Source organism: Trachurus trachurus (genome assembly GCF_905171665.1).
Source record: "Trachurus trachurus genome assembly, chromosome: 23".
Classification (NCBI taxonomy): domain Eukaryota; kingdom Metazoa; phylum Chordata; class Actinopteri; order Carangiformes; family Carangidae; genus Trachurus; species Trachurus trachurus.
Genome location: NC_139912.1, coordinates 1,136,921 through 1,246,920, shown reverse-complemented (window position 1 = coordinate 1,246,920; position 110,000 = coordinate 1,136,921). Strand labels below are relative to the sequence as shown.

The 110,000-nt window shown below is 42.4% G+C and overlaps 1 protein-coding gene across 6 annotated transcripts; it reads right to left on the bottom strand.

Moving 5' to 3' along the window:
* Positions 1 to 5,849: 5,849 nt before the first annotated feature.
* flncb (filamin C, gamma b (actin binding protein 280)) lies at positions 5,850 to 87,583 on the bottom strand. 6 transcript variants are annotated; one of them, XM_083999485.1, is made up of 50 exons: positions 87,060 to 87,583; positions 72,357 to 72,605; positions 70,482 to 70,579; positions 69,557 to 69,707; positions 68,751 to 68,869; positions 67,983 to 68,060; positions 67,713 to 67,875; positions 66,713 to 66,913; positions 65,164 to 65,271; positions 62,555 to 62,701; positions 61,790 to 61,916; positions 61,548 to 61,684; positions 60,492 to 60,685; positions 59,625 to 59,738; positions 59,400 to 59,543; positions 58,393 to 58,516; positions 57,941 to 58,101; positions 57,148 to 57,238; positions 56,891 to 57,060; positions 56,322 to 56,439; positions 55,082 to 55,344; positions 53,867 to 54,145; positions 52,836 to 53,154; positions 49,096 to 49,269; positions 47,147 to 47,309; positions 46,053 to 46,213; positions 44,660 to 44,827; positions 43,365 to 43,488; positions 42,158 to 42,314; positions 38,190 to 38,379; positions 38,066 to 38,089; positions 35,695 to 35,942; positions 33,285 to 33,377; positions 31,655 to 31,754; positions 30,428 to 30,568; positions 29,408 to 29,536; positions 27,781 to 27,954; positions 26,691 to 26,852; positions 23,972 to 24,175; positions 23,032 to 23,184; positions 22,070 to 22,192; positions 20,797 to 21,078; positions 19,023 to 19,292; positions 17,067 to 17,204; positions 15,985 to 16,100; positions 14,305 to 14,437; positions 13,145 to 13,321; positions 8,989 to 9,207; positions 7,705 to 7,911; positions 5,850 to 6,094 (listed from the first exon to the last, which is right to left on the bottom strand). In XM_083999485.1, the coding sequence occupies exons 1-50, from the start codon at positions 87,451 to 87,453 to the stop codon at positions 5,907 to 5,909; spliced, it is 8,367 nt and encodes a 2,788-aa protein (XP_083855611.1). In that variant the 5' UTR covers positions 87,454 to 87,583; the 3' UTR covers positions 5,850 to 5,906. The 6 variants fall into 6 exon arrangements, with proteins under 6 accessions (XP_083855611.1, XP_083855612.1, XP_083855613.1 ...); XM_083999486.1 differs by having other exon boundaries at positions 62,555 to 62,692; XM_083999487.1 differs by lacking the exon at positions 33,285 to 33,377.
* Positions 87,584 to 110,000: the final 22,417 nt, after the last annotated feature.

Sequence of the window (110,000 nt, the reverse complement as noted above, 5' to 3'; positions counted from 1 at the left end):
GGTGAAGATCTGCTGCCCCCTGCTGGACGGCTGCTGTAACTACAACTACAACTACAACTAGTGCAACTTTAACAGTCACTGTCTCTATAATGAACGGTGTAATTAATGAGATAATTAATGAGGTCATCAGTGACGCTGCTTCTTGTTCAGTTTAATGTTTTTACTTTGTCACATGTGGAACAAACATCAGAGAGTAACACTTTACAATAAGGAACTAAATACAGACCTAGTTACTGAGGAACTAATGAGGAACTAATGAGTAGTTACTGAGGAACTAATGAAGAACTAATGAGTAGTTACTGAAGAACTAATGAGGAGTTACAGAGGAACTAAAGAGTAGTTACTGAGGAACTAAAGAGTAGTTACTGAGGAACTAATGAAGAACTAATGAGTAGTTACTGAGGAACTAATGAGTAGTTACTGAGGAACTAATGAGTAGTTACTGAGGAACTAATGAGGAACTAATGAAGAACTAATGAGTAGTTACTGAGGAACTAATGAGTAGTTACTGAAGAACTAATGAAGAACTAATGAGTAGTTACTGAAGAACTAATGAAGAACTAATGAGTAGTTACTGAAGAACTAATGAGTAGTTACTGAGGAACTAATGAAGAACTAAAGAGTAGTTACTGAGGAACTAATGAGTAGTTACTGAGGAACTAATGAGGAACTAATGAAGAACTAATGAGTAGTTACTGAGGAACTAATGAGTAGTTACTGAAGAACTAATGAAGAACTAATGAGTAGTTACTGAAGAACTAATGAGGAGTTACAGAGGAACTAAAGAGTAGTTACTGAGGAACTAATGAAGAACTAATGAGTAGTTACTGAAGAACTAATGAAGAACTAAAGAGTAGTTACTGAGGAACTAAAAAGTAGTTACTGAGGAACTAATGAGTAGTTACTGAGTAGTAATAGTAAGTAGTATATAGTAAATAGTAGTAATGAGTAGTTCTTCATTAGTTCCTCAGTAACTACTCATTAGTTCTTCATTAGTTCTTCAGTAACTACTCATTAGTTCTTCAGTAACTACTCATTAGTTCTTCATTAGTTCTTCAGTAACTACTCATTAGTTCCTCATTAGTTCTTCAGTAACTACTCATTAGTTCCTCAGTAACTACTCATTAGTTCTTCATTAGTTCCTCATTAGTTCCTCAGTAACTACTCATTAGTTCTTCAGTAACTACTCATTAGTTCTTCATTAGTTCTTCAGTAACTACTCATTAGTTCTTCATTAGTTCTTCAGTAACTACTCATTAGTTCCTCAGTAACTACTCATTAGTTCTTCATTAGTTCCTCATTAGTTCCTCAGTAACTACTCATTAGTTCCTCAGTAACTACTCTTTAGTTCCTCAGTAACTACTCATTAGTTCTTCATTAGTTCCTCAGTAACTACTCATTAGTTCCTCAGTAACTACTCATTAGTTCTTCATTAGTTCCTCAGTAACTACTCATTAGTTCCTCAGTAACTACTCATTAGTTCCTCAGTAACTACTCATTAGTTCCTCAGTAACTACTCATTAGTTCTTCATTAGTTCTTCAGTAACTACTCATTAGTTCTTCATTAGTTCTTCAGTAACTACTCATTAGTTCTTCAGTAACTACTCATTAGTTCTTCATTAGTTCTTCAGTAACTACTCATTAGTTCTTCATTAGTTCCTCAGTAACTCCTCATTAGTTCTTCAGTAACTACTCATTAGTTCTTCAATAGTTCTTCAGTAACTACTCATTAGTTCTTCATTAGTTCTTCAGTAAATACTCATTAGTTCTTCAGTAACTACTCATTAGTTCTTCATTAGTTCTTCAGTAACTACTCATTAGTTCTTCAATAGTTCTTCAGTAACTACTCATTAGTTCTTCATTAGTTCTTCAGTAACTACTCATTAGTTCCTCATTAGTTCCTCAGTAACTACTCATTAGTTCCTCAGTATCTACTCATTAGTTCTTCATTAGTTCCTCAGTAACTACTCATTAGTTCCTCAGTAACTACTCTTTAGTTCCTCAGTAACTCCTCATTAGTTCCTCAGTAACTACTCATTAGTTCTTCATTAGTTCCTCAGTAACTACTCATTAGTTCCTCAGTAACTACTCATTAGTTCTTCATTAGTTCCTCAGTAACTACTCATTAGTTCCTCATTAGTTCTCAGTAACTACTCATTAGTTCCTCATTAGTTCTCAGTAACTACTCATTAGTTCCTCAGTAACTACTCATTAGTTCCTCATTAGTTCCTCAGTAACTACTCATTAGTTCCTCAGTAACTACTCTTTAGTTCCTCAGTAACTACTCATTAGTTCTTCATTAGTTCCTCAGTAACTACTCATTAGTTCCTCAGTAACTACTCATTAGTTCTTCATTAGTTCCTCAGTAACTACTCATTAGTTCCTCAGTAACTACTCATTAGTTCCTCAGTAACTACTCATTAGTTCTTCATTAGTTCCTCAGTAACTACTCATTAGTTCCTCAGTAACTACTCATTAGTTCTTCATTAGTTCCTCAGTAACTACTCATTAGTTCTTCAGTAACTACTCATTAGTTCTTCATTAGTTCTTCAGTAACTACTCATTAGTTCTTCAGTAACTACTCATTAGTTCTTCATTAGTTCTTCAGTAACTACTCATTAGTTCTTCATTAGTTCCTCAGTAACTCCTCATTAGTTCTTCAGTAACTACTCATTAGTTCTTCAATAGTTCTTCAGTAACTACTCATTAGTTCTTCATTAGTTCTTCAGTAAATACTCATTAGTTCTTCAGTAACTACTCATTAGTTCTTCATTAGTTCTTCAGTAACTACTCATTAGTTCTTCAATAGTTCTTCAGTAACTACTCATTAGTTCTTCATTAGTTCTTCAGTAACTACTCATTAGTTCCTCATTAGTTCCTCAGTAACTACTCATTAGTTCCTCAGTATCTACTCATTAGTTCTTCATTAGTTCCTCAGTAACTACTCATTAGTTCCTCAGTAACTACTCTTTAGTTCCTCAGTAACTCCTCATTAGTTCCTCAGTAACTACTCATTAGTTCTTCATTAGTTCCTCAGTAACTACTCATTAGTTCCTCAGTAACTACTCATTAGTTCTTCATTAGTTCCTCAGTAACTACTCATTAGTTCTTCATTAGTTCCTCAGTAACTCCTCATTAGTTCCTCAGTAACTACTCATTAGTTCTTCATTAGTTCCTCAGTAACTCCTCATTAGTTCCTCAGTAACTACTCATTAGTTCTTCATTAGTTCCTCAGTAACTACTCATTAGTTCCTCAGTAACTACTCATTAGTTCTTCATTAGTTCCTCAGTAACTACTCATTAGTTCCTCAGTAACTACTCATTAGTTCTTCATTAGTTCCTCAGTAACTACTCATTAGTTCCTCATTAGTTCTCAGTAACTACTCATTAGTTCCTCATTAGTTCTCAGTAACTACTCATTAGTTCCTCAGTAACTACTCATTAGTTCTTCATTAGTTCCTCAGTAACTACTCATTAGTTCCTCATTAGTTCTCAGTAACTACTCATATTGTAAAGTGTTACCACCAGTTAAAGCTCCACATTAAGTTGATTCAGTTTCAGTTTCATGTTTTTACCTGAGCAGCTGATTCTGTCTCGGTTGTTGTTGTGTAAGTTGTGTGAATTTAAAGAGTGAACCTGGGTCATGTGACCATGTGACCGTGTGTGGACAGACTCCGCCCCCTCTGTGTGACATCATGTGGACAGACTCCGCCCCCTCTGTGTGACACCATGTGGACAGACTCCGCCCCCTCTGTGTGACATCATGTGGACAGACTCCGCCCCCTCTGTGTGACACCATGTGGACAGACTCCGCCCTCTCTGTGTGACATCATGTGGACAGACTCCGCCCCCTCTGTGTGTGTGACATCATGTGGACAGACTCCGCCCCCTCTGTGTGTGTGACATCATGTGGACAGACTCCGCCCCCTCTGTGTGACATCATGTGGACAGACTCCGCCCCCCCTCTGTGTGACACCATGTGGACAGACCCCGCCCCCTCTGTGTGACATCATGTGGACAGACTCCGCCCCCTCTGTGTGACATCATGTGGACAGACTCCGCCCCCCCCTCTGTGTGACACCATGTGGACAGACTCCGCCCCCTCTGTGTGACACCATGTGGACAGACTCCGCCCCCTCTGTGTGACATCATCAGCAGATGAACTTTAATTATGCCCGCACAATCTGAACATATCAAACACTTTAAACATTTATTCTGATACATATAAAACCTTAACTATAATAAAATGTCACTCGCTGTGTCAAAGCAACATCATCATCATCATCATCATCATCATCATCATCATCATCATCTTCATCATCTTCATTTCACCGTTCATCATAATACACTCTACCCCCCCCCCCCCCCCCACCACTATAAGACCAATGAAAACCACAGGAGGAGAAAAACAGCTGAGATCAAACAGAGTCACAGTTCAGTCGCTGCAGCTTCACACAGGAAAACAGCTGATTGATGATGTCACCGCGGCCCGATGATGTCACCGCAGCCTGATGATGTCACCGCGGCCCGATGATGTCACCGCGGCCCGATGATGTCACCGCAGCAACATCTGAACTCATCTCTGGTCTCTTCTTCACACACTGTCGTCTCTCTAACCACATTTACATCCACTGCTTTTATTCACATCAAGTGATATTGATGGAATTAAAAATGCCTGATGGATGGAAACAGTAACATTTGTTTAAAGAAAGGGATAGTTCAACATTTTGTCAAATTGGCCCATTACCGTAGAGTTGTTTTAGAGGTAAATACAGAGACTGCTTGATGAAAAACTGTCCCTGAAGGCAACGTGCATCAGCTGGTTTTGCATGAATTTCCCTCTAAAACAACTCTGTGTGGTAACGTTGTGTTATTATCTCATAGCGTGGTGAATGTGCAGCTCACAACTTGTCCACCAGAGCGTTGTGGAGTTGTTGGATTGTGTATTTGATGAGTTTGATGATGAGGGAAACCAAGAAATCCCATAATGAGCCTCCATTAGTAGCGTAGCTCTGAGCAGCTCACGGCTCTGCTCCGCCGTTCTAAAAACAGCTTGCACCGACAATTAAAGGTAACGAACCTACTGCTATGACTATAGGGATTATGGTGATGGGCCAGTTTGACAAAATGTTGAACTATCCCTTTAAATATCAAATATGGATAAAAAGTTAATACAGTCGATCTCATCTGATGATTTTCTCTTGATTGATACAATTCACACTAATATTTTTTATCGATCCTCAGATGATTTGACCAACAGAAGTGGATGTAAACACGGTGATCGGTCGTCAGGGCGACGCTGCTGCAGAGACTCAGGTTCAACAGGAGAAACCAGAGTTTGGCACAAAGTGTGAAACAGTCACAGTGCACGAGGGGGGAGGAGGAGGGGGGAGGAGGAGGAGGAGGAGGGGGAGGAGCACACTGCAAAAACTAAAAATCTTTCCAAGAATATTTGTCTTATTTCTTGTCAAAATGTCTCATTTCTAGTCAAAACTAATCTCTTTCCACTTAAAATAAGACTCATCACCTAAAAATTAACTTGTTTTTAGATCATTTTCACTTGTTTCAAACTAATTTTCACTTGAAATAAGTAGAAAAATCTGCCAGTGAAGCAAGTTTTTTGTGCTTGTAATAGTAAGAAAGAAAAACTTGCTCCACTATCAGATTTTTCTACTTATTTCAAGTGAAAATCTGCTTGAAAGAAGTAAAAAGTGTCTAAAAACAAGCTACTTTCTATGTGATGAGTCTTATTTTAAGTGGAAAGAGATTAGTTTTGACTAGAAATTAGACATTTTGACTAGAAATAAGACAAATATTCTTGGTAAGATTTTGAGTTTTTGCAGTGAGGAGGGGGAGGAAGGAGGAGGAGGGAGGAAGGAGGAAGGGGGGACGTGATGCGTTGAGGCTCAGGGGACGGTGAATTGGAAGGGACTCCCCGGGACGTTGTCGTCCCCCCACTTGAGGATGAGGATGTAGCTGCCCTGCTCCTTCACGGTGTAGGTGACGTTGTACATCCGGTTGCCCATGTGTTTGACGTAAACCTCCTCGCACGGCGTCTTGGGCCCGTGGACGCCCACCATCAGCATGTTGGTTCCTGCAGAAACACACACACACAGACAGAGGGGACACGTCAACGTCTCAGTCCAGTCATTTTAGGAAAAAAGGTTGAATGAATTGAAAAAAGCCCTGAAGAATCCCATTAGGGGAAAGTTTCGAAAAAGACCAAAATATAGCCCATTCATACACAGGGCCGTTGCTAGGAATTCTGGGCCCCCTTAAAGAATACTAAAGTGGGCCCCTCCCCCTAACTTTTTCAGGGTTTTTTTATTTTTACTACGTATGTATTATCATTTTTTATTTAGCCTTCTTTGTTTTGATGCTAATGCAGCATTACACTGCAAAAATTCAAGTATCTAAGCAAGAATATTTGTCTTATTTCTAGTCAAAATGTCATTTCTAGTCAAAACAAATCTCATTCTACTTAAAATAAGACTCATCATAATAAAAGCAGCTTGTTTTTAGACACTTTTTACGTCTTTCAAGCAGATTTTCCCTTGAAATAAGTAGAGAAAATCTGATAGTGGAACAAGTTTTTCTTCCTTATTACAAGCACAAAAAACTTACTTTCACTGGCAGATTTTTCTACTTATTTCAAGTGAAAATTTGTTTGAAACAAGTGAAAATGATCTAAAAACAAGTTAATTTTTAGGTGATGAGTCTTATTTTAAGTGGAAAGAGATATTCTTTGACTAGAAATGAGACATTTGGACAAGAAATAAGACAAATATTATTGGAAAGATGTTGAGTTTTTACAGTGTACTATGAGTATTAGTCAGGGTCTTACGCAGAATAAATCAGTCATACAAAGATTAGACTACTTGGGTTTTTTATGGGCCCCACTGGGCGCTGGGCCCCTAGAGTTATCACCACCTTTCTCCCCTATACAACGGCCCTGTTCATACATCTATTAAAATAATAGTTCACCCAAAAGTCAAATTTCATTTCTCATGATCTCCTCCCCCTCATGTGGACTAAGGGCTGGGAGAAGTTTCAGAGTCCTCCGTGGCTTCTCTGAGTTACAGGGGGTCTCGGCGTAGCAGTGCATGTCCATATGACGGTTGCAAATGGATACCAACTGTCTTCGTAACAAAAAGACACACCAAAAAACATTCAAATACCTCCATGCTGCTCGTATGTAATGTCCCTCTTGTATTGAAGCCCCGACATGAGAAATTGTCCCAGAAAAAATTAAACAAGTCTATATTTCAAGCTTGTTTTGTAGCGGAAGCTTCTGGAAGCTCCTCTTCCTGGTTCGTCAAATTTGATGAACCGGGAAGAGGAGCTTCGAGAAGCTTCTGCTACAAACAAGCTTGAAATATAGACTTATTTAATTTTTTTCGGGACAATTTCTCATGTCGGGGCTTCAATACAAGACGGACATTACATACAAGCAGCATGGAGGTATTTGGATGTTTTTTGGTGTGTCTTTTTGTTACGAAGACAGTTGGTATCCATTTGCAACCGTCATATGGACATGCACTGCTACGCCGAGACCCCCTGTAACTCAGAGAAGCCACGGAGGATTCTGAAACTTCTCCCAGCCCTTAGTCCACATGAGGGGGAGGAGGAGATGATGAGGAGAAATTTCAATTTTGAGTGAACTATCCCTTTAAAATGACTGGACTATCTCTCTCTTGTCCTCACCTGCTTTGCTGCAGTCGACGGTGAACGTGTTCTTCTGACCCACGAAGGCCTTGGACAGCCCGGCGCCGCGGGACACCACCTTACTGGCGTCGGAGGAGAACTTGGGCAGCGAGGCGAAGGCCCCGCCCATCACCGACGACTTGGTGACCGTCTCCACCAGGACGGACGACGTCTCGTGGAGACTGTGTCCCCCGGAGAGACGAGGTCCTGCAGAGACAAGAAGACAAGAAGACAAGAAGACACGTGAATGAGCTGAGGCAACAAGACTGAGGTTCTGACTGACGGCGTATGTTAGTTAGTTAGTTTCATTTATTGTCCACGGTGTGGAAATTTGTTTTTGGTCTCATTACAGTTGTAATGTACAAATGCAGTATTTTCTCTGTTAATAGAGATATAAATATTATGAAAACCATCGTATAGAACCAATCTCCTTGTTGTTTACATTCTACTTCCTGGTAGAAAACCAGCATGAGAACAATAGTGACGGACGAGAGTTTCTCTATATTTATCTAATTTTTCATGTCACTATATCACCGTTTAGACTAATCTGATGTTTGTAAAGTTTATAAAACCAATGATTGGACAAACATTACTATTTATGTGTGCACATTTTTGTAATTAGTCATGGTTATCATAGATTAGCCGGGCTAACGGTTAGCTACCTGTTTAACTTTAATAACTCAGTGACTCAATAAACGCTCCATGAAAAAATATTTTCTCCAGCGGATATCTGAGTTCCAACATGACTGAGCTAACTGGAGTAGTTTCATGTCGTGTCCCACAACGGGAGGGTTTTAACAGCTGACGTCCTGCTGTTAGCTTAGCTACCGCTGTTAGCTTAGCTACCGTTAGCTTAGCTACCGTTAGCTGTCCCTGTCAGCTGAGCCACTGATGCTTTCTAGACACTGTGATTCCCCCAAACTGAATAAATACAACACATAGCAACACAAAACACACACACAGAAATAGTAATGTTTCTTCAATCATTTCAGATTTGTCTAAACGGTGATAGGGCGTGAAAAATATGATATATAGCTAAACTCTCGTTCGTTACTATTGATCTCATTCACATTACAGCTGGTTTTCTACCAGGAAGTAGAATGTAAACAACAAGGAGATTCGGTCTATAGCGATAATAACAGAATGTGTCCAAACGGTCACTTTCAGCCTCAGTAGTAAAAAGGGTTAAAGAGACTTTAGACTCAGAAGAACCTCGGGCTCAGACCTGAACCAGGTCTATGTAGCTACAGGCGTCGTGGCGATGATGAGGCTCCGCCCACTGACCTGAGACCTTGGCCTTGAAGGGGCTCCCCACGATGTGCTGCGGCCCCCCGTACTTGATGGAGATGAGGTAGCTGCCGGGGGCCATGGGGGTGTAGCAGACCTGGTAGCCCTCAGGACTCTCCTGGCAGTCCATCTTCACCTTGGACGGCCCGTCGATGGTGACGGACAGAGCGCCGGCGCCGGCGTTACAGGTGTTCACGATGAAGTCTGAGGCCACGCCTGCAGGCAGACACCACACCGGTTAAAGGGATAGTTCAACATTTTAGCAAACTGGCCCATTGCCATAATCCCTATAGTCATAGCAGTAGGTTCGTTACCTTTAATTGTTGGTGCAAGCTGTTTTTAGAACGGCGGAGCAGAGCCGTGAGCTGCTCAGAGCTACGCTACGGAGGCTCATTATGGGATTTCTTGGTTTCCCTCATCAAACTCATCAAACACACAATCCAACAACTCCACAACGCTCTGGTGGACAAGTTGTGAGCTGCACATTCACCACGCTATGAGATAATAACACAACGTTACCACACAGAGTTGTTTTAGAGGGAAATTCATGCAAAACCACTGATGCACGTTGCCTTCAGGGACAGTTTTTCATCAACAGTCTCTGTATTTCCCTCTAAAACAACTCTGTCTTGCACCGACAATTAAAGGTAACGAACCTGCTGCTATGACTATAGGCATTATGGCAATGGGCCAATTTGATAAAATGTTGAACAATCCCTTTAAACTGTCTTTTTTTTTTTTTTCAAAGGAGGTTAAATCGAAAGCAACTGGACTTTAGCCTAGAAATCTAGACGCACCCTAGCGGCAGCAAAAATATTTGCTCCGTAGGTGGGTCTAGAAACGAGCCATAGGAACTTTTTGAGTCTCGAACACCGTTTGTGTTCACCAATCACAGCGCTCTATCTGTTTAGAGAGTCGTTGGGCGGGCTTAACGTGATGACGACATACATTTTAATTGGCTTGTCAGGCTAACGTCATCCTGCTCTTTGCTCTGATTGGTCGTAGCGCTAGCTAGCGCTACCCTATTGCGTGCAGAGGCAGTTTGAAAGACAGCCTTCATCCCGCCCCCTGGATTGAGCCGAGGTCTACCGCTCGTTTCCAGACTATACATTTTAGTGATATAGTCTGGCTCGTCAGGCTAACTGGACTTAGTTATTTGTCTAGGAAGACGTTTCACCTCTCATCCAAGAGGCTTCATCAGTTCATGTACGCAGCTGACCAGGCTGGGACTGGTCCAACTATCTGGTGTGGAGACTCACTATTTAACCTCTTGTGTGGGCGTTTCACAAGGGTGATGATGTCACTGGTTCCCTTTTGTGCTCCAAGTGCCAACGACAGTCGTTGGAGTGACAGTCGTTGGTGGGAAGTTGGTTTCGACTTCGTTAGTGCCCTATTGTTTTCTAACAACAGTCGTTGGAGTCACTTGCCACTTGTGAACAGTAGTTGTTCTTTGAGGCTAGATTGTTGAGTCTCCTGGGAAGGGATGAAAGGGCAGCATTGTAAATTGGGGATAGGTGGTGTCTCAGACCTCCTCCCCTGTTGAGGGTTGGTTTTTCTACTTTTACAAAAATGGCTTCTTTAACTCCTCTTTCAAACCATCTGTCTTCTCTGTCTAGGATTTGGACATTGCTGTCCTCAAAGGAGTGGGCTTTCTCCTTGAGATGTAAATGAACAGCAGAGTCCAGTCCTGAGGAGTTTGCTCTCCTGTGTTGGGCCATGCGTTTGTGCAGTGGTTGTTTTGTTTCTCCAATGTAGAGGTCTTTGCATTCCTCGTTGCATTGGACTGCATACACCAGATTGCTTTTGTGGGTGTGTGGTGTTCTGTCCTTGGGATGTACCAGTCTCTGTCTGAGTGTGTTGCTGGGTTTGAAATACACAGGGATACGGTGTTTGTTAAAGATCCTCCTGAGTTTTTCTGATACTCCAGACACATATGGAATGACTATGTTTTTTCTCTTGTTTTGTCTTTCTTTCTCAACCACTTTGCTGGTTTTCTTTCTGGAAGCAGCTGCAGTTTTCACAAAGGTCCAGTTAGGGTAACCACAAGTTGTGAGGGCGCCTCTCAGGTGCTTGTGTTCTGCCCCTTGGGCCTGTGAGCTGGTGGGCACATTATCAGCTCTGTGTTGCAAAGTTCTGATAACACCAAGCTTATGTTCCAGAGGGTGGTGAGAGTCGAAAAGTAGATATTGGTCTGTATGTGTGGGTTTTCTGTATACCCCAATGTGGAGGCTCCTGTCCTTTTTCATATGGACATCACAATCTAAGAAAGGCAGACTATTGTCCTTGACATCCTCTCTGGTGAACTTGATGTTTTTGTCCACTGAGTTAATGTGTTCGGTAAAAGCTTGCACTTCTTTGGTTTTGATTTTTACCCATGTGTCATCCACATACCTGAACCAGTGGCTCGGTGTTGTTCCTTCAAAGGAGTTTAAAGCCTTGTTCTCTACCTCCTCCATGTACAGATTGGCCACAATAGGGGATACTGGTGAACCCATGGCACAGCCGTGTTTTTGTCTGTAAAATTTGCCGTTGAACTGGAAGTATGTGGTGTTCAGGCATAAATCCAGAAAGTAAAATATTTGCCAGCTTCTGGATTTATGCCTGAACACCACATACTTCCAGTTCAACGGCAAATTTTACAGACAAAAACACGGCTGTGCCATGGGTTCACCAGTATCCCCTATTGTGGCCAATCTGTACATGGAGGAGGTAGAGAACAAGGCTTTAAACTCCTTTGAAGGAACAACACCGAGCCACTGGTTCAGGTATGTGGATGACACATGGGTAAAAATCAAAACCAAAGAAGTGCAAGCTTTTACCGAACACATTAACTCAGTGGACAAAAACATCAAGTTCACCAGAGAGGATGTCAAGGACAATAGTCTGCCTTTCTTAGATTGTGATGTCCATATGAAAAAGGACAGGAGCCTCCACATTGGGGTATACAGAAAACCCACACATACAGACCAATATCTACTTTTCGACTCTCACCACCCTCTGGAACATAAGCTTGGTGTTATCAGAACTTTGCAACACAGAGCTGATAATGTGCCCACCAGCTCACAGGCCCAAGGGGCAGAACACAAGCACCTGAGAGGCGCCCTCACAACTTGTGGTTACCCTAACTGGACCTTTGTGAAAACTGCAGCTGCTTCCAGAAAGAAAACCAGCAAAGTGGTTGAGAAAGAAAGACAAAACAAGAGAAAAAACATAGTCATTCCATATGTGTCTGGAGTATCAGAAAAACTCAGGAGGATCTTTAACAAACACCGTATCCCTGTGTATTTCAAACCCAGCAACACACTCAGACAGAGACTGGTACATCCCAAGGACAGAACACCACACACCCACAAAAGCAATCTGGTGTATGCAGTCCAATGCAACGAGGAATGCAAAGACCTCTACATTGGAGAAACAAAACAACCACTGCACAAACGCATGGCCCAACACAGGAGAGCAAACTCCTCAGGACTGGACTCTGCTGTTCATTTACATCTCAAGGAGAAAGCCCACTCCTTTGAGGACAGCAATGTCCAAATCCTAGACAGAGAAGACAGATGGTTTGAAAGAGGAGTTAAAGAAGCCATTTTTGTAAAAGTAGAAAAACCAACCCTCAACAGGGGAGGAGGTCTGAGACACCACCTATCCCCAATTTACAATGCTGCCCTTTCATCCCTTCCCAGGAGACTCAACAATCTAGCCTCAAAGAACAACTACTGTTCACAAGTGGCAAGTGACTCCAACGACTGTTGTTAGAAAACAATAGGGCACTAACGAAGTCGAAACCAACTTCCCACCAACGACTGTCACTCCAACGACTGTCGTTGGCACTTGGAGCACAAAAGGGAACCAGTGACATCATCACCCTTGTGAACGCCCACACAAGAGGTTAAATAGTGAGTCTCCACACCAGATAGTTGGACCAGTCCCAGCCTGGTCAGCTGCGTACATGAACTGATGAAGCCTCTTGGATGAGAGGTGAAACGTCTTCCTAGACAAATAACTAAGTCCAGTTGCTTTCGATTTAACCTCCTTTGAAATACTATGACCTGGACAAATGAGAATATGCACCGGTTTAAACTGTCTGTACTGGATCAGTTGGGTGTTTTCAGTGCAGGTGTGTGTGTTGTTGGTGTGTGTTGTTGGTGTGTACCTGTGGTTCCTCCCTCCAGACCCGGTCCGAAGGCCGACACCATACCCGGGTCTCCGACCTGGCCCGGTTCTCCCACGCGGATCTTGAAGGGGCTGCCGGGGACGTGGCTGCCGTTGAAACGCACGTCGATGGAGTGAACGCCGTTTTCCCGGGGGATGAACCTGATGGCGTGTTGGTCTGTGGAAACGGGTCAGATCAGGATCTGTCTGGTTCTGGTTCAGTTCTCTAACCTACAGACGTCAGGATCAACGGCTGTATAGAGTTTAGTGTCGTCTGCATAGCGATGGACATTAAAGCAGAAGTAAGCGATCCGGTGGTTTTGGCTAATGCTGCGTTCCAGGCAGGCTTTTGAAACCGTAAATTACAGCTTCAAGTCACGACTTACGACTTTGTAGCGTTCCAGGCAACCCACTCGTGTTTCTCCGACCTGTTTTACCTGTGAAAGTCACTATAACGGCCACTCGTAACTTCTGACCCGTGAACTCGTACCAGATCGAACTGGTACCACTTCACAGGTCGGAAAAACACGAGTTACGAGTTTCCCTGAACGCACCATAACGTCTTGTCAGCAGATGGAGTTAGCAGCCCCCGCCCTCGTCATGGATCTATTGGTCCTCGTCCCTACGTCACCACATTCAGGCGCATCCCTTGGCTGCACACACAGAGAGGACTGCCCCTTTATGCCGTTCTCTCTCCTCATTGGATAAAGGTTGTAGGATACAAGGAAAGTTTTCTCCTGGGCTCAGAGCAGAGCAGAGTGACTGACAGACCCGTGTTTCAGACCAAACACTCTATAGAAGTGATTGCTGTCGGAAGATACAACTATTTAAGACTTATATTAACACAAAAATATCGCTTACTTCTGCTTTAACTCATTGAATGCTACAGTATATCTCCATTTCTAGAAAACAATCAGGGTTTTGATGAAAACTGGCCACTGTTTATCTTGGGATGGCTCAGGAACGGAGGCATGTAGTAATAAACAGTTTGTCTCCATTGGAAGCAGAAAGTTTCACCTTTCAAACGAGCCGTAGTATGTGTCCATAGCTATAATATCGAATACACTACGGCTCTACAAAAACTGCCAACAATGGTCTAAATTGCTGGCACCAGGATTAAAGCTTTGGAAAACAGAACGCTGCGTTCCGATTGGCTCTCACCACTGTCCATCTCGGTGATGTAACACTCCTCTATGGCGCCCGACGGCGTGTGGATCTTGGCGTCGATCAAACCTCTGGCGCCGTTGAGCTGCACAGCGAAGGAGGCCTCCTGGCCGACCTTCAGACCCATCTCCTGCTCACAGCACAGAGGCAGCTGTTAGTGTGACGCTTTAACTGTTTAGTAACAACTGAACCAAAACATTATTATTCTTAGTTATTTTCTATTTAAAGGTGCAGTGTGTGAAATGGGAGGAAACGGTGACATCTAGTTTTCAGATTCTAGATCGCAGCGCTCACCCCTCCTGTCGGCAAAGTGACGGTGGCCTCCGAGGACAAAAAATAACTTGTGCATGAACGTGAAACTCTTGAAATGCGTTCTCTGACTGGCTGGATTATATATATACACTATATATATATATAGAAGAATAATTATAAGGCTACGGAAACCAAACAGATTTTATTCTATAGTGATGATTATACACTTATACTATTATTTTCATATTAGTATAATATAATAAAATCATTCAGATTTTAACAATAAACCTTGACAATTGACCCTTTGTCAAGGCCCCGCCCCCCACGGTTACTGTTGCTAGGTTGGACAAACAATGGTCACGGAAGGGTCAACTCCCATTTGAAACCATTGAAAATTAGGTAGATTTAAATAGCTAGTAAGGGAAATTTGAATTAACTTACATATCAGAAAAATGGTGTCCGTGATAGAAGACAGACGTGGCTAAAGAGCGGTTGAACGGGCATTACCAGACTTTTCCGAAAAATGGGGAAAAATCATTGTTTTGGTCACTCACTAGCTAGTAGCTAACGGCGCTAGCTAACGTTAGCTACAAGCTAACGCTTAATCTCCGCTGATCTCCCGTTTCTCCTCGTAAAACTTCACAAAGTTCAAAAGACATTAGTAGCAGTAATGTTACGTTTGCTAGATAACTTTGAAGGTTTTAGATCTTCTCTGTTTATGAACACGACCAGAGAGTGGACTGGAGGATGAATGAGCTTAGCACTTCAGTACAGCCAGGGAAAACGGGCTCACTTCTCATGAGGACTGCACACAACAACAACAAACAAAACTTTGCAGTTAACCCCTGACCTATGCCTAGAGCTCCCCCTAGTGGACCACCCCCCCCCAAACCCTATTAAGCTCAACTAAATACATAACAGAAGGTTAAAGTACGGTAATATGTTATATACAGTACATAGGCTAAGTATGTTTATTGATGTCTTGGGTTTAGGGAATGGGATAAAAATGACTCCAATACGTTCCAGATATTGTGAGTTGCTATTGCAGGAACCCCAGGCACATTTTAACCATATTGAAAAATTATAAAGTAGTTTTTGCCCAAAAGTTGCTGTCTACCTATCCTGTTTCATAGGGTTTCATTCCAGGGTTGTCCAACCTTAGAATGTTGCGCAACACGTGACATGGGGAGAAGCGCTCTGATTGGTGGAACAGCAGACCAATCAGAAGGCCAACAAAGGGTCAATTATTACACACTGAACCTTTGAAGAACTAGATTATTGCTTCGTTCAGTTTTTATGTAAATATCTCAAGGACACACGAGGACACAGATAGAGGTCAGAGGTCAAACACGTAGCGCTGCAGATACATTTACACCCCAGGATAATAAATCTATTCATAGAAAACCGGTTTAAACGTGGACGCACCTGCAGGCTGGTGATGGTGAGGCGGCGGGCGTCGTCCGACAGCGTCGCCACGGGGACGATGAACGGAGAGTCTGGGATGTGTTCGTCGTTAAATTTAATAGAAACCTCGTAGTCGCCTGGAGAGAGAGAGGAAAACAGCTGTTTATGACGTCATCAGTGATGTCACACCTTTTCTCTAACGCTGCGTTCGAGACGACTCGGGACTCTGGTTTTTTCGACCTCCCCGACTTCTCAGAGAATCAGTCGTGTGACGTGACACAACGATCTGCACCGTACAGAACCACAACGTCACCATCAACGGTAAAACATCGATTAAAATGCATCTTTAACGCCAAAATACATTAAAATGTTATGAAACATACAATATTTACTTACAGCTACAGATTAACCTACTGATGTTGTGGAACACAGTGAACTCATTTTGTTATTTCTCTTTGATTTTAAATGATCTGTTTCATTATTTCAAAATGATTCTTTTTTAAAGGGACAACGAGGAGTTTTGTAAAAGCGAAGTGTTTCCACACTACATTTATGAGCCTCCGCACCGTGAAATTCTTTGACCGGTGCAAGACAGACTCATGTTTTCATTCATCAAGAATTAAAGTCAGAGGTTGGAAGACGATCACATACCGTCGTAGTTCCCACCATAAACGGAGATTCGGCGGCGTTATTCTCATGACTCGCCACGAAACCGAAAGTAAAGAAACGCTGGTCGGCTCGCCCAGCATTTCCACCACCACTAATAATAACAAAATAACCATAGAGACAAAACCATAGATTTATCTAAAATGGACCATTAACAAGTGGTAACGGAGATTCATCCACATTAATATCAGACTTTTTTATAACCAAATAGAAACTCCTCATTGTCCCTTTAAAAATTGTTTTAATGCCTTAGAAGCACTTTGAATGCAGAGTTTGTCCCGGTCCGACATGTTTGTGGTTGTACTGGTCGTGGTGCATCTCCAACGCCTCAAATCTGAGTTTTCAACTGGGACATTCAGAGTTCTGAGTCGTCTTGAACGCAGCACAACACAACTTCTTCTTCTTAGGGTTATGGAGCATCAGAGTGAAAGTCTCACCCGGCTCCTGGACCACGTAGGCCACTCCACAGGACCCGTCCTTCCGGTCCTCGAAGGTGATCTCGGCCTTGCTGGGCCCCTCCACGGCGATGGACAGCCCCCCGGCGCCGGCCTCACGGGTCCAGATGCTGAACTCAGCTGGAACAACAGGAGGGGAGACGACAATCAGCCTCCACCTGATATTACTAATGACCAGCAGCTTGAAACAGCGCAGGAGTTAAAATACATACACTGCAAAATTTCAATATCTTACCAAGAATATTTGTTTTATTTCTAGTCAAAATGTCATTTCTAGTCAAAATAAATCTAATTATACTTAAAAATAAGACTCATCACATTAAAAGCAGCTTGTTTTTAGACATTTTTTTTTACTTTTTTCAAGCAAATTTTCAACTTTTCAACAAAAATCTGACAGTTTTTCTTTCTTATTACAAGCACAAAAAACTTCCTTTCACTGGCAGATTTTTCTACTTATTTCAATTGAAAATTTGTTTGAAACAAGTGAAAATTATCTAAAAACAACTTAATCTTTAGGCGATGAGTCTTATTTTAAGTGGAAAGAGATTAGTTTTGACTAAAATTGAGACATTTTGACAAGAAATATATTCTTGGAAAGATTTTGAGTTTTTGCAGTGTAGGAAGCTTTTTTTGATTGTATATTTTTTAAAAAGGCAATGCAGCGGTCGCATCTTATCAGGAAATGTAACTCATGTTCTGTAAGTAAGATCATTTTGGAGCTGGTCTATCAAAGTCTTGTAGAAAGTGTTCAGAGTTATGATGTATGTGCAGGGTTTGGTTAGAAATAGAGCCAAACTGGCAACAAATGATAACAATGGCCAATAAGATCATAGAGAAAGATCAGAAACAACTGGGATGCATCGTGTCAGAGTGGGAGAAGTTGTCTGAAATCGTCTGAAACCTTTTTCTTTCCACACTCCTCCCGGCCACAATTTACACTCTAAACACATGATTTTTTCCAAATTTGTAGACAAACTTGTTCTGTCTCTCACAATGTGCTCAAAATATCCAAGAGATATACAGAATTTGAATTGTCAGCCTCTGAGTGCGGCCACGTCTGTCTCTGCTCCCCATTGACCCCAATACAAAGATTTTCTGGGAGAAGCAGAACGGACCCCTGTTTTAAGTTCGCAAGTGTCTCCAAAATCTTTATTGTAGAAACACCAAAATCACACCAAGTCGTTCAGGAAGTCCTGACAGCGATGTTGGTCTGTGTTTTTTTCTGATAGGAGTTACCGTTTTGTCACAGTAAGCCCAAATGTGAGACCAGTGCAGAGGCAGAAAATCGCTCTTTTTCTCCACGTTTCTGTCTGTCTCAGCCTGGGGGGGCCCTATCGTCATTAGTAACCACCTCAAGTTGCCGTGGTAACCTCTGATCCTCAGGCCAGAGCTCGTTAAGGTTTATAAACAATCCACCTGGCGCTCGTTAACATGTTTATAAACACACACACACACAGGTCAGACTTTATTCCTCCTGTTGCTCCCTGTTGGACTTCATTGGCTTCTCTCTCAAAGCTCTGTGCTTATTATGGGCTGCTTTTTTAAAACTTTTATAACATTGCTTCAGGCACCTTAGTTCAAGTCACTGTCAAACACACACACACACACACACATACAACTGAACTGAACTCTATGAAGGGTGAGGGACTGAGAGAGACTACATCCGGTTTGCCTGTTCACCTGCTGGCTTTAATTAATTAACATCCCTTGTTCTCTTTTAGTTTTTTAGTATGTTTTTTTTTTTTGAACTTGTCTTATGATTTAAAACTATTTATTGCACTCCCTGCACTTTTTCTTTTTCTCTCTTTTCTCTCTTTGATATGTGGGCCAGTGTTACTACAGTAGTACAAAGCAGCTGTATTATGCCCATGACAAATTTCCCTCCCGGGACAAATAAAAGTTTATTTGGGATTTGGATTTGAGAGAGTGTCAGCTGACCTGGGATCCCGGCCACGCCCCGGTCCAGTCCGGTGCCTCCGGCCCGGACCTTGTGGGCCCCCCCCTCGCCCAGCGGCCCCACGGTGAACTGGAAGGGGCTGCCGGGGACGTGCTGGCCGCGGTACTTCACGTTGACGGTGTGAGGACCCATTTCCTGGGGGATGAAGCGGACGCTGTAGGTGCTGTCTTCTCCCCGGATGATCTCAGCGTCCTCCGTCTTCCCCCCGGGACTCGTCACCTGAGCCGTCATCTCCTGGTTACCGGCCTCACCTGAGGGGGGGGGGGGGGGGGGGGGGAGGCAAGGATCAGACGGGTTCTGGTCTACAGAGTCTCTAAAGAATCATGCACCTGGATCACACACTGTTAATACGTCAGTAATGCACACTCGGCTCAGATCAGATCAGTTCTTCTGTCTCAGATCAAATCCTGTCAAGGAGAAAGTTTCACTTTTCAAACGAGCCATAGTTAGTCTTTAGAACCACTGCTGTCGCCCAGCAACTCATCTACCGGCTTGTTGTGTTTCTTTTTTTTAAATTTTATTTATTTAAGGAGGACAGTGCACATTAATGAACATAATAAAATGTAAAGGTGCCAGTGTTAGCCAACGACTAGTTTCAGACTGTAGTCCTCCTGGCAAGGTGTTAAAAGCCATTCTAATTTCCATTAGCAATGATGAACGCCTGTGAGGTCGAGATTACAGCGGCTCCTCTTACTGGAGGAAAACATTGGCCTGCTGGTCTGTTGATCTAAATACTCGTCTGTAATGTCCCTCTTGTATTGAAGCCCCGACATGAGTAACTGTTCCGAAAAAAATTAAATAAGTCTATATTTTAAGCTTGTTTGTAGCGGAAGCTCCCAGTGTCTCAGTTCACTGCTCGGCCTGTGTCTCAATCAACCAATTTTAATTTATTTAAAAGGGACAGTGTACAGTTAAAACATGAATGTTGCCATTTGATGCACTATACCAGATTGTAGCTTTACGCCAATTTGCATCTGTAGTCCCTTGGCAGGTCACAAAAATACAAAAATCGTGTAAGATTTGCACAGACACAGTGCTTATTTTTTTTTTTTTCGGAACAATTTCTCATATCGGGGCTTCAATACAAGAGGGACATTATAGACGAGCACTATGGAGGTATTTGGATGTTTTTTGGTGTGTCTTTTTGTTACGAAGAAAAGTGAGCTCCGTTCTCAACCGTCATATGGACATGCAGTGCTGCACGGAGCCCCGCTGTAACTCAGAGAAGCCACGGAGGACTCTGAAACTTCTCCCAGCCCTTAGTCCACATGAGGGGGAGGAGATAATGAGTGAAATTTAAATTCTGGGTGAACTATTCCCTTTAAGGTGAATACATGCAGAAGAAAACTGATTTCCAATCACATCCTTTGGGTGTTTTAGTCGGATTAGGATAATTCTGATGAGTCTGATTAGTCGGACTAACACGTCCAGTTGCAGTCGGATTAATACAATAATTCCGTTTTTTTCAACTGTCATGTAAACGTACTGATTGTTCTAAATGTCAAGACAATAAAGTTTGAGATTCAAACATAAAAAACACGATGATGATGATGATGATGATGATGATGAAGGTGATGAAGGTAAAGGGGACAGAGACAGGAAGTGACATGTCAAAGTAAAAGCAGGTGAGGATGAGAGTGAAGCATCATGGGAAGGTTTCTGTTAGAGCTCAGTCATGCACATGCAGCAGCAGCAGCTTCCTGCAACACACACACACACACACACACACACACACACACACACACACACACACACCGTCCTGCAGAGGCGGTCGCTCGCCACCGCCACCGCTGCCGCCGGCGCTGAATCCGCCCAGGAAGTCTCCGAACACGTCTCTGAAGGGATCTCCTCCTCCTCCTCCTCCTCCTCCTCCTCCTCCTCCCACCTGCGTGCTCTCCTCCACCCGCACCTCCCTCTTGGTCTCCCCCGCCCGCGTCTTACTGATCTCCGTCCGCTCCGTGCGCGTGTACGTGTGGCTGCTGCGCGTGAACGTCCGCGTGTGGCGCTCCTGAGCCGACACCATCTGAAACCAGTTCCCTGAAGCAGCAGCAGGAGGAGGAGGAGGAGGAGGAGAGAGGAGGAGGAGGAGGAGGAGGAGGAGGAGGAGGAGGAGGAGGAGAGAGGAGGAGGAGGAAACGAGGGACAAAGAGCAGAAGGAGGTGAAGAGGAGGAAGCGGGGGAGGACAGGTGCGATATTTCTTTTCGTAGGATAGGTCCGGGAAAGTCCCGCCTTTCCCGCCTCTGATTGGTTAGAAGAGCTCTCGCCTGATTGGTTGTTTGTTTTGGCTGTGAAACGCAGACTGTCGGCAATCTAGTGTGATAAGCATGATAATTTAAAGCAGAAGTAAGGTGAATGTTTGTGTTAATCTAAGTCTTAAATAGTTGTATCTTCCGACAGCAATCACTTCTATAGAGTGTTTGGTCTGAAACACGGGTCTGTCAGTCACTCTGCTCTGCTCTGAGCCCAGGAGAAAACTTTCCTTGTATCCTACAACCTTTATCCAATGAGGAGAGAGAACGGCATAAAGGGGCAGTCCTCTCTGTGTGTGCACGACGGGGACTGCTAACTCCATCTGCTGACAGGAAGTTAGACAAAACCACCGGATCGCTTACTTCTGCTTTAACCAACTCCTTTCTTCATTGCCTAAACCCAAACCAATGGCACAATTACACTTCTCTCAAACTCAAAATGTAAACTTGGAATATAAATTTAAAAACTACATTTTTCGTTATGTGAAACCAGCGGGGATCGATCTCGGATTCACCACACCGCGGGCGAAAACACAAACCACTTCGCCACGGCGTCAGAACACACTAAAGATTTCAGTTAGTGCTATTTTAGTTTACTGCAGTACTGTTGTGAGATGACGTTGGACGGCCAAATCGAATAACCAATCAGAGGAGAGCTCATCTAGCCAATCACAGGTGGGAAAGGCGGGACTTTCCCGGACCTATCCGGTGCAGACAGGTGCAGGGGGGGGGGAGGGGGAGGGGCAGGGGGAGGGGGGGCAGTGATGTCATGACTCACCTGGGATCTTGAGGTTGAGGTCACAGGTGCTGCCCACGGTGGCGATGGACGGCGCCTGGCGCTTCCTGGTGATGCTCTCCTTCATCCGGCCCTCGCCGAGCACCTTCACCGTGAACGGACTTCCTGTTGGAGGGGGGGGGGGGACCTGGTTACCTTCAACTCAGAGCAGACCTCATGACATCATAACCTCTGATGATGGACTTCGCCCATTCTTTAAAGGGGTACGACAACATTTTTTTTTTCATGTCTTGCCTCACTCCCGAGTCCATGACCAGCAGATAGACACCATCCTTTCCACTGTGCGTGCAGTAACAAGGGAGATAGAGCCGTATCGCCGTAATTAGCTTAGCTCAAACACTGGAAGTGTATGGGTAGTGTTAGCCTGCCTCCACCTAAAGTCGCTAATTAGCTTAGCTCAAACACTGGAAGTGTATGGGTAGTGTTAGCCTGCCTCCACCTAAAGTCGCTAATTAGCTTAGCTCAAACACTGGAAGTGTATGGGTAGTGTTAGCCTGCCTCCTACCTAAAGTCGCTAATTAGCTTAGCTCAAACACTGGAAGTGTATGGGTAGTGTTAGCCTGCCTCCTACCTAAAGTCGCTAATTAGCTTAGCTCAAACACTGGAAGTGTATGGGTAGTGTTAGCCTGCCTCCACCTAAAGTCGCTAATTAGCTTAGCTCAAACACTGGACAGGAAGGTTAGGGTTAACAGGAGGCAGGCTAACACTACCTATACACTTCCAGTGTTTGAGCTAAGCTAATTACAGCGATACGGCTCTATCTCCCTTGTTACTGCACGCACAGTCGAAAGGATGGTGTCTATCTGCTGGTCATGGACTCATGACATTTTTTTTTTACTACTGCTACTCTCATACGTCTTTTACTGACTTATTCTCTTTCTTGTTTCGGTCGTGTAGACGCCTTTTTTAAAAATAACGCTGGGTTTTAAAGATGCCGCTCGTACCTGGGACGTGTTGGTCAGCGAACTTGATGTTGATGATGTAGTTTCCTGGTTCGGTGGGACAGTAGGTGACTTTACAGGTGCCGTCCTCCACGTCCTCACAGTTGATGTCCACTTTACTGGGCCCCTCGATGGACAGACCCAGACCGCCGTAACCTGCCGGAGCACAAGGTCAGGACGCCAAAACTCAAATATCTTACCAAAAATATGTGTTATTTCTAGTCAAAACAAATCTCATTCTACTTAAAATCAGACTCATCACATTAAAAGCAGCTTGTTTTTAGACACTTTTTACTTCTTTCAAGCAGATTTTCAATTGAAATGAGTAGAAAAATCTGATAGTGGAGCAAGTTTTTCTTCCTTATTACAAGCACAAAAAACTTGCTTTCACTGGCAGATTTTTTGCACTGCCAAAACTCAAATATCTTACCAAGAATATTTGTCTTATTTCTAGTCAAAATGTAATTTCTAGTCAAAACAAATCTCATTCTACTTAAAATAAGACTCATCACCTAAAAATGAACTTGTTTTTAAATAATTTTCACTTGTTTCAAACTTATTTTCACTTGAAATAAGTAGAAAAATCTGCCAGTGAAACATAAAAAGCAGCTTGTTTTTAGACACTTTTTACTTCTTTCAAGCAGATTTTCACTTGAAATAAGTAGAAAAATCTGATAGTGGATCAAGTTTTTCTTTCTTATTACAAGCACAAAAAACTTGCTTTCACTGGCAGATTTTTCTACTTATTTCAAGTGAAAATGTGTTTGAAACAAGTGAAAATGATCTAAAAACAAGTTAATTTTTAGGTGATGAGTCTTATTTTAAGTGTAAAGAGATTAGTTTGACTAGAAATGAGACATTTTGACAAGAAAGAAGACAAATATTCTCTGAAAGAGTTAGAGTTTTTGCAGTGTGAGGAAGCCGAGGCTCCTCCCACTCTCACCTGCGCTCCTCGTGTCCACGATGAACTCGGCGACCTCGAAGGTGTGTCCCTCCACCAGGCCCTGGCCGTACACCTTCACCTTGCTGGCGTCACCGATCTCCGACTGGCCCACCATGATCTTAAACGGACTGTTGGTCACGTGCTTCCCGTTCTTCTTCACGCTCACCACGTGTTCGCCCACTTCCTTCGGCGTGAAGGAGATACCTGCAGACAGGAGGAAGCACATTTAACAACTCTGAAAGATCATCTCGAACATACAATGCAAACACAAAACGATGATGAAAGATGAGAGCGGTGTATATTACAGTCAGTCAGCATCTTTACATCAGTATCCATAAGAGTTGTTTCCCTTTGACCTCATCGGCCTCAACGTCCTAAAATTTAGTTCTGACAAGAAGATTCGGTCATTCTGTCGGTTTTACAAAGTCTGTCATGTTGGTCCTTGTCTCTTGTTTCCAATTTTTTGAAAATTGACCACTTTGCAATTGTTAGAATTAGGTTTGTAATATAGGCTATCTATTGTCTTGGCATAAATTAAGACCCGATATAATATTTGATAAAATGCACTTGTTAATCGACTCGTCAGGGCTTCTGCATCAGTAGGAAACAGCTGGAGGTGTGGTGAGTGGGTGAGTTGTGTTTTGGTCTCTTTTCAATAGAAACCAGGCAAAGCTACTAGGTGTTTGATGCCGCACTGCAAAAACTCAAAATCTTATATAAGAATAGTAATAAGAATATTTGTCTTATTTCTTGTCAAAATGTCTTGTTTCTAGCCAAAACTAATCTCTTTCCATTTAAAATGAGACTCATCACCTAAAAATTAACTTGTTTTTAGATCAGGGCTATTCAATTGGCGGCCCGCGGGCCACATCCGGCCCCGACCCAATGTCCGAGTGGCCCGGCTCGTGTCCCCCCCCCCCCCCAAAAAAAAAAAAAAAAAAAAAAAACACACACGGAGGGAAACCTTCTTTTTACAGTCTATGAGGGAAACACGTTTTGCGAGAACTCAAAATCCCTACTGCAGTTCAGACAGTGAATGCACCACTCAACGCAGCCTAGCAACACGCAACCCACCCACCCGGTCAGTGCGTTGTTTTGAAAGTTACCGGTAGAGCCGAGGCTTGGTCGGTCAGCTGCTCTCCAGAAACGCCGTGTCGGGCCACAGCCGCTCGTCACGGAGCGGGAGGCTTCGCCGCGCGAGGCCGAGGCTGAGGCTGCCCTCCGTGGTCCTGTGGTGCGCAGCGCTACAGGTCAGCGAGAGACAAGTCTCCCCGTCCGTCCGGGACCGACGGACCTCACACTCCACAGCGAGCAGCTGTGGCACGAGGGCACGACACGGTGTTTCTGGAGAGCAGCTGACCGACCCTCAGCCCTCCCATCAGCCAACAATAAACCGTGGTGGCTGAATACTCCACCAGTCTCTCCACTCCTTTCAGTCACACATGAGCACCGTCCACTTTTCTTTCTTTTCTTTCTTTTTGAGGGAATGAAGTAGCCTAACCAATAATTGAATTTTAACGCAACTAAATACTTGCAATGGAATCAGAACAGTAACTTGATTAGGATAGCTACTTTTCAAAGAAATAATCCATAATCAAATACTTTCCCAGAGTAATTTGCCCCAAATGGCTTTTTGCTCCTTGTTTTTCACCAATCAAAATATGTTAGAAAATAAATCTTTGTTCATCTTTAGGCCTAATTTTAAGACTAGGCTACATTTAGTGATTTACATAAACCCCTGCTGTAAACCTCAGTGGAAACTCAGACAGTAGGCCTCAGGAAACTTTTAGTTCCTAAAAAAAAACCTCCAATTCAAAGCATGTTAATGCTACACCTTTACTAGCCTACTACTATCACCAGGTACTACTTTTATTGACTTATTCTCTTTTTTCTGGCTGTGTAGATTTGTTTTTAATAGCTAATGCTGGGTTTTAAAAATGCCCCTCATTTGTCATAACCTTCTTGACCGCTGAAAATGTCCGGCCCAGCTTAAGGTCTCGGTTTTAAAATCTGGCCCCACTGAATTTGTAATTGAATAGCCCTGTTTTAGATCATTTTCACTTGTTTCAAACAAATATTCACTTGAAATAAGTAGAAAAATCTGCCAGTGAAAGCTTTTTGTGAAAATTTGCTTGAAAGAAGTAAAAAGTGTCTAAAAACAAGCTATTTTTTATGTGATGAGTCTTATTTTAAGTAGAATTAGATTTATTTTGATGACATTTTGACTAGAAACAAGATATTTTTGAATGTTATTGGCGGCCATCTTGGATTTGACCTCTCCCGGGCCTCAGAGGTCAAATCTGACTTCCCTCCCGATCTGAAAATAAACCTCATGGTATAAACTAACTATGGTAGAAGTTTCATGTTTCTTTAAAAAAGTGCACAATTCCCCTTGATTTGAGGGCTTAACCGCTGTACTAAGACAAATATTCTTGGTGAGATTTTGAGTTTTTGCAGTGCGGGTATTATGGGATGGGACCCTGTTTGTACTGTTGATGTAGTTTGGTGCTGTTCTGAGCATTATTTGTGGCTATGAGCGGCTTTCTAATGGCGGTTGGCTGGAGGCTCCATAGACAGCAGTGTTGTTCTATCTGTCACCACAAGAGGTTTGTGGTCGGGTTCTACTGGGTTGTACTGGGTCTGATGGTGACTTTGGGTCAAACTTAGAGAGGAATGTCCCTTTAATGTCAGACTACAGTGCACCAGAGCAGGAACTGACCGATGTGTCTGTTGGGAAGCCTCTTCAGCAGACACGGCTCTTCGTTCCCGGACGGCGCTCTGATCGTCGCCGTCAGGCTGCTCAGGTCCGTCTCCGTGATCTTCAACGAGACGTCCGTTGCCGTGCCGACGTTGAGCTGGGATGTCCTCATGGAGTCATCACCTGCAGGTCAAACACAGCAACAACGTCTGCTACAGACAGCGGCTTCAACAAGACCAACATCCTCACTACCACTCAACCTGCACTGCAAAAACTCAAACATCTTACCAAGAATATTTGTCTTATTTCTAGTCAAAACTAATCTCATTCTACTTAAAATAAGACTCATCATATTAAAAGCAGCTTGTTTTTAGACACTTTTTACTTCTTTCAAGCAGATTTTTAATGGAAATAAGTAGAAAAATCTGATAGTGGAGCAAGTTTTTCTTTCTTATTACAAACACAAAAAAACTTGCTTTCACTGGCAGATTTTCTACTTATTTCAAGTGAAATTTAGTTTGAAACAAGTGAAAATTAACTGAAAACAAGTTAATTTTTTTAGGTGATGAGTCTTATTTTAAGACAAATATTCTTGGAAAGATTTTGAGTTTTTGCAGTGTGGGTCAGTCCTCACGTCTGTCTGGTCACATGACGGAACGGAAACATATGATTGCACAGCAAAAACTCAAAATCTTTCCAAGAATATTTGTCTTATTTCTTGTCAAAATGTCTCATTTCTAGTCAAAACTAATCTCTTTCCACTTAAAATAAGACTCATCACCTACAAATTAACTTGTTTTTAGATCATTTTCACTTGTTTCAAACTAATTTTCACTTGAAATAAGTAGAAAAATCTGTCAGTGAAAGCAAGTTATTATTTATTTATTTATTTCAAGTGAAAATTATTTGAAAACAAGTTCATTTTTAGGTGATGAGTCTTATTTAAAGTGGAAAGAGATTAGTTTTGACTAGAAATGAGACATTTTGACAAGAAATAAGACAAATATTCTTGGAAAGATTTTGAGTTTTTGCAGTGTGAGTCCGTCCTCGCGTCTATCTGGTCACATGGGCGAAACGGAGACCTGTGATTGGTCCTGGTGGACTCGGTTACCTGTGATCTTGGCGGTGAAGGGGCTTCCTGGGATGTGTTTGTCATCGAACTTGACGATGATGTTGTAGTCTCCGGGGGCGGTGGGCAGGTAGGACACGGTGCACGTCCCGTCCTTGTTGTCCTTGCAGCTGATCTCGGCCTTGGACGGACCCTCCACCGCCAGCGAGAGACCACCTGCAGAGAGAGACGGACACGGCGTCGATGAGGGCGGAACGATTTTTATCGTTTTTTTTTTTTTTTAAGAATTTATTTATTTTAGGGCCAGGACTCGATTAAAAAAATGATCTAATTAATTAAAGGCTTTGTAATTAATTAATCGAAATTAATTGCATTTTTAATCGCATATAAATATTTGACTCGAGAACAGTGAGAAGCATTTTTGTCACATGGATTTTAGTATACCATTGAATAATGACTGGATACATAAGCTTAAGCAACAAAACATTGTTTATTTTTTTCAAGGTGGTACTTAACCAAGACCAACAGACTAGGGATGCAAATCATCGATTAATTCATCATTGGTTAGTTAATGGACCTTATCGATCGATTAACGATTACCTGATAAGCGCCGATTTTCCTAAAAACCTAAATTTAAGCTGAACATTCCTTACAGGACTCTACACTAGTATTTGTTAGTTTATTTTTAGAGCCGGGTTAGTTTGAGCTGCGGTCAGGCTACATTAAAACTTTATAGATCCATGGGCAGTGATCAGTGTCGGCGGCTTTTTAACTCGTTATTGTGCTCCAGTATAATCGGTACGCCTGAAACTCATCCAGTGAGAAACATTCCGTGCAAAATAAGTGCAATTAAAATGCGTTAATTTTTGTGTTATTAATTAATCTTAATTGTTAAAGTCCGGCCCTAATTTATTTAATTATTTTATATATATATATATATATATTGTGCAATGTGCATTTATTCGCCTTTTTCACATACAGAGAGTACAGGTTTTGAAAAGGGTTTAAGTTCACTTTATAATGGAGTATGTTAGTTTATAGGCTCCTACAGTGTTTGTGTGCAGATAAATGTTAAAATGCAGCAGTTTACCTCAGTCTATATCTCATTTTGTCAGAAAGGTTTCAGAAGCCTGTTTTTTCTATACTCTTTTATTTTTGCCTCTTTTACGCAGTCCAGGCTTTTGAAAAGAGAGTAAACATATAGCTGCTGAATAAATCTGAAAAACTGACTTAAATGTGATGTGTATTTTTGGGGGGAATATGGTTCCTGGAATAGTCTGTAGACTCATAATCATTCAACTGTTTCACTGCTGTTAAAAATAAAGACTAAAAATCCAGAAAATCGGCAATATAACAATAATATATAGCAATTTAAATCGAATCAGCATCCAAAACATCGTATTAGAATGGACTCGGGAGAAAAGCGTGCATGGTCCCAGCCCGACTTCCTACTGTCTCTACTTCCTACTGTCTCTACTTCCTACTGTCTCTACTTCCTAGTGTCTCTACTTCCTACTGTCTCTACTTCCTACTGTCTCTACTTCCTACTGTCTCTACTTCCTACTGTCTCTACTTCCTACTGTCTCTACTTCCTACTGTCTCTACTTCCTAGTGTCTCTACTTCCTACTGTCTCTACTTCCTACTGTCTCTACTTCCTACTGTCTCTACCTTCTCCGGCGTCTTTGGTGACGATGGTGAAGGCGGCCGGTCGGTTGACGGTGCCGTGGCTCAGACCGGGACCGTACGCCGTCACGTGGCCGCTGTTGATGGCGTCGACGTAGAACTGAAGAGGACTTCCTGCAACAGAGGAGACAGAGAGATACACACTTTATCCTTTTCTCTTTATTCATTTAGTTACTAGTGGTGGTTGGCTGGACATCCCATAGTCAGACCAGTCCAATGCAGTGTAGAGGTTCCTCTGTTCTTCACTATAGACCCTCATATTCAGTTCCTGAGGAAAATCTGGTTTAATTTATTTCTCAAAGAAATCTCTTGAAATTTCGTTCGTTACCTTTAATTGTCGGTGCAAGCTGTTTTTAGAACGGCGGAGCAGAGCCGTGAGCTGCTCAGAGCTACACTACGGAGGCTCATTATGGGATTTCTTGGTTTCCCTCATCAAACTCATCAAATACACAATCCAACAACTCCACAACGCTCTGGTGGACAAGTTGTGAGCTGCACATTCACCACGCTATGAGATAATAACACAACGTTACCAGACAGAGTTGTTTTAGAGGGAAATTCATGCAAAACCACTGATGCACGTTGCCTTCAGGGACAGTTTTTCATCATCAGTCTCTGTATTTCCCTCTACAACAACTCTGTCTGGTAACGTTGTGTTATTATCTCATAGCGTGGTGAATGTGCAGGTCACAACTTGTCCACCAGAGCGTTGTGGAGTTGTTGGATTGTGTATTTGATGAGTTTGATGATGAGGGAAACCAAGAAATCCCATAATGAGCCTCCGTAGCGTAGCTCTGAGCAGCTCACGGCTCTGCTCCACCGTTCTAAAAACAGCTTGCACCGACAATTAAAGGTAACAAACCTACTGCTATGACTATAGGGGTTATGGCAATGGGCCGGTTTGACTAAATGTTGAACTATCCCTTTAAACACATCCCTGTCTGGATCCACCTGTTTGCTGACGACTCTCTGCTCTCCCCCTCTGATCGATCTGCAGCCGTTTACCTGGGATGTGGTTCCCGTCGTATCTGATGTCCATCTCGTGCAGACCTCTCTCGGTGGGCGAGTACTTCACCGTCACCGTCCCGTCCTTGTTGTCGGTGATGTGAGGACACGCCGTTCGACCCGACGGCATCCGCACTTCACCTGGAAGGACCAGTCACAGAGAGAGAAGGTCTCAGTCTAAACCGTCAAAAACCCCTGGGTGTGAGACTGCAATGCCTTCAGACATCTACAAGGCTGCAGAAGAAAGGCCTTAAGATCTTAAAGAGGTTTTATGGGTTTTATCCTATTTCCTGTTTATCTTGTAATGTTTTATCTGTGATGTGAGTTTCTTGTCAGTGCATGAAACAAATTCCTATCAACATGTTGATATGGCAATAAAGTATTGAATCTTGAATGTTGAACGGCTGCCGCTGAGCTTCGTGGTCGAATCGTTCAACCGAAGAGATTTTAACGACCTAAATCTGTGAGTTCCTGTTTCTTCTAAACACACAGTCCAGCAGCAAAAAGAGAATAAAACTACATTTAACCTTTAAACCTGCAGCCAGTCAGATTATCTCTGACTGAATGAGTTTTAATAAACTGACCAAACAGTGCAGTGAAGGAGTGTGTTGTTGTGTTTCTACACTGCAAAAACTCAACATCTTTCCAAGAATATTTGTCTTATTTCTTGTCAAAATGTCTTTTTTATAGTCAAAACTAATCTCTTTCCACTTTAAATAAGACTCATCACCTCAAAATTAACTTGTTTTCAAATAATTTTCACTTGAAATAAGTAGAGAAATCTGATAGTGGAGCAAGTTTTTCTTTCTTATTACAAGCACAAAAAACTTTTTCTACTTATTTCAAGTGAAAATTTGTTTGAAACAAGTGAAAATGATCTAAAAACAAGTACATTTTTAGGTGATGAGTCTTATTTTAAGTGGAAAGAGTTTAGTTTTGACTAGAAATGAGACATTTTGACGAGAAATAAGACAAATATTCTTGGAAAGATGTGGAGTTTTTGCAGTGTAGCCCTGAGGACAGAGGATCAGCAGCTGCTTCAGGCCACCACTGACTTTTAATATTAAATCTGAACCAGGAGCAGTTTAATAACCACGAGATTAAAGAAACACTTTCATCAGACTGTTGAGCCAAGCGGGTTATTGATCTTCACTCTCGAGCACCAGATGAGTTTCTGTTGGTGTTAGTTTCTCTCCACAGCGTCATGACAACTAACAACTAACTTACCTGTGATCTCTCCTTTCTGCACCGTGAAGGGAATGACCAGGCTGAAGGGCCGCAGCATCGGCTCCATCCCGTCCACCGGGCTGACCGGGTCATCCGTCGCCTACAAGCCAGAGGCAGAGCAGCGACGTGTTAGTGTCAGAGAATACTGGGAACTCTGGGAAATCAGCCAGGGGGGGGGGGGGGGGGGGGGGGGGGGGGCTGGTAAAATACATCCAGAAAACTATCAAATAAATACAGGAAATCTAAAACATAATAAGAAAATTAATAGAAATCAAACAAAAATAATGAAGTTTGAATTAAATCGATGATAAATTACATTTACAAGGAACTAAAATGCTTCTATAACAGGGTTCCTACACATTGGACATTTCCAAATTCCATACTTTTTCCAGACCCTAATTAAAAAAAAATCAGTAACACTTTACAATAAGGGTCCCTTAATTAACGTTACACTGCAAAAACTCAACATCTTACCAAGAATATTTGTCTTATTTCTAGTCAAAACAAATCTCATTCTACTTAAAATAACACTCCTCACATAAAAAGTAGCTTGTTTTTAGACACTTTTTACTTCTTTTTAGTTTAGTTTTAGTTTAGTTTCTCTTTCTTATTACAAGCACAAAAAACTTGCTTTCACTGGCAGATTTTTCTACTTATTTCAAGTGAAAATGTGTTTGAAACAAGTGAAAATGATCTAAAAACAAGTTAATTTTTAGGTGATGAGTCTTATTTTAAGTGGAAAGAGATTAGTTTTGACTAGAAATGAGACATTTTGACAAGAAATAAGACAAATATTCTTGGAAATATTTTGAGTTTTTGCAGTGTAGTTAGTACATTATTAACCATTAATATATAAACTGATGTGTTAATTAATGCTGAGTAATGCATACATAATGATAACTAATTACATTATTCAACTTTTATTATTACTTAATAATTTATTATCTAAGTTTGAGTAGTAAACATTAATTAACTGCTTACTAATAGGCTACATTAGTTAATGTGTTTCCTAATCCTAAGTAATACATAATAATGATTGTTAATATATCTGTAAACAGTTAATTAATGCTTAATAATGTACTAACTAACGTTAATTAAGGGACCCTTATTGTAAAGTGTTACCAAAAAATCAAATAATTTGTGATATTTGAGTAAATAGTTGTGCATTATATAAAAGAAATCATGCAATTAATCATTTGTTTTCATTATTCTGAATGTGTATGCCACTATTATGTAACCAAATAATTCCCAGGAGATTGTAGCTATAGGTACAATGTAGCCTAATTCATGCAAAATAATTAACCCAAATAACTTCAGATGAGACCAATAAATATATTTCCATAAAATAGTTTCCATTTTCTATACTTTTCCAGACCTGGAAATGTATAAAATCAAATTCCATACTTTTCCATACTTGCGTAGGAACCCTGTGTAACAAAACAATCAGTATGAATAAAACCATGCAGCTGCTGTTAATCATCAAGTCGGTGTTAGTGTCAGATGATGCAGATGAACCATGCAGCTTCATGCTGATAGAGATCTATAAGTGAATGTGGGTTGATATCGACCCACAGCAGTTTAATGAAGAGCTGATCTGAGGACAGCGTCAGTATAAACAGTGATTAGCTACCCAGGGCGGCGTGAAGCCCACATAGGGAGCGTAGGGCGGCTGTAACTGAAGCTTGTCACACGGCTCCTCTATTATTGGGACGGTGTCACTCGCCTGACAGGAAACAAGTGCAACTGTCAGAAACACACACACACACACACACACACACACACACAAACACACACACACACACACACACACACACACACAAAACCATGCAAACACAACTCTGCAGCCTCCATGTTTGCCAGAGCAACAACATCTGTGTGGATGTGACAGTGAACGCACCACGCACCGAGACTGGCTTCATGTCATTCACTCTGACAGGCAGCGGTGGAGAGTAATGGAGTACATTTACTTGAGTACTTTACAGTAAGTACATATCCAGAGTATTTGTACTTAACTTGAGTATTAGATTTCTTTGGTACTTATTACACTGTAAAAACTCAAAATCTTTCCAAGAATATTTGTCGTATTTCTTGTCAAAATGTCTCATTTCTAGTCAAAACTAAACTCTTTCCATTTAAAATAAGACTCATCACCTAAAAATTAACTTGTTTTTAGATCATTTTCACTTGTTTCAAACAAATTTTTACTTGAAATAAGTAGAAAAATCTGCCAGTGAAAGTAAGTTTTTTGTGTTTGTAATAAGAAAGAAAAACTTGTTCCACTATCAGATTTTTCTACTTATTTCGAGTGAAAATCAGCTAGAAAGAAGTAAAAAGTGTCTAAAAACAAGCTGCTTTTTATGTGATGAGTCTTATTTTAAGTAGAATGAGATTGTTTTGACTAAAAATAAGACAAATATTCTTGGTAAGATATTGAGTTTTTGCAGTGTGTTACTTTCAGGTCTGAGTACTCTGTCCATCTCTACTAACAGCAGACTTTTATTTTGAAAGGACCGACAGTAAAAACCCTGAACGACAGCGCGTGATGAGGCTCAATTACCCCGATCCGTTAATAATAATGATGAGTTAAAGGTTCATGCTGAAGTTTAATCAGCTGATAATTAACTGACTATTACTCTGCTATTTCCTGCACAGACTTCTGGGTAAAACATCTGGAGACGGTTAATGAAGCTGCAGATGATTAACGGACAAACAGAGAAATATGAGCTGACTCACTGTAAACACATCTGGAATAATAATAATCAGTCAGATCAATAAATGGACCTGCTGGTCCAGACTCGGGTCTCGGGTCTCTGTGGTGCGTTCAGGGTCCACTCAGGATTATAGGACTTCAGGCTCCTTCAGGCAAACATGAAGTGATGCTAAGCTAATGTTTGTTATAAAACACACCACAAAAACATCTGTTGAAATGGAACTGGTCTGGACTCTGCTGGTCTGGACTCTACTGATCTCTGCTGGTCTAGACTCTACACTGCAAAAACTCAAAATCTTTCCAAGAATATTTGTCTTATTTCTTGTCAAAATGTCTCATTTCTAGTCAACTACTGTAAACTCTTTTTTGCATCACCTAAAAATGAACTTGTTTTCAGATCATTTTCACTTGTTTCAAACTAATTTTCACTTGAAATAAGTAGAAAAATCTGCCAGTGAAACAAGTTTTTTGTGCTTGTAATAAGAAAGAAAAACTCCACTATCAGATTTTTCTACTTATTTCAAGTGAAAATCAGCTTGAAAGAAGTAAAAAAGTGTCTAAAAACAAGCTGCTTTTAATGTGATGAGTCTTATTTTTAGTATAATTAGATTTGTTTTGACTAGAAATGAGACAAATATTCTTGGTAAGATTTTGAGTTTTTGCAGTGTACTGGACTCTGCTGGTCTGGACTCACCACCACGTGGAAGGGGCTGTTGGGGATGTGGTCTAGGTCTCTAGTGGTCTCTAGTGGACTCACCACCACGTGGAAGGGGCTGTTGGGGATGTGCTCTAGACTCTAGTGGACTGTAGTGGACTCTAGTGGACTCACCACCACGTGGAAGGGGCTGTTGGGGATGTGGTCTAGGACTCTAGTGGACTGTAGTGGACTCACCACCACGTGGAAGGGGCTGTTGGGGATGTGGTCTAGGACTCTAGTGGACTGTAGTGGACTCACCACCACGTGGAAGGGGCTGTTGGGGATGTGGTCTAGGACTCTGCTGGTCTCTAGTGGACTCACCACCACGTGGAAGGGGCTGTTGGGGATGTGGTCTAGGACTCTAGTGGTCTCTAGTGGACTCTAGTGGACTCACCACCACGTGGAAGGGGCTGTTGGGGATGTGGTCTAGGACTCTACAGGTCTCTAGTGGACCCTAGTGGACTCACCACCACGTGGAAGGGGCTGTTGGGGATGTGGTCTAGGTCTCTAGTGGTCTCTAGTGGACTCTACTGGTCTCTAGTGGACTCTAGTGGACTCACCACCACGTGGAAGGGGCTGTTGGGGATGTGGTCTAGGACTCTAGTGGACTCTGCTGGTCTCTAGTGGACTCACCACCACGTGGAAGGGGCTGTTGGGGATGTGCTCCCCTCCGAAGCGGATGGTGATGACGTACTTCCCGGGCTCGGGGGCGGTGTAGTAGATGTCGAAGGTCCCGTCTGAGTTTTCCACCACGTCCACGTCCAGCTCTGCTCCGTCCGGCGTCGACACCTTACAGGTCACTTTACCTTTCCCCGCCGCCTTCGCGTCCACGGTGATCACCGTCTCCTCGCCGATCTGGATGGTCGGACCCAGACCCGATCCTGACCACAGGGAGGACCAATCAGAGCAGAGTCACCGATGACATCATTCTTTTAAAAATCTAGAGTCACTGATGACATCGTTCATTGAAACATCTAGGTTGTGTCCCAAACTCCTCCCTCCTCCCTCCTCCCTACTCCCTATATAGTGAATTCAATATAGTGACTCACTGGTCAAATAAAAAAACACTTTCAGACACTACTCCGTCGCACAGTTAATGACGTATTACGTTGCGTAATTAAAATGTTCCGACCACGATTGTAACGGCCGGTGCAGGTACCATGGATACAACCATGGTAACGGCCGGTGTAGAGGAGTGAAGCAATATATTAAGCGGTAAGCATCAAAGATGTTCAATCAAACCCACATAGTTTGAAACAACATTCAAAACACACACAGCCAGTGTCACAACTAAGCATAAAGTCTGCTAGCTTAATGCTAACGTTAATGTAAAACACCATAGACAGGCTAACAGAAATTAGCCTCGCTATCCAGAGTCTCTGGTCAGTTTATAACTCTTGTTAGGAAATTTGCTCTGACGTTTGTTGTGAGAGTCTGTGGAAGCCGCGACCGAACAACTCAGCTGGACACATTTATTGAGGCTGCTGCACTACTGCATTTATTTGGTAGCTACACCGGTCACTACTGCATTTATTTGGTAGCTACACCGGTCACTACTTCATTTATTTGGTAGCTACACCGGTCACTACTTGCATTTATTTGGTAGCTACACCGGTCACTACTGCATTTATTTGGTAGCTACACCGGTCACTACTGCATTTATTTGGTAGCTACACCGGTCACTACTTGCATTTATTTGGTAGCTACACCGGTCACTACTGCATTTATTTGGTAGCTACACCGGTCACTACTTGCATTTATTTGGTAGCTACACCGGTGACTACTTCATTTATTTGGTAGCTACGCCGGTCACTACTGCATTTATTTGGTAGCTACACCGGTCACTACTGCATTTATTTGGTAGCTACACCGGTCACTACTGCATTTATTTGGTAGCTACACCGGTCACTACTTCATTTATTTGGTAGCTACACCGGTCACTACTTCATTTATTTGGTAGCTACACCGGTCACTACTGCATTTATTTGGTAGCTACACCGGTCACTACTGCATTTATTTGGTAGCTACACCGGTCACTACTGCATTTATTTGGTAGCTACACCGGTCACTACTGCATTTATTTGGTAGCTACACCGGTCACTACTGCATTTATTTGGTAGCTACACCGGTCACTACTTCATTTATTTGGTAGCTACACCGGTCACTACTGCATTTATTTGGTAGCTACACCGGTCACTACTGCATTTATTTGGTAGCTACACCGGTCACTACTGCATTTATTTGGTAGCTACACCGGTCACTACTGCATTTATTTGGTAGCTACACCGGTCACTACTTCATTTATTTGGTAGCTACACCGGTCACTACTTCATTTATTTGGTAGCTACACCGGTCACTACTTCATTTATTTGGTAGCTACACCGGTCACTACTGCATTTATTTGGTAGCTACACCGGTCACTACTGCATTTATTTGGTAGCTACACCGGTCACTACTTCATTTATTTGGTAGCTACACCGGTCACTACTGCATTTATTTGGTAGCTACACCGGTCACTACTGCATTTATTTGGTAGCTACACCGGTCACTACTGCATTTATTTGGTAGCTACACCGGTCACTACTTCATTTATTTGGTAGCTACACCGGTCACTACTTCATTTATTTGGTAGCTACACCGGTCGCTACTGCATTTATTTGGTAGCTACACCGGTCACTACTGCATTTATTTGGTAGCTACACCGGTCACTACTGCATTTATTTGGTAGCTACACCGGTCACTACTGCATTTATTTGGTAGCTACACCGGTCGCTCTGGGCCGCTGTGGTAACGGCCATCCGTGACCGCAATGCATGATGGGATATCTTGCTCCGGTTAGTGACCATCGGATGTTCACTACATTTGGCGGTGAATTGTGGGATAGATTCAGTCACTATATAGTGATTAATAATCACTAAACATTCGGACACCACTACAACAACTGGTCACTATAGTGAGTAGGGGGGGATTTCGGACACAGCCTTAGAGTCACTGATAAACTCACCCAGTCCGTGTCCTCCGATCGACACTGTAAGAAAACAACAACAACAGTGAGTGAAGCTGAGCTCTGATTGGCTCTGAGTGAAGCTGAGCTCTGATTGGCTCTGAGCGAAGCGGTGTAGTCTGACCTGTGACCAGACACTTGCTGGCGTCGCCGGTCGGCAGCGCGTGGATGCGGTACGGCGAGTAGGGGATCTCGTCGCCGCCGTACTTGATGGTGATGGTGTAGCGTCCGGCCATGTCGGGGACGTAGGACACCGTGTACGTCCCGTCCCGGTTGTCCCGGATGTTCGCCTTCTTCGGCTTCCCCTCCGGATCCTGCACACGGAGACAGGAAGTCAGCGCCGGCCGCCATGTTGGACAGCGTCACGGGATCACAGTGAAGCTTCAGTGGTCTCCCACCAAACAAACATCAACTCCATCTTGCTAAAGAGTTAGCCAGTGCTGCTAACGTATGAATAACACTGTAATAACCTGTTTATTAATCATTTATTAAGTGTCAAGAACAAGATCAATATTCTCATTATTAACCATTAAAGGATAATTATACCGTTTTTTACAACCTGGACAGTCTTATTTCTAGCATAAAATCCGATCATTTCCTCCCCCAGATAACTTTGGTGTCATTACAAGTGGTTGTGATGAAATGAGCTCCAGCCGAGAGGCGCGTATATCCGTATAATGGAGTCTACAGGGCAGCAGAATGCAGCCTCTAAATAACATTATCTGCAGAGAAACTCCTTCATTTCACCAATATTTAGTTGTGATAGGCTAGTGCTATTCCCCTCTGAGTCCGGGGTTAGCTGTTATCAACATCCGGGGTCTGTAGGTTGACCTACTGACCTCTGACCTGGATGATGTCATCTCTGAGCGCCATGCGGCTCATTCTGATAATAATCATTCTGCTTCGGCATTCGGGTCCATTTTTATCTCAACTAGCCGGAGCTTTAGTGAGTCCAGGTTGAGGAGAGGAAGCCTGTGGAAGCTGAACTTCATCCAGCTGCTCATTTTGTTCTGACAAGTCAGAAACACGCAGAAACGGACCGTAGCATTAGCGTTAGCAACAGGCGTCATGTTGATAACAGCTAACCCCGGACTCAGAGGGGAATAGCACTAGCCTATCAGAACTAAATATTGGTGAAATGAAGGAGTTTCTCTGCAGATAATGTGTTATTTAGAGGCTGCATTCTGCTGCCCTGTAGACTCCATTATATGGATATACGCGGCTCTCGGCTGGAGCTCATTTCATCACAACCACTTGTAATGACACCAAAGTTATCTGGGGGAGGAAATGATCGGATTTTATGCTAGAAATAAGGTCCAGATTGTAAAAAAAAAACGGCAATTCTCCTTTAATTACAGAACTGAGACATGGGACCAGGACTTTGATCTGTTCTGTTGGACGACTGCAGGTGAGAGACCAGTGGTGTTCACTCTCTGTCTCTCTCTGATGACATCACACAGGTGCTACAGCTACTACAGGTGCAGGTGGGGGGAGGGGAGGGGGGGGGGGACACTCTGGTTAGTGGAGAACTAATAAACCACATCAGACTGACAAACTGGATGGAGTCAGTTTACATGGAGACCACAGGAGGGGGGGTTGGTGGGGGGATAAATTAGTTATTGATCATTGATTATTCATTGTAACTTAGACTTATATTATAAATATATTATATAATAATTATATTATAACTCCTGAGTTCGTTTTTCATCAGCGACTTCATCAAAGGTTTGAAGTTTAATGACGTCATAGTCGAGTTGAACAGAAGAAGATTCACTGATGACATCGTCCATTGAAACATCTAGGGCGCTTTCACACCTGACCATTTGTTCCGAAACAGGGAGCGTTTTACGTCATAGATCGGTTCGTTTGGTCAGATGTGAACAGAGCAATCGCGCTCGCTGGGACCGGGACTGAGAGACGTTACCGATCTTTGATCCCTCTGGTCAGTGGTCAGAGCGTTTAGATCCGTGTGTCCCACCTGAGCTCTCTATTAATCCACTGGATCATGGGCGGCATACACACACACGTTATAGGTGTGTGATTGTCGCTGCAGCTGCTGCCTGTTAGTCACTATATGACGAGTTGGGCCCTGTAGCGATTTGTGTTTATTTATCTAAACAGAGCGCGAGAGAGATGAAGACACATGCTGTCATTGTATACATCGGATCAAATGTCATTCTGTCCCTTCATCCATCCAGCTCTCTGTCCACTCTCTCCATGGCGGAAACGATTACCACGCGCAAAACCCTCATTTGAATACTGCGGTTTGCACGTGTTTTCATTTAGCGGGTTACTCTTAGTAGATCACCTGTTTTGCGTGCGTTAACCAAACACGCAATATTTTAGCGGGCGCAAACAATTTAGCGGTCGCTCTGTGGGATCTTAGTAAATCCGGCCCTTGGTCACTAATAATAATAATAATCATTTAAGACATCACTGTTTTTATGTTTGGTGTCTGCAGACGCCATGTTGGGTCACTACAGAGGGAGGGGGGGTGGAGGGGGGGGACAAGGTGAAGGGGAGGTGGGGGGGGGGGGGGGTGAAGGCGTAGGCGTGCAGCCTTACACAGCCTCTCTTCATAACACTGAAGGGGATGGTTTTCTTTACTATGTGAGTCTGCCACACCCTCCTGCCCCAGTCCTCCACAAACACTGAGGCGTCTCGCCTGCAGCCGTCCGGCCCCTGCAGCGGCGCCCGGCCCCCAGCGGCCCCCGGCGGCCCCCAGCAGCACCACGGGACGTCACATGGAGGGTGTGAACCAGGCGAGGGGGGAGGTGGAGGGTTAAAAGAGTCAGGGACACAGGTCAGACAGGAGAAGAAGAAGAAGACCTACTGCAGCACCTGAAGGCAACACTTTCATTTACAGGTCAAGGTTTTTACCTGGGAACTCTCCCTGAACGCCTCACGAGTTTGATAAGTTTTAAAGTGATACGCCAACAATTTTTTTTTCGTGTCTTGCCTCACTCCAGAGTCCATGACCAGCAGATAGACACCATCCTTTCCACTGTGTGTGCAGTAACAAGGGAGATAGAGCCGTATCGCCCGTAATTAGCTTAGCTCAAACACTGGAAGTGTATAGGTAGTGTTAGCCTGCCTCCACCTAAAGTCATCAGAGAAACTCTTCAGCAACTCTAAAGGGAAACCGGCGGGCCGATCTTCGTCTCAGAGCTGACAAAACTCTCCGGTAAGGCATCTTGAGCGGTCGGGACGAGATCGGTCAAAACGAAGGGTTCAAGCAAAGACGCTTTATTTTGGTTCAAGCTAGCTACATCCAGGGTAGGTTAGCTTCCTATTTCAAAGTAAAAGCACAAATTCTATCGTCATGGTTTTCTGTATGTAAAGGGCAACTGGTGTTTTATTTTGTGAAAGTAACCAGAAGTGCGTTGGTCACAACGGCTAGCTTGAGTAGCGCCGAATTCATCCAAACAAAATAGTAAACAGCTGGTATTTAGTATTTTGAAATGTGGATTAAGTGATATATTTACAGAGTTTAGAGCTGAAATGAAACCAGCTTCTGAGTGCTGATTTCAGCTCGGGTAGGAGGCAGGCTAACACTACCCATACACTTCCAGTGTTTGAGCTAAGCTAATTAGCGACTTCAGGTGGAGGCAGGCTAACACTACCTATACACTTCCAGCGTTTGAGCTAAGCTAATTAGCGACTTCAGGTGGAGGCAGGCTAACACTACCCATACACTTCCAGCGTTTGAGCTAAGCTAATTAGCGACTTCAGGTGGAGGCAGGCTAACACTACCCATACACTTCCAGTGTTTGAGCTAAGCTAATTAGCGACTTTAGGTGGAGGCAGGCTAACACTACCTATACACTTCCAGTGTTTGAGCTAAGCTAATTACGGGCGATACGGCTCTATCTCCCTTGTTACTGCACGCACAGTAGAAAGGATGGTGTCTATCTGCTGGTCATGGTGAGTGAGGCAAGACACGTAAAAAATGTTGGCCTTTAAGTTTCAGAGAAAAACAGAGAAAGCTTCAGCCCCTGCCCAGTGGATCAGGAGACTCTACAGGTTCTGATCCTGGTCTGGTTTTGGTGAAACCCTCTCTAGTCTACACCAGGACAGGAATCTGGGACTCACAAGGATCTGGACCGTCAGCAGACCCTCTCCGGCGTCTCGGGCGTCGATGGTGAACTCCACCGGGAGACTGGCAGGAACCCCGGACGCGTTCAGACCCGGTCCACTGGCCCGGACTTTACTGGCGTCGTGAGCCGGCAGCGTCTTGATCTTGAAAGGACTGAGAGGAGACAAGTGAGTTGGACCTGGACCTGGACCAGGACCAGGACCAGGACCAGGACCTGGACCAGGACCAGGACCAGGACCTGGACCAGGACCAGGACCAGGACCAGGACCAGGACCAGGACCAGGAGGACCGGGACCTAGTCCTCTCCAAACATTCATAACTCAAAGATCAAAAATCTGATAGTGGATCAAGTTTTTCTTTCTTATTACTAGCACAAAAATCTTTCTTTCACTGGCAGATTTTTCTACTTATTTCAAGTGAAAATTTGTTTGAAACAAGTGAAATTATCTAAAAACAAGTTCATTTTTAGGTGATGAGTCTTATTTTAAGTAAAAAGAGATTTGTTTTGACTAGAAATGAGACTTTTTGACAAAGATTTTGAGTTTTTGCAGTAAAAGCAGTGCAGGACTGGAACTCAACACCAGGGTCTATTAGAGAATCAAACACTCACTATTCCTTTAAAAGACAGTTAAGGCAGTGGTTAATCAATAATCAATCATGTAATCACTAATCATGTAAATCACTAATCAATCATTATCTGTGCTGTTTCTCATTGCTTGTAATTATATGTCCTGTTTTTGTTTTATTTTGTTCCTGTTTGTTAGCTTTGGTTTTCTTGCCTAATGCCATTTCATGTCCTGCCTTGTAATGTCTGATATTGTTTGTGCTAATGTCTTAGCTCTGTGTGCTACTTGCATGTGTTTCTAGCTGTACTTTCTGCATGTTATGTCTGCATGTTATGTCTGCATGCCATGAGCTTTTGTTATGCTGTATGTCAGACTTCTTACCTGTTTTACTTGTTATTATGAGCTTTTACTAAGTAGATTGTTATGTAAGTTGTGTTTTGAAAGTACTTAATTGTTGCCCTTTTTTTTGGCTTTTAGGTTGCCTTTAACATCTGGCCAGGGACAACGGAGGAGAACTAGCCTTGTTGGCTAACTCTGGCCCACTGACAGTTTTTCTTTTAACTCTGTTGATTAGTGGTGCACTGTCCCTATGAAATAAACTAATAAATGGTCTGAGCAGCGCGTCTGGAGGACTGACCTGCGAGGGACTTCCTGGTCGGCGTACTTGACGCAGACGGTGTACGGGCCGTCGTTGGCCGGCGTGTAGTTCACCGTGTGAGTCCCGTCTCCGTTGTCGCTGACGCTGACGGGCTCGGCCACACCTGAGACACACAACAACCTGTCAGTCCGCTCTTCACTTCACTTTATCTGTTAATTTGGATGGGACAGTAGGCTACACATTAATGAACATTAAAACATGTAAATGTGCCGGATTATAGCTGCAATGCTAATTTCCGACCGGAGTCCCATAGCATTAAAAAACAGTACAGTGACAATACACATAATAATATAGACCACATAATAAAGCAGACAACAAAAAGACAACAAGACGACATATATATATAATATAAAACATATTGACATTTTGATAAACACTTCCATTGGTAGAGGGACCATAAGAGTTTCTGACAGATAAAGTGCTAAACTGCAGGAGTGCATAGGTACCAGGTTATATAAGTAGTATTATAGTGTAGTATAAGTGCCAGATAGTATTGTACAAGGCCCTGAAGTGCACATCAGGTTGTGTTGCACGATGCCCATTACACCCAGTTGCACAAGCACAAGTGTGTAGATATTGCACAAAATGTAATACATAATTGTAATTATGTAAGTACTTCTAGAACCAAAAATGACGTACACAAAAAAAAACATAGTGTACAATTAAAGGGACAACGAGGAGTTTCTCCATCGGCAGAACGAAAAATTCCACAACAATAAAAAAGTCTGATATTAATGTGGATGAATCTACGTTACCACTTGTTAATGGTCCATTTTAGATAAATCTATGGTTTTGTCTCTATGGTTATTTTGTTATTATTAGTGGTGGTGGAAATGCTGGGCGAGCCGACCAGCGTTTCTTTACTTTCGGTTTCGTGGCGAGTCATGAGAATAACGCCGCCGAATCTCCGTTTATGGTGGGAACTACGACGGTATGTGATCGTCTTCCAACCTCTGACTTTAATTCTTGATGAATGAAAACATGAGTCTGTCTTGCACCGGTCAAAGAATTTCACGGTGCGGAGGCTCATAAATGTAGTGTGAAAACACTTCACTTTTACAAAACTCCTCATTGTCCCTTTAACTGAAAAATAAAAACTCAAATGGTGCAGTTGTTATATACAGGTTACAGGTTTGCTAGTAACTCTGCTTTTAGTTTTCCCTTGAACACGGTGAAAGTGCTGCTCTCTCTCTGGACCTGCAGAGTCCTGGAGGTTTTGGTGGTGGGGGGTTCTGGGGGGTTCTGGGGGTTCTGGGGGGGTTGTGTGGTGTTACCTGAGGGCCCGTAGAGCTGCACCTCCAGCGGTGCCACGCCGGCCTTGCTGCTGTCCACGGTGAAGGTCTGAGGGACCTGAGCTCTGACTCCGCTGCCCAGTCCGGGACCAGAACACCTCACCTTACTGGGATCCACCAGCTCCCGGACCGGGACTCTGAACGGACTTCCTGCAGCACAGACACCTTAGGAGTTAGGACTCTGGACCTGGACTGAACCAGCTCTATCTGTCATAGAGGTAGCCTAATAAACCCTCCAACAGGCTCTACTGTAATAAGATAAGATAAGATAAGATTATACTTTATTGTCAGATCACTCTGAAATGTGTCTTGCGTCCCATGACGTCCAAAGTTTCACACAAATAATAACAAAATACAAAAACATACATTTACAGAAAGCATAAATGTTACCCTCAAAAGTCACATTTAAAGAAAAACACAAACTACCTCCTAACTCCATTCACAACATAAATCCAACATTACAAAGTGTCTTGGTGCAACACCCAGTGCTCAGTCTGAACATGAACCTTAGGGTCGACTTAGAGCCCAAACTCTGATTTAACAGTTTGACAGACTGAGGGACAAAAGAGTTCCTCAGCCTGTTCAGTCTCTAAACCTTCTGTTTGATGGCAGAAGCTGATATTCCTCCAATAACACATGAGAGGGGTCAGATGAGATAATGATCCGCTCTTCAACAGCCTTTAAATACGTTTCACTTCCACGTCCACGGCTTCATTCACTAAATGACACGATGTCTCTGCTTCCTGCTCCACGCTCAGCGGCATCAACCTCAGGCTGAGATGGATCAAACCAGAGCGATTGATATAACAGGGAGCAGGTTTGCTTCACAGCACATGTTGCCATAGCGACTGACTCAGCATTACGCTGATCCGGCTCTCTGAAACGGAAAACTCTGAGTTTCCCTCATCTCAGCCAGGCTCAACATACTCGGAGTTTCCACTAATCTCGCTTTCTGAAACGGACCCCTGATGTCAAGCTTATTCCATAGACATAGACATATCTAAATATGGTAATATATCCCTGGAGAGGCTAAAGTTAACCTAGTTAGCACTAGCCACCGTTAGCCTACCTACAATAACAACGCTAAAAACTACCCACAAGTCCAAAACTCGATTCTTTCAAATTAATATGGGCTATATATAGGCTATTGTAGACGTAACGTTCCAATGAATAAAGACTGTTTCTGTTTCTTCGTATGACGAAAATTTGCCGCTTGACTTTTACTCAACTCGTAATCTCCACACTTCATAAATACGTGCTTCAGGTTTATTTGCTTTTATTTTGAAAAGCTAAGAATCAACTTCCGCCCCCACAGTGCAGGTCTGCAGCCAGACTGTCTTGAGTCCTGGTTGGTCCTGCTGAGGCGGACCGTTACCTGGGATGGGGAGACCCCCGAAGGTGATGTTGACGTCGTACTCCCCGGGCGTGAAGGGGATGTACTCCACGCTGCAGCTGCCGTCCTTGTTGTCCTTACAGGACATCTTGGCCTCCGACGGACCCTCGATGGCCAGACCCAGACCCCCGGTACCGGCCCCCCTGGGGAGAGATAGAGGACCAGGTTCTGATTAGGGATGTGCACGGTTACCCGAGTACCCGGGTACCCGAGTAGGAAATCTGCTACTCGGTTATGAATCTATTACCTGGTTAACCTAGGATTTAAAAAACGGCACGTTAGAGCAACAGTCTAGTGTCGGATCAAACTACATCATCAGGCCGTGGTTCAGCTCGGACTTTCAAACCTTTTACAATAATCTGTGGTGGTTAGAAAATCTGCTGCTTTCAGTTTACAAACATTCTGAAACTTCCCAGTTATTTCCTGAGACGATGCGAGGCAGAGAGGAGCGAAGGCACCAACATGTAGCGTGGACTAATAAATAAACACCACTAATGATTTAAAAAGAAGAAAAAGAAAAGTTTTCTCCTCCGAGGCGCCGCGGCATAAAGATGCACATCTGCCCCGTATGTGCATCTTCAACTCCATCTCTGCTCTTATTATCCAGCTGATATTTAGTCTGACGACGCTGTGTGTCAGTGATGCGACTGTCAGAGCGCATTTATGCACCGGCTGCTCTCTGTCCGTCAAAACATGACCTCATTTTATTTTTTATTACAGTATTCGGTTACCCCGGTTACGACAAGGTTAGGGTACTCGGTTAGAAAATTATTGGAAATGCCCATCCCTAGTTCTGATGGACTGCACTGCTCTTGTGGCACGACTTATACATGTATTATTTAAACTCAAATGTCGGCCTTTTAAATTGACGACAGGTTTCACTTCTTTCTTCTCTGCTCTCCTCAGTCGTTTATTTTCAGGTGGAAACATCCAGGTGTGTGTGTGTGTGTGTGTGTGTGTGTGTGTGTGTGTGTGTGTGTGTGTGTGTGTGTGTGTGTGTGTGTGTGTGTGTGTGTGTGTGTGTGTGTGTGTGTGTTTGTGTGTGAGAGAGGGCTGTGATGTCACAGTGATGTCACCTGGTCTCCACGGTGAAGCGGTTGGGCTTGTTGACCAGTCCCTCCTCCAGACCCGGCCCGTAGGCCCGGACCCGGCTCGGGTCGCAGCCCTCGGTCACCGACACCCTGAACGGACTCTTGGGGACGGAGACCTCGTCGAACAGAACCTCGATCAGGTGCAGACCTGCAGAACCACAACCAGAACCAGAACCAGAGAGGAACCAGGTGTTTCAGAGGAGGTCGGACCAGAACCAGAACCAGAACCTGGTCTGGTTCGTTCATAAACAACAACTCAATCTGGGGATATGGGATATATAATCTAACTGCAATTTAACATGATTCATTGAAGTATACAGTACATATTTTTATACTTCAATGAATCATGTTAAATTGCAGTTATATAGATGATATATATATATTTTACAATTTAAAGAATCATGTCCAACCCTGTAACTACTGTATGTACCTTTTCCTGTTATCTACCGGTCCTCTGCTCCGTCTTTATGGACTCTTTATGTTAATTGTTGTGTTGTTTTGGGGACTACGGATGTAATTTAGCACATGTGTTAAATCCGGTGTATTTACTGTGGGTACTCTAGTACTCATTGTCCATTAATATGCATTGTCCTGACTAAATAAACAAATAAAGTAAAGTAAAGTAAAGTAAAGTAAAGTGATCTATTTTCTTTTGTACAGTATATAGAGATCTATTATTATTAGGCTATTATTTATTTATCTATTTGTATAATTTTTTTTTCAGAAGTAGTTATGTGTGATTAGTGTTGATTCATTGTTTCCATCATTGTTAACAATATCTCTATCTGTAGTTTAATAATCATCTTCTTTGCTTTTCGATTTTATATATTTTCTTCATTTTCTTCCCATTTTTTGTCAGTTGTACAATTATTATAACTATATATAATCATAATTATTGCCATGTCTCAATTTTCTTTAACAAAAAAATGAAAAAAATATCCAATTAAAAATGGATAAAAACAACAAAACAAACCTTCTCAATCTGATTGGCCGCCTTGAACCAGAAACCTCTACCAGTCCACATGTTTCCCAGACGAAGTCGACAACCCCCCCCCCCCCCCCCCCCCCCCCCCCCCCCCCCCCCCCCCCCCCCTCCACTGAAATACCAGTCTGAGTATTTCTGTCCCACAATGCAGTGGGGCTCCCACATGTCACACGTTACTATCAGTGGAAAACCATCTGCTGCAGCTATTAATACACCACAGTGGGGGGGCTCATTATGTCTAAGACAGAACTCCATGTGTGTGTGTGTGTGTGTGTGTGTGTGTTCAGTCTCCACACTGCAAAAACTCAACATCTTTCCAAGAATATTTGTCTTATTTCTTGTCAAAATGTCTCATTTCTAGTCAAAACTAATCTCTTTCCACTTAAAATAAGACTCATCACCTAAAAATTTACTTGTTTTTAGATCATTTTCACTTGTTTCAAACAAATTTTTATTTGAAATAAGTAGAAAAATCTGCCAGTGAAAGCAAGTTTTTTGTGCTTGTAATAAGAAAGAAAAACTTGCTCCACTATCAGATTTTTCTACTTATTTCAAGTGAAAATCAGTTTGAAAGAAGTAAAAAGTGTCTAAAAACAAGCTGCTTTTAATGTGATGAGTCTGATTTTAAGTAGAATGAGATTTGTTTTGAGTAGAAATAAGACAAATATTCTTGGTAAGATTTAGAGTTTTTGCAGTGCACCTTTAGACCTGGTTCCTTCAGGTTCTGGAACAACGATGAGCTCGTTAACTGTGTTTGTGTGTTTAAGGTGTCGGAGCCACGAACAGCTCGTTATGGCCTGCGGCTCGTTACCGCGGCGACGGCGGCTGGAAACAGGAGCTTAATTAAAGGCACAGGCTGGTTTTTATTTCCCCCCGTGTGTGTGTGTGTGTGTGTGTGTGTGTGTGTGTGTGTGTGTGTGTGTGTGTGTGTGTGTGTTGCTCTCCTCACCGTCCTCGTACGGCGTGTACTCGGCGCGGTACGTCCCGTCCCCCTTGTCGGTGATGTAAGCGTCGGTGTTGGCGCCGGACGGGTTGGACACGCAGGTCTTCACGTGGCCGCCGCCGCTCTTGAAGTGGGCGCGGGCGTCCACGGTGAAGTGGGTGGTGACCTCCCTCAGGACGCCTGCATGGGGACAGGAAGTGGAGACACACACGACTGATCAATACTGTCTTTGATTAATTGATTGAAGTTGTTTTTTTCGAATATGAAAATAAAATAATAAAAAAAGAGAATAAGACAAAACATTTAAACATGAGATATAGAATACATATTCAAAACGGAGTAAGAAGAAGTAAAACACATTGTTAGCCAGAAAGTTAATTTTACAGTCTTGGAAATCTGAAAGTGCTCCTACACACTGCAAAAACTCTAAATCTTTCCAAGAATATTTGTCTTATTTCTTGTCAAAATGTCTCATTTCTAGTCAAAACTAAACTCTTTCCACTTAAATTAACTTGTTTTTAGATCATTTTCACTTGTTTCAAACAAATTTTCACTTGAAATAAGTAGAAAAATCTGCCAGTGAAAGCAAGTTTTTTGTGCTTGTAATAAGAAAGAAAAACTTGCTCCACTGTCAGATTTTTCTACTTATTTCAAGTGAAAATATGTTTGCAAAAAGTAAAAAGTGTCTAAAAACAAGCTGCTTTTTAATGTGATGAGTCTAATTTTAAGTAGAATGAGATTTGTTTGGACTAGGAATCAGTAATTCTTACAAGAAATAAGACAAATATTCTTGGTAAGATTTTGAGTTTTTGCAGTGTGTCTTTATGATCAATCAATCAATCAATCAGGCCTTTATTTGTACAGCACTTTTCATGCCCACACTGCAAAAACTCACTACCAAGAATATTTGTCTTATTTGTAGTCAAAACAAATCTCATTCTACTTAAAATAAGACTCATCACATTAAAAGCAGCTTGTTTTTAGACACTTTTTACTTCTTTCAAGCAGATTTTCACTCAAAAAAATCTGCTTGAAAGAAGTAAAAAGATAGTGGAGCAAGTTTTTCTTTCTTATTACAAACACAAAAAACTTGCTTTCACTGGCAGATTTTTCTACTTATTTCAAGTGAAAATTAGTTTGAAACAAGTGAAAATGATCTAAAAACAAGTTAATTTTTAGGTGATGAGTCTTATTTTAAGTGGAAAGAGATTAGTTTTGACTAGAAATTAGACATTTTGACAAGAAATAATACAAATATTCTTGGAAAGATTTTGAATTTTTGCAGTGCATGGCAGCTCACATGATAAAAACAAGCAATATAAGGAACACATATTGGGAGACATAGGGAACACATACATTCGCAAACACATACACATTCACACAATAGTTTTAGAACATTGGATTTTATCGGGGAAACGCTATCTTACACTCAATCATTTGCAGTGGGGAAAACACTAGATAAAATGAAGTAAAATAAATAAAAATGAGAAGACGAGAAAGACACTAGATAAAATGAAGTAAAATAGACAGGTGTAGTAGGATAAAATAGAAAGTAAAAATGGATGAATTAAAATGGAATAAAAAAAGATAATAATAGTAAATAAATAATAAAATAAAATGAATGAATGAATGAATGTTTTTGAATAATAAAAATAGTAAAAATCTGTTAAAAGCGAGGCTAAAAAGGTAGGTCTTCATGTGATGTCACATGTTGGGTTGGTTAATGATGTCATGTGACAAACAGAAGGAAACTGAGGAGAAACGTGTCTCTGACTTTAACTGCAGCGTCCTGCTGAGTTTACTGACTCCCCGGAGGACCATGAACGCACCGCAGACTCCAGACCGGACCAGACTGGACCGGGTCCCGTCCTCGTTAAACAGTCTGGAGTCAGAAGCCGACGGAGCTCCGAGGCGTCGCGGCGTCATTACACAACATCACACACATCACACACATCACAGCAGAGCTTCTATTCAGAGTTTATATTCAGACAATCAGATATTCAGATTCAGATTCAGATTCAGATAACTTTAAATAACTGACTCAACAGGATTTGGTTAGAGAACGATTCATCTACGACATCGATGCATCGATTTATACTCCTACGATCCAACTACATGGATGTGTGCTCGGTGAGTCGGCCTTCCTGAACCAGAGCATCTTCAGGTGAACTTTGAGCTACAGTGAAACCGCAGCTGTTGTATGATACTGTATTGTTGTATTTCATGTCTTTATTTAGTATTTTATTGTTACTGTGCTAGATGTGTCCTGCTGTTGTTGTTGGCTGACTATTACCACTACTACTACCAAGATACCAAAGGCAAATTTCCACTGTGTTTTTAAACCATTGGACAATAAAGTTTTCTTATCTTATCTTATCTTATCTTATCGTCAGGGCGACATGTATCAACAATCGATTGTGTCGATACTAGGAAACTGCACATTGAGTTTAAGCACAGCAAACTTTATAAGGATGTGTTTAATGAATTCATAATGAATTTAAACCTGATTCCCTTAGAAGGAACAACAGGATCTAGGAAACTTCACCTGCTCTGTCCAGTATCCACGTTTTATTTCACACTGGTTGAATTGATTTCAAGTCACTGAATCAGATCAGATCGTTCTAAATAAAGGTGCCCAAACCTTTTCAGCTTGCGAGCTACTTTTAAAATGACCAGGTCAAAATGATGATCATGCTGTAGCTGGGTTTTATATTTATATATATATATATATACACACACACAAACACACACACACACACACACATATATATATATATAAATATATATGACAAACTTAGACGGACATCTGCTTAGTCTGGTATTTGGCTGCACTAACACCTGTTCAGAATGTGAAGCTCTAACCGTCATCTGAGCAGCAGCAGCTGGAACAGCGTTTCTGTAGTCTACATGTGTTTTATAACATCAACAAGAAAACGATCGTCCTTTCAATCACCGATCGGCACAAGCCTATTCAGGATGATGGATGATGTAGTAAACTAAAACTAAAACGATTGAATGTCACGCAATCTACAAGCACGACTTTTGCAATCTACAGTACAAGTCGATCACGATCGAAATAATGAGCACCCCAGTTCTAAATGAACCAAGATCGTCCTTTAATTGTATCAGAAACCACAAACCGCGTCATAGCTAATTACCCTAAAGTTAACCAACTTCTCACTTTGGACACTTTGGGAGCGCGGTGATGCCAGTTGACGCTTTGGACGCTCAGTGTCGCCGGGCTCTCATTGAAAATGAATAGACTTCCGGCGTTTTGACGCTTTGGAAGCTTTTGGTGTGAACGCACAGTTAGGTACCAGAAAGCTTTCATTTGTATGCGGCTGTGATTCCACTACAGTGAAATACGGATTTATGAAAGACATATTTGATTTTTTATCATAAAAAGCCAAATAAGTTACATACTGGGGCTTTAAAATGAATCGTTAAATGAATCGTTGTTAAATGAATCGTTGTTAAATGAATCGTTAAAATGAATCGTTAAAATGAATCGTTGTTAAATTAATCGTTGTTAAATTAATCATTGTTAAATTAATCGTTAAATGAATTGTTGTTAAATGAATCGTTAAAATGAATCGTTAAAATGAATCGTTGTTAAATGAATCGTTAAAATGAATCGTTGTTAAATGAATCATTAAATGAATCGTTGTTAAATGAATCGTTTCACCCCTAGTTTTTACTGATCTGTTGATCAGCTGTGATCTGAACCTGTGAGCTCTGGTCCTCACCTCTGGGCTCCACTCCGGGTCCGTAGACCTTCACGCCGCTGATGTCCACGGCCGGCTCCACCTGCAGCCGCGCGGGGAACTTGGGCACGGCGTGGCCCCCGTACTTGATGGTGATGGTGTACATGCCGTGGAACTGGGGGATGTAGGTGATGGCGTAGGTCCCGTCGCTGTTGTTCTGCACGTGGACCTCGGCCTTGGCCCCCGAGTCGGAGATCAGCTCGATGGTGAGCTCGGCCTCGCCGGCCTTGGAGCAGTCCACCGTGAAGGCCCCCGCCTCGTTGACCTTGGCCCGCTCCAGACCGGGGCCGCTCGCCGTCACCTTAAAACAAAGAAACCCTCCCATCATTTTTTCATCATATACAGTGGTGAGTAACGGAGTAAATTTACTTGAGTAGGCTACTGTGCTTAAAGGGACAACAAGGAGTTTCTATTTGGTTATAACCAGGCTCATAAATGTAGTGTGAAAACACTTCGCTTTTCCAAAACTCCTCGTTGTCCCTTTAAGTACATATCCAGAGGATTTGTACTTTACTTGAGTATTAGATTTCTTTGGTACTTATTACTCTACTTGAATACATTTCCAAGACAAATATTTGTACTTTTACTGGAGTTAATTCCTAGGAAGGCTGAAAAGTACTGGTTACTTTCAGGTCTTTTTCTAAAATCCTATTGGACACAAGCTGTGTTTGTCAAAGAAGGAAACCCTAACCCCTAAAAGCAGCACCACGACAGCCTTTTGGAGTTGTTGGATTGTGTATTTGATGAGTTTGATGAGGGAAACCAAGAAATCCCATAATGAGCCTCCGTAGCGTAGCTCTGAGCAGCTCACGGCTCTGCTCCGCCGTTCTAAAAATAGCTTGCACCGACAATTAAAGGTAACGAACCTACTGCTATGACTATAGGGATTATGGCAATGGGACAATTTGCCAAAATGTTGAACTATCCCTTTAAGTTTAGCAAAATGTATTTAATGACTTTTAATGCTTTTTAATGACCCGGGGAAACCCTGGAAAACAAACAGACAAACCAACCTTGGAGGGGTCGAACACCGACTGCACGGCGGCCTTGAAGGGCGACCCGGGGATGTGCTGCTCGGCGAACAGGATGTTGATGGCGTACTCTCCGGGCTCGGTGGGCAGGTAGGACACGGAGCAGGACCCGTCGCCGTTGTCCTGACACTCGATCTTGGCCTCGCACGGCCCCTCCACCGTCAGCCCCAGACCGCCCGTCCCCGCCCCCTTGGTGTCGATGGCGAAGGGCGCCGGTTTACCCACAACCCCCCCCTGCAGGCCGGGGCCGTAGGCGCGCACCTGGAGGAACAGGGAGGAGAGACCAGGGTTAAAGGGGTATTCCTCTGGAAGTTTAACACACTACTGGGTTCTACTGGGTCTGATAATGGGTTAAACTTACAGAAGAATATCCCTTTAAAGGGATAGTATCATTTTTTTAAAGTGTGGTTGTATGATCTACAAATAGCCCCTAAGTACTTTAATTGCAGTAGAAGACTCTCTGCACTCCTCCCGTTAGCAACGCCAGCCCATAATAGCCCTGCCCAGAGATTTACAACATACAGTGTTGTGAACAGACCCAAAGAAACGGCCTATTTTCACGGCCTAAAAGAGGTTTTACCTGAAAAAAAATACACAGTTCCATTGTTCACTATAATATAATTTTTTTCAGGAAAAACACAATTTTTATTTGGACCTAACCAACTCACGTATCCCTCCGCCCCGGGTTAGCGCCCGCCGATCAGCAGTTGGTTAGGTCCAAATATATTATAATATATATATATATATATATTTTACCACTTTTCCTCGATTTTTTTTGAGAAATTTAACCAGTTTCTTCTCAATTTTTCTTTTTTACTTGTTATTATTTTTAAAGAAATTTTTACCCCTTTTTGTATTATTGTTTGCCCCTTTTTTTTTTAGAGAAATTTTCGACAATTTTTTGCGAAATCTTACCACTTTTTCGCTTTTTCTAGAATTCTTTTGAGAAATGTTACCATTTTTTTCTAAATTTTTTAAAAACCTTTTTACTTTTTTTTTTTGTTGAAATGTTACCTTTTTTTTCTGAACATTTTTCAACTTTTTTTTTTTTTTTTTTTTTTTAATTTTACCACTTTTTTCTAGAAATGTTTTAACTTTTTTGGGAGAAATTGTACCACATTTTTCCAGAAATTTCTCTATAATCTTTCAAAAATGTACGCCTAATTTAAATGTACACGTCTGGACGCTGTGACTCACCTTGGAGGGGTCGGGGGGCATGACCCCCTCCACGGTGAAGGGACTTCCTGGGACGGGGTTCCCGTCGTAGCTGACGTCCACCCGGTACGGCCCCTCCTCCGGGGGGATGTACTTCACCGTGTGCAGCTCATTGGCTGTTCCCGACTCCAGCTTGCAGGGGATTGGTCGACGTGAGGGGGAGGTGATCTTGACGTCCAGTTTGCCCTGTCCCCCGGCGCCGCGGGTGCTGACGCTGAACTCTTGGTCCTTCCCCACGTCCACCTCTGTCCACACAGACACACGGGTGGGGGGGGGTTAGGACACTGTTTACCAAAGATGGTTTACGAATACGAAAACTTTATTATCCACAGAGTGGAAATTCCTCTTTGGTTTCACCACCATAGACATGTCTCACACAGCAACAGAACACATAATGACACAATAAAAACCATTTCAAGGATAGAAAAATATATAAAATTAGCCTTCGGCAAGACGCTCCACTACGAGTTAGCTTCCTGTATCTATGTTACGTGGGTTTCTTCATGACCCCGCCCCCTTTAGGAGACCAGCAGACCGTGACTCCGCCCCCTTTAGGAGACCAGCAGCAGCAGCAGGTCTATTGACTCCAATGGGAGAAGTGAACGTGAGCTCAGATTATGGTCGATTCTTTGGCTCCAGAGTCACTGAAGTAAATATTGGACTCATTTTACACAAGACACGTCTCTTCTGAACATTTAGACACTAAAATGGAGGTCTGGAACAAAGTTCATTTTCTTCTGATGTGTCCGTCTGAAATTTTACATTTTAGTGTCAAAACATTCAGAAGAGATGTGTCTGGTGATAAAATAAGTCTATTATTTACTTCAGTGACTCTGGAGCCAAAGAATCGACCATAATCTGAGCTCACTCTCCCATTGGAGTCAATGGACTCAAGACCTGCTGCTGCTACTGGTCTCCTAAAGGGGGCGGAGTCACGGTCTGCTGGTCTAGTAAAGGGGGCGGAGTCACGGTCTGCTGGTCTCCTAAAGGGGGCGGAGTCATGGTCTGCTGGTCTCCTAAAGGGGGCGGAGTCACGGTCTGCTGGTCTCCTAAAGGGGGCGGAGTCACGGTCTGCTGGTCTCCTAAAGGGGGCGGAGTCACGGCCTGCTGGTCTCCTAAAGGGGGCGGAGCCTTGGAGTAGCCCTTGTGACATGTATACAGGAAGCTTACGTCTTGGTTTCTAAACCGTGTTTGGTAGTAAAGTATCTTTGTGTTTACTTACTGTTGTTTAGCCCCTGAACTTTGACCTTGCTGAGGTCGAGGGGCGGGGCCACGCTGATGTTGAACGGGCTCTTGGGGATGGGGTCTCCTCCGTGACAGACAGTGATGGACAAGTTGCCCTGGGAAGAGAAGAGACACGCCCACTGTTACCTCAGGTTCACACACATTCAGTACTTTTATTGGTACCGAAGGCAGCGGAAGAAGACTACGTTTAGGTAAGAAACAGAAAGTAGTAGCTAATAAAAACAAGTCTTATTATACACTAGACAACTTCTATTAAATCATAAAGCAACTCGGGCATCTCGGGTCCACGGATTTTTAAGGGTTCGGTTCGGGTTCGGAACTGATATTTACAATAATAGCTCGGGGCCAGTTGGGTCCGGGTCCAATTTTCACGGGTCCATTTGGGTTCAGGTCCGTCAAATTGGACCCGTGAAGACCTCTAGTATAAGGGGAACAGTTACATTTTTCCAGACCAGATGTTGTAAACCAGTACCAGTTCCCAGGAACCGAGCATCGGTACCGTATCGGTTCGTATGTGAGCGGTTCCCATCCGGCGGCGTGGCCTACCTGCTGCACGGCCGTGTAGCGGACGGTGTAGGAGTAGTCGTGGTTGTCGATGATCTCGAAGTCTCTGACGGCGTCGGCTTTGGTTGCGCCGCTGAAGTGGACCTCGGGTTTGGCCTTCCCTGCTCCTTTGGTGTAGATGGTGAAGTGAGTGGGTTTTCCCACCTCCACACCTGCACAGGTGAGCACACAGGAACCAATCAGCACTCAGCACAGACAGGAAGTGACTCTGTGCCTGTGACTTCCTGTGTGGATCTCACCTGTCCTGCTGAGTCCAGGTCCCTCTGCTCGGACTTTAGCTGCATCGTGTGAAGGATCCACTTTTATTCTGAAGGGGCTGATGGGAATTTCCTGTTGTAACATGACAAGTAGTGAGAGTTTTGTCGACTCCCTCGTCTCACCTGAGCCTGCACTGCAAAACCTCAAAATCCTACCAAGAATATTTGTCTTATTTCTAGTCAAAATAAATCTAATTATACTTAAAATAAGACTCATCACATTTAAAAAGCAGCTTGTTTTTAGACACTTTTTTACTTTTTCCAAGCAGATTTTCACTTGAAATAAGTAGAAAAATCTGACAGTGGAGCAAGTTTTTCTTTCTTGTTACAAGCACAAAAAACTTGCTTTCACTGGCAGATTTTTCTACTTATTTCAAGTGGTGACGTTTTGAGCACAATGCTCTTTTTCAAAAAGCGTCACTACGCTATTAAATCCTTGAAAGGGAGCTCATATGGTGTGCGGATTTTTTCTTCATTTTTTCTTTGTTTCTAGTATTCCTTCCTTTATCCAGCACCCATCCCAACTGGGCCTACCTGATGTGCGTGTTTTTTTTTTTACAATTTTACTTATTTCAAGTGAAAATTTGTTTGAAACAAATGAAAATTATCTCAAAACAAGTTCATTTTTAGGTGATGAGTCTTATTTTATGTGGACATAGATTAGTTTTGACTAAAATTGAGACATTTTGACAAGAAATAAGACAAATATTCTTGGAAAGATTTTGAGTTTTTGTTTTTTTTTGTCCTCATTGGTCGGTGTTGACCTGTGACTCACCTGGTCGGCGAACAGCACCATGATGGTGTACTGTCCTGGGCCGGGTGGCGTGTACTTCACCGTGAACGTGTCGTTGTCGTTCTTGATGATGTCGAAGTCGATGTCGGCCTCGGCGGGTCCGACCACGCCCGGAGCGCACTTGATCCCGATGCTGACGTCACCTGCAGGTAAAAATCAGTAGAAAAATAAGTAGAAAAATCTGCCAGTGAAAGCAGGTTTTTTGTGCTTGTAATAAGAAAGAAAAACTTGCTCCACTATCAGATTTTTCTACTTATTTCAAGTGAAAATCTGCTTGAAAGAAGTAAAAAGTGTCTAAAAACAATCTACAGTTTAATGTTATGCGTCTTATTTTAAGTAGAATTAGATTTGTTTTGACTAGAAATGAGACAAATATTCTTGATGAGATTTTGAGTTTTTGCAGTGCATCAGCTGACTTGAAGGTGACCTCTGACCTTGCCCGGCGTCGCTGCAGTCCACGGTGAAGTACGTGGGCTCGTTGGCCTTCAGCCCCGTCTTCTCCACACCGGGACCGTAAACCTTCACGTTCTCCGGGTGGCTGCCTTCCCCGATGGCCACCTGGCCCGCACACAGGTAGACACACAGGTGAACACAAGTAAACACAAGTACCCCCCTCTCTCTGTCTGTCTTTCTTTCTTTCTCTCTTTCTTTCTTTCTTTCTTTCTTTCTTCCCATCTACCCTATTTCTCTGTCTTTTTACTCCCTTTTTTCTTTCTTTCTACCCCTTTCTCTGTTTCTCTTTCTATTGTTCTTTCTTTCTCGTCTTTTTACTTCATTCTTTCTTTCTTTCTTTCTTTCTTTCTTTCTTTCTTTCTTTCTGTCCTTCTACTCCCTTTCTCTGTCTTTTTACTCCTTTTTTTCTTTCTTTCTTTCTTTCTACCCCCATTCTTCTGTCTTTTTATTTCCTTTTTTCTTTCTTTCTACCCCTCTCTCTGTTTCTCTTTCTATTGTTCTTTCTTTCTCATCTTTTTACTTCTTTCTTTCTTTCTTTCTTTCTGTCCTTCTACCCCCTTTCTCTGTCTTTTTACTCCTTTTTTTCTTTCTTTCTTTCTTTCTACCCCCATTCTTCTGTCTTTTTATTTCCTTTTTTCTTTCTTTCTACCCCTCTCTCTGTTTCTCTTTCTATTGTTCTTTCTTTCTCATCTTTTTACTTCTTTCTTTCTTTCTTTCTTTCTTTCTTTCTGTCCTTCTACCCCCTTTCTCTGTCTTTTTACTCCTTTCTTTCTTTCTTTCTTTCTACCCCCTGTGTCTGTCCTTTTGCTTCCTTCTTCAGCTGCTTTCAGCATTTACACGCATTTCCTTCAGGAAATGCTATCTGTTTCTAGTTTATATTCTTCTTTTGTTAAATTCTTGCAGACTATTCATGTGTTCTTTGTTGTGTTGTGTTGCGTTGCGTTGCGTTGCGTTGCGTTGCGTTGGTTGCGTTGCGTTGTGGTTTTACCCTGAAGGGGCTGTTGGGGACGTTGACTTCGCCCCAGGTGATGATGATGGTGTGTTTGATGGGCTTGGTGGGGACGTAGAGACAGAAGTAGGTGCTGTCTCCGTTGTCTGTGATCTGGATGTCGATGGGGAAACCTTCTGCGTCCTGGAGACACAAACACACTCAGTCAGTCAATCGCTGTCGTCACGGAGACAAGCTGTCACCTGATAGGGGAGGACCCCTCACCTGGGCGTAGAGCTTCAGCTCTCCTCTGCCGGCGCCGTGGGTGTCGATGGTGAAGTCGGCAGGTTTGTTGACGATGCAGCCCAGAGGCTCCAGACCGGGACCGTAACACTTCACCTGAGGGGGGGGGGGGGACATTCAGCTCAACACGTCAAGCCTCTCAAGTCACTTTGAAACCCATAATAGCAATATATAAGCAAGCAATAAAAATTATGGATCAAAAACCAATGAGATGGCACCACTGCAGCATCCTGAGAAAACACAACCTTCTTGCATTTGAAAACTTTATAATTTACTGTAACATCAGACTGGTTTTTAAATGTCTTCATAACTGTGTATCAGCCCTGTTTTCTGCACTGATAAAAAGATGCTGTAGCTCAAGCCAAGTAAACACACGAGCCTCCTACAATGGCAACTGCATTGTTCCCAAGTGTACAACATCATCTGGACAGTCTGCCTTCTCAGTAAAAGGGGTTAGTTAACCTATGGAACACTTTACCCACTCACCTGAAACTGGAGACTGACACAAACTTTGTTGTTACTATTTTTACTGTTACGATCATGATTTCTGTTTGCTCAATCTCCTCTCGTTGATCTTGTGCTCTGTATTTTTTAGTCTGCTACTGTCATGATGTAGTGTCATGCACTTGGTTTAATCTCATACTGTTGATAATATGTTCTGTGCTTTTTGAATAACCGCCTATGGACTGGTGTTGAAAATTAGCACATGTGCTAAACACACTCAAGCAAAGCATCTGGTCTGTCCACTGGAACAGTCTCAATGTATTTGTGATGTCCATATCAAATAAATAAACATAACATAACATAACAGCTGTCAATCACAGCCTCAGTCAGCTGGTGGCGTCCTACCTTCTCTGGGAAGACGTCGTTGGCGGCGGGGAGGATGTGGGCCATGAAGGGACTGTCCTTGATGTCCTCGTCGTCACAGATGACGTGGACGGCGTAGTCGCCCGGTTCCGTCGGCCAGTACCGGACGTCACACGACCCGTCGCCTTTATCGTCACACTCGATCTTGGCCTGGGAGGGGCCCTCGATGGAGAAACCTGCACACGGCACAGTCAGTCAACACCTGACACCGAGCGGATGGTGGCCGCCAACCAACCAACCAACCAACCAACCAACCAACCAACCAACCAATCAATCAACCAACCAACCAACCAACCAACCAACCAATCAACCAACCAACCAACCAACCAACCAATCAACCAACCAACCAACCAATCAACCAACTAATCAACCAACCAACCAACCAACCAACCAACCAACCAACCAACCAATCAACCAACCAACCAACCAACCAACCAACCAACCAACCAACCAACCAACCAACCAACCAACCAATCAACCAATCAACCAACCAACCAACTAACCAACCAACAAACCAACCAACCAACCAACCAACCAACCATTCAATCAACCAACCAACCAACCAACCAACCAACCAACCAACCAACCAACCAACCAACCAATCAAACAACTAACCAAACAACCAACCAACAACCAACCAACCAACCAACCAACCAACCAACCAACAAACCAATCAACCAACCAATCAACCAATCAGCCAATCAACCAACCAATCAACCAACCAAACAAACAAACAATCAACCAACCAACAAACTTATCAACCAACCAACCAACCATCCAACTAAACCAACCAACCAATCAACCAACTAAACCAATCAATCAGTCAATCAAGATTTATTTGTATAGCCCTTTAAAACAGCCCAAAGGGTGGCCAAAGTGCTTTACAGTAAAATAGAAAGCGACAGTAGAAGACAGCAATAAAAACACAACATAAGTAAACATAGCACAACAATGTTAAGGGTTAAAATCCACCTTAAAAGGGAAGGTTTTTCATGTGTCTCTACGCTGACGACGCCCTGGTTTATCTCTGTTACCTACCCAGCGTCCCCACCTCCGTCCCAATGGCCTCCACCACAAAGTCGGCGCTCTTCCCCACCATACCGGTCTCCAGACCCGGACCCCAGGCCCTCACCTTCTGAGGCCCCGCCTCCTCGCTCACCTGGACTTCAAACGGACTGAAAACACACACACACACAATTACATCATGAGTAGAAACTAAAACTAAAGACAGAAGAAAGAAAGAAACTTCACAAACGGGACGGGACGAGGTGCGGTCTCACCTGCGTGGGATAGCGTGTCCTCCCCAGGTGATGCTGACGACGTACTTCCCCGTCATGATGGGGTAGTAGTTGCACTCAAACACACCGTTCTCCAACTCCAGCACCTTCACCGGCTCCTCAAGGCCCTCTGCAGGAAACATCACAGTCAGAGACGTTCATTCATAAAACCAGACCAACCAGGGGTCAGGGGTCTTAGTTTGATCCGGGTTTTTTTTTCCCTTTCTAATAGAATGTGTTTACTGTTGAGTTCAGAGAGGAAAACCAGCCCAGGGGTGGATTAATGTGTGTCATGGCAAATAGATAATTGATTTTTGGGAGAATGTTCATTTTGACAGATGCAATTCAGCCAATTAGGGATAGTGGGAGTTTATTCCATCGGTTGAGATCTTCTTTGATGTTGTGCAGTAGTGGTGTGAAATTCAGTTTGAATATGTTCTTTGGGTTTGTTGAGAAATGAATTCCAAGGTATTTGATGGATTTGATTTGAGTTGCATGTTTGTAGGGTAAGTCCCCAACCTCAGCATCCCAATCAATATGAGTGAGAGGCAGAATCTCGGATTTTGTCCAGTTTATGGAGTAGCCAGAAACTCTGCCGAAGCTGTCAACAAGCTTATGGACCGATGGAAGTGAGGTGGAGGGAGATGTTATAGATATAGTAAGATGTCATCTGCATATAAACTGATTTTGTGACAATGTGACATTGTTTGTATACCTGAGATGCGATAGTTCTGTCTAATGGCTGTGGCGAGGTGTCGGGTGTCTTACTTGGTCCCTTCACGGTGACTCGGAGTTCTCCACTTCCTGCTCCTTTAGTGTAAACTTTAAAATCCGCCACCTCCTTCACCCTCAGGCCTTTGGGCTGCAGCCCGCGGCCCGACGCTCTGCAGGAGTTGGGGTTACAGGCTGTGGGACCAGTAAGACGGAAACACAGGTCACTGGTTAGACTGGGAGGGTCAAAGGTCAACCATCAACACACACACACACACACACACATGAACACTCACACACTCCAACACACTCCCATCACTGAAGCATTGTAAAAACTGTTGTTACAGAGTTAAAGGGATAGTTCAACATTTTGGCAAATTGACCCATTGCCATAATCCCTATAGTCATAGCAGTAGGTTCGTTACCTTTAATTGTCGGTGCAAGCTGTTTTTAGAACGGTGGAGCAGAGCGGCAGGCTGCTCAGGGCTACGCTACGGAGGCTCATTATGGGATTTCTTGGTTTCCCTCATCAAACTCATCAAATACACAATCCAACAACTCCACAACGCACTGGTGGACAAGTTGTGACCTGCACATTCACCACGCTATGAGATAATAACACAACGTTACCACACAGAGTTGTTTTAGAGGGAAATATAGAGACTGTTGATGAAAAACTGTCCCTGAAGGCAACGTGCATCAATGGTTTTGCATGAATTTCCCTCTACAACAACTCTGTGTGGTAACGTTGTGTTATTATCTCATAGCGTGGTGAATGTGCAGGTCACAACTTGTCCACCAGAGCGTTGTGGAGTTGTTGGATTGTGTATTTGATGAGTTTGATGAGGGAAACCAAGAAATCCCATGAGCCTCCGTAGCGTAGCTCTGAGCAGCTCACGGCTCTGCTCCGCCGTTCTAAAAACAGCTTGCACCGACAATTAAAGGTAACGAACCTACTGCTATGACTATAGGGATTATGGCAATGGGCCAATTTGACAAAATGTTGAACTATCCCTTTAAAATACAGAAACTTTGCATTTACTCACTGAACGAGTCGTAAACCACCTGACACACACACACACTCACACTCACATACACACACACACTTGCGTTGCGTTAGTCAGCTGATCAGTGCTGAGAGAAGCAGTTTGCTGCGGCTGCAAGGAAAAAGCCAGAGAACAAGAAGAAGCTGCAGGTTCACGACTTCAGCAGGTGAAGAAGAATCAGAACCAGGAAGTGAAACATGTCGTCGATCAGCTGATTAAACCCACAGGTAAACACACAGAGCGGGGGGGGGGGGGGGGGGGGGGGGCAGCTGAAGCAGTGATGAACATGATGACAAGGAAGAAGAAGAAGAAACATCTGGACTCGTTCATTCGTCAATAAAAATTAACGAGATTATTATGAATAATAATTAAAGCTTCTGTTAATATGAAGCAACCGATAATGTCTGACCTGATGGACCTGGTTCTGGTCCACGTCGTTATTTTATTTTCACTCAGTCATTATTTAATTTAAAGAATAAAAACGGAATATCTACAACAAAAAACTACACAGAAGAATAACACACACACACACACACTGACACGCCCTCTCTGGATGACATCACTAATTTGATTTAATTTTAGTAAAACGTCTCGGTAACACTTTATTTGACGCCTTATCTCTATACCGCATTATAATCATACTTATAATGAGTTATAATGCAGTTATAGCACTGTATAACTATAGTTATAAACACTCATAAATTATAATGAGTCTCCGTAGCGTAGCTCTGAGCAGCTCACGGCTCTGCTCCGCCGTTCTAAAAACAGCTTGCACCGACAATTAAAGGTAACGAACCTACTGCTATGACTATAGGGATTATGGCAACGGTCCAATTTGACAAAATGTTGAACTATCCCTTTAAAGACGGAAGAACCTAAGACCTGTGTGTAGAACCGGTCCAGGAACCAGAACTGATCCAGAACCAGCATTACACTGCAAAAACTCCAAATCTTACCAAGAATATTTGTCTTATTTCTAGTCAAAACAAATCTAATTCTACTTAAAATCAGACTCATCACATTAAAAGCAGCTTGTTTTTATACATTTCTTACTTCTTTCAAGCAGATTTTCACTTGAAATAAGTAGAAAAATCTGATAGTGGAGCAAGTTTTTCTTTCTTATTACAAGCACAAAAAACTTACTTTCACTGGCACTGGATTTTTCTACTTATTTCAAATGAAAATTAGTTTGAAACAAGTGAAAATGATCTAAAAACAAGTTAATTTTTAGGTGATGAATCAAATTTTAAGTGAAAAGAGATTAGTTTTGACTAGAAATTGAGACATTTTGACAAGAAATAAGACAAATATTCTTGGAAAGATCTTGAGTTTTTGCAGTGTAGTTTCTCTGGCCCTGGACCGGACTCATCCATCCAGAGAGGAACTCACTCAGCTCCACAGTCACTCAGCTCTGAGCCGGAGGAGGAGGAAGGAAGAGAAGGAGAAGCTGCTCAGGACGAAGCAGGAGCTGCACATGCTGGAGAACCGGACCCCCCCAGAGCGCCGTGGGGGTGGGGGGGCCGAGGCGGGGATGGTTTTGAGTTGCGGTGGAGGGAAACCAGGCTAGCGCAGGCAGCTCCAGTCACACCGCTCCCCCGCCCCCCCCGGGCCTCTACTAACTTGGTCGCCGGGGTTTGGGCGGCGTGGGAGGGGGGGCTCTCCGTGTCCTGTCTGAGGGAGGGGGCACGACCTGCACCGGAGACCCGGGAGGGGGGGCGCTCTGTGGAACTGAAGGAGGGACAACAGCGATGACACAGTTTTACATGTAGAGAGAGGACAGAGACCCCCGGACCTCCAGACCTCCAGACCCCCGGACCACCGGACCAGCAGGCAGAGGTGGAAGAAGTCAAAACTTCACACACTGCAAAAACTCAAAATCTTTCCAAGAATATTTGTCTTATTTCTTGTCAAAACTAAACTCTTTCCACTTAAAATAAGACTCATTACCTAAAAATGTAGGTTTTTAGATCATTTTCACTTGTTTCAAACAAATTTTCACTTGAAATAAGTAGAAAAATCTGCCAGTGAAAGCAGGTTTTTTTTGTGCTTGTAATAAGAAAGAAAAACTTGCTCCACTGTCAGATTTTTCTACTTATTTCAAGTAAAAATCTGCTTGAAAGAAGTAAAAAGTGTCTAAAAACAAGCTGCTTTTTATGTGATTTTACGTATAATGAGATTAGTTTTGACTAGAAATAAGACAAATATTCTTAGAAAGATTTTGAGTCCCAAAACCAGGAGGAGGTCGGACACCACATCCCAAAACCATGAGCGCACACAGCGTCAGCCAGAACACCAAGGACCGAGGAGCAAGCACCAACTGGACCAGAACTGGACCCAAAGTGGACCCAGAGTGGACCCAGAGTGGATCTAGAGTCGACCCAGACCTGGACGCGATATTTTCTTTTGTAGGATAGGTCCGGGAAAGTCCCGCCTCTCCCGCCTCTGATTGGCTAGATGGACTCCATTTTCGATTCTGATTGGCTAGAAGGACTCTCGCCTGATTGGTTGTTTGTTTTGGCTGTGAAACGCAGGCTGTCAGCAAAGTGTGATACCTACCTGGTCTTTTTACTGAACTTAACCAACTCCTTTCTTCGTTGCCTAAACCCAACCAATGGCACAATTACACTTCTCACTCAAACTCAAAATGTAAACTTGGAATATTAATTTAAAAACTAAATTTTTCGGAATGTGAAACCAGCGGGGATCGAACTCGGATTCACCACACCGCAGGCGACAACGCAAACTGCTTCGCCACGGCGTCAGAACACACTAAGAATTTCGAAGTTTGTGTATATTTTAGTTTACTGCGGTACTGTTGTGAGATGACGTTGGACGGCCAAATTGAATAACCAATCAGAGGAGAGCTCATCTAGCCAATCAGAGGCAGGGAAGGCGGGACTTTCCCGGACCTATTCTATGAAAAAAATATATATAATGGCCTGGACCCAGAATGGACCAAGACTAAACCAAGACCTGGACCCAGGGTGGATGCAGAATGAGGTTCGGGGTTCAAACTGTTATGGAAAAAGGTTTAGTTCTTTAATCTGTGGAGGTCAAAACCAGTTTCATTATGTTGATTATATCAGATTAAAGACTGAGACACATTTAACACCTGGACAGAAAGTAGTGAGGAACTATCTGAGGACAGAGAGGTGTCCATCACACCCACCCTCAGAGACGTTGACGGTGAAGGGGCTTCTGGGAATCTGCTGGCCAGCGAAGGTCACGTAGACGGTGTGCGGTCCCTCCAGGACGGGGACGTAGGTGCAGCGGAAGACACTGTCCCCTTTGTTCTCCAGGACAATCTCCACCGTGTCCCGGCGGCCGTTGGAATCCACGATGATGACGCCCACGTCTCCGGCGCCCGCCCCTGGAGGACGGACAGAGGGACAACGGACCGTTCACACGCTGACGAGGACACACACACTTCCCCTTTGGGTGTTTTCCAGATCATTAAAGGGATAGTTCAACATTTAGTCAAACTGGCCCATTGCCATAACCCCTATAGTCATAGCAGTAGGTTTGTTACCTTTAATTGTCGGTGCAAGCTGTTTTTAGAACGGCGGAGCAGAGCCGTGAGCTGCTCAGAGCTACGCTACGGAGGCTCATTATGGGATTTCTTGGTTTCACCTCATCAAACTCATCAAATACACAATCCAACAACTCCACAACGCTCTGGTGGACAAGTTGTGAGCTGCACATTCACCACGCTATGAGATAATAACACAACGTTACCACACAGAGTTGTTTTAGAGGGAAATTCATGCAAAACTGCTGATGCACGTTGCCTTCAGGGACAGTTTTTCATTAAGCAGTCTCTGTATTTACCTTGAAAACTGCTCTGTTTCGTAACGTTCCATTATTATCTCATAGTGTGGTGAATGTGCAGGTCACAACTTGTCCACCAGAGCGTTGTGGAGTTGTTGGATTGTGTATTTGATGAGTTTGATGAGGGAAAACCAAGAAAGTCTGCTCCACCGTTCTAAAAACAGCTTGCACCGACAATTAAAGGTAACGAACCTACTGCTATGACTATAGGGATTATGGCAATGGGCCAGTTTGCCAAAATGTTGAACTATCCCTTTAAATATTTGTACAAGCAAGACGGATTCAGTCGTGGTGTGTTCAGGGTCCAGTAACATGTTCAGTAATGTTGAGCTTCACTTCACCTGCAGTGTAAATGTCGAAGTACGTGGGTTTGTTGGCGACGTTGCCTTGCGGCTGCAGCCCCGGCCCGCGGGCCTGAACTCTGCTGGGGTCGCCCATCGCCTTGGAGATGTTGACCATGAAGGGACTTCTGTCGATGTCCTGGCCAGCGAACAGCACCTTCACCTGGGGGGGGGGGGGGGGGGGGGGCGGTATTGATTCAGTCAGTCATTGGTTTTCATTGGTTTTCATTGATCCCAGTGAGTTCTGTGGAGAAGAGCGTGACCTCTGACCTTGTGCAGCCCCTCCACCTTGGGCAGGTAGACCACCGAGTAGGTTCTGTTCTTGTCGTTGTTGGGGATCACCCGGGCCTGAAACCACACAGAGAGGAGACATTTAACTTACTGGGGACAAATTCACAAAACCTTCTTAAGAAAATAAATCTTCTTTAGTGTCATTTTCCTCTTAACTTGAAGAAAAAAGAGAAGAAGTCATATTCTCCAAAAAAGTTCCTAAGTATTTTCTCAACTTTTTTCTTAAGTTTCTTCTCAAGAAAAAACTTAAGAATAAATGGTATTCTTGAAATCAAAGTTCTCAAATTTGTTCTTTACTTTTTTCTTAACTGTAGGACAACCTTGACCTGTCTTAAAATTCCTATGGTGAATAGGTAAGCCTCTAATATCTATATCTATTGTCTTGTTTCCTGCTATTATTCCCATATTATTAATTTCCCCCAGTACTAATTTCTTTTCGTACATTAATTTCATCCCCATAACCTCAAGCTCCTGTCTTGAGAAGTTTCTGCATCTGTTTGTCCTTCTCCATGGTTAGTGAGTAGTGACTAAACTATATGTTGTTTGTTGGTGCAATGCAGTGACGTATTTTAAGAAGTTCTTTAGTAGGAAAAATAAGAAATTCAAACAGTTCTGGAGAAAATATTGAGGAATTGCACTTAAGAACTTATGAACTTCTTCATTTTCTTCTGAAGACATTTCTTAAGATCTTTCATAAGAACACATCGGTGAATCCGGGCCCCCCTGGTCTTTCAGCAGAGCCCCCACCTCCTCCGTGTGTCCCTCTGGATCCTCCACGTAGACCAGGACCTCCCCCAGTCCGGCCTCCACCGTCTCCACCAGGAACTCTGCTGGTTTCAGAACCACGTTCCCTCTGGGCTCGATACCTGACGACACGTGACAACATGATGTAATGTTACTGATGTTAAAGGGAATAAAGAAAAAATCCGCACACCATAGGAGCTCCCTTCAGAGGATTTAATAGCGTGACATCTCGAGCAACAATGCTCTTTTTCAAACTGCTGTGTTGTTGTTTTTCTTTATTTCATCTATTCCTCCTTTATCCAGCACCCATCCCAACTGGGCCTACCTGATGTGCGTGTTTTTCTCACAATTTTGCATTGATATTAAAGGGGACATATTCTGCTCATTTCTGCTTCTTGACATGGCACCTTGATGTCTAAAAGTAATGTTAGTAACATGCTTTGGTCAGAAAAACAGCTGGTTCTCTACACACCAGTTTCACAGCCCTGCTCTAAACAGTCGGTTTAGAATTTTAGCTCTGGTAGCTGAGGTAACCATGGTAACAATGGGAGCGAGGGCTTGAATATTCACATCACCCGGCTTGTGATGTAATAACCCGGGTGAAATTAAAACGGCTTGTTAAGAGACACATTTTCTTACTATGGCAGTTTACAAAATGTTGACCTAGTTGTAACTTACGTTTAAGGGGCGAGGAGGCTCTCTGGATACACAAATACACACTAAAGCAATGAAAAAGTGAGTTTTGCATAATATGTCCCCTTTAAACAGTAATATTAATCAGTCAGGGGGGGGGGGGGTCGGGGCCTCACCCGGTCCGTAGGCCTTGGCCCTCTTGGGGTGCAGCGTCTTGGCCCTCAGCGGCGCTCCAGGCTTCAGCTTGGCCTTGGGGAACTGGGACAGGTAGGTCATCACAGAGTGCTCGTCCACGTTGGGGTCCACGATCTCCTCAGGGGCGATGACCTGGGGGGGGGGGGGGGGCAATGGGGGGGGTAGAGAGACAGGGTTAAAGACTGACACGGCTCTGATCCAGTTCTGAACTGGTTCTGGTCAGATTACGATCCGGTTTTTGTTTTACTGAGACAAACAGACGATGGACAGACTCTGGTCCTCAGCAGGAAGTCTCTTCCTTTCAGAGTAAAGCTGCTTTATACCTCCGGTCCGTCCGTCCGCACCAAACGTCCTCTCCGTAACCGGCCTACATACCTCTGTCCGGTTTCACCGTTTTTATGGACGTAACACAACTTCTCCTCTAGGGGGCAGTGTCGTGTCATAAATTACAGCGTTGTTGACACGGCAAACATTGCCATGTCAACGAACGCTGTCATTACCGGCACCAACATCAAATGTATGTGCCCTCTCACCAAGTCACATCTCTTCTCCAAATTCACTGAAAATTTACTCTCGTCTTCTCCTTCTTCTTTGAATTTCCGGCAACTACTCTCTTCTTCGCCGATTTTCGTAATGGAGTACGGACGAAAGTGTCCGTATCCGTTTTTACCATAGGGTATAGGCTACATGGGCCTTAAAAGTCCTGCAGAGTCTCATCCACACACACTGAATAAAGTTTCTCTGTTGCAGTAGAACCAGAACCAGAACCAGCATTATGCAACATTGTGTGTGTGTGTGTGTGTGTGTGTGTGTGTGTGTGTGTGTGTGTGTGTGTGTGTGTGTGTGTGTGTGTGTGTGTGTGTGTGTGTGTGTGTGTGTGTGTGTGTGTGTGTGTGTGTGTGTTACCTGTGGCACCCCCAGCCAGTCGTCGGCCTGCTGCATGGCCTCTCTGGCGTTCTCCACCGGCTGACTGGGATCCCATGTTTCCCAGTCGGGACAGAGACCTGAAGGCAGCACAGAGGTGTGACATCGTCAACCACAGGTGTGACATCAGCTCCACTGGTTTCTATGGTAACCGCCACGGTGGACTGTTGTCCAACTTGTTTTGAGAACTTTTTAAAATCAAGTTTTGATGCAGTGACGCTCTTATTCTGAAAATCCTGTATCTGGTTTTTAGAGAATAAAAGTCAAAGACCTCGCTGTTGTTCAGACAGAACCTGAAGGAGCAAGGGATCATGGGAGTTGTTGTCGGGACTGAAATGACATTTAAAACTTTACACGTTGATGCGTTCTGATGAAATCGTAAAATTTAACTCGTTAACTCACCATTGAACGCACCACTGTTTAAACAGAAGGTCCCTGAACACAACACAACAGAAACACAGTCGGCTTGTTCGACATGAACGGCGTCAATACAAACAGGAAGTCACCAAAATATATATGAAGGCTAAGTTTTTAATTGTCATTTGGACCATGCCATAATTCAGTAAAGGCATTTTATAGTTAAGAGAGTTAAAGAGCACCTCTATTTCAAACAACAAGTCCACGAAGCGCTTCTTTTTTTGAACATTTTTTATATATTTCTTATGCTGCACTTCAATTGTCCCATAAATAACCAATATATTTGTCAGAACAGAAGTTTGACTCAGTGTGAATGTTTTTTTAAGCAGTTACCATGATACGTAGGCTAGGCTACTGTTGCCTGAGAATAATTTAGTCATTTGTCTGCCTTGTAAAGCACTTACTGCTCGTTTAGATGAGTGTAGAATAAATAACCTTCACTATTATCATTATGATGATTATTATTATCAACCACCACCCAAAATACGTTTGTTAACAAATTAAACCTTCAATGCACAACGATTCATATAATCTATCATTAAATATTAATTACACAGAACATTGTGTAGTGTAGTGTTTGCAGTCCTAACTAAGAGCCAATCAGCTCACGATCCAGCGCGTTTCCCATCACGCCTGGCTCTAAAAACTGCGGCCGCCTTGATCTCTGAGGTCATCGTTGCCGGCGACACAGATCTAACCGGCGCGGTGGAGCGTCGTCGTGCGCTGGTCGCCGGCGATGGATTCTGCACAGACCTGACTCATCTCCAACACACCCAGCGTCTCCATCGACGTCCTGAAGAAGCCTCGTCATCATGACATCACGATGATGTCATCGATCACATGTCCACTGTTTAAACTCCATCATTTAAAATTAAAAAATTAAAAATTAAAACTCCATTGTTTAAAGTGTAGATCACGTCTCCATGGAAACAGACCGAGCGTGAAGGTAAACAACAACAACAACAGCAGCTCCTCTCAGTGTTAAAGCTGATTAGAGGATTAAAGTGAAGCTGAACATGGAGGACGCTGGGGGGGGGTTATTCTATTATTTTTTCTTTTGTTTGTCCCATGAGCCTCCGTAGCGTAGCTCTGAGCAGCTCACGGCTCTGCTCCGCCGTTCTAAAAACAGCTTGCACCGACAATTAAAGGTAACGAACCTGCTGCTATGACTATAGGGGTTATGGCAATGGGGGAATTTGACAAAATGTTGAACTATCCCTTTAAACAACTCTATACTTTCACTTTCTGGAATATAAATCTAGTTCAAATAAAACACAGCGTATAAAAGTATCTGAGCTGAAGCATCTTGATGGACGGTCACGAGCTGAAAATGGTTGGAAACCACTGGTCTAACTACTCAGGCTGCTGCATTGACAGATGATTGGTTTTCTACTCTATAACTGATTATTGATTATTAATATATATGGTGGGTGTCCTCACCCGGAGCGCAGTTGTCCACCAGCGCCCCCAGCGCCTTCCCGTCCCTCCAGTCGCGGTGGAAGTTGGTGATGGGAAGCTGAGGCACCTTGTTCTGGATCCAGCCCAGCAGCCGCTGCTTCGGCGTCAGCTTCTTGGCGTCTTCGTCGTCCTCGTCCTCCCACATCGGCATGGAGATGGAGTAGTGCAGGATGAGGGTCCAGATCAGACCCAGGATCAGCTTCAGGTTCCCGTCCACGATGGCTTTGGAGTCTGAGGGACAGAGGAGGGAGAGGGAGGGGGTTAATTCCAGTTTAGACTCATGAATCTACACCACCACAGATCACATACACATCATCACACTGTGGAACAAACTTCATCAACTGGTTGAAACATTGAAGAAGAAACTGTCAATGAATCTACTCCAGTAGTTTATGTATGACTGCTGTATTCTTGTTGTACGACTGTTATATCGTGTTTTTTCTTGACAAATTAATTTAATGAATGCATTAATTGAATTTTATTATTGTGTATTATTGCTCTAAGTAGGCTGCTATGTTATGTTATGTTTATTTATTTGATATGGACATCACAGATACATTGAGACTGTTCCAGTGGACAGACCAGATGCTTTGCTTGGGTGTGTTTAGCACATGTGCTAATTTTCAACACCAGTCCATAGGCGGCTAATCTAAAAGCACAGAACATATTATCAACAGTATAAGATAAAACAAAGTTCACGGTCGCAACAGTAATATGCTGATCTAGAAACACAGAGCACAAGATCAGCGAGAGGAGATGAACAGAAACAGAAATCATGATCGTAACAGTAAAAATAGTAACAATGAGAAAGTCCATATTTATACATGTGAGAATTGTTGTTTTGCTTTTAATCCTCTATTAAACGAGTTTGTATCAGTCTCCAGTTTCAGGTGAGTGGGTAAAGTGTTCCATAGGTTAACTAACCCCTTTTATTGAGAAGGCAGACTGTCCAGATGATGTTGCACACCTGGGAACAATGCAGTCGCCATTATTGTGGGAGGCTCGTGTGTTTACTTGGCTTGAGCTGCAGCGTCTTTTTATCAGTGCAGAAAACAGGGCTGATACACAGTTATGAAGACATTTAAAAACCAGTCTGATATTACAGTAAATTATAAAGTTTTCAAATGCAAGAAGGTTGTGTTTTCTCAGGATGCCGCAGTGGTGCCATCTCATTGGTTTTCTATCCATAAGTTTTATTGCTTGCTTATATATTGCTATTATGGGTTTCAAAGTGACTGCAGGGTTCATACAGACTGAGCACTGGGTGTTGCACCAAAGACACTTTGCAGTTTGTGTTTTGTTTAAATGTTACGTTTCTGTTATTTACTGTATGTGAAACTTGGGACGTCATGAGACGCAAGACAAATTTCAGAGTGATCTGACAATAAAGTGTAATCTTATCTTATCTGTCGTGTCGTGTATACGTCTGTAGGTCCAGCCCCAGGACCAGAGCTCCTCATCAACACGTCAAAGAAATAAGAAAACAAACAGGGGCTCAAAACTGTCTCCAAAAAAAGAAATAAAAGAAAAGGAACCCGACGCCAAGCTTCAGAGGAAAGCATCAGACATGAATTAAACACATTTCCCTTCTTTTCCAGACTTTAGAAATAAAACTAAGAGTCTTAAACACACTGAAATGAAACAACCGCTGCAGCTTCTGCTCATCAGAGCAGCAGAATATTAGAGTTTAATGTTGTAACACGTCAAACTATGTTCAATACAGAAGGAAATGAGACTCTAACGCACACATTTCACTTTTCTGTGCTCCTTTGTTTTACTCTTTCTTTTTTCCTTCTTCTTTTTCTCTTTTGTTTTTTTAACTTTATTTTATTATAATCATTTTTTAAAATAGTTTATTTCATTTTTGCATAGCCTAAATGTAACACAAAGTAACAGTAACGGTGATAAACCAGAGGATTACAGTTACTGAAGAAAGTAGCTCTGTTTATTTATAACTCTGTTATTCCCATCACTGAACGGCAGCCAATCAGAGACCAGCATTCGACCCTCGACCCTCGTCTCCAGGCTGCTGTCGAGTAAGGTTTAGGTGTGTGTGTGTGTGTGTGTGTGTGTGTGTGTGTGTGTGTGTGTGTGTGTGTGTGTGTGTGTGTGTGTGGCTCCACATAGTTTGCGTTGGAGGCGTCGAGGGACTTTTATTTTTTAACAGTTCGATCCATCGACAGAGAGAGAGAGAGGATCTGCAGGGTGATGATGTCATCAGCCCCCGCCGGAGGAATGAGGTCACTTTAAATAGGAAACACATGTACGCACAACACACACACACACACACACACACACACACACACACACACACACTGAGACACACACACACACTCTCTCCTGTCAGCCTGAACTAACCTGAAGAGATTTATATCTGACCAACTTCTCATGTTGTGACTCAAACACTCGTCTGAATAAATGACTCACTGTGTGTGTGTGTGTGTGTGTGTGTGTGTGTGTGTGTGTGTGTGTGTGTGTGTGTGTGTGTGTGTGTGTGTGTGTGTGTGTGTGTGTGTGTGTGTGTGTGTGTGTGTGTGTGTGTGTGTGACGACCTCGTAAATGACCACAGTTAAAGTTTCTGATGAATCGTCCAATCAGAGAAGGAGAAGATAAATCACCTGAGTGACACTTGATGACCTCATCATGGACACACAACTACACACACGCACAACTACACACACACACACACACACACATACAGTAGTGTCACACACACACACACACACACACACACTCCGACAGTGTGACCTACTTCTTTAACTCCCATCAGCCCGTTCACTTTCACTCAGAGACACTTCAGCTGTGTGTGTGTGTGTGTGTGTGTGTGTGTGTGTGTGTGTGTGTGTGTGTGTGTGTGTGTGTGTGTGTGTGTGTGTGTGTGTGTGTGTGTGTGTGTGTGTGTGTGTGTAACTATGTGTGTGTGTGTTAAGGTTCACACCCCACTTTGGGAACCCCTGTGGAAAAATGTGTGTGAGTGTTTCACAATCATGAAATCATATTTTCCTCCTCAGAGCTCAGATGACCGACACACACACACACACACACACACACACACACACACACACAACTACACACACACACACACAGACACACACACAGAGGAAGCAGTGTGTCCAGAGATTAGCCAGGTCCCGTGTTCAGAGAGGAAATGTTGTGATCGGAGCGTCGCTGTAATCGTTCCCCCGGAAACAGGAGCTGCTGCTGATACACACTGTCACACACACACACACACACACACACACACACACACACACACACACACACACACTGTGTCCATCCCCGTTCCCTCTGAACAAGTCGTCCGGTTGTTGTCGCCTGTCGTTGCCCTGGGTTACCAAACAGACAGCTAAAGGTCGCCCTGCAGAAACAATGGAGCTGATAGAAGAAGAACTCTAGCCCCCCCCCAGGAAGTGATGGAGGAATCACACACACACACACCTTCAACAGAGTCACAAGTTCCACTAGAAACGCACAAAACTTAAAAATTACAAATTGGCCCATTGCCATAATCCCTATAGTCATAGCAGTAGGTTCGTTACCTTTAATTGTCGGTGCAAGCTATTTTTAGAACGGCGGAGCAGAGCCGTGAGCTGCTCAGAGCTACGCTACGGAGGCTCATTATGGGATTTCTTGGTTTCCCTCATCATCAAACTCATCAAATACACAATCCAACAACTCCACAACGCTCTGGTGGACAAGTTGTGAGCTGCACATTCACCACGCTATGAGATAATAACACAACGTTACCACACAGAGTTGTTTTAGAGGGAAATACAGAGACTGATGATGAAAAACTGTCCCTGAAGGCAACGTGCATCAGTGGTTTTACATGAATTTCCCTCTAAAACAACTCTGATCAGACACATGATCATCTTTCACTGAGCTGTAATCACATTAGGTTACCTGTGTCTGTGTTTATAAACATGTTAACGAGCTCCAGGTGGATTGTTTATGAACCTTAACGAGCTCTGGCCTGAGACTCAGACGTTACCACGGCAACTTGAGGTGGTTGCCAATGACGATAGGGGCCCCCCAGGCTGAGGCAGACAGAAACGTGGAGAAAAAGAGCGATTTTCTGCCTCTGCACTGGTCTCACATTTAGGCTTACTGTGACAAAACGGTAACTCCTATCAGAACAAAACACAGACCATCATCACTGTAAGGACTTCCTGAACAATTTGGTGTGATTTTGGTGTTTCTACAATAAATATTTTAGAGACACTTGCGAGTTTAAAACAGGGGTCCGTTCTGCTTCTCTCAGAAAATCTTTGTATTGGAGTCAATGAGGAGCAGAGACAGACGTGGCCGCACTTAGAGGCTGATAATTCAAATTCGGTAAGTCTCTCTGATATTTTGAGCACATTGTGAGAGACAGAACAAGTTTGTCTACAAATTTGGAAAAAAATCATGTGTGTAGAGTGTAAATTGTGTCCAGGAGGAGTGTGGAAAGAGAAAAGTCTCAGAAGATTTCAGACAACTTCTCCCACTCTAACCGATGATGTCACGCACTCTGACACGAACATTCCGTGCAATACACACCCATTATAATCTCATAATTTCTCCAAAAATGATCATGGTCATTGATCAGGGATTGATCAAAAACTATATGACCTATCAAAACGTGGAGTAATACGACAATACACAAGACTTGTGTCTACTGTTTAAAGTTTAAATGGAGTCTCTAGGTGAAAGTATGCCTGAGCAGTAGACGTTTATAAAACTCCAATGATTGTTCTTTTTCGCTCTTTTTTTTTTTGCCCGTCCCATTGACTTCAATGCAAAATTTTCGAAGCAAAATCCGTATTCTGTTGAGAAAAGCGATCCCGATGAAGACGCACGTTTACTGGTCCCTGCAGCAACCAGTGCTCGTGTCCCGTGGCCCTAATAATATATTATATATGACAAAAGCAGATAAGAAGAAATTCAAAAAAAATTTAAATTATTATTTACACCAGGTGATATCAGTCAAATCAAAGTTGAGTGGCTTTGACCAAGGAGATGAGACGTAACAAAACAGACGTAGCTCAAAAAAATAAAACTTTATTGAAAGAATAATTCAAAAGCATCAGCCCATCTTTTTCAAAATGGCGTTTATCTGCTTTTGCAAATTAACTCTTCATTTAAGATTTAAGATAGATTTATTGTCATTGTATGGTTGATACAACGAAATTACATTGCACTCAATATACTGGGCTCAGTAGCAACAAATAAAGGCAATTAATTACTCTAGTAAAATTAAAAAGTATACTCATCCATACATCGTCTCATCCATTCAGTCACATTCACGTCATCATACATCACACCATTTACTCAATACCTTGTAGAGTTCATTTGCAAAAGCAGATAAGTGCCATTTTGAAAAAACTGAGCTGAGGCTTTGTAATTATTCTTTGCATAGTGTTGTTTTCAATAAAACTTTATTTTTTTGAGATATGTCTGTTTTGTTACATCTCAAAGTCACTCAACTTTGGTTTGACTGATATCACCTTATGTAAATAAAAAAAAATAAAAATGAAGATTCTAGAATTTTTTTAAAACGGAGTTACAGTATCTGCTTTTGCAAATGAACTCTTCATGTATATATATATATACATGAAGACTCGCTGGACGAGAACGTAGGAGAATTATGGGATGTCGCGAGACTGGACTTTACCAGCTAGTGAGGAGCTGAATCAGCACAGGGCTGAACACACACACACACACACATGTGTTATTGTTGTAACTCATTAGTGTGTCTGACACACACACACACACACACACACACACACACACTGAGCAGGTGGACAGCAGCTGTATAAACGTGTGTGTTGCTGTTTATCCTAAAAAACCCTGAGAACTCAACTTCACACACACACCAGAGCTATTTAAAGACACACACACTCACACAATCACACACACACTCACACAATCACACACACAGACACACACACACACACACACACACACACACACACACACACACACACACACACACACACACACACACACACACACACACACACCTGTGACCTATAAAAGCCTTAAGTGTGTTTCCAGCCAACAGCTGGAGGGGGAAACCTCCGGTGACAGACAGCAACACACACACACAACAACACAATAAGTGTATGTGTGTGTGTGTGTGTGTGTGTGTGTGTGTGTGTGTGTGTGTGTGTGTGTGTGTGTGTGTGTGTGTGTGTGTGTGTGTGTGTGTGTGTGTGTGACATCGTCTGAAGCTTCAGTTCAATTAAAACTTTATTTATAACGTTTGTTTTTAATTTTAAACAGAAGAATTTAAATAAAGTTGAGACAGAAACACTCAGCAGTCTCTGTGTGTGTGTGTGTGTGTGTGTGTGTGTGTGTGTGTGTGTGTGTGTGTGTGTGTGTTTCTGTGTGTGTGTGTGTGTCCAGCTGTTGGCTGAAATGCCTCAGACCAACTGTGACGACAGCTGACACACACACACACACACAGCAACACACACACACACTTTCCCGACAGTCCTCCTCTCGTTGACCCACACACAGGCAGCATTCATCACCACACACACACACACACACACACACACACACAGACACAGACACACACACACACACACACACACACACACACACACTGTGTCATGTGTGTTGGTGGCGGTGGGGGGTTAGGGGGGGGGGGGGGGCAGAGACTGAACTGAACCTTTATTGTTCAGATTAAATTGAACATTAACGATGAGGCAGCAGCAGTGTGACAGTCAGCAGACACACACACACACACACACACAGACCAACACACACAAACACATACACACACACACACACACACAGATACAGAGATAAACAAACAGAAACACACAGCTGACTTTTAGAGTCCATTGACTTCACATCAACATCAACTCTTCTCTACAGCCTGATGATGTCACCGTGATGTCACCGTGATGTCAGAGGAGGATCCGGTCTGATCTGGTTCTGGTTCAGATCCCTGACCCTCTTCATGATGCTTCTGCACTGCAAAAACTCAAAATCTTTCCAAGAATATTTGTCTCCTTTCTAGTCAAAACTAATCTCTTTCCACTTAAAATAAGACTCGTCACCTAAAAATTAACTTGTTTTTAGATCATTTTCATTTGTTTCAAACTAATTTTCACTTGAAATAAGTAGAAAAATCTGCCAGTGAAAGCAAGTTTTTTGTGTTTGTAATAAGAAAGAAAAACTTGCTCCACTATCAGATTTTTCTACTTATTTCAAGTGAAAATCTGCTTGAAAGAAGTAAAAAGTGTCTAAAAACAAGCTGCTTTTAATGTGATGAGTCTTATTTTAAGTAGAATGAGATTTGTTTTGACTTGAAATGAGACAAATATTCTTGGTAAGATTTTGAGTTTTTGCAGTGTGTCTCAGGTTTTAACTCATTGAGTGCCAACCACGTAATTTCTCGTTTTTCGTTCCCATGCGTTGAGTGCCGAAAACGTAATTTTACGTTTTTTGCTTTTTTTTTTAATTATGAAAATAGACACTTTAATACACATTATATGTAAATTTGGGGACTCTACGACGAGGAGAACTGAAATAGATGACGATCAAAGTCACATGACTGCTCATGATCTGGAAGTTTTTATCATAACTCGGCTTCTGCAAACGAGTTCTGCATGCAGATGCAGCGCAGATGCAGCAGCTGCTCCGCAGCTGCTCTGCTCTCACCCGCGCTGCTGCTCCAGCTGCTCCAGCTGCTCGGAGCTGAACCAGGAAGCTCTCAGCCGACAGTCCGCCCGGTCTTCATCTGGAGCAACACCGTGTCCTCCCCAAAGTCCCCCCGCGGTAAAATCTGATGGTCTCTGGGCCAAAGCAGACCGGCATCACCGACCCGAACCACAGAAGGACCACGACCACCGGCGGGACCGGTCTTCCCGAGCCGCGGTGGCCGACTGACCCTCACGCTCCGCGGGGAGAAGCTGTGACACTGCACGGTGCGTCTGTGTTATTGTTGTTTAGTGGCGCCCCCCCCGCCCCCGATGGTGGTTTTGTGAATAGAACAACAACTGTTGTATATATTTATCTTATACGAGCCCTTTGATCCAGAAATGCGAGTGTGAGAAGAGCGACAGACACAAACAGAGCACCTTTCATAAAAGACGCTCTATCTCCTTTTCTAGAAAAAAAGGAGGGATTTTGGTGAAACCCAGCCATGTTTAGCTTGACTTTTCTCAGGAACAGAGGCACGTAGAAACAAACGGTTTGTGGCCACTTGAAGCATTAAGGTAAACCTTTCAATTGAGCCACAGTATGTGTTGGTGGCAATAATATAGAATACACTGTGGCTCTACATAAAAAGTCAAAAATGGTCTAAATTGCCGGTACACTTGACTAAAACTTTGGAAAGGAGCGCGGCACTCAATGAGTTAATTTAAACCTTGGTCACATTAAACTCTGAGGATCAACACAAACATCAACAACCCTTCACTTCCTGTTCACTGGTCTAGAGCTTCCACCTGATTGGACGTTCTCTTTTGCTGTTGTGTTTTGCACCTCAGGGCCACCGTACTACGCATATAAAGGAGATCAACTTTATTTGTCACATATCTGACCGATGTTGTCTGGTCTGTCCTGAGTGGGATTCTAACCTGGGTCTCCTGCACCGTGGGCGACGATGCTAACTAAACCGTTTCACCAGGAGGTCAATGACCGCTGGGTAAGTTGTAGCCTCGTAAACCAGCCGCTCCCGGAAATGCAATTCATTCCATTTCTGAGGGAGAGTCTGGCCTCATCCCCCTTGTAAGCGTTTGGCCTGAAACCCTCAGAAGGCCGAGCCAATCAGCGTCGCCGCTCAGATTTCTGTGATTGACACAGCACGTTGGCCAATCAGGGACCGGCTGGTACAAAGCCCCGTCACTACACTGCTACTGCGCGACTCTTACCACGGCAGAGCTATCCAGCAGTAGCAGCCTAAAAACAGCAACAAGGGAAGTTCTTACTACATCCATTACAGCAATTAAACAAGAGCAAGAGTCGGCGCTTGTTGAGTTTCTTGAAGGAAAAGACGTTTTCTCTGTTCTTCCAACTGGATTTCGGCAAAAGTTTGATACACCTGATACTTGCTGATTGGCTGAATCGGTTGTCTGTCAACGCTACTACTCCCGCCCACCCCAAACGCTCACAGGGGGAATGAGGCCAGACTCCCCCTCAGAAATGAAATGAAATGCATTTCCAGTAGGCAGGTTTACGAGGCTACTGGGTAAGTGGATAAGCACGTTTTTTACGGGCGAGTTAGTTTAACTTCAGTACCAAACCGCCACACGCTGTCACTTCTCCTTAAGGCTGTGATATACTCGCTGCTTGATCAAACGTACACGTCGCGTCGCATCTGTGCCGGTCTGTGCATACACTTGTTGCAGCGCCACACAGCCAAAACGCACAATACCGGTGGTCTCCACTTGGGGCAGACAACAGAAATATAACCCGGTCATTGTGAGAAGCCGCACCGACCTGTCACCAACTATACTGACAGGCGTCTGTCACTGTGTAATGATGTGGAAACATGGAGTTTCCCACCAGGTCTGTCAGCCTCTCTTCACCAGTTTCCACCATCGCTCCGACAGCGACTCTCAGTCTGTTCTGGTCTGAACTCGAATGTCAATATTGCAACTCGAGCACGTGTCGCGTCACCTCGCGTCGAGATGTGCGTTCGGTCGCGGCCGACGCATCAAACGGATGCAGGTAACGCGTGGCAGCAGTGGCGTGCACAGACTTTTTGAAGGGCAGGGGCGAAAAGGAAAAAAAAGGGCGTAATAACATAATAGTGCGTCCTTTAGCACGCGTTTTGGCTCCTAGATGTGGCTCCTAGAGGGCACTTTCAGGGCTGCCAAGTTTCAGAAAATGACAACAGTGAGACTGTAGTGACATGGAAAAATTTAGCCTTTTTTAACATCGATTTGGCCTGTTTTAATATCGATACCTTAAGACTAAAAAAACGTCAATTTGGCCTGTTTTAATATCGATACCTTAAGACTAAAAAAACGTCAATTTGGCCTGTTTTAACACGTGTTTTGGCTTCCGAGAGGACACTTTAACGCGCGTTTTTCAACAATTGGGCCATGAGGGGGAAGACCGTTGTATTCACTTCATGTGTGTGTGTGTGTGTGTGTGTGTGTGTGTGTGTGTGTGTGTGTGTGTGTGTGTGTGTGTGTGTGTGTGTGTGTGTGTGTGTGTGTGTGTTATCATTGATTAATGATTGAACAGGAAACTGATGATGATGATGATGATGATGAAGATGAGTCGTGTCCCTTTAACTGGAGGTGAGGGTCGGGGCAGACGCTCTGTGTGTGTGTGTGTGTGTGTGTGTGTGTGTGTGTGTGTGTGTGTGTGTGTGTGTGTGTGTGTGTGTGTGTGTGTGTGTGTATGGGGGGGTCCTGGCTCCAGTGAAACATTCCTGTGAACTGACGCTATGACACATGGTAACAATCACACACACACACACACACACACACACACACTCTGTCAGGAATCAGAATCTCCTGTGAAACTCAAACGCAGCAGCGCAGCGGACCGGATGTTAGCCTACCGTTACCGCGGCGACTGCGTGACGTCACTGTGATGTCATCGTCATCATAAAACTTTGACTCCCGTTCACTCACATGGAGACTTTTTCCGAGTTGAGGTCCCATGGCGACGTTACTTCCTGCTTCCGCTTCGGCCAAAGTGGCTAAATGATCTGGGCTAAACGGCTAAAACTACCAGTTTAACATTATAAAACCACTTAAACAAGACTTTACAATAATCATTTTACACTTTATCTGTTCATTTAATGGGCTCAAAAATGTTAAAACCATAAAAACAAAAGAAATGTCCAATGATTCTTATCTATTTATGTTTATTTTTATTTTGAGATGGGGTTAATTTTACTAGCCTGATACTGTAAACGTAAATGTGTCATCAGCTACGCCACCTGGAGTCTCTATGGTTACGGATTCTAAGGAGTTTTATTCTACAATAGTTTTACAACAAACTGCTGATTTCATGAACCATCGTGGTGTTTTGAACAGGTAGAGGACAGAGGTCAGAGAGTTTTATCATCACACTATTCACTCACATTAGAAATAAAACTTTGACTCCCGTTCACTCACATGGAGACTTTTTCCGAGTTGAGTTCCCATGGTGACCGTTACTTCCTGCTTCCACTTAGGCTCTCTATAAGGAAGTGCACAGATTTCAACATGGTACTGTAGCTACCGTCTTAAATCCAACATGGCCGCCGCGCACTGACAGCTTCTTCTACTTTTTAAATTCTGGTTGCAACCGGCCGTTGGAGCCGTATCGCCGACACTTGACAGGGTTTTTTGCTGATCAAAACGAGCTATTAAGTTGTGTTTTATTGTGTTAGTGTTGTTATGAGTGTTTTGTAAAGACATGTACGCCAGTGTCAGCTCCGTCTGTCGATGCTCAAATCAACCGCCGCCGTACGCACTTACAGTATACTCAAAACTTTAAAGGGACAACGAGGAGTTTCTATTTGGTTATAAAAAAGTCTGATATTAATGTGGATGAATCTCCGTTACCACTTGTTAATGGTCCATTTTAGATAAATCTATGGTTTTGTCTCTATGGTTATTTTGTTATTATTAGTGGTGGTGGAAATGCTGGGCGAGCCGACCAGCGTTTCTTTACTTTCGGTTTCGTGGCGAGTCATGAGAATAACGCCGCCGAATCTCCGTTTATGGTGGGAACTACGACGGTATGTGATCGTCTTCCAACCTCTGACTTTAATTCTTGATGAATGAAAACATGAGTCTGTCTTGCGCCGGTCAAAGAATTTCACTGTGCGGAGGCTCATAAATGTAGTGAGAAAACACTTTGCTTTAACAAAACTCCTGGTTGTCCCTTTAAGTCTAAGTGCAGTGATTTGGGACGAACCACCGGTGGTTCCAGGTGAGTTGTGACATCATGATGATGAAGTCCATCAGATCAGGACTCAGTTACTCAACACCCTCCCACACACACACACACACACACCCCGACTCGGCCCCTCCCCCTCCTGTTTCCTCTGGTCTATTTTCAGCAGCTGTCGGTGGAGTCAGAGCAGAGCTCAGCTGTCCTCCATCCATCAGCCACTACACACACACACACACACACACACACTCACACACACACATCCTCCCCCGTACGAGAACCCCCCCACACACACACACACCCAACACCCCCCACTTCAACAGTTACAACTGTGAAGCAACAGCAGCCACACAGTTTCTCTCCTGTCAAACACAAACTGACCCCTGCAACCCACACACACACACACACACATAGACACACACACACACACACACACACACACACACACACACACACACACACACATATCACACACCCCACCCCCCACCTCCTCCTCCTCCCCCTCCGTCTCTTCTCGACAACTTTCACAACGACCAGTTTAACACCAACACACACACATCAGCTCCAGTTCAACCCAGTTATATGATGAAGATGAAGATGAAGATGAGGATGATGAAGATGATGAAGATGAAGATGAAGATGATGATGTCAGACCAGGTGATGAAGGTGAAACTGAATCCGTTTCCTGGACAGTTCAGTTCAGTTCAGTTCAGTTCAGTTCTGAGCTTCACTTCCTGTTTCCTGTTTCCATCCAGGAAAAATCTGATCATCACAACTGTTGCTACGGTTACACTTCTGTTGCTGCTGCTGTTGTCACGGTTACGGGTCAGCCACCTCATGCTCAGGTGTTTTGTTTGTTTTTTTGTGTTTTAATTGTTTTAAACTGACTTTAGGACTGATAATAAATGAAAACAACAGAGTGACGCTGCCTCCGCTTCCCTCTGACGTTTACCTGGTCGATGACGTCATCAGCTGTTTGATCAACACAACAGGAAGTGTCTCACTGCAAAAACTCAAAATCTTACCAAGAATATTTGTCTTATTGCAAAATATAGTCAAAACAAATCTCATTCTACTCTTAAAATAAGACTCATCACATAAAAAGCAGCTTGTTTTTGGACACTTTTTATTTCTTTCAAGCAGATTTTCCACTTGAAATAAGTAGAAAAATCTGATAGTGGAGCAAGTTTTTCTTTCTTATTACAAACACAAAACAACTTGCTTTCACTGGCAGATTTTTCTACTTATTTCAAGTGAAAATTAGTTTGAAACAAGTGAAAATGATCTAAAAACAAGTTGAGTTTTAGGTGATGAGTCTTATTTTAAGTGGAAAGAGATTAGTTTTGACTAGAAATGAGACATTTTGACAAGAAATAAGACAAATAGCCTATTCTTGGAAAGATGTAGAGTTTTTGCAGTGCTTTCACGTCATCCTGGTCTCCAATCAGCTTATTGATTATTGATGAATCATGTCTTCATTGTTCAGGATTCAAACAGCTGATCCACACACACACGTGACCAGCTCCACGTGCATCATCATCACCACCTGTGTGAGTGTGTAGTGTATTATCCACCTGACCTTTTTGTTTTAATATCTTGAATTGTCTTATATTCTTCTTTGTGTGTGTGTGCTTTCTCTGAACTGAAGGAAAGTGTGAACTGATGCTCTGCTTCATGGGTTCCATATCCTGCTGCCTAGAAGCAATTTGGTCTTAGCCTAAAGGCTGAAACCTTAGGTCAAGGGCGATCTTCTTCCGTTGACCTTTATGGTTATGGTAGCCCAAAAGTTATCGATTTGGTCAAGAGGTTAAATACCAGAAAGTAAATGATCCAGATCAAAGTTGTCTTTGTTGATTATCCTTAGTTTGGAGAAGGTGGAGTGTTTGGAGTTAGAAACGTATCTAAGGTTAGAGCTTTGGGCCGGTAGAGAGAGATCTCACATTGGCACCAGAGATGCTCCAGGATTCGGCATTTTTTGTACACTGTTCTTCTTCTTGTTAATACATTTCCTTTTTTGAATACAAGAGAAGACGTGTCGGCGGCGATCCCTTCTTTTCATCAACACATCAATATACCACAAGTGTCAGTGTGCAGACTGTGTGTCCAGGTGTGTGTAGATGTCTCTAAACATCTACACACACTATTGTAACATTATCTGGTGCAACACCTGTCCCAGCCATCTTAAGAAACTTGAAATTCTACAAAAAAAGATAATCCGTGCCATCTCCTGGACAAAAGCAAATTCACCTCCTCGTCATCTGTTTGCCCAGTATGGCATCCTTCGACTCAATGAATTCAATTATTTCCATAACGCTTGCGCAATATATCAGGTGATCTCAGGTTTGAACCTCAGACTAAAACAACTCCTGCCAGTCTTCGTCCCCCAAAACACCCACAATACCAGACATAAACACCTCATTGTAGGAAAAAAACGTGGACTAGTAGGAACCAGTATGAGTGTGGTGTGTCTGGACCACAGATATGGAATGAACTGAGTGACAGCCTCAAAACATCACAATCTATCTCCTTGTTTAAACGTCATCTAAAGGAACAATTGCTAAACTCATAATGTACATCCCGGGATCACAAACTGTATGTTAAGTGTATGTTGTGTTGTATGTAGTATGTTAAATGTATGTAAGTGCATGTAAATGTGTTTACAATGTGTGTCTAATGTGTGTCTAATGTATGTAAATGGCTCCTACCACAAGCTTCAGTTAGCTTCCCCAGGAGACCAGTTCACACACCTTGTGACTATCAAGCCAACTATGATTTTTGTTGTGTGTGTGAATAAAGTGGGTGCATCGTGAAATCATGTGTGTAGATGTGTGTGTGTGTGTATGAACTCACCTATAGACACCAGCTTGATGTGCTCCCTCTCCAGGAACTCCAGCGCCACCGACACGTTCTCCAGCTTCATCTGTCTGAAGTTGGGTCTGCTGTGGTACTTGCGGTACATCTTCTTCTGGCTGAGCGTCTCCAGCAGCCCGATGAGCTTCAGCCCGTCGCTCAGGTCCTTCTGCAGGTCCACCATGCGCTTGTTCACCGCCTTCAGGTGCTCGTTGCACCAGCGGGTGAAGGTGTTCTGCTGGATCTTCTTCCAGGGAGCGTCCTCGGCCAGGTCCTTCTCCGTGGCCGGCATCTCTTCTTCCTCTTCCTCCGGCCCGAGCTCTGCACCGCCGCTGCTGCTGCTCTGGTAGAACTGAGGCGGCAGCTGCGGCTCCAAGTAGCCGCCGCTCATCATGCTGCTGCCCCACTCCCCCACTCCACTCCGGGAAATACTGGAAGAACTGTTGGGAGTGTGATTGATTGATTGATTGATTGATTGAGGCTCCTCCTGTCGTGTTTATTGGTTAAACAGCGACACAGTGGAAGCAGCTTCTGAAGAGGAGAGAGAGAAGGCAGGTCAGATTTTGTTTAAAGCCTGGAATAGGTTGCTACCAATAAACATCCAAAAAATGTTTATGGTCAGAGAAAGCATACAGTATATGGTTTAAGAGGGAACTGTAACTTTAAACAAGCTACCATACATTCTACCCTGAAAAGTTTTAGCATCTATTTTTGTGGTGTTAAAATGTGGAATAGACTAGATGAGGATATAAAAATGTGCAATAACTTAAAACAATTTAAAAGTAAGTACAAACATACACTCTTGGACAGCTATAAAGAACTGACCGCTAATTTTACTCTTTTTATTTATAATCATGGTCTTATTTCATATTAAAGCAATATGTTTTTAATCTTGTGAATTGTACGGAACTACAGATGTATGACATGAATCACAATGTAAGGGGGGGGCTGAACTTGATCAGCTTTGCTTCCTTCAGCTTCTTCTCAAACTTGCACAGTATCATTACAGAATAGATTTTAAAGTTCTGCTACACTGCAAAAACTCAAAATCTTACCAAGAATATTTGTCTCATTTCTAGTCAAAACATGTCTCATTTTACTAATAAGACTCATCACATTGAAAAAGTAGCTTGTTTTTAGACACTTTTACGTCTTTCAAGCAGATTTTCACTTAAAATCATCTGATAGTGGAGCAAGTTTTTATTTCTTATTACAAGCACGAAAAAACTTGCTTTCACTTTTGACTAGAAATGAGACATTTTGACAAGAAATAAGACAAATATTCTTGGAAGGATTTTGAGTTTTTGCAGTGTACTGGTTTACAAATCACTGAATGGTTTAGGTCCAGAATACATGAACGACATGTTAGTAGAGTCTAAACTACATGAATGACATGTTAGTAGAGTCTAAACTACATGAATGACATGTTAGTAGAGTCTAAACTACATGTTAGTAGAGTCTAAACTACATGTTAGTAGAGTCTAAACTACATGAATGACATGTTAGTAGAGTCTAAACTACATGAATGACATGTTAGTAGAGTCTAAACTACATGTTAGTAGAGTCTAAACTACATGTTAGTAGAGTCTAAACTACATGAATGACATGTTAGTAGAGTCTAAACTACGTGTTAGTAGAGTATAAACTACATGAATGACATGTTAGTAGAGTCTAAACCCAGCAGAGCTCTGAGATCTACTGACTCAGGTCAGATAGTGGAGCTCAGAGTTCAGACCAGACATGGTGAAGCAGCATTTAGCTGTTTATGCTGCAACAACTGGAACAAACTACCAGCAGAACTGAGATCAGCCCCCCCTGTAAACACTCTTAAATCCAGGTTAAATACATTTCTCTTTTCATAAGACCTTAAGAACTTTATCTATTTTCTTTTATTTTACTTTTATTTGCTCTTGTTTTTAACTCTGTTTTTAGTGTTTTGTTTGTTTTTATTCTGTTTTAGTAAGTAAGTAAGTAAGTAAGCTTTATTTGTAGGCTACAGCACCTTTCACAGACCAGGGTCACAAAGCGCTTCACAGTTAAAACAAAAACAATAACAATACACAGTTAAGAAGTACATACAAATTTAAGTTTAAAAGGCCAAGACAACTAGGTGACAATCATAGCAGCCCCAAGACAGTTAAGCAAAAGCATGAGCAAATAAATAGGTCTTTAGCTTCAATGCTTCTTTTTTTTTTTTAATGTTTTGTCTTCGTGTAAATCACATTAAGTCGCCTTGGTATGAAACGCGCTATAGAAATAAAGATGCCTTGCCTTGCTTTGCCTTGCCTTGTTGTTGCTGTTAGACGAGGAGGACGAGAGAGAGAGAGAAAGGGGAAAGGGAAAGAGAGAAGAGACGGAGGAGGAGAAGAGGAGAAGAGGAGCAGCAGAGTCCAGGCGTAAAGACGCACGGCGCGGCTCAGTCCGGGTCAGTCCGTCCGCTCCAGAGCCACCAGAGAAAACGTTGTTGTAGAGGAATCCGGACTGTGCTGGGTCCGGACGGTCGGTGCTGGGTCTAGTCCTGGGTCCTGGGTCTGGTCCTAGGTCCTGGGTCCTGGGTCTGGTCCTCTGCGGCGCTGTGCGGTTTAAAGAGCTCGGCGTCAGGGCGCTGGACTCCCAGGAATGCCCCAGTCCGACACGCGCTGGTCCCCGCGAGGAGCTCAGTCAGGCCGCTGCTGATTGGACGGCGGTGGGACAGCAGCAGCAGGGCGGGGACAGACATACAGTGTTACCCCCACCCCACCTACCCCCCCCACTGCCCCCCTCCCTCCTTCCCTCCCCACCACCAGTGACACCTCCGGGTATTTTTAGAGGCTCCAAACCGGAGAGAAGAACCTCGTTAAACCAGGTCCGAGTACAGAGGGTGACGTCATCGGGCAGCAGCCAATCAGAGGCATGCGTCCCCGAAAGTTCACAAACAAAGTGATGACGTGAAATAAACAAATAAATGATGAACATGGATATTTCATTAGGCTATAGGCTATTAATAAAACTGACTGAGTTATTGATTGATTATTACATTATTACACTGCAAAAACTCAAAATCTTACCAAGAATATTTGTCTTATTTCTTGTCAAAATGTCTAATTTCTTGTCAAAATGTCTCATTTCTAGTCAAAACTAATCTCTTTCCACTTAAATAAGACTCATCACCTAAAAAGTAACTTGTTTTTAGATCATTTGCACTCAAAAAAAATTTCACTTGAAATAAGTAGAAAAATCTGCCAGTAAAAAGCAAGTTTTTTGTGCTTGTAATAAGAAAGAAAAACTTGCTCCACTATCAGATTTTTCTACTTATTTCAAGTGAAAATATGATTGAAAGAAGTAAAAAGTGTCTAAAAACAAGCTGCTATTAATGTGATGAGTCTTATTTTAAGTAGAATGAAATTTGTTTTGACTAGAAATGACATTTTGACTAGAAAAAAGACAAATATTCTTGGTTAGATTTTGAGTTTTTGCAGTGTAATAGGCTAATTGATCAATCAAGTTTTATTAATAGCCTATAACCTAATGAAATATTCATCAATTAACGATCAATTAGCCTATTACACTGCAAAAACTCAAAATCTTACAGAGAATATTTGTCTTATTTCTAGTCAAAACAAATCTCATTCTACTTAAAATAAGACTCATCAAATTGAAAAGCAGCTTGTTTTTAGACACTTTTTACTTGAAATAAGTAGAAAAATCTGATAGTGGAGCAAGTTTTTCTTTCTTATTACAAACACAAAAAACTTACTTTCACTGGCAGATTTTTCTACTTATTTCAAGTGAAAATTTGTTTGAAACAAGTGAAAATGATCTAAAAACAAGTTCATTTTTAGGTGATGAGTCTTATTTTAAGTGGAAAGAGTTTAGTTTTATAGAAATTATACATTTTGACAAGAAATAAGACAAATATTCTTGGTAAGATTTTGAGTTTTTGCAGTGTATGTAGCTAAAACTTCTAACAATAAAATATCAACAAATGGCCAATGTCCTCTCAATGAAGATCTGATTTAAACTTTTTAATCTGGTCAGTTGATCAATGAGTCCCAGAGAAGTGAAACATGGTGAAATGCGTCATGAGGAAACAACAGAGAAGAAATGAAACAAACTTGAACTCTTCTAAAACTTTTTATAAAACTTAATCAGTGTTAATTCAGAGATAGGGTAAGCACACACACAGTCACACACCAGGTGAACTTTGAGGTCAAACTAACTTTTATTAATCTTGTTCATTTACAAAATTTACATTTAACAAAATCATCACATGAAATCACAGAAGACGAAGAGCAGAAACATCAGAGAACGAATCAGAGGAGAGAAAATGTTTGTGTCTCAACAGCAGCAGCAGGTTAATGAGCTGGTTTGACCTGAACACACACCTGAACACCTGAACACACAGAAACAGCTGGGATCTGAGGATTAAAAACAAAGCAACAGTTTGACGTCATCTTTCTTCTCCAGAGTTGGATGTTTCCTCCATGTTAGCTTAGTTTAGCTTAGCACAAACACTGAAAGAATGGGGAAACTGCTAGCCTAGCCTAGCAAACAGTTGCTCATTAGGCTATTTATCTGTTGCTAGGCAGTTAGCAGGTTTATCGTCTTCAGGTTTTAATGCTAAGCTAGTCTGTGGAATTACCACCTGGGTAGCCTACAAACAGATGTGTTAGCTGTTAGCTTTCCCGTCAGAGTTGATCTTTAATTAGGTGCTATGAAAAGCTAGCACAGTGTAGCTAACACTTGTTGGTTATAAAGAGTTGTAGCCTAATAACTGCTATGACAAAGGAGCAAACTACAAAAAACACACCGAGAGGTTTCCTCCTGCTACCAAAGCTTTATGCTAAGCTAGGCTAAACACATTCAGTTCTGAAGCGGTAAGGCAAAAAGCAGCCACTAAAATATAAGCGAGCTAACACACAGCTAACAAACAGCTAATGAACATAATCACAAATTTCAGAAACGTAAGGCTATAAGTGTATGCTAACAACAGCTGCTAAAGTCGCTACTACCATGTATTTTCCCTATAGCAAGTTTCTGTTGTGATAAACTGAACTAAGCTAGGCAAAGCTACGCCAAGCTAAGCATGGGCGCTAACCGTCACAAATATGTGCATATGCTAACTATTTGGTAGGTCTATAATGACGAAAATCCAGTTCTACTGTAACAAGAACTATAAACGAACATTAATATCGTAGATTAAAATTCTACAAACTTGATTGATATGAGTTGGTTTAAAGAGCTAATTTCACCTTAACACGTTTAAACACTCAACACAACAAACAGAAACTGATCTGATCCAGGTGAAACATCGGATTCTGGAGGAAACAAACATTAAACTAGGCTACTTTAATTCTCTGTCATAAAAATATTGATAAACAGCAGAAAGAAGAGGAAGAACTGATAATAACTGAGGTCGAACCGTCTGTTCTCATGCAGCTTCACTACAACAACATGCAACAATGAGGAGCAGCTGCCAACATCTGTCAGGACGGACTGATGGAAAAACAACTTTACAGCAGAAACCGGTCAGTCTGTGATCTACAGGTGAGACTCTTCTTCCTCTTCTGAAACCTCACCTGTGGTTCACTTCCTGTTTCTGTTTAAAAACACAGTGTTTACATCAAAAGGAAAAAAATATGTGAATATTAATAACCACATACAACTCTAGTAGGCTACTTATTTTTCCTGTGCACCTGTCCAGGTGTGGCCCGCCCTGGTTGGCTCCACCCCCTGCGACCTTATAAGGACGAGCTGTCATATTAGGCTACATGTTGATTTTCTTCAGATTTGAATCTGCAGTCCAGAAACATTTGAACTAAAAAATAAACTCAGCTTTTACATTAAGAAATAAAAATGTAAATAAATATGATATGAATAAAATCAGCTGGTAGATATGAGGAAACCAATAAATGAGTCCATCCCTGTTGTCATAGCAACACTGAGGAAATCAGGTGTGAGACAGGCACCGAACAGGAAGTGATGTCATAACAGTATCAATATAATCCGACACACTGAGCTTCAGTGTTTGTTCATGCAGCTTCAGGAAGATTTTTACTCACATGCAAAAACAAAAACCAGACAAAGATATTAAAGAAGCTCATTAATGATTATTGATTATTGATTATTGAGTCAGGAAAGGATCAACAGCTGCCAACAAATTAAAAAATCAAAACTCACTAACACTTTTACGAATTCACAGAAATGCTGTTTAAAAAATATTTTTTTAAGTTACAAGACACAAAACAACGACGACAACGACAGACGTTGAGTTCAGAGGAAGCTCAGATTCACCGCACACAGAAAAACAACACAGGTCAAAGGTCACTCAACTTCTCTATCATCAGCTTCAGTCCAGAACTACGACTCAGTAAGTCAAACGTTTAATGATGGAAGTCAAATGTCTTACAATTAAAATAATTAGAATATCGACAGAGTACTGTTTTTGTCTTTTTTTTATTCGTTTCCCTTGTTTCTGGCACAAATTGGCCTCCATACATCTCAGTGTGTTTAGTCAAGATCTTGACTTAATATAATCAGTTTTTTCTGGTCATTGCTTTTATATTTTGGCAGAAATGAGCTTCCGTAAGTACGTTACAAACAAACCTCTGTGACTTTATTTACAGAATCTATTTGTCTCTATAAGTTATAATGACGTGCTGAACCATAGGCTACAAAGGTTTTAATGGCGCATGCTGTCAATCAATGTTCAGATCAAAGCACATTAACCTTGAAATACTAAATCAATAACCACTTATTCTGATTATTCTGTCACTTACTGTGAATAAACTGGAATGTGTGTCACTTTGAAGCCGGTAGTTATTTGGTAAAGGTCATGCACCATCATGGTTATAAACAGCTGCTTCACAGTCAGTTTTAAACATCTGATTATAGGATTATTTGGTCACCACGTTAATGTAAACACAGACACGAAGCTCCATCAGAACCAGAGCGAAGACGTCGCTAACTCGTCTCAACGAGGGAAGTTTGGTGATTCACGATAAAAAGATTTAAAGCTACGAAAATAAAGTTCAATCTGAACCATCGTAAAGAAGAAGAAGAAGAAGATCTGAGATGTAAACGAAGGAGGAGAAGAGGAAGAAGGTTCACGTCTCTGATTCATTGGTTATTAAACTAAACTCTGATTGGCTGAGGTGGATGTGTCTTCGCTAGGCTAATGCTAAGCTAAGTCTACACTGCGAAAATCAATTCATCATTCAAAATCTTTCCAAGAATATTTGTCTTATTTCTTGTCAAAATGTCTCATTTCTAGTCAAAACTAAACTCTTTCCACTTAAAATAAGACTCATCACCTAAAATTGAACTTGTTTTTAGATCATTTTCACTTGTTTCTAACTAATTTTCACTTGAAATAAGTAGAAAAATCTGCCAGTGGAGCAAGTTTTTCTTTCTTATTACAAGAACAAAAAACCTGCTTTCATTGGCAGATTTTCTACTTATTTCAAGTAAAAATTAGTTTGAAATAAATGTAAATTGTCTCAAAACAAGTAAATTTTTAGGTGATGAGTCTTATTTTAAGTGTAAAGAGTTTAGTTTGATTAGAAATGAGACATTTTGACAAGAAATGAGACAAATATTTTTGGTAAGATTTTGAATTTTTGCAGTGTAAATGTGCTCCACTTTACTACAAACAGATGAAATGTTAACAACGTTAGCTCTACCTACAACATCAACAATGAGCCATGAACAGCTAGCATGTTGTCTGATATGCTAACTGTCTGTAGCTACCACAACATCCACTGGTTACAATGAGTTAGCATCACAGAAAACATCAACTACATCTAACGCAACATTAGCTAACTATAGAAATCTCTGTGCTGGCGAACAGTTTCCTCCTCCTGCTGCTAAACTGTGTGCTAAGGTAAGCTAAGCTAGGCTAGGCTAGGCTAGGCTAAGATAGGCTAATCACTGATTATAGTCATCAGCCTACTGGTGATGAAGGTTAATGGTCGTCATGCAGCAGCAAAACGTTTAGTTACAGAAGCAGCTTCACTGATTGGTCCGTTGTGGATGAGCAGAGAAACACGTGACGTATGAATCATCGTTAAAAGAGCTAAATATTGTGGAATTATCCGTTTTTTACCTCCAAACTCTCCAGAACCTCTGATCCTTTACATGTTAATTAATGAGGTGTTGTCTGCATAAAAACAAACTCCACACTGTTAAAAACTCAGAAACAACCAGAGGAATCTGTCACAGTGAAACCAGTCGACTCAAAGATCAACATCTGTCTGACATTTTAAAAAGTGCTGTAACTCCTGCAGATGTGCACTGAACTGTTGTTGCGCTACAAATATACAAATACATTTTAAATTCACCTGTAAAGACGAGTGGATCTCATGCTACAAAGTCAGACCAGGTCAATTAACAATACTGATTATTTTGGATAAACGTGATAAGTTCATAGAGAGAAGAATCCTAACGAGTTAAAAGTTGAACTGTGCAAAATATTCATTTAATCCACTTGAATGAAAAATTAAAACAAGACAAAACATGCGATTGGAATTATCCGACTGATTATTGATTATAAACGTTTATCTTTTATAAATTGATCACCTTTTAGTTTCTGTGTCGTCATATTTTATAAACCAAAACATTGATTGATAGATAGTAAAGTGTTCTTCAGTTTTCTATGTCGGTAGATGGTTGATTGACACCTGCATCACAATGATTGATTGCTAATATTATTGATCCCACTGTGAATCTCAGCTGGACTGGTTCACACGTCAGATCTTTATCTTTATTTTATGAGTTTTACTTTTTAACTGAGAAGATTTTCCACGTTTCCTCCGTTCACTGTGACGAGCAGTGACCAGTGCACTGCAAAAACTCAAAATCTTTCCAAGAATATTTGTCTTATTTCTTGTCAAAATGTCTCATTTCTAGTCAAAACAAATCCCTTTCCACTTAAAATAAGACTCATCACCTAAAAATTAACTTGTTTTTAGATCATTTTCACTTGTTTCAAACAAATATTCACTTGAAATAAGTAGAAAAATCTGCCAGTGAAAGCAAGTTTTTTGTGCTTGTAATAAGGAAGAAAAACTTGCTCCACTATCAGATTATTTTAAGTGAAAATCAGCTTGAAAGAAGTAAAAAGTGTCTAAAAACAAGCTGCTTTTTAATGTGATGAGTCTTGTTTTAAGTAGAATGAGATTTGTTTTGACTTCTTCTTGGTAAGATATTTGATTTTTTGCAGTGTGGATCGTGTGTTTGATTCTCAGACTGAATCGTTTTTTTTTTCAACTTGAGAAACTAATTTTGTTCAAATTTTTAAAACAACAACTAAAAAACCACACAGTTGTAGATCAAACTGTGTAAAAATGAAACAGCTCCATGTTGATGCATCAGTATTGACTATGATGAGGCTCTGACAGGAGCTGGAGAAAATGTCTGTACGTCGATGAAGTGAGATTTTAAACTTCACCGTCATCAGGGCCGTTGTCTAGGGGAGAAAGGTGATGATAACTCTAGGGGCCCAGCGCCCAGTGGGGCCCATAAAAAACCCCAGTAGTCTAATCTTTGTATGACTGATTTATTCTGCTTAGACCCTGACTAATACTCATAGTACACTGTAAAAACTCTACATCTTTCCAAGAATATTTGTCTTATTTCTTGTCCAAATGTCTCATTTCTAGTCAAAACTAATCTCGTTCCACTTAAAATAAGACTCATTACCTAAAAATTAACTTGTTTTTAATATAATTTTCACTTAAATTCACAATAAATAGAAAAATCTGCCAGTGAAAGTGAGTTTTTTGTGCTTGTAATAAGGAAGAAAAACTTGCTCCACTATCAGATTTTTTCTACTTATTCCAAGTGAAAATCTGCTTGAAAGAAGTAAAAAGTGTCTAAAAACAAGCTGCTTTTAATATGATGAGTCTTATTTTAAGTAGAATGAGATTTGTTTTGACTAGAAATGACATTTTGACTAGAAATAAGACAAATATTCTTGCTAAGATACTTGAGTTTTTGCAGTGTAATGCTGCATTAGCATCAAAACAAAGAAGGCTAAATAAAAAACCATAATACATACGTAGTCTAAGAAAAAAAAAAAGGAAAAGTTAGGGGGAGGGGCCCACTTTAGTATTCTTTAAGGGGGCCCAGAATTCCTAGCAACGGCCCTGACCATCATCGAACAGCTCGTCGTCGTCGACCTGTTGAAGATAAAAACCTCCTGAGACTCGTGGTCGTTTGTACGTGATGTTGACGTGACGTTTGAATGAGTCCGTCTCTTCACGTCGTTCGGCTCAAAGCGTCTTCGTCGTCGTCGCCACGGCAACGGAGCGATGCGAGAAGCGACATGTGATGAGGGAGGAGGAGGAGGAGGGGGGGGGTCCCACGGAGAGTTCAGGCCCGGCTGAAGCTGGGCACCACCAGAACTACGATGGCTGCCACGGCAACCACCGCCACCGCCAGGCTCCAGCCTTCAGTGTCCGACTGCAGAGAGAGAGAGGGGGGGGGGGGGGGGGGGTCACAGCCAAGTACGAGCAGCGATGAAACATTCAAACTAAACTCAAATCTCATCTGTTTGTAACCACGCCTTTAAAGGAATAGTTCAACATTTAGTCAAATTGGCCCATTGCCATAATCCCTATAGTCATAGCAGTAGGTTCGTTACCTTTAATTGTCGGTGCAAGCTGTTTTTAGAACGGCGGAGCAGAGCCGTGAGCTGCTCAGAGCTACGCTACGGAGGCTCATTATGGGATTTCTTGGTTTCAAACCAAGTCACCACTCATCAAACTCATCAAATACACAATCCAACAACTCCACAACGCTCTGGTGGACAAGTTGTGAGCTGCACATTCACCACACTATGAGATAATAACACAACGTTACCACACAAAGTTGTTTTAGAGGGAAATTCATGTAAAACCACTGATGCACGTTGCCTTCAGGGACAGTTTTTCATCAACAGTCTCTGTATTTTCCTCTAAAACAACTCTGTGTGGTAACGTTGTGTTATTATCTCATAGTGTGGTGAATGTGCAGCTCACAACTTGTCCACCAGAGCGTTGTGGAGTTGTTGGATTGTGTATTTGATGAGTTTGATGATGAGGGAAACCAAGAAATCCCATAATGAGCCTCCGTAGCGTAGCTCTGAGCAGCTCACGGCTCTGCTCCGCCGTTCTAAAAACAGCTTGCACCGATTAATTAAAGGTAACGAACCTACTGCTACGACTATAGGGATTATGGTGATGGGGCCAATTTGACTAAATGTTGAACTATCCCTTTAACACCATTGTGTTTCCATGGCAACGCCGGCCTCTGGGTCTCCACATCATTGCCTGCAGCCATATTTAATAGATTACAGTTTAATAGGGGGAAGGATATTTATTTTTAAGACAGAAAACTCCTCACGTTTTATTTTTGGCCCCACTGAGCTTCCATACATGTGTAAGTCCTATAAACGCTGCGGTGTCGTGTGTGAGAGATTTTAGCAGTGACTAAAACGCTGTCATGTTAAAAGTAACTCTGTAAGCAGATCCCTCCACACACACACACACACACACACACACACACACACACACACACACACACACACACACACACGCACTGAGCTAAATGTATGTGCGACGACAGGAAGTACAAACTTGAAGCGTTTAGTTTCTCCAGGATGAACTCCGACAAGAGAAGTAAAAATAAAAACTTGAGTGACGCGTCAACATCGTTCCCCGAAGGAGACCGAGGGAGGTTTTTATTTTAAACAATGACATAATCCAGATGTTCTTCTCTGATTGGCTGCTCCTGACCTGAATCATGTTTACTCCAGCAGCAGCGTGGACCATGAACGCACCATCAGCAGAATCAGCCCTGACCGAGGGGTTAATAACGACTCGACTGCACTGCAAAAATTCAAAATCTTACCAAGAATATTTGTCTTATTTCTTGTCAAAATGTTTCATTTCTAGTCAAAACTAAACTCTTCACACTTTAAATAAGACTCATCACCTAAAAATGAACTTGTTTTTAGACAATTTACATTTATTTCAAACTAATTTTTACTTGAAATAAGTAGAAAAACCTGCCAATTAAAGCAGGTTTTTTGTTCTTGTAATAAGAAAGAAAAACTTGCTCCACTGGCAGATTTTTCTACTTATTTCAAGTGAAAATTAGTTTGAAACAAGTGAAAATGATCTAAAAACAAGTTCATTTTTAGGTGATGAGTCTTATTTAAAGTGTGAAGAGTTTAGTTTTGACTAGAAATGAAACATTTGGACAAGAAATAAGACAAATATTCTTGGAAAGATTTTGAATGATGAATGGATTTTTGCAGTGTGGAGCAGCTCAGACGACCATGAAGGCAACACGAAGTTATGATGCTAATTCTGACAGCGTGACGTAGCGTTGACATGTGGACGAGTAGAGACGGGAAGCGTTCACATCTGAACCGATACGGCACCGATACTCGCTTTCTGTTTTCACAACTTTTGTGTGTATGTGCGGTAGTTTTAAGTTATTTAGTCTATAAGAATTAGTCAGAACTTCTGGTTTTTGAATATTTATTTCTGAACAACATCACAACTCCTCGGCCTTTAAAGAGGAACTCTGCAGGGTTTCCACCTTAAAGGGACAACGAGGAGTTTCTCCAGCGGCAGAACAAAAAATTCCGCGACAATGAAAAAGTCTGATATTAATGTGGATGAATCTACGTCACCACTTGTTAATGGTCCATTTTAGATAAATCTATGGTTTTGTCTCTATGGTTATTTTGTTATTATTAGTGGTGGTGGAAATGCTGGTCGAGCCGACCAGCGTTTCTTTACTTTCGTGGCGAGTCATGAGAATAACGCCGCCGAATCTCCGTTTATGGTGGGAACTACGACGGTATGTGATCGTCTTCCAACCTCTGACTTTAATTCTTGATGAATGAAAACATGAGTCTGTCTTGCACCGGTCAAAGAATTTCACGGTGCGGAGGCTCATAAATGTAGTGAGAAAACACTTCACTTTAACAAAACTCCTCGTTGTCCCTTTAAAGGATAATTACCGTTTTTTTTACAACCTGGACCTTATTTCTAGGATAAAATCTGATAATTTCCTCCCCCAGATAACTTTGGTGTCATTCCAAGTGGTTGTGATGAAATGAGCTCCAGCCGAGAGGCGCGTATATCCATATAATGGAGTCTACAGGGCAGCAGAATGCAGCCTCTAAATAACACATTATCTGCAGAGAAACTCCTTCATTTCACCAAGATTTAGTTCTGATAGGCTAGTGCTATTCCCCTCTGAGTCCGGGGTTAGCTGTTATCAACATCCGGGGTCTGTAGGTTGACCTACTGCACTGCAAAAACTCAAAATCTTACCAAGAATATTTGTCTTATTTCTAGTCAAAATGTCATTTCTAGTCCAAACAAATCAAATTATACTCAAAATAAGACTCGTCACATAAAAAGTAGCTTGTTTTTAGACACTTTTTACTTCTTTCAAGCAGATTTTCACTACTAATTAGAAAAATCAGTGGAGCAAGTTTTTCTTTCTTATTACAAGCACAAAAAACCTGCTTCCACTGGCAGATTTTTCTACTCATTTCAAGTGAAAATGTGTTTGAAACAAGTGAAAATGATCTAAAAACAAGTTATTTAAGTGGAAAGAGATTAGTTTTGACTAGAAATGAGACATTTTGACAAGAAATAATACAAATATTCTTGGAAAGATTTTGAGTTTTTGCAGTGTGACCTCTGACCTGGATGATGTCATCTCTTGTTGCTAGCGCTAATGCTACGGTTCGTTTCTGTGTGTTTCTGACTTGTCAGAACAAAATGAGCAGCTGGATGAAGTTCAGCTTCCACAGGCTTCCTCTCCTCAACCTGGACTCACTAAAGCTCCGGCTAGTGGAGATAAAAATGGACCCAAATGCCGAAGCAGAATGATTATTATCAGAATGAGCCGTGCAGCCGTATTCTGGTGGGAATTCGGTCGGTACCAGTAAAAGTACCGAGTCCGGCGCTCCGTGTCTGGGAGAGTGAGAGGCTCGGCCGTACCTGGTCCCTCTAGGACGCCAGCTCCTCCCACCAGCACCAAATCAAGGCCACTATAACAATCATTCCTATGAAGGGGATGGAGAGAACAGGGGGCTCAGACGGACGAGTGCAGTTCTGGGAAGAAGACAGAAGGAAGGAAGGAAGGAAGGAAGGAAGGAAGGAAGGAAGGAAGGAAGGAAGGAAGGAAGGAAGGAAGGAAGGAAGGAAGGAAGGAAGGAAGTGTCGGGGAGATGGAGAGAGGAGCGTGGTGAGAGGAGTAAAATAATCAGAGTCAGAGAGAGAAGGAGGGACGGAGGACGACGGCGAGCGGAAAACAAAACGATGAACGACAGAAAGAGGAAGAGAGACGTCGACAGGCAGGAAACAAACAGCATCGACAGATGGAAGTTTGTTTGTGACGAGATGAAGAGGTGACGATGATGAAGGGAGGAAACAGAAAGAGCAGGCCATTAGAGAACGACTTCAGAGGTGAAGAAGGACAAGATGGAGAAGAAGTGAAACCTTCTGCATCTGGTCCTTTAGAGGTCTGAGAGGACTCTCTGCAGCGCTGCAGAGGTCTGGACCAGCAGGCATCTCCATGGAGACACCAGGAGTCTCCATGGAGACACCAGGAGTCTCCATGGAGACACCAGGAGGCCGGGAGGGGAGGGGAGGGGTGGGGAGGGGTGGGATGAGGAGGAGCAGAGGTGGGACCGACTCACTGACTCACTGGTCAATCAACCAACCAATCAATCAATCAATCTCTAAGTCAAAGGGTCAAGTCTGAAGAGTCTCAGAGAGGAAACAGTCAAGATCCATGTCAGGGTCCAAGTCCAGAAGACTCTCAGATCAAGTCCAGAGTTCAGTCTCTGAACTCCTGAGTCGAGCTCTGAGGGCGTTTTCACACCTGAATGTCAGACCCGAGGTCTGAACCGAGGTCTGTGTTCTGTTACATCGTCTACATTCGGTCCGGTTGGTTTTGGCTTCACACTGCAAATGGAATAACAGACTTTACAAGACAAACCTACTGGACTCGTCGTCTCCGCGATTCATATTGTTTTGGTTTTGCTGCGTCGTTAGGCCAGCCGGCTTCTGACGTTACTTCCTGTTTACAGAAATGAATCGAGCGGGCTAATACTTCTGCTGGTCTGTCGCTACCGGCAGCATCAACTTCATCTCCCCATGTTCTCATGCGGTTGTTCACATGCGGCCAAATGAAGCGATCTTTGGGTTGAACGCTCCCTGTCTGGAACCAACCTCGACCTCGACCTCGACCCAACCAAACCAAACCAACCAGGTCTGAAAACCCTTAGTACCAGTCTGGTCTCAGGTCTCATCTGAAGGTCCGTTTGGAGGGGTATGTAGCCCTACCACTTCCCCCTATAGACCTCTGTCCTAACGGGAACTGGGACACCCCTACCCCTACACGTGAACATGCAAAACGGTGGGGTAGGGGTAAGTGGTAGGGCCAAGGGGGGAAATGGGATTGGGCCTCCAGCCACAGTTCTAGAAACCCTTATGGACAGTAGAGTCCTAAATCTAGCATCAAGTCAAAGCTTTACACAAGTCTTAGTACTCGAGGTTCTCCTGACTCTGGTCTCAAAAACAGGACCAGTTGACCCTCATGTCTTCAGTTCTGGTTCTGGTTCTGGTTCTGGTGTTGAAGTCGAGCTAAAGTCGTTGAGTCTTTGAGTCAGTGAGTCAGTGAGTCCGGTCTACACCTCTGAGAGCGTGAGGTCGACGACCTGAATCCAAATCTGTGTGTTTGGATCGAACTGTCTCTGAGATGTTTGACACATGATTGATTATTATCAGCCAATCAGATTCACCCTGGCCGACCCTCTGCGTTGTGGCTGTCTGCTGGGTTTGTCTGGTCGTTGTAGTAAAGTAAAGCTCTGGTTGTAGTAAAGGGTTAGAGGGTAAAGTAAAGCTCTGGTTGTAGTAAAGGGTTAGAGGGTAAAGTAAAGCTCTGGTTGTAGTAAAGGGTTAGAGTAAAGTAAAGCTCTGGTTGTAGTAAAGGGGTAGTTAGGGTAAAGTAAAGCTCTGGTTGTAGTAAAGGGTTTAGTTTAGTTAGGGTGAAGTAAAGCTCTGGTTGTAGTAAAGGGTTTAGTTTAGTTAGGGTGAAGTAAAGCTCTGGTTGTAGTAAAGGGTTAGAGTAAAGTAAAGCTCTGGTTGTAGTAAAGGGTTAGAGGGTAAAGTAAAGCTCTGGTTGTAGTAAAGGGTTAGAGTAAAGTAAAGCTCTGGTTGTAGTAAAGGGTTAGAGTAAAGTAAAGCTCTGGTTGTAGTAAAGGGTTAGAGGGTAAAGTAAAGCTCTGGTTGTAGTAAAGGGTTTAGTTTAGTTAGGGTGAAGTAAAGCTCTGGTTGTAGTAAAGGGGTAGTTAGGGTAAAGTAAAGCTCTGGTTCCTGAGGAGGACGGAGGACGATCGGTGGACGTAGAAACAGACAGATGACAAAAACAAACTGCCAAGAAGAAGCTGAAACCAGCGGCTACATGAGCAGAGCTGCAGCACAATGATGCTCCGACCGGCCGGACGACACACACACAGACACACACACACACACACAGACACACACAGACACACACACACACTCACCTCCATCTACAGACCTGAGACTCACTCAGCATCTTGTCTCACCTGTGACTTCCTGTCGTTGAGCCGCTGCAGCTCGGCTTTGCAGCGCTGCAGCTGCTGCTCCAACGCCGCGCGCTCCCTCTGGCTGCTGTCGTACAGCTGCTGCAGCTCACACAGCTCCTGCTGCAGACCCACACACTGACACACACACACACACACACACACACACACACACACACACACTGGTAACACATCTGGACCAGGTCACTGCTCACAGCGTCCACCAGGGGGCGCTGAGCAGCTACTAAAGAGAGTAAGGACAGCATTGGCCCAATGAAAGCGCCTCCTGGTGGAGGAATATGGGTTTTGCAAAAGAACTGACATCTCTGCATTGTTGGTGAATGAGCAGTTTGGTGTTTTCAATAATTTAAGGACATTTATGACGTTAATAGCATCATTGAGGATCCTTTACAGATAAACAAACAGGCGAGTAAAAAAAAAAACCCAAAAAAATAGTAGTCTACATGAATGTTTCAATCTACATTTTGTATGTAAGTATAATCTGATATGACCAAGACACCTAAAAACAAAAACACGGCCGTTTTCATCAATTTACCAGCAAGTGGAAAACACACATACTGTACATTTGATTTGTAGTAACGTAATTATGATATTTTACAGAACATGTAGCTACAGTTGTTCGCATAAGTTAGCATCCTTATCATGTGTAAGGCTCTGTAAAGGGACATTATAACTGATTTGTGTCCAGTATGTATCCTTTATTGTTTCAGTTTTCACCTTTTCTTCATTAAAATCCTGCCAACCATAACACACGACTGTTGGGTTTAGTTTGTGTTTAGCTGTTAACTGTGATACTAACATGGAAGGAGAACAGTAGCTACACATCTACAACAGATCGATCAGCAGCAGCTTCTCGTTACCTCTGTCTGGACCTTCTGAGCCGTCGCCTCCGCCTCCTTCAGCTGGACCTTCAGGACGCTCAGCTCAGCCTGATCCTGGTCCTGGTCCTGGTCCTGGTCCTGGTCCTGGTCCTGGTCCTGGTCCTGGTCCGGGGGGGCTCGGTTCTGGACCCCCCCGGCCTGGGACAGAGTGATGTACGAGTCGGACTTCTCCTGGTCGTCCTGCTGCCGGACCGCCAGGTAGACGTCATCACACCTGGTCACAAGGGACAGAGCAGCTTGACACATCACGGTCCAACAGACTTTAACGTGGCGTTCAAGATGATTGGATGATGGATGGTCCGTCACAGGTGCCTAACTGTTTTTTATTTTTATGAAAAACTTTTATTTAATTGGTTGCAATCGGAGGGTGAAGAGGATTTCAAACTATTTTTTATAATAAACGCTCCAGAACAGGATCTCCAACCCTCCGACCTTTAAAGAACATGAGCTGGTCTGCCCTCACTTCCCATGAACCAGTCTGCCATCCAGTCCTCCCATTAAGCTGGTCTGCCCTTTGAGACTAACTGGTGGTAAAAACAGGCTATACTAATAAAGTTGCCTTGCTTTGCCTTGAACCTGCAGCTGTGACAGGTGTGAACATCTGTAACGACCGGCCAGCGGTTTGATTGACAGCTGTCTGGACCACTCACGTGTCTCGCTGCTGCTGCTGCTGCTGCTCCAGTTTCTCCACTTTGCTGCTCAGCTCCTGGTTGAGTCGACTCAGAGTCTGACGCTCGTCCGTCAGAGAGACGAGCTCGTCCTTCAGCTGCGTCGCCTCAGCTGCATTAGACCACCGACCCCCATTGGACAACATTATGAAGCAAACACCAGAAATACACAAACAATCAATGTATGTTTTAATTAGGCATACATTTTTGAAAGATTATAGAGAAATTTCTGGAAAAAAAAAGTGGTACAATTTCTTAAAACATTTCAAGAAAATAGTGGTAAAAATTCTCACAAAAAATATACAAAAAAGTTTTTAAAAAATTTAGAAAAAAGTGGTACTTTTGCTGGTAAATCTGGTCAAATTTCTCTGAAAAAGTGGTAACAGTTTAAAAAAATTTAGAAGAAACGGGTACAATTTCTCAAAGAAATTCTAGAAAAGTGGTAAAAAAAAAAAAAAAAAAAAGTCAAACAATAATAATAAAAAAAAAGTGGTAAAAGTAAAGATAGTATAGTAAATAGTAGGGGTTTTTTTAATTGAGAAGAAACTGGTAAAATTACTCAAGAATTCTAGAAAAAGTGGTAAAATTAAAAAAAAATATATATATAGAAGAATGTGGTAAAATTTCTCAAAAAAGGGGGGGCAAACGATAATACAAAAATGGGTAAAATTTCTTTTAAAAAATTGTAAAAAGTAGAGCAGAAAAATTGAGAAGGAACTGGTACAATTTCTCAAAAAAATTCTAGGAAAAGTCGTAAAATTTCAATAAATTGTAAATAAAATGTGTGTGTTACTGCTTCCTCACCGTGTGTGTGTGTGTGAGTGTGTGTGTGTGTGTGTGTGTGTGTGTGTGTGTGTGTGTGTGTGTGTGTGTGTGTGTGTGTGTGTGTGTGTGTGTGTGTGTACCTACCGTGTGTGTGTGTGTTGCTGCTCTTCATGCTGATCTCGGCCCTCAGTGTGGTGATCTCCAGCTCGTACTCGGTGGCGGTGGCGTTGAGCCGCTGCAGCTCGGCGCGGAGGCGACACAGCTCCTCCTGCAGCGAGGCGATGTCGTTCTCCCGCTCGGCCGCCGCCTCCTCGGCCGCCGCCTGCAGCACCAGCACCTCCTCCTGGGCCGCGCGCAGCTCCTCCTGCACCTCCTCCAGCTCGCTCTCCTTCTCCTCCTCCAGGCTGTCCATCTCCTCCTGCACCGAGCGCAGCTGGGCTGTAGTCATGGCAACACAGCAACAAACAAGTTCAACACAACTTCAAATAACAGATATGGATCTTAGACAGAAACTTAAAGGTACAGTATGTAAGAAATCTAAAGCAACTGGCCGTAAAATCCTCCTAAAATGTCACAGAGACTCAGAAATAATGTTCATATAACATGATGAACTCACCAACAACAATAGTACAGCCAGAGTATTCACATTAAAAATCTTTTTTTGCAGACTGCAAATCATGCTTATGTTTTGAATTTACTTGTTTACGCGTTGCGCCACCTAGCACTCTCCCCCAGTCACAGTCTGGTCCACTGAGCTGCTGCTACGACTGGGAGGAAAAACCAGATCGCTGTGTTTTGAATTTGACTGCAGTAACCGTTTTTGGCCACATTCTTACATATGGCACCTTTAATAAAACTAAGTCAGTTCTTAACATGTGGCTGCAGAGAGACTTATTATCAAAGCTGAAGGTTTATCAAGGTTTGTTTTTCCTTAACGATGCTCTCTGTAAAGAAATCAATTGATTATTTATCAATTCTGTTGAAAAATAGACAAAATAAATCCTTAGTTTAGAAAAGGGGTCATTGAGAGGGTTAAAGGGGGCCCCCAACTTTTTCTTGAAATTTTACCACTTTTTTCTAGAATTTTTTGACTTTTTTTTTTTTTTTTTTTTTTTTAGAAATTAATGTTATTATTTTTGGTTCTTTATTTTTTATTTTAGAAATTTTACCAAATTGTCTAGAATTTTTTGAGAACTTTTTTTTTTGAGAAATTGTACCACTTTTTCTAGATTTGTTTTTGTGAAAATTTAACCCTTTTCTCTAGAATTTTTAAACTTTTGTTTTGAGAAATAATTATTTTTTTCTTGGAAATTATAGGCTATCACTTTTTCTAGATTTTTTTTTTTTTTTACTTTTTTTCTTTTCTTTTTTTCTAGGATTTTTAATCATTTTTCTAGAATTTTTTTTTGGGGGGGGGGGGGGTTACAAATTTCCTAGAATTTTTTTTTTTTTTTTTTACTTTTTTCTAGAATTTTTAATCATTTTTTTGGATTTTTTTTAAATTTTTTTTGGAAATTTTACAATTTTTCTACAATTTTTAAAGAACTTTTTTTGTGAAATGTCACCACCTTTTTCTAGAATTTTTAAACTTTTGATGAAGATGCGTGAAAATATCGACAAATAACTTTTGTGACAACTCCATTCTAAACGTTAACGATGACGGCCGCCATGTTTTGTTGCCATCACTGAGCTCTGAGATGATACTTGAATATCTGAGCTGTAATTTCTGAGTTTGACGCCGTTCAATTCATTTTTCAGAGGGAGCTACGGAAGCCCTGAGGTCCAGAAAGGTGCTCCTTCAAAATAAGAGTGTCAGGGAGATGTTTCTGACACGAGGACGTCTCAAGACTTCAAGTAGAAGACACGAGGACGTTTAAATGTGTGAGACGTTCAGGTTACTTTTAATGACTCGGTAAAAACGTCCTCACAAAGACTCAGATCTAAAAACAGAGAGGACGTCTCACTCTGATGTTTTTAGACGAGACGACAGTTTAGATCTGTGAAGACGTTTTTAGGTCTGGAGGGAATTTTTGGAAACTGACTCTTTGATGTGTGATTATATAAATAGATAGATATATACAGCACTAGGTTCTATCTATATTAATACAGTATAAAGGTAGATGTTTGTGTTAAAGCTCCTTCAAAATAAAGGTAGATGTTTGTGTTAAAGCTCCTTCAGTATAAAGGTAGATGTTTGTGTTAAAGCTCCATACAGTATAAAGGTAGATGTTTGTGTTAAAGCTCCATACAGTATAAAGGTAGATGTTTGTGTTAAAGCTCCATACAGTATAAAGGTAGATGTTTGTGTTAAAGCTCCATACAGTATAAAGGTAGATGTTTGTGTTAAAGCTCCATACAGTATAAAGGTAGATGTCCATGTGTAGTGTGATTATAAAGCAGCTCTAGGTTCTATATTAATACTGTGAAAGTATCAAAGCCTCAGTCCACAGAGAAATGCACACAGCCTGTATTCAGAAACTGAGCCTTAAAACCAGCCGTCAGGACTTCCTGTCACTTTGTGATGTCACAACTAAGCCCCGCCCCCTCTGTGCATATTTAAATGTCGACTGCAGGTTGTGACGAACCCTGGAGTCTCTGGATCTGTCGGGTGAAGCTCTCGGCCTGGTGAGCGCTCGCCAGTCGCTCCTCCTCCAACACGCCTGACAGGAAACACAGAGCACAGTGAGTTCACATTAAAAGTATGAATAAAAATGTAAATATTTATCATCTGTTATGTATTAATTTATTCGTTTTGATTAATTTTATCACAATAGTTTAAATCCAAAACTGATTTAATGAGGCAAAGAAAGAAGAACAAGTCCTGAAGAACAAATATCACATGAACGTATGTGTTTTATTTTGAAAGAGACATCCTGTAATTTACAGGCTGAAGAAAACTGAATAGTTAGTTTTATATTAAGTTTTCCTCAGGAACCTGATTATGAAACTTTATGAAGGTAGATTTGTGTTTTATCCAATCAAAAAAAATATTTAAAAAAAAACTTCACTTCAAACAACAAAAAAGATTTTTCAATCGAAGAAAAAAAGCGTTTGAATGCAAAAAAAAAAAAAATTGAGACCCAAAAATTTGCATTTGAACACTATTTTTTTTCTTTGATTGAAATTTTTTTTTAAAGTGAGTTATTATTTGATTGAAAATATATTTTTAATAATAGTAATCTTTTTTGTGTTTGGGCCATTTTATGGGTAGGATATTTGTGTCTTTATTATTCAATCCACAAAAAAATATCACTTCAATCAAAAAATGTATTTTCAATCAAAGAAAAAAAAGTGTTTGAATGCAAAAAAAATATATATTTGAGACCCCAAAATTTGCATTTGAACACTATTTCTTTGTTGAAAAGTTTTTTTTGGATTGAAGTGAGTTATTATTTGATTGAGAATATTTTTTTTTTAATAGAAGTAATCTTTTTTGTGTTTGGGCCATATTATGGGTAGTAGGACATTTGTGTCTTTATTGTTCAATCCCCAAAAAATAACGCTTCAATCAAAAAAAAAATATGTTAAATCAAAAAGTGTTCAAATGGATTTTGGGGGTTTCAATAAAAATTTTATTTTCAAACCAAATACTTTTTTTTCTTTGATTGAAGTGACAAAAGTTTTTGAGTCCCTTTTTTTTCTTTTTTCTTTTTTTGATTGAACCATTTTGACACAAACCTCCCACAGTGGGCGGATGCTTCCCCACTGGTCAGACATGTTGAGTGAAAATTATAAAAAAAAAATTGTGTTGAAGCAAAGCAGCTTTCTTTTTATTGAATAATAAAAACACAAATCTACCTTCATTAAACTTTATTAATAATAATAAATATTGAGTCTCAGTCGGTTTTCGAGCCGCTCTGATTCATCCTGTTCTAATTAAAGTCGTTCATCTCTGAGCCTCGGTGTGTGTTTCCTCGCGTTGTTACGATCAATACTGATATAGATGAGCAGTGTGTGTGTGTGTGTGTGTGTGTGTGTGTGTGTGTGTGTGTGTGTGTGTGTGTGTGTG

Coding starts and splice junctions, on each gene's coding strand:
- flncb (XM_083999485.1), bottom strand. CDS start 87,453: ATGATGAGCGGCGGCTACTTGGAGCCGCAGCTGCCGCCTCAGTTCTAC. Junction 35,943..38,065: donor GATCGGAGGACACGGACTGG/GTGAGTTTATCA, acceptor CCCTGTGGTCAG/GATCGGGTCTGGGTCCGACC. Junction 19,293..20,796: donor GCGACCGCCTCTGCAGGACG/GTGTGTGTGTGT, acceptor CCCCCCCCTCAG/GTGAGGCCGGTAACCAGGAG.